General features: G+C 39.3%; 3 protein-coding genes and 1 non-coding gene across 15 annotated transcripts; 2 read left to right on the top strand and 2 right to left on the bottom strand.

The window, feature by feature from the left end:
* Nucleotides 1–22526: 22526 nt before the first annotated feature.
* LOC131240624 (receptor-like serine/threonine-protein kinase ALE2) lies at nucleotides 22527–43609 on the top strand. 2 transcript variants are annotated; one of them, XM_058238966.1, is made up of 9 exons: nucleotides 22527–22952; nucleotides 38181–38276; nucleotides 38599–38712; nucleotides 38793–38888; nucleotides 39085–39456; nucleotides 39543–39809; nucleotides 41370–41756; nucleotides 41830–42070; nucleotides 42625–43609. In XM_058238966.1, exons 1-9 carry the CDS (start codon nucleotides 22886–22888, stop codon nucleotides 43322–43324), a joined length of 2340 nt encoding a protein of 779 aa, XP_058094949.1. In that variant the 5' UTR covers nucleotides 22527–22885; the 3' UTR covers nucleotides 43325–43609. The 2 variants fall into 2 exon arrangements, with proteins under 2 accessions (XP_058094949.1, XP_058094950.1); XM_058238967.1 differs by lacking the exon at nucleotides 38181–38276 and having other exon boundaries at nucleotides 22528–22952.
* A 1240-nt stretch (nucleotides 43610–44849) lies between these two features.
* LOC131241779 (U1 spliceosomal RNA) lies at nucleotides 44850–45009 on the bottom strand. Its single transcript, XR_009169345.1, has one exon. It is a non-coding gene; the product is annotated as a U1 spliceosomal RNA (small nuclear RNA).
* Nucleotides 45010–63831: 18822 nt separating this feature from the next.
* Nucleotides 63832–123543, top strand: LOC131240623 (uncharacterized). Of its 11 annotated transcripts, none has more exons than XM_058238957.1 (18): nucleotides 63834–64284; nucleotides 64369–64427; nucleotides 66477–66558; nucleotides 73614–73681; nucleotides 75231–75300; nucleotides 77960–78041; nucleotides 87502–87566; nucleotides 89527–90579; nucleotides 90792–90854; nucleotides 91002–91048; nucleotides 96661–96706; nucleotides 96827–96906; nucleotides 101888–102001; nucleotides 107990–108071; nucleotides 110137–110262; nucleotides 114707–114787; nucleotides 122025–122150; nucleotides 122262–123170. In XM_058238957.1, exons 1-18 carry the CDS (start codon nucleotides 63949–63951, stop codon nucleotides 122463–122465), a joined length of 2784 nt encoding a protein of 927 aa, XP_058094940.1. In that variant the 5' UTR covers nucleotides 63834–63948; the 3' UTR covers nucleotides 122466–123170. The 11 variants fall into 11 exon arrangements, 9 of the variants coding, with proteins under 9 accessions (XP_058094942.1, XP_058094943.1, XP_058094944.1 ...); XM_058238956.1 differs by having other exon boundaries at nucleotides 89524–90579; XM_058238965.1 differs by lacking the exon at nucleotides 122262–123170 and adding an exon at nucleotides 123198–123543 and having other exon boundaries at nucleotides 63836–64284.
* Nucleotides 123544–126396: 2853 nt separating this feature from the next.
* Nucleotides 126397–132042, bottom strand: LOC131240622 (uncharacterized). The gene is made up of 2 exons (XM_058238955.1): nucleotides 131372–132042; nucleotides 126397–126911 (listed from the first exon to the last, which is right to left on the bottom strand). The coding sequence occupies exons 1-2, from the start codon at nucleotides 131805–131807 to the stop codon at nucleotides 126676–126678; spliced, it is 672 nt and encodes a 223-aa protein (XP_058094938.1). The 5' UTR covers nucleotides 131808–132042; the 3' UTR covers nucleotides 126397–126675.
* Between the last annotated feature and the right edge of the window lie 12137 nt (nucleotides 132043–144179).

Below are 144179 nucleotides of genomic sequence, written 5' to 3'. Positions count from 1 at the left end.
AGATCAAAAAAAATAGTAGATTATTTTTGCCATCTGTCAGTCAACGACACAGTAGGAATCAAAAAGGGTGCTGATCGAGTGTTTCCAAAGACACGGCAGTCATCATACCTCCTCCACTTCAATATCTGTCCACGTGGACTGTTTCTTCTGCAAAAGGAGGTGGAAGATGGACAAGCTATCACCCTGATGGGACGATTCTAAAATCTTCATGAGTTAAAAAAGTACATGCAACTTCAGATCGTTAGGATTTGTCAGCCAGGGAATTTTTTAATGGCCCATCGATGATGGAATCTGTGGCTTAACGGTCTAGATGTCTTCCATGTTTGCCACACTACTACTTTATACGTTTGAGAGGCATGGGATAATATACTAAGGCCATCTGATAGGATGATTGACCATTCGACCCCCATTCACCTAGTTGCACCTACTGTGGATGTGAAATGGCTCAGAAACAAGTTGGTATTTATGTGTTGAGTTTTTTTTTTACCGCTGTAAACCCCACCTTTTATCCAGCGGTTTTTTTAAAATGTTCCTTAACTTTAATTTTTAAAGCTAAACCATTCTGTACGGATATACTATTTATAGACAAAGATACCCTTGCATTCACAGTGGCACCTTGATATCCACGGTACCATTGTAGAACTTTCTGGCTTGTCTACAGTGGCACTGTCCAATACTGGGAAAATGGCTAAAGGTCGTAGCTAAAGATACAAAGCTGCGGATTATAACCGTAGCCGTTAGTAGCCGCGATTGTTTTATTAAATTCTTAGCAAATAGACTACAGCTACGGCTCTAAACCGTAGCTATTTCTTCTATAGCGTAATATACATACAACTATGAGCGAGCCTAACGTAAAATTAAACAAACCTAACATGAAATTCAACGAGCCTAATATGAAATTCAATGAGCCTAAAAGGAAACTAAGCAAGACAAACAGGGAATTGAGCAAGGCAAACATGACATTTAACGAGGCAAACATGAAATTCAGCGAGGCAAAAAGGAAATTGAGCGAGGTAAATTAGAAATTGAGCGAGGCAAATATGAAATTGAGTAAGGCAAACTAGAAATTGAGCGAGGCAAACTGAAAACTTAGCGAGGAAAGCATGAACTTCAATAAGGCTAACATGAAATTGAGTGAGACTAACATGAAATCGAGCGAGACAAACAAGAACCTAATCGAGGAAAACCAAAAAATTAAGCGAGGTAAACATGAAATTCAGCAAGGCTCAGAGAAAATCGAACGAGGCAAACTAGAAATTAAGCAAGGCAAACTTGAAATTGATCGAGGCTAAAGGAAATTGAGCAAGGCAAACATGAAATTCAACGAGGCTCAAAGGAAATTGAGCAAGGCAAACAAGAAATTCAATGAGACAAACAGGAAATTAAGCGAGGCAAACATAAAATTCAACGAGACAAACAGGAAATTGAGCGAGGCAAACATGAAATTGATCGACGCAAAAATGAAATTCAGCGAGGCTAACAAGAAATTCAACGGGGCTCAAAGGAAATTGAGTGAGGAAAAATAAATGAGGGCATTTAGTTTTTGGACCCTCGTTGAATTTCATGTTTGCCTCGTTGAATTTTCAGTTTGCCTCGCTCAATTTTCAATTTGTCTCGCTGAATTTCATGTTTGCCTTGCTTAATTTCATGTTTGCCTCATTGAATTTTCTGTTTGTCTCACTCAATTTTCAATTTACATCGCTCAATTTCATGTTTGCCTCACTCAATTTCCTCTGAGCCTCGCTTAATTTTCAGTTTGTCTCACTCAATTTCATGTTAACCTCGCTTAATTTTCAATTTGCCTCGTTGAATTTCATGTTAGCCTCACTCAATTTTCAATTTGCCTCTCTCAATTTCATGTTAGCCTCGCTCAATTTTCAGTTTGCCTCACTCATTTTCATGTTAGCCTCGCTCAATTTCCAGTTTGCCTTACTCATTTTCATGTTAGCCTCGCTCAATTTCCAGCTTGTCTCGTTTAATTTCATGTTTGCCTCACAGACTTTTGAATTTGCCTCGCTCAATTTCATATTTGCCTTACTCAATTTCCCTTGAGGCTCATTGGATTTCATTTTTACCTCACTCGGTTTCCTTTGAGGCTCGTTGAATTTCATGTTAGGTTCGTTCAATTTCACGTAAGGCTCGCACAATTATCAATGGTCGTATGCTTTTCGCTACTGAAAAAATAGCTACGGTTTATATTCGTTGCCATAGAACAAATGGCATGACTGTAATCAGCAATGGCTACGCTACTAATGGCTATGGTTGTAATCTGTAGCTATATGTCTTTAGCGATTGTCTTTAACTACAGACTTCAGCCCCTTTTTTAGTATTGGGCGGTGCCACGGTCCACAGTGGCACCTTAAATGCAAGGGTATTTTCAAGTATATTTCATAAAGCAAGGGTATTTTTGTCTTCAAATAATGTGTCCATGCATAATCAATTTAGTCTCCGAAATAAAATTTGGGAGTGTTTAGAAAAGCCATTGGGTAAAAGGTGGGGTGTACAGTGGTAAAAATCTCTTATGTGTTTTATCCCGCGTGGATTAAGCGAAAACTCAGCGGGCCCCACTATGATGTTTGTGTTTTATCTAAGCCATCCATTCATTTGTTCATATCATTTTAGTAGATGAGATTAAAAAAAAATGAGGGAGATACATGACTCAAGTAGACCACACCACAGGAATTATTAGGGATTGAATGCCTACCATCAGACATCTAATGTTTGTTCTTTTTTGCCATGTTTCCTTTGTAACCGTCCATTTGAAGGCCATCAATTGAAAGGTTAGGATTGTCCAATCAGAATAACAGCTCCTTGATTAGAACATGCTGCCACCATTCACTAAAAATTTCCTTAATTGGAAGATTGTTTCCTAGGGCCTGTTTTCACTTGAATGTGGCTTTAAGGTACTGAATTGATGGGCCTGGTGGTTCCATCGAGAAGATACTTTGGTCATGGCCCACCCACGATTTCAGCCAACAAACCTATGGCTTGGATCACTGAACCAGAGTAGATCAGCTGGTTCACTGTTGGGTCTGCTTGGGCCCCTACTCTTAGTTGTTGGGCCTGAAATAGTTTAATAATTTGGGTTTTAAAATTGGCTTAGTCGTCTCAAGCAATGGTTTGTTGGTGTGCACATGCCAATGTGATGCACGTGCGCAAGATCCAGGGCATTCAGTAGCTGGGCTAGATGAGTTAGCCCAGCCCAACAACCCAAAACCCGAAACAAACTAATAAAGGAATAAATTCACAGTCATGATGTACATATGTAATGTATGTATCGAGCATTTGCGGCTAGGCAAGTGATTTAGGATAGATTCTAGTCTCTAGACACCGCGGCGGAGTGTCGGTATCGTAGAAGTCGAGCCAAAGGGATAAGTGTAAAAATGACCTAAACGCAAACTATAGCTTTTTCTCCATCCATCATCAGCTACATTAGTTGTAATCTTCGCCTCATATCATTATCTTAAACATGAATTGGATCATGCTATGTCAGTCAAGCCAACTATAATTGAATGGTTTGGATTGGGTTGGATTGGGTTGGGTTGCGTCGGGTCTGATTAGGGCTCATGATAATGGGCTATGGGTCAGATTTGGGACAAAATCCTTGGCCCATTTTGTAAAGTGCTTATACTTGGGCCACTTGCAAATTTGCAGCAATTTCTAGTTGCAGCCTCTACAATGTTTGTACAAAAATTTTATTCTACGGCTTTGATTGTGGAGACACTGCAGTTTGTGTACAGAATTGAACGGTCCAAAAGGGTCATCCTATTAAGAAAGTGGGACACCCCAAAAATAAAGACAATCCAACCAAGCCACCACATCGATTTAGAAATTTCTAAGTGACATGGTGTAGACCACTTAATGATTATATAAATTTGATTCTCGAACCATTCTTTCAATGAAAATCACTAGATGCACCGGTTGGACACATTACACATGATACTGTGGAGCCATAAAGGAGCCATCTAAATTGATGGTCACAAGCATTGTGGATGGAAAATATTCTAAAATTACATTCATCAAGCAATCCTAACCCTATCAAGTGGATGGTTAAAAATAACATAATGAGTGGTTCAAATTGGATGGATAGAATCAAATCGTTGCTTCTATCTTGTAGTGTAATTTGTGGGTTACTCTCTATCCACAGTTGAATGAATGATTTAAGCAGTCCGGACTACCATGTGACTATCCATTGTGCACATTAAAAGAGTCACCACCATTTTTTTATGATGCTAAACTAATATAGCAGTCTAGCATGCTAAATTAACAGACGCAAGTTAGATTACCCGATGAACGTGATTTGTGAATAATTGCGTGCATCCACAAGGATTAATCTCACCTTGAAATGAGGTGAGGACACCCTGTCGTCATCATACACACATATAAGAGTTCAGCCATCCACAACAGTATAGCCTGGAGAGCAGATGGAGGCCATTGTGGAGGAGGTGTAGTACATGAGTCCTGCTCATTAAATAGTTTTGTATTAACTTTCAATAGAATTTGTTGAAATTTCATGAACTGTTTTATTTCTAATAAGTTCCCAATTGAGTGGATAATTAATCAATTAATATAGTGATAAGAACTTAAATTACAAGTTCAGTTTATTTTACTTTGTGTGGCGAATAACATGTGAATGTGAAAAATATATTTTTTAAAAAAAAAGCCATGTTATTAAAAAGTATAGTTTATTAGTAGCTAATAATCTCAAATTTAGTATTTGAATACCAATACCTGGATGTCAAGTTCTTAGGCGTTGCATCAATAATTTGGACGGACTGAGTTGCGCTTGGAGCAATGATGCAGATACGGAGGTTATATCCAAGGCAAGTCAATTGGTGGTTGAAAACTATTTCCATACCTCCTCTTTGGCTTGGCTTCTTCTATTTCCATTAAGATTTTATGTATTTATAATAAATAAACCAAACAAAAGTATAACAGAAATGCATCAACATAAGCAATCATAAACACAACGATATATAGTGGTTCGTTTAAATACATACTCCACTTTTGGTGGATGCACTCTCCTCGAATGTACCAAATTTCACTATCTTGGATGTTTCTAATAAGTTCACTTCTAACCTTTACACACGAATACTCTAGTTGGAAGCCTACATAAGGTCTTACACACGTATACTTTCGTTGAAAGCCTATATAAGGACATATACACGTACACTTGTCTACATAAGGACTTACATACATACACTTCCATCGAATGCCTACACAAGGATTTAATTGAGTTTGGTTCTTAAACTCTATACTCAATTCTAAGCAATGAAAGAGTATACTTGGACTCTAACAAAAGACCCTTACTTAGTGATCAAATTGAAACCCGTTGTAGTGCCTTCTTGAGATGCTTGATAAATACTCTTCTACACTTTAATTATCTTCTCATGTACTTTTTTTAAAATCTTTGATGTGGATGCTTCAATGCCTATGATTGGGCACCTTGCATATGATATATCTATGAGGCTACTAAGATAAGAGAAGGATGGTGAAATCCCCTATAACTAATGGATAGTTGGTTTCAATTAGAGAATTCATCTATATGGATATTATAGAGAATTTAGAAAATGATTTATCTATAAAATTATGTTTAATCTCTAGAAAACTGAGGAGTTCGTGTACACTTACATGATGGATCTTGGAATGCTCATTAGAATAATTAATAGCACGAAAGATGACATGAAACTCCTTGGTATAGAATCTAGAAAATGGATTAAGGGTAAGGAATCACCTATGCTCTATTTGCAAAAAAAAATCCATCATTTTGCCCAATGTCCGGATGTTTTTTTATATTTTTTTAAAAAAAGTTTACAACGGCTATAAAACGGGTAAATAATAGCTAATTCGATTCAATTAAACTCCCTTCAATGGAATCAAACTGGCATTTGATACAATCAAGCAATTCCATAAAAAGGCATTTTGCTTACTGGACATTTTTTGGCCATTCTTTAATCGAATTGAGTGGACCTTCGATCAAATCGAATCTCATCAATGAACTGTCGATTCGATTGAGATTTTCTCAAAACTGCTAACTTGGGTTGTTTGTTTATCAACATCTTTGAACCTCTAAAACCTAACTAGATTATGATAAAATAAAAGTCATGAGATTACGATATGATCAAGCAAAAATTTACCTATTAAGAATGGATCATTTAGAAGATAAACTTGTTTTGGAACTAAATGAGTCTACAATTAAAATCACTAAATCACTTTAATATATTTGTTTCTTCACTCCTTGATGCTTGAAGTCTTCGTGTTTTCAATCTTTAGCTTTCAAAGACTCAACCAACTCATTGACACACATGATTAATAAAACAAGTGCACTTACACTCTCCTACAAGATAAGGTCTTTAAAAAATAGAAATTTTCCTGTATACCCACCTACCATTTAAACTAATCTCGAATAAACACGTGCTTTCAAAATATTTAAAATAAGTCGCTTAAGGCTTGCACGGTTGGACATTTAATTGGCCGTCATTATATTTCATTAAGGTTATATATGATTTAGGTAGTGTATTTTAAAAATGACAAAATTCCCCTCATTATCTCTCGTTTAAATAAACAATCTCTTCATTCACTCTTATTCGTTAAAAACAACAGTGAGCCTTTTAACGATCCCACCATTATCGGGGCCATCCAACCTGTTGATGAGGCAGCAGAGACGTTACGGAGGGAAGACAAAATATCGGTTTGTTCGGAACTTCTATGCCCCATGTATGGACAGGAATTGACACTCACTACTAGTTGTTGCTCTATGTACCCTAGCATGATGTGTGTGTTTAATCCACGCCGTCCATACATTTTTCCAAGTCATTTTAGTATATTAGGCCAAAATCGAGATAGGTAAAAATCTTAGTTGGACCACATCATAGGAAAATGTGGTCATTGAACGCCCACCATTATATTTTTCTTGGGGCTACAAAAGTTTTGGATCAAAATGATATTTACATTTTTCTCATCATCCATGTCTTTGTTACCTATTCAACGGATTGAATGGCAAATAAACATTACAATGGGCCCTAGGAAGTTTTTAGTGGTGGTTGTTCAATTCACCATTGATTTCCTGTGGTGTGGTCCAGAAGAGTCTTTAATCTCCCTCATTTTTTGGTTTATACACTAGAATGATACTGAAAAATGGATGGATGGCGTTTATAAAAATATATAATATGAAAGGGCGCACAGAGCACCATCAAGTTGCGACGTGGCTACTGGGAGCGCAGCATGGGACGAAGATTTCCTGGAAAGCCTCTCGCAGGGGGTTCAAACGCTAGGAAGCTAGGTGGGCCCCACCTTGATGTTTATTAGAAATCCAACAGGTCCATCCATTTTTTAAGATCATTTTAGGACATGTAACTAAAAATGAGGTAGATCCAAATAACAAGGGAGCCACATGAGAGAAAACAGTGAGGATTGAGTGACTACCATTGATCGTATGGCCACAAAAGTTTCGTATCAGGTTAAGGTTTTTTGTGTTTTCAGTTCATACCAATGGTAGTGACCTTATAAACAGTTGGGATGGCATATAAACATCAAGGTGGAGAAAGAAATGTTTCAACTGTAGTCATTTCTTTCTCCATTATTTCCTCTAGTGTGGCCCACTTGAGATTTGGATTCGCACACGTTTGGACCCATGGCTTCTCAACTCAAAAACATCAAGGTGGGCCCCACCTAGCTTCCCAGTGCAGGAACTTGCTGCGAATGGCAGTCAAGGGCGCTGTTTCGGTTCCTTACATCCACACCCCCGTCCATTTTGATAACTTCGGACATTTTCCCAAAAAAGAAAGCAGATCCTAAGATGATGTGGACCACACCACATGAAATCCTCATCATTAAAAGCTTCATGGGTTCACCGAAATGTTTAATCTCCACCCAACCTATTGATAAAGTCACACGGCTCTAGATGAAGAGACCACAAAAATATCATCTTGGTAATTAAAAAAACTTTTGTGACCCATAAGAAAGTTTTTAATGGTTGATTACCACTATTTCTTATACTATCTTCCACTTGAGATTTGGATCTACATTTTTAGGATGGACTCCTAAAATAATTTTCAAAACGGTTGAACGGTGTGGATATAATGTATATACATTAAGGTGGGCCCCATGGTCAGGGATCTAACTCACCTCTTTGGATCCCATAACCACCAAAGCCTTCTCTGGCAATCCACCTCTTTGGATTTGCTTAGTTTTTTTGCTCATGCCATAAATTCGTCTGGCATAACAAATGAGCGGTGTGGATAAGTAACATATATCACGATGGGCTCTACATTGATGTTGTAAATTTTTTTATTTAAGTATTAAAAGGTTAAGTTGTCAAATCTACATTGGAAAAGATGTGGTAATTACCTAAATAAATAATTATTACCCATTTACATGGTAATTACACTTGAGCTGGAAAATCAAACAAACAGGCCCTTAATTTGCATCCCCTGCTTTTACACCTATCGTCTGTAGTAAACTTACTAGGGCCGACCCTGATGTTTATCAGTGCCATCTAACCTGTTGATAAGGTCATACAAACATGAGCAAAGGGACGGCGCAAAATCAGCATGATCTGAACTCCCATGGTCCCAACATGTTTTTAATGGTATGTGTTCTATCACAAGCGTTTCTATGGTGGGTTCCACCTTCTCTTGAGATCTGACCAATTTTTGGGCTCGTGGGATGAAATGCCATCACAAAATGGATGGATGACATGGATTACACACATACATAAAAATGGGCCCCATGGAATCCTACGCAGGCCGGTCCCTGCAACGACGTATAACGGTAACAAATAAAGTGTGGGGTCAAATTCATCATTTAAGACATCGGAGAGGTAGTTTTTTCTTGTATTTGTAAAATATAGGCGTTGTTTTCTAAAATATTTTGACAGCATGCGCTTATCTGAAAATAGTCTAAATGTAGACGGTTATACCCTAAAATCCCTAAAAATACCATACCACCGGCCGCCAGCAGTCGGTAAAGTGTGATGTAGGAAAAGCTCTGTGGCTCCCACAATGATGTAATTGTTTCACCCACGTCGTACATCCATTTTTCAAGATCATTTTAGGGCATGAGCCTAAAATTCAAGCAGACCCAAATCTCAAGTGGACCACACAATATGAAACAGTGGTGATTGAACGCTTACCATTAAAAACTTTTCAGGGCTAAAAAAGTTTTGGATCAAGCTTATATTTGTATTTTCCATTCATACAGGTCTGTGTGACTTAATCAACAGGTTGGATGACAACCCCATGAAAATTTTTTAATGGTGGCCATTCAATCACCACTGTTTCCTGTGGTGTGGTCCACCTGAGATTTGGATTTGCCTTAATTTTAGGATTTTCCTCTAAAATGATCTAGAAAAATCGATGGATGGCATGGATAAATCATGGATAAATCACATACATCATGGTGGGGCTCACTGGGATTTTCCAGCGGCACACAGTACCAACGTGGGTACTGTGCCACGCTACGAAATCCGAGTCGCATACGGATATCCATGTCAGTCTACGGTTGAAAAGTCACCACCATCTGGTGATGGTGGGAATCTTGCCTCTACAACAAAATACCTTTTTGTTTGCTTAAAGGTGTAGCGATGGTCCACTATCAAGTTCAACTGCAATTAATTATAAGATTGAAGTTTGCTAAACCATTATTTTCTTAGCATGTATGTTGTTGCGTGTATAACAATGTGAAAATGACCAAACTGTCATTTCTCTCTGGCCTGTTTTAGACGCCCAAAAATAAATTTATCTTATTTTAATTAATCATAATTATGTATTAAAAATTATATTTTTTAAATATAATGATTTAAAAATATTAATAACCAATCACTATAATGTTTAATATATAATTAGAATTAACTAAAATGAAATAAACTTATTTTTAAGTGTCTACCAAACAAGCCCTTATTTGACATTTCTGCCAAGGACTTATTTGGATGCACTTCATCGAAAGGGAATTTCAGTCTACTTTCTACATTTTTTCAGTTGATTTCATCAAGTTTGTACTTTAGCGGCACCCGACATGCGGTGGGGATGCGGTGGGGATTCGCAAAGTGCATACAGATATATAAAATTATTTGAATTGAAATAAAGTCGAGGGCCTCAAACCGTCGTTTAAAGGGTGTGTCCAAACGGGCCTTAAGGGCTTGGAAATTGGTTTTTTTAAGATGGGCTTATTAGAAATGAACTGCAATATGAGTGTTGTTTCCTCACCATGAGTATTAAAGAATATTATTAATGGTTATGGTTTTCTCTTAATTAAATTAAGGGTATTTATTATGATTTTCTCTTAATTAAACTAAGTGTCTTCATTTTTTTATGCTAAATGTTGGTAAATTAATAATAATAACTTTGCACCGTCGTTTGAAAGAGACAATAATAGGGACACGGATTCGATACTGACAGATTGAGCAGTGAGACTCCTACTGAAGTGACGTTAGTAAGTCTTGAGGGCCCCACTATGGTGTATGTTTTGTATCCACATTGTCAATTCATCGGAGAGATCATTTTAAGCATGAGTCAAAGAATGAGTCAGATCCAAAGCTTGAGTGAACCCCACCACATAAAACAAGGAAGAGAGTGACACCCACCATTAAAAACTTGTTAGGGCCACATAAGTTTTCAATCGAGCTTATATTTGTGTTTTCTCCTGGTTCATGTTTGTGTTAACTCATGAACAGGTTAAATCTCAAATAACATCAGTGGACCCTAGGAAGGTTTCAACAGTGGCGTCACTCTCCCCACTGTTTCTTGCGGTGTGATCCAGTCTAGGTTGTCTAGCTTTGGATCTGACTCATTATTGCTCATGCCTTAAAATGATTTCTTCAAATGGATGAATGGTGTGGATATAAAAACATACATCTGTTTTATGAGAGATAAGGATGTCCATCCACCACTGAAAGCAAAAACCTACCAAGTCCTCTTGTGTGTGTATGTGTTTGATCCAAACTCTCCATCTGTTTTAGCAGATCATTTTAGGACGTGAACTAAAAACTAAGCTTTTTTTTTTGTTTTTGGGTTAGCTTGTTAGTACACACCCATGTCAGCACGCACACTCCACGTTAGCCACCCCCGCTAGCTAAAAAATAAGCTTAAGTGGACAACATCACAGAAAATATGAGAGAAAAGGATGTCCATCCACCGCTGAAAGCAAAAACGTACCTAACGTCCACAGTGATATATATATCTGTCATCCAACCTATTTATGAGATCACATAGATATGGATAAGCTATTAAAATGAATAGACAGCATGGAACGACATATACATCATGGTGGCCCCACAGATTTCACTGATGTGGTGTTTTCCATCCTTGAAATTAGCATCAGCACCTTTCGAACGCTGTAACTGTCAACGTCAAAAGAAGGCACCTGGCATGAATTCTTCAAATAAATAATTGTTATTTAATTAGCACTAATTAGAGGTATTTCAGAGTAATCAAACACTCCCTAAACGTTTGCAATCCAATCCACTAGTGCATCCAAACACAATGGCCTGAAGCATGAATTAGCAATAACTAGAATAATTTTCAAGCATGGGATTGCCTGTCCCGTTCCGTCAAAGCCACAAATCAGATGTCCATCGCTGAGAGGGATTCTATAGTAATCGAGCTGACTCATTATTCCCAACAATCAGGAAACCAATCCCTATGATGTGTATGTGTGTCCCGTAAATAGAAACCAATCCCTAGATGCAGTTGGATCACCAGCCAGCCATCAACCGACACTGACCAGGTCTAGGTGTGGCCCACCAACTGATGGACGACCCTTTGTTGTGTGGCTACCTGCATAACCACCTAAGGCATGTGTTATAGCAGGAGTGCACCTGGGTTTTGTCGATGCTTGTCAAAATCCAGCCACGAGCGCAGCCCCAGGTCTAATCCCATATGGGCCCACTAGCTTCAAAAAGGCCCACTTGCTGAACTTGTTAATCAAATACACGAACCCTGCTCGATCCTTTCTGATGGACTTGTATGCATTGATTGCACCAACGCCAGCCCTTCTAAACTTTATATTGAAGCTTCCGACCCATGGCCATCAAATGGGCCTAGTCCATGAAAGCCCGGCCCATTTACAACCATATATGTTCACCAACTTTCCAGTGGGAGTGGGTGAGCGGTCGTAAATGTTCGTTTTCGATTGGGAAGAATAATGCCCATGCTCTGAGAAAATACGTTGGAGCAAGTCACACATCCACCGTACACGTGGCATACAATATGTCCATCCTTGCCGCGTAGATTGTGGGTTATGTCCCAGGAGAAATGATCTGGTACTAGGGTTGTACCGTAAGTAACAATACAGCCAATTTTTTCCCGCCAAAATCTCATGTGTAGAAATATCCTATCCGTATAAAAGTTGGAACACACTATGATTAGCATTTAATACGAAAATCATGCAAATCCACATGTCCAATGGGCCACATGGACAGTATCAATGGACAGTTGCTGGTATGACCCATTGTGTTGGTGCGGCCCACCCAAGGAGCAGATTGGCCGGATTTTTCGTATTTGTTGATCATAGTGGTGCGGAACACATTTTGTACCGATAGGATGTTCTACCCATTCACATGTGGGTGGAAAAAGTTGGCTGTATCTGATAATCCCTACGGCCTAAAATCTCTTCCACCATTTCGTGTTGCCCGCTGTTGTCGGCCATCTTCTTTGAAAATCCCACTTTACGACCGGTCCTCCACCGACGAGATCATGCACCGTATCATCCTAGGTCCAAACTCCTGTGATAGTTCACCACCAATTTAGGAGCGGTAATGACTCACTTCCTCTCCTTGTGGCATTCATGTAAGGTTATCCAGACCATCCAAAATTTTCCGTACATTGTGGATGCATCATATCTCCGTAGTCACACTGATCAAGGAATACTAACTGTCTAATTAATGGCTATCAAAATGGACGGTTATAAGTGAAACAATGAGGGGTGCAAATTCAAATGCGAAACCTATCCTGGTGAAGAGTCACTACCATTTTTAAAACGGTGCTAAACTATCATACGGGTCTATCCCGTCCTTCCATCCAAGGACGCGATTGCCTGGAGACCGAGCTCTTTTGGGCCCACCGTGATGTCCGTGTTTTATCCACGCCGTCCATCCGTTTTTATAGCTAATTTTAACCGGAGAAACAAAAAATAATGGAAATGTAAAGCTCAAGTGAATCACACCAAAGAAAACAGTGGGGATAATGACGCTTACCGTTGAAAACTTCCTGGGGCCCAGCATGATGTTTATTGCAATCCAACCTGTTCATAAGGTCACCTGGATGAATGAAAACACAAATATCATCTTATCCAAAACTTGTGTGGCCTCCAAGAAATTTCAATGCTAGTCGTTCAATCCCCACTCTTTCCTGTTGTGTGGTCCTCTTGAGCTTTGGATCTGCCTTGTTTCTTGGTTCGTACCTTAGAATTATCTGAAAAAACGGATGGACGGTGTGGATATAACACATATATCACTGTGGCCCCCACATAGGTTGGTCTTCAGGGATATTCTCCAGTCAATGGTGGGCCCCACAGTAGGTGCTATGGATAAACCAAAGTGTACGAAATGTGAAAGTGTATGCGTGTGAGTACGATTCACCGTACTCCTCCACAGCCCTTCCCTTCCGGAACACAAGAACCAAGGCAGTGTTTTTTTCTCGAGTATTGCTTGATTTTACACGCAACGTTGCACGTGAACCCTTACACGCTGCTCTTTTTTTATCCAACTAACGCGTCACCTGAGCGCAACATCCAAGCCGTCCATAATTTCTTCTGCACCGTTAAATCAACTGCGTATTAAACAGGATGGTCGATTCATATGAGATCTACTCCGTCGAAATCAATGAACATCTTATCACCTAACTCTGTGTGGCTTCCCTAATGAGTTTTTCAGTTCCATTCTCGCCCCTGGTGAGATCCCTACCGATGGCCCACCTTTTGTTGGGTAATTGCGAGGTTTTTAAGTAGGGAGTTATTTCATACTCCGCCTGAGTATGATGCTTGATCCATGGGCATTCAGACATTGTACACGTAGCATCCTTCAATTGATCTAAGTTGGATAACCCACTGTCGTAAAAGTCTTAGGCCAATACCGGTTGAACAATCCTAACCTCTGCTTGTTCGGTGATCCATTATATATTTTCAATCTCACCGTCAGATGATCAAACAATGCGTGTTTGGTCGGTGGTATAAAACGGTACTGAATTCTATTGTTTAATAATACCATAGTATTTTAGTCATCCAATTGCTCTTTTAGAATAAAATTCTTGATGAGAAAACGCTGGATTAAGCAAAATCTCGACCATGAAACTATAATAAATAGACCAAATTCATAGAATATCGCATATGGCTAGTATATATGGATGTACGGCGTGGATAAATGCATGCATCAATGTAAGGCTATATATTAGATTTCAAAATCCATGGAAATCCAATGAGACCAATTGCAAATCAATCTCACCTAATCTAACCTTTCTCATCTTCAAATGCTAGGTAAAATTTGCATGGAACCAAATGCAATTCTATCCTACCAAATCCAATCTAATACCCTGTGCACGCCACTAAGGTTTGGATCAAGATGTATATAAACTAATACCCATGCTTTGGACAGTTTAGTTTTAATTACCTACATGCCACATATGGAGCTAAGTAATTTCCGAGTGCCTGCGTATCATCCTTAACACTCTACCGGAGTATCCCAGTTTTCCACTTTTTAAATTGAGAAGGAAGATGAATAGGCGTTTCGTAGTGTAATGTGATATTTTGATAATGGTGATATCTCCTCTAGTTGACAGGCGATGCCGCTTGTGGTGTTTGCCGAGTATTCAAAACGATAAATTGTGACTGTATGCATCGCGCGAAAATGACTCGAATAGACTAACCGGTACCCTTCTGTCATTAGTTGGACTGTCGTGGTTATACGTGGATAGTGGGATAGTGACATGACACGTCATCCGTGGGTCCCCTCCTGTCCACCCTCTTTCCCCTGCCTTTCTCCGCAAGGAAGTGCTGCTGGGAGAGGAATGATGGTAAGTATGCTGGGGCATCGTGGGCGCGGATTGCACCCATCTAATTATCTACGCCGTTCGTCCAATTTAATACATCATTCTCGGGTATGAGCTAAAATGAGTCACATCCAGGGCTCAAATAGACCGCACATTAGGAATTAAATGCCCACCATTAAAAATTTATTGGTAGCCATAAGTTCCTATCAAGCTGATATTTGTGTTTTCCTGACCATATGAACATTTTGGATGGCAAATAAGCATCACGCTCCAATGGTGGCTTAATTATCACGGCTACTTCTTCGAGTGTAGTCCACTTGAGCTTAGTTTTTGCTTCATTTTTGGAATCATTGCCTAAGATGATATATCAAAATGGATGGCCAATGTGGATAAAACATATACATCACAGCAAGCTCCACAGGGACTGACAAGGGTAGGAGGCAATCTACGTCTGGCCATTATATTTATAACACAAGTATTGGGGACACTTCCTACTATACATGTGACATGTAATCACGTGCCACCTGCCCTCGTGGGACCCACCTCGATGGATTTTGTTACGTTGGGAATTTGAGAGGATAAAGTTGTTATAAATTGATGTTTGGATACACAGAAAAATATATAAAAAAAAATGTAATAAAAAATTGTTTCACTAGGCTGAATCACGTATAGAATACGTTGTCTTTAAAGGGTGATTCACCCCCTTATGAATTACTGATGAGTTACAGGTGAATTGCTTCCAGAATAAGACAAGCCTGTACTGAATCAGTGTGCAGCAACCACGATGGATTCACTATGGAAAGTTGTAACGCAATTGATTTATTCTGACAGGATCGGACATAGAGAAATGTTCACAGTATTCACTAAGGAGATTTGGATGTTTCAGATTGGAGAGATGGTTTGTTGAGATGATGAAATCGGACTGGAATGGTCCAGTTTATATAGGCATCAGGTATACCACCGTTGCTGTGTGATATTCAATAGTATAAAACGTTTGAAAAATGTTTCTAGCCGTTGATAGTTAATCTTAAACATTTCTGGTTTTTAGATCAGAAGATCTGACCGTTGGATCATCTTAGCCCATCCGTTTTCGAACCGTTGTGGCTTTCAAGGTGGCTATCCATTTTTAGAAACGACTGGACGTTTCGAATTTAAGATCCGACCATTCTTAGTCACCTATAAAATCTAGGCTCATTTTAGATTTTCAGATCCATCGCCCTAAGGCTCTGACCAGACCTATCGCATTGTCTCACACCGTCTCGTGCCAGTTCACGAGGGAGCGACCACTATGCGACACGATGCGCACATGCGGAGTACGCCATCTAGCGCCACTACAGCCACACTGCCCGTGCTCGAGCCCAAGCGCGCGCGTGTGTCACGCAATCCAAGTATCACCTCCTCCAAAAACTCCAAGTAAGAATACTCTTCACAAGTTCTCATATAAACCGTAAAACTTTTCTTTACATTTCCTATGTGGGACAAAGCACATACACTGCACTTTTACATTCAAACTTCCAAAAAGCGTTTTAACGGGAAATTCCTGAAATTTTGAAAATTCAAATGTCATTAAAAAAAAAAAAAAAACTACTAATTTTCAACAAAAGCTAACTTGCCTTCTCGACGGTACCACAAAATCGCACGCTGTTTGGCTATAGCCAAGTGGCTAGTGGTCGGTGCTCTGTGGGCCCCAACATGATGTATGCGTTTTATCCATGCTGTTTATCAATTTTATTTTTCATTTTTCTTATCATTTTAGGACCTAATTCCAAAAATGACAGAGATCTAAATCTCAAGTGAACTATACCACAAGAAAATAGTAGTGATTGAATTTTCACCGTTAAAAACACCCTATGCTCATTGTACCTATTGATTAGGTCATACGTACATGAATGAAGGCAAAAATAAATATTAAATTGATCTAAAACTTTTGTAGCCTTGATAAGTTTTTAATGGTGGGTGTTCTTTCAACATTATTGATTTAGATTTGCCTCACTTTTTATCTCATATCATAAAATGATTTGCAAAAATAAATGGACGGCATAGATGAAACACAAATAGACTTGATAATTAATTATAATTTAAAATTTTCAAAGAATAAAAAAACCAGCCAAAGTTTTTCTCCCCTCTTTCTAATCTCCTTTTTGTAGGCACTTCACATGTGGCACCCACCGAGTGGGTATATGCCATTTAACCCATCCACGAAGTTAGCCCCACATATTGATGGGACAGGAAAAAAAAGAAAGAAAGGATAATCCAATTATTAAAATAGGTCATACTATGCCATAGAAAATAATAAACAGCCACCCAAAAATCTAAAAGTAGCTCACATGATTGTTGGATCACCTTGAACTTTGTCGTTGGTAGGGTGCCCTTGTTAGATAGGTTAGACAAGGGCCCACATGAAAAGTGTTGTAAAATAAACTTATTTTATAATCTACTTCTTCTTTTTGTGAATAAAAAATGTTAACTATTATCACTAACTAGTAATTAAAAGTTATATAAACTAATTGGAATACTGGCCATATATGCTACATAAAAATATAATATAAATAATTAAATTGGGATATTGGTAAGGATATACTTTTCTAGCTCAATCATTAATCGGGTTCGAATTAATACCCCAACTCACTCCCACACCCTTTTAGTTACTGCTATACCTAACCATGCTGGAAGAAGTTCAAATGCCCATTGGGCCTATTAAGCCTGTCATGACCCCAAAATTAATTTGGTTGAATAAGAACATTTATTGAAATATGGCCATTAGATATTTTTGCACTTTTAACCATCTAAAGAGCATCAACTAATCCAATAATTAGATAATCCAATAGCCATAATTATTAGTTAATGATACATCTAAATCGAGACCTATAATTTGAACAATTTAATTTAAATTACTTATTTTTTAGGCATGTAATTTCTAATAAGTGATCATGAATATTAAAATTTTAGTCTGAGATAGATTTGTTTAGGCCAATTCCTTTTCCATAAAATATTTATCACATATTAAGTCATAAAAAAAATAATTATCCTTTTTATAAATGTTCGGGTTTAGCTTTTTTTTTTTTTTTTTTTCTATTACAATACATGTAGATATATGCTTTTGTGAGCATGTGTTATACATGTCAATTCGCCACAAATTCTATGGTTGATAAAAGCGGGTCAACCATGATGCTTTGCCAACCTTAATTTATACATATAGAAGCAAACTCATCTTAATAACAACAACTATTAAAATTTGAAGTCTTTTTCTTTGATTACATTCTAGCAAGTCTTGCATAAATCTAACAAAATTAATGTGATGACTGAGAAAGGTAAGTCCATCCTTTCAATTTCAAGCTTTCATGGAGATGGCTTATTAAAAGAGGAATCAGAGGGTTCAAGTATCACTAGGTTTTCAATTTATACAAGTGGGTCATGTGTCCTAGTGACTCAAATCATTAATTAGATGGGTCTCACAATGGATGTCCCACACCCCTTTGATAAAAGAATCCTGACCTTTTGACTAATGACCTTCAAAAGAAATGATTAAGAGAAGAAAAATACAATACTAGTCCACATTCAATGAAAAAGAAGAACATGCTTGGATGTTTACATATAAAGATGTTTTTAGCAAGGCCGGTCCAAAATCACACCAAAAAACCAATGGTCTAGATCATTAAAACATGACCCCACTTGTAAAAGTAGATTGATATAATTGACTTTTCTAGAAAAGGCTTCAAAACAAGACTTCCTGCCTCACGCTTGCCACCATTATTTTTCTTCATTCTTCTTTGCTACAATTTTCTCTAATCGAAATTAAATAATTTCCACTTTTATTACTAAGCAATCAACCATGCGTTTGGACATATATGTGAAATGGTAAATGCATTAGGCAAGCTCCTTCTCATCTGCCTAAATGTAATCTCTTCGAAGAGCTATTGTCTCGTTTTTGTATGAGAAGGCAACGTTGAAAATAAATATAAAATAAATGCCTCATGCGATCGAAAGAGTTCATCTCATCCGTATAAATAAAAGTTAAAGGCTCCCAGTTACACCATAGGATATTAAAGGCTGCATGAGGTACTTTTGCATTATAACTTATTGAGTGCATTGTCTCCTCCCATTTATGCAAGCAATGTGACCATCCATCCGAAATGAGTGGACCATTTGGTGGGATGACGGGCCCACTCTTTCCACTAGGGGGAGTAGTTTTATGCTCTAGCATGAAGCTTGCTACACAGGCGCTCAGAAATTGTAAACATTATAAACACTAACTCAAATTAAATTAAATAAATTGTGTGATACTAAGTAAACAATCCAAACCTTTGATTAATGGCACTTGTTTGTTGAAACAGAAAAGATCGTTTTTTTTCTTTTTCATTTTTAACCGTCCATTAAATGTCCACCAATTGGACAGTTAAATACTCAACCGTATCTTTAATTTTTGCTTCATGGTGCATCTAAACTGGGACCTGTACTTTGCTTGTATTCCACGTATGCAATTTCTAAGAATCTTGTATCGTCCATTACACGGTAGAGTATTAAGGACGGTCTCTGCCAGAGTATTATCCAAATTTGTGCAGGTCCCTCATATTGTACTGGATTATGATGTTCCTTTATATTTTAATTTCACATACTTTAAATTGTTTTCTTCCATAAGTTAGCTAAGCTCACGGGCGTGTATGAGAAGCTATCTCGCCACCTAATGAGGCAACGTGGCACACGTGTTTTAGACTCATGCTGTCCATTGGGTGGATTTCATTTTGGAGATGCTCGGGTAAAATCAGTCCAGTACTCCACTGTCCACAGGAAAATATACCAGTAGATATAGAAAAGCTTGGCTAATTTTTCATTAAACTCGTTGAGGGAATCTACGTGGTTGGGCCCATCTGATGAACGTCTTGGATCTCTCACACTTGGGGTAATTGCACACGTGCGGTAGTATAGATGGCTCGCTTGTACGCGCGTGTTGCTCTGTAAAACTCTTTTCTTCCGGACATAGTTAAAAAGACATAAAAATAAAATAAAGACGGAGAAATAAAAAAATGAGAATAATCAGATCAGCGGCTGTATCACTAGTTATGATACAGCCATTTTTTTTTCCAAAAAATATGTAATATTTACAGAAATCCAATCCGTGAAAAATGTGGATCGCACAGTGATGATCATCCGATGTAAAAATCAGGCCGAACCACTCAGAAAGTGGGCCATACTAGTAAAATGAGCCATACCATAGGTTGTCCGTTGATTTTGATGCTTTGTCCAGATCACTGAGCAGATTGGCCTGGTTTTCATGTCAGGCGATCATCATAGCGTGGCCTGTTGGAAATTCTACACATGTGACATTGGTGGAAAAAAATGGCTGTATCATACCTTATGATACAGCCGCTGTATCTAATCACTTCTCGTAAAAAATCCTACTCTGTATCTCTTACAGCCGTGTTAGAGCAGACATGAGTTTGGTACACCTAAAGGATCATTAGCAATTAAAGGATCACACATCGAGAATTATCAACTCATCCGCAGTATACATATGACTTACTTTTACGTCAATCCAAACCGTCCAATCTGTCAAATCTGATTGGAACAAGGACCAAGATTCGATCTGACCAAATGCGTTATTGTCCGATTTGTGGCCATCAAATGTACGGTGAGAAAGGAAATGGTCAATGGCCCAAATTCAACGGGTAAGGTCAGGTGGTTAAGATCACCCATTGTTTATGAAATTTGAGGCAGACCCCTTCCATGATGTGTCCCACGACGATTTGGATGATCTGTAATGACTTACACGTGTGACACGTGTAGTGATGGTGAATCACTAATAGGCATTGCGCGGTAGGAAACTCACGCCCTAGACCAGACGCTTTGTGACGACACGGCAAATCTTTTATTTGGTTCGCTATAGCGGCTGCGGCTGGCCTGGAATATCTCTGGTTCGTACTTGTGGATCCCTTTTAGTGAAATCAGAACCGTGGATCTGGTGGGCCACAAATAGATCTCGCAAATCACAGAAGTTGAATTAATAGAATTGTAAATGGATGGTAAAAGTTTATAAAATTTTGGGTAATAGTTCACATTCAAAGTTAATCTCGATCAGAAGGTAAGGAATGACCAATGACCATAGATTTTGTCTATGAATTATCTGCATGGTGGTCCACATGATCAACGGTTGAGATTATCTTATTCTGCCACGTGTACGGGAAGATAGCGGATAAGAACGCCTTCACAGCAAAAAATGAAAAAACGCTCCTTAGCCTCGAATCACATCAGGAGGAACCATAAACGTTCCGATACGTCAGCACGAGAACATTGCCCTGATGCGCCGGTTTGTAGATGTAGGGCACATGGTTAGAATATCCCGAAAACTGATCTGTAGGGTTCCAAAGTGGACAGTCGATGATGAAGAATCAACAAGATTAGACAATTCCAACGGTTGGATCAGTTACCTACAGATAAACGGCTGTGGGTAAAATATATAAACAGTTTAGAATAATAATCAAATATCAGAGGTATAGAATCATGTATTCCCAGAGAAGCTTATGAAATACTTCATCTATGGTGTATTCCATCAGATCAACGGTTCGGATTTGAATATATTGGGTCCAACTTGTATAAAATGGATGATGCGTCAGGCCATTATTCAACGTCACGAACTCATCATTCCTCATCATGTAATCCCAGTTGGGTTTTAGCAGTGGGATTTTCTGACAAATTTAAAAATTAGGAGTCGCTTTATATTTCAGCTTCATTTTCAGGCACAAGACTCTTCTAATAGTTTAATACCGTATAAATAATGGTGACTCATTCCTCTAACATTTGGCACTAGTGCATGGTTATCCAGACCATCCAATTTGTGGGGCCCACAATAGATGGAACATATGTTGAACATCATTCTTATTACATAACCTAACCTTGCAGAATGGTGACTATTAAATAAATGGTTAAAATTGAAACGATAACTGGTAAAAAAATTTCAATATCAAAATCAGATTCGATTCATGCTCCATTTAATATTTTTTCAGTGGTTTGTATGGTCTGGATTTTACTAAAAGCTTTCCATATGATTGGACTCCAGTCACCACCATTTCTAAAATGGTGGGTCAGCTATCATGGGAGTCTACTCCTTTTCCATAAAAGCTTGTAAAAAAGATGAATAAAGAACATACGGTGTATCCATATATTTGCACAATATACATGATTTTCAACTCTGACAAGTGAGTCCCATGATTTAATAATCCAGACCATTGGTTTGTCGAATCCTCGCGTTGATGAACCATGTCCCAAAAATCTCTCACATTGAATTTTTCAATCGACCAGCATTTTCAGACCATGACAGAATTTCTCTTTTCAACCCTCTATCGGTAGCCCACAAATAAAAGTCCGAGATTGTTCTGCAGATAGTAATTGAAGGTTTTGTCCATCCCAAGGTGGGGCACAATAGAAAAACGGTCCGGATTTCCAAATCAGGGGCCCTACACGTCAGTAAAGCTAAAGAAGACAAAAAGGAAGTGGGAAATCCCTCACTTCTCACATCTGTCTCTTTTCTCTAGTTAGCTTTAGCTCTTACTAATCCCTCTCTCTCTCTCTCTTCACAAGATCTACTCTCTCTCTCTCTAACCTAAAACCCCCCTCTCTTCCTTATCTATCTCATGGATCTGAGAATCTCTATCTTCCTCTCTCAATCCCACCGGCATTGGCCCCTCCGGATTAGGTTTTCATGATCTCATGCTCTCCAAACGCTCCTCTGTCGTCGCCATGCCTGCATTCGCGCCAGGGACGGAAGGTAATGAACAATTCCGCCAAGAGCAGGAGGGCATTTCCAGAAATCCCACCGACTTTCGCTGTAAACCCGTCGCCGTCTCCCTCGGTCTCCGTCTCTGCTTCTGAAGATGGTGTATGACAAGCACTGCTGTCGGTGAGAGAAAATGCGGATGCCGTTTCAGCTGCTGCTGCTGCTTCCTTATCTCCTTGACTCCATTTCATCTTCTCACGGTACGTCCGAAGCTCTTTGTTTTCAGTTCTTGTTGCTGTTTTTTTTTCTTTTTTTTTCACCCAATTACAGTAATTTTAGAATCTTGAGCGTAGCTTTCCATGCGGGTCGAGATTCAGGCATGTATTAAAAGAGAAAAAGTAAATCGACTGAACAAGAAGATGTATTGAATTCTTCTTGCTCAGGCGGTCGCTGTCGGTGTCACAATCTCACGACTGCCACTCTTACATCATACCCCATTGTAAAAGCTTTTACCCATAAATTTGATCGGAGCTCTCAGGAACTCTTTCTACATCTATTGAATTAGTAACACCTTCTTTTTGCTTGGATATGGTGGCATTGAGCCAAAGATCTTGAGAATGTGGCATTTATGCCCCACCCAATTGATAAAACCCCCATTCGCGCTGGCTTTCTAACAGATACAGAATGGATTTGGGGGGGAATAGAAGTCCATGTAATACAGTTCCGAAGGTGTAGGCGTTTGGGTAGGCCCCAAAAGTTATTTTGGGGGTAGAATTGGGTCCTGGCTCAATTCACAATTTGGGGAAAATATGCCTGTTCCATCCCAAATCCCAAGGATATCCAAGCACACCTTGAACTAGATCCATGTAGTTCAGTAAATCAGTAGTTCATGTTCTGTTTGTCCGGATATTGCAAATATGGGATGATTATATTCAATCAGCAATGTCGATGCAAAGGAAATACATTAGGATATTGTCTATGTATCTGTCTTCTTTGTCATTACTTGCTTCACTTCTTCAAATTTTCTTTATCTCATTACATGGATTCATAAATGAAGAAAGTGCTTAAAGGGTCTTCGGTCTTTTTATTTTTTATTTTTATGAGAGAGGTGTTTGGTTGAGTGATTGGGCTTCTTGGGGGCATTGTCAAAGGGGTGTTCTTCTAATGTTACCAAAGTATTCAATAATGGTAATGGTGGCTGTAACGCCACCGCTGTTACTCTTACAATACGGGCAGCCTTAACAGCTGCTACAGCCTTTAAAAAAAACTTATATTGGCCCTGTTACGGACCACCATTGTCTCTGTAACGGCCATACAGCCATTACGTAACCCTTTTTGCATACCTTGAATGTCACTGCACACTCTAGCACATGCATCAGATGGGTCCCAGATGTGGACCAAACTAGAAGTTAGGGTATGACTGGGCATAGTTGAATTGGCTAGCATACTTTTTTTTTTTTTTTTTTTGAGAGATGAGTTGGTTAGCTTTCTCTGTTTGAATTATCTTAGGATTATTCAAGTTGGTTTAGCAGTGGATTACTCAAAGTGTGAGTTAAGTTAGAAGTAAGTTGATTGAGCAGTTTGACTACCCTTAATAAAAAAGTTGATTGGGGAGTTTGATTGAGTAGAGTTGGTCAGTGTGTTGGTTTACAATCATTGGTCTAGCTGGTTTTAAGTGTTTCCTTTTTCTTTTTGTACATATTATGGTTAGTCATGAGTCTATGGTTATTTTCAGGTATTGTGTAGTTGAAGTAGGAAATATTAGTAGTCAAATCAGTCTTAGTTGGTGCTCTTAAATTTTGGCTATATATGTGTAAAGGGTGATAGTTGGATATGTGTGAGGAGTTTTAGCTTTTAGTTATATGTTATATATTTATTTACTCTTCTGTCTTCACACATGCATGCGAAGATGTTCAAATAATGTTAAGACTCTTAGAGTAGTTCTTGAAAGTTCAAAAAGCTATCTTTGGAAAGCAACTTTTCTCTAGACATTGTATACTGAACTGTGGTTAGTGAATATGCCAATGCAAGACTTGAGTGAAGCAATGCATCATCAATAAGCTGTATCGACATTTGTTCTGTTATTTTGTTTCAGCGTTCCAAACCCTGTGAGTGTTATTCTTGATGATTGGGTATCCTGCAACTCACTTGTGGCCTGACCTTCAAGGCTTGCTTGGGGAAAGTTTGTCAAGGCAATTCTCTTGCTATGTGTTTGAGCAAGTGGTTGTAAAATTTTAAACATACATGTTTGTCTTACAAAAGTAACAAGATCCAAGACCCAGTGGCGCATGTTTGAATTGTGGTAGATCCATTAACGTGTTCTCATTGCAGGAAAAGATGGTGAATTAAGAAATGTGAAAAAAAGAAGAAGCATATGAATCATCCCTAGACCAGCTTGATTATGACACCCTTGTGATCTTTTGTCCTCTGTGTCACTATCATGCGATCCTTTTTTACTTAATTGAACTCCATTGAGGTTGAACATTCTTGTGGAGAGTCAAAGTGGCGACTGATCATTAGGTTGGATGTTAAAGTTGCGGTAGCAATGGCAGTTGTGTCCTGCATGGCCAATTCTTTTTTTGTGTATTCTTTCATTAGCTACATAGGCTAGATCCATCGTGACTGGTGACAAATGCGTGCAAGTTCTTTGGTGAGGAGATTGAAGGCTTCGAAGCACTTATAGGATTATTGGAGTATGTTTATATTGATTCCAACAAGGAAGACCATAAAACATGGTAGGATGGTGATTGCTCATTGCCATAAGGAGGGATGGTTAACATCACCTCCCCAAAACAACAACACAAATGTGTGATACATTTTTTGGGAGAAGAGGAATCGATTGGTCATTTGTTTATTGTTGAGGATGGGGAGATCATCACCAATTTTCCTCTGGATGGATGACTGCTACTTGGGCTCGAGTGGACCGTTTTGAAGACCCCACATGAGATGAGGAATCGATGGTCATTTGTTTATTGTCGAGGACATCAGAGCACCATTCATGGTTTACCAGAGGATGAGGAGATCATCACTAATTTTCCTCTGGATGGATGACCGCTACTTGGGCCCGAGTGGATCATTTTGAAGACCCCACACGCGTTTGATGCATCTTCGAATACTCTACACTAGGAAGATGCATGTAGGCTGCATTCTTGAGTCTAGACCATTGGATTGAGTGCCCGCATCGATTGGACTGTTGGATCGCGCGGGCCTTTGAACCACTCTTGATCGTGACCCATCTTAATCATTGATCACCCCATTGCCCATGAATAGTTTAGAATAATTTATATTTATTTGTTTTGAGTAGTTTTTCTCATTTAATTTATTATTTTTGAACTATTTTATGTTTTACTTGAGGTAAAGTTTTATTTATTTATTTATTTAATGAGAAACTAGGAGAGGTTTTTTTTTTTTTTTTTTGTTAAAGTTGCGGTAGCAATGGCAGTTGTGTCCTGCATGGCCAATTCTTTTTTGTGTATTCTTTCATTAGCTACGCAGATTGGATCCATCATGACTGGTGACAGATGCGTGCAAGTTCTTTGGCGAGGAGATTGAAGGCTTCAAAGCACTTATAGGTTTGTTGGAGTATGTTTATATTGATTCCAACAAGGAAGACCATAAAACATGGTAGGATGGTGATTTCTCTACTATGGTGATTTCTCTACTAAGGTGTTCTTCCAGTCTCTTGTTCATTGCCATGAGGGATTTGTTTATTGTTGAGGACTGTTGTATTTTGTTTTAAAATGGTATTAAATTTGAATTTTCAAATTTTCGGTGATTTCCCTCCATTTTTGAAAAGTTGTAGTACTTTTGAGTTGTGGATTTTGTCCCACATCGAATTTGACATTGTAAACTATCTTGTATATAAGATAGTCTTTTTGCCTAGGGCTTGAGCCCCTTTCAGGGGGCATGTGAATTTGGTCCTGTGGGGGGGCTATGCCAATAGCTCTAATCTATGCCATTGACCACACACGCGCGCGGGCGCCGAGTCAAGCCATACCGTGCCGAGCCGAGCCGAGTCCGTATGCGCGTGCGCGTGCGCGACGCGACGGGACGGGACGGGCTGGGCGCGGGCGCGGGTGCGGGTGCGGTGTGTGTGTACTCGCGTGGGTGTTTGTATGGGTACTCGCAGGACTGTATATGCGGGAGTGTACTCGCATTTGCGCTTTTTCGTTTTAAACCAGAGAGATGCGTCCCTTCCGGTTGGTCGCCCCTGTTGGGTTTAAACCCAACGGACCTAACCTTTTGTAAAGGGTGCTTATGCACCACTTCGGAGTCTATATAAAGACTACCGATTCTAGTTTTAATATACGAAATTATTATCTCTTACAAAACTCTCTCTGATATAATTTTAAGAATTTTACTGAGTTCATCGCTGAGTCAACTCAGCACTTTCGGATTAAACTGCAAGTGGTTCGAGCCCGTGTACAGTGAGTGCACCGCTGGGACCGGGTCATAGTCGTTGTATCCTGGAGGTCGATTGCTCTGGAAACCTGTTGCACTTGGGACGCTGTCCAAGGGGAGCAAATTCGATTTCAAGCCGAGTGACTCAGTCACGCCTCGACTCAATTCAATAAGTTCTTCTCTTTCAAAATTTATTTTCCTTTTTTGGTTCTCGATTTTTAATAGTCTATTTAATTCAACCAAATATTCCAACAAGGACATCAGAGCACCATGCATGGTTTACCAAAGGATGGGGAGATCATCACCAATTTTCTCTTCTTCATGTGATTTGGAGCTTGGGTGTGGTATGATTCCATTCCTTATTCAACATAGGTGAGGCTTTCCATTGTTCATCTTTCTTCTCTCTTCCTTTCTATTCAAAAGATGTATTTTCTCAAACATCATCTTTCTTCTTTCCCATCCAAATTATCTTTTTCTTCAACTTATCATCATCCAACTTCAACCCCAACCGAACCTAATGATTGAGGACCCCAAAACCCTAGCCAACGGCCCACACATGTGACCGTACGACCACATGTGCGAGCCTATAGGCTGACCGTATGGACAACCCCTATGTGAGGCTTGTGGAAAGAAGTTAATTGAAGATTATTCGATAGTGAGGTTCATGTGGGCATGTATTTTACAAAAAAGAAATGAAAAAAAGAATGAAGCTCAGGGTACTTGGTTGTGCTTTTTTGAGGCCTGAATTCAAAGGAGTGTCTAGGATTGAGTTCTTTAGGGACTTGGTTGTGCTTTTATGCTAAGTTGTTTTTTTTTTTTTTTCCAGTCTCTTGCTCATTCCCCCAAGGAAGCTGCACCACACACAAAATGCGTGGGATCATCTTATTCATCATATAGTGGAGGCTTTCAACTAGTTAAACCCCACCAACAAGATTTTGATCTCAAATAACTTATGCAAAAGAGGATTTTCCTTCCCAAATATGTGCTACATTTGTTGGTTGATGAGGAATCGATTGGTCATTTGTTCATCCATTGTAGGGCAGCCAAGGAGTTGTGGTTTAATCTCTCCGAGCTTTTCAATTTAAGTTCGGGTATTAAGCGACTCCACTGAGGGTGGTCGGTCAACCCATCACTAGTTGTCTAAGCATTATCTGGTCCATGAAACCTTGTGCTATTATGTGAGGCTTGTAGAAAGAATGGAATTGAAGATTATTCGATAGCGAGGTTCATGTGGGCAAGTATTTTACAAAAAAAAAAAGAAAAAAGAAAAATGAAGAAGAAGAAGAAGAAGAATGAAGTCCATGGTACTTGGTTGTGCTTTTCTGAGGCCTGAATTCAAAGGAGCATATAGGACTCAGTTCTTTAGGGGACTTGGTTGTGCTTTTTTACTAAGGTTTTTTTCCAGTCTCTTGTTCATTGCCCCAAGGAAGCCGCACCATGCGCAAAATGCGTGGAGCCATCTTGTTCGTCATAGGGTGGAGGCTTTCACCTAGTTAAATCCCACCAACAAGATTTTCATCTCAAATAACTTATGCAAAGGAGAATTTTCCTTCCCAAATGCGTGTTGCATTATTTGGGAGATGAGGAATCAATTGGTCACTTCCTTATCCGTTGTAGGGCAGCCAAGGAGCAGTGGAATAATGTCTTTGAGCTTTTCAGTATAATCGGGTACTAAGCAACTCCATGGGGGAAATAATTGAGGGTGGTCAGTCAACCCATCACCAGTCGTCTAAGCATTAACTGGTCCATGAAACCTTGTGCTATTATGTGAGGCTTGTGGAAAGAAGGGAATTGAAGATTCTTCGATAGTGAGATTCATGTGGGCAAGTCTTTTATGAAAAAGAATCAAGTCCATAGTACTTGGCCATGCTTTTCTGAGGCCTGAATTCAAAGGAGCGTCTAGGCTTGAGTTCTTAAGGGACTGGAGTGCCACATCAGTCATGGTCCTCAAAGAATAGAACAATCCTCAGTGGATTTGTCCTTCGGCCTAGCAGAACTAGAAGCTATCAACACTAGCTTATGCATGACTGAAAATGCTACTGGCTTTTTAGTCTCATTGCTGAAGGAGACTCCAAGTTTGCTATGTCCTTGGCTAATGTGCCTTCTTGAGTTCGTTGGAAGTGCTTCTCTGTTTCCTTTAATCAGAGGGCTCATTGCTCCTTTCTCTGTTTCCTTCAATCTAGTTCCCACTGACGCTAATTTGTGGCAGATAACCTGGCCAACGGGGTGACCAGGCACGTGTTTGAAGATGATTCTTATTCATTTCCTTTAATGTATAGAATCCTCTTTCCTTCTTACTAGAATCTTTGTTGCTGATCATAAAGAAATCCTCCAGCCGGAGCTTGGAAGCTTAATTTTGATTGGTGCTCTTTGGGTAATCCCAGTTCTTCCAGATATAGCAGTTTTTAAAGAAATGATAGGGGAGAAATTATTCTGACCTATTCCAGGTTGTTTGCTCTGGTCCATTTAAACGCGGTGTAGGCTCTAGCTCTTCACGAGGGCCCGAGCATCTTTTGCTCATTGAAGGAGACTCTTCATGTGTGACTGAATGGGTCTCTTCATTGGATCTGGGGCCATGGAGCATTGCTTTTGTTGTTTCGGAAATTAGATTTCTCACTCCCTAGTTAAATGTAATTGGTTCAAATGTATTGAGGGAAGCGAAGGGATTGGAAATACCCTTGCAAAAGAGGGAGTGATGAGTGGATCACTTTTTATGACAAAATTCATAACCCAAAAAGAAATGATACAAGTACGGAAAAAGGGTGACCCTCTCATCACCCTGCCTAAAAGACAACAAAAAAGCAGCAAAAAACAAGCAAAAAAGTGAAAACAATGCAAGCGAGCTGATCATCTTAATACAATATAGACCTAGTGTCTCCTGAGTGTAGACAGGACAATCCCAGGCCCGCCCAAAAGCCAAGGAGGCAACAGCTCGGGTAACAGAGCCCATAGCTAGCGCTTTGCCTTCAAATAGTCCCGAATGTTCTCTCTCCAAATGTCACCAAACAAACACGAAAGGGACCAGCTTCCACAAAAGATTTCCACACTTGGAAATGGCCTGGCTGGCCACCTTGTACTAACATGAGGAACAAAGGATCACTCACTGTCTTGTCCTCCTTTCCCCTTGCTAAGCTGTTTCATTTTCTTGTTTACACACACACACACACACATTTTTTGAAGATTAACAAAATTTAGTAAAAGAAAAACACCAAAGGCAAAAAGAGAAATGGGCGACAACAGCTACAACCTGAAGAAAAAAACAAAGACAAAACGAAACTTTTAAAAAGAAAAAAGAAAAAAAAAAAGGAGGCAAGGCAAAGAAACAGGCCAGGCCCACTACTATCCATACAAGAAAGAATACAACGGAATTTCTATAATGAAATTGGTTACCATTGAAAAAAGGCAGTTGTGTACCTGATTCACACAGGATATTTGGTAAAGAAAGTTGGTGAGACATATTTGCAATATACTCATTGTTCTAGTTCTTTCCACCAGGAGATACATCAGTGACATAAAGAATGCACCTGTACACTGCTCTCAAGGAGGCAGCTTTGTGCAGAAAAACCCAAGGTTGTGACTCATGTGGATCCTAATCATCATGATTACATGCGCAAGCTCTTGGAAGCTATAAGCAGATGTGTTGTCTTGGCCTAGTTCCAATGCTTTGGTTCATCCCTCGTCAAAACTAGTCTTTGATGCATTTAAGCATTTCTTTTTAGACTATTTAGTTCGAATAGGAAATTCACATACTTTTCATTAAAAAAGAAGAAGAAGAAGAAGAAATTTACATGTTAGTAAATTTACCTGTATCAGATTAACAGTTTTGGTACATCTAGAAACAGACAAGTTCCTTAGAACTTACATTTAACATGCCAGATCATCAGGGGTTCTTGCTGGTTTATGAAGCTTGTACTCATCAAGGTATTTCGTATCAGTATCAGTTGGCGTAACAGTACCTACTGTTACCTATACAGACACGGGGGTGTAACGGCGATACAGGGGCGTAATGGCCCGTAACGGTGCAAAATTTATTTATTTTTGCCAAAAAAAAATATGAAAAAATATGGATTAAATCCGGAATATTCTAAGCATTCTAAATATGCATTCATTTATAAATTGGAGCATGTTTGTGGTGGTGTAACGGTCCACTCTTTGGTGAGAAGTTGTATCAGACTGTCTTATGAATTTATGAACCAGACAACCTGGATTTGACTGTAAAACTCATATATTTAATTTTCTAACTATCTATTATCAATGATAGATATATTAGAATGAATGTAATATGAAAATATCTTACATGTGTTGGTGTTTGCAATTATTTTTCATAATTTATTCTATATTAAGTTATTAACAATTTAACGTACTTGTGGCTGTGACTGTGATACTGTCTTGTGACCTATCATCCTCAAGTCAAGAATATTTTAAAAAATAAAATTAGTAGTGTCTGATATACTTCCCTGCAACTTGATTAATGATTACTTGATTGATTGTCAGGGGAGTTATTTTAAATACAAGTTCAGCAGTGTCAAGTGTGTGCTTAGCTGCTTGTAATAATACTTTTGTCTGCTGCAAATACTTACTTTAATACAAATATATACTTACAATCACAGGTCACCACCAAAATGAAAATTTGCTTTTTTGTGGTTGCTCGACCTCTACATCATCGTCATCGTCATCATCAGGCTGAAGCTGTCCAATAGGTGGAGGTACTGTATATCCATAATATCCAGTGCCAGAAGGAAATAGTAGATCAACGAAACCAGATGATGACTGATCCTGACTAGGTAACGACTCCGACCCCGAGTAAGGATATCCACCAGTGCCCGTCGAATAGCCATACTGGTGCCCGTACTCAGGCTGTTGAGAATCTTGAGATTGAGAGTGTGTCTGTGATGAGTAACTTGGATTTGGATCTGGATATCTATAATCATATGGATACGGATTGGAAGGACTACTCCAAGATGAATGTGATGGAACAAGCTTAGTATAACTATAATCATAATCCAATTGGCCATAAGAATATCCACCATGATAACTAGGACCATGAGCCTGCTGATGTTCCGGACCTCTTGGACCCGGTGCACCACTAGACCTACCCTTTTCCTGCTGGCTGTATCGTGACTCAGTACACTCATAAGTTTGACCTCGTGTACTACCTTGTCGATGTTCATCAGCATCACAATTTGTAGACGACTATATGGTGTGCTGAACAAGTCTATCCAATGTCCTAGTCTGCAATCTATTCTTATTCTTTGAATGAATAAGCACAAAATAACTCCAATTCCTTTCGCAGCTAGAAGAAGATGTTATCTGGCTCAAAACTTTTACTGCAATTTTTTGGAAGCCTTCGTTCTCTCTTCGAAATTCATCCACCATTAGACCTACCACTGCTCGTACTCTTTTGTTGATCTTGAGCCATACCTGGTATAAAAGCTGCCTCTCTTACCGGGTCCAACACATTTGCATGACTCTCTTATTGTGCTGTGTGTAGTAGTGGGTCATTAATTTTCAATTCTTCACTATCCTCTTCAATTTGTTTTTCCCTTATTTCCAACCAAGGTAGAAGCGGGTCATCATCTTCGTAAATATTGTCCAAGTTTATTGGACAGTAGTCTGTGTCATCGACGGCTGTAATGCTCATATGATGTCATCGCATTCTTAGCTTCATATTGTAGAGCATGAAGACAAGTCTATCCAATGTCCTAGTCTGCAATCTATTCTTATTATTTGAATGAATAAGCGCAAAACAACTTCAATTCATTTCACAGCTAAAAGAAGATGTTGTCTGGCTCAAAACTTTTACCGCAATTTTTTAAAGAGCCTTCATACTCTCTCCGAAATTCATCCATCATTCGGCCGGTTGCAACCTAGATATTGTATGCTGTGCAAGAGCATCTCCAAAGCTACACAGGCGATTTCCAAATGTATCTAATTCATTTAACACCTTTATTTGCATATCTAAGTCAGGATCTAATCTCTTTATCACATTCTTTAGCCCCACACGAACTTCATTATCCGCAATAAATGATTGGGCGTATTTGTACCTAGAATTTAGGTAGTAACCTGTTGCATGAAGATCGTGATGGAGTTGTCTTGTCCATCTCTTGTTAATCATCCTCCAATAAGACTCTCAGCTTCTACAATCACATTAAATTGCCAACTTTGCCTTATCCATGGCATCGTATAGAAAGCCCATGGTAGGTGCTTTGTCGGTTTCAAGAAGACAGAGTACCCTCATTAGTGGCTCCATCACCTTTAGGATCGACTTGACCCTCTTCCAATATTTATTATCCCGTATGGTGTTCGCAACTTCAACCGGTGTCCCTGATGTCTTCTGCCCATATTTGTGTTGAGCTAATATCGGGAAGCGAACATCTCACTTAACTCTCCCTTATGTTGGTATAAACTCTCTAATGCTATAAAGTTTGTTGCGAATCTAGTCATCGCAGGCCTCAACAACTCTCGTCCTTTCGTGAACTTCCTCATTATTGCGACTACTTGATTATGGTTGTAAATAAAATTCGTCACTTTTCTTACCCTTTTGACTATTTCCTTAACATTCTTTTTCTTCCCAATATCTTCCAATATAAGATCAATAAAATGGTGAGCAAAAAAGATGTAGTCTCGTTTTCATCAACTTATGCCTTGCAAGCTTATATGATGCTTCATTATTTGTTATAATCTGCACTACATTCTCCTCTCAAATCTCATTCACAACTTTATCCATTAGTCCAATAATATAATTAGAATATTTTGTTATGTCTGAGGCATCAATTGACTTGTGGTATATAGTTCCTAAGTGGCAGTACACCATGAAGTTGATCATGCTGCGTCTGGTTGGGCCAGTCCAACCATCACACATGATCGTGCATCCTCTAGCCTGCCATACAGGTTTAAAGGTAGCCATGTACGCTTTCACGTCCGCATACTCTGCTTCTGTCCATTTCCCCCTAATATCCCTAGCTGTGGGAGCTTTAATTCCTTCACCTGTTTCTGCTGTTGCATCAACTACCACATGTCGATATGGAGAATTGGCCGCGTTAGGAGGTATGTTGGCATGTATAAATAACTTTGTTATTGCCCTACCTAGCTTCTTAACGGAAGTTCTACTCTACATTTGTTTTATATTCTTTTGTTTAGTTGATTCTTTCCTAAACAGGATTGGATCAATAGAGGGTCTCCTAGGCTCATTTACTTCTTCATCCAAATGTATAGGGGCATCACGTGAAGATGTCTCTCGTCAACTCCCAAACATACGTCGTAACCCACCAAACCTACCCCCCCTGCAGAAGTAGTCGCACTCCCAGTCCCACTTCCCCCCACCCCCGGTATCACGTATTGACCTATTCGTGCCAAACATGCGGCGATGTTCTTCCTCTTCACGAGCTAGACGCAAGCTCTCTTTCCTAGCTATAACTAATTTCCGATTTGAATCTTCGTCAGAATCAGTAATATCTTCATCACGAACGCCCATATATACAGGACCAAACATCTTTCTTCTTTTGTCTAGCAGCTCGTTTAACCTTCGACTCATCTAGACTGGCTTGTATTAAAATCATTATCTCTTTCGGTACTCTAGTACATCCCGCAACTTGAGCCTTTCGATGTGCCAAATGTTGTTTAAGACGTGTAATTCTACCAGTTACTAGTCTATCACAATAGTTGCACTTCATTTGGTGCCTAGTACTACTAACCTTCTGATAATGTTATCATCCAATATCCTCACTTGTTGGCCAGACTCAGACATTTCAGGTAGATACTAGATATAGATTAGATATGACTTATGTCTATGTGAGATTGTGAGTCTACTCGCTATTCTAAATTTATATACAATTTTCAGAATCTAATCAATAGAGATAATTTTATGTTCTAAATCCTAAGAAGCTCCAAAACCTGTCCAATATAAGAAAATATAAACATAAAGTCACTAATTCGAAAATATTAAAAAAATATAAAATCACAATAAGAATCTGTAAAATGGACATTAATATGTTCTACTATGATTAATACATCATATTCTACCATTAAAATAGCAACACATTGAATAAAAATTGATTTTTCGAATTAAAAAAGGGCCGAAAATAGTACGTAAATAGAAAAAAATTATAAAAAAATATAAAATCACAATAAGAATCTATAAATTGGACATTAATATGTTTTACTATGATTAACACATCATATTCTACCATTAAGACAACAACACATTGAATAAAAATTGATTTTTTGATTTTTTTTTTTTTAAAGGGCCGAAAATAGTGCGTAAAGAGAAAAAAATTATAAAAAAATATAAAATCACTATAAGAATCTGTAAAATGGACATTAATATGTTCTACAATGATTAACACATCATATTGTACCATTAAAACAGCAACACATTGAATAAAAATTGATTTTTCAAAAAAAAAAAAGGTCGAAAATAGTGCGAAATAGAAAAAAAAAATTATAAAAAAAGATAAAATCACAATAAGAATCTGTAAAATGGACATTAATATGTTCTATTATTATTAACACATCATATTCTACCATTAAAACAGTAACACATTGAATAAAAATTGATTTTTCGAATTTTTTTTTTTTTAAAAGCCGAAAATAGTGCGTAAATAGAAAAAAATTATAGAAAAAGATAAAATCACAATAAGAATCTGTAAAATGGACATTAATATGTTATAATATGATTAACACATCATATTCTACTATTAAAACAACAACACATTAAATAAAAAATGATTTTTCGAATTTTTTTTTAAAAAAAGGGCTGAAAATAGTGCGTAAATAGAAAAAATTATAAAAAAATATAAAATCACAATAAGAATTTGTAAAATGGACATTAATATGTTCTACTATGATTAACATATCATATTCTACCATTAAAACAACAACACATTAAATAAAAAATGATTTTTCGAATTAAAAAAAAAAAAGACCTAAAATAGTGCATAAATAGAAAAAATTATAAAAAAATATAAAATCACAATAAGAATCTGTAAAATAGACATTAATATGTTCTACTATGATTAACACATCATATTCTACCATTAAAACAACAACAAATTGAATAAAAATTGATTTTTCAAATTTTTAAAAAAAGGGCCGAAAATAGTGCGTAAATAGAAAAAAATTATAAAAAAAATATAAAATCATAATAATAATAATCTGTAAAATCGACGTTAATATGTTATACTATGATTAACACATTATATTCTAAAATTAAAACAGTAACACATTGAATAAAAATTGAATTTTCAAATTTAAAAAAAAATGGCCGAAAATAGTGCGTAAATAGAAAATAATTATAAAAAAATATAAAATCATAACAATAATTTGTAAAATGGACATTAATATATTCTACTATGATTAAAACATCATATTCTACCATTAAAACAACAAAACATTAAGGAAAAAATGATTTTTTGAATTTTTTTTAAAAAAGGGCCTAAAATAGTGCGTAAATAGAAAAGAATTATAAAAAAAATATAAAATCACAATAATAATCTGTAAAATGACATTAATATGTTCTACTATGATCAACACATCATATTCTACCATTAAAACAACAACACATTGAATAAAAATTGATTTTTCGAATTTTGAAAAAAAATGGCCGAAAATAGTGCGTAAATAGAAAAAAATATAAAATCAGAATAAGAATCTGTAAAATGGACATTAATATGTTCTACTATGATTAACACATTATATTCTACCATTAAAACAGCAACACATTGAATAAAAATTGATTTTTTGAATTTTTAAAAAAAGGCCGAAAATAGTGTGTAAAAAAATATAAAATCATAATAAGAATCTGTAAAATGGACATTAATATGTTCTACTATGATTAACACATTATATTCTACCATTAAAACAACAACACATTGAATAAAAATTGATTTTTCGAATTTTTTTAAAAATGGCCGAAAATAGTGCGTAAATAGAAAATAATTATAAAAAAATATAAAATCACAACAACAATTTGTAAAATGGACATTAATATGTTCTATTATGATTAACACATCATATTCTACCATTAAAATAGCAACACATTGAATAAAAAGTATAAATACCTATTTTTGAGGAATTTCTGAAAAATGACTCACGGAGCTTCGAATCAAGAAAATCCTTAATATGAGTTGTTTTTATCTGTAATTTCAAGTTAAGAGTGGTCAAAAATTGCAATAGAATGATTTAGGAAGAGTTTGGAAGAAAGAAATATTTATAATAAAAAAAAGGTGAAAAATCTGACCTTAAAAAGAAGAAAAAAACTGGCCGTTTTTCGACCGTTACGGGGCAGTAACAGTCGTTATGCCCCATAACGGCCGTTATGCATACAGAATCCGGGGGGGTGCCCGTATCGCGTAACGGCCCAGACTGTTACCGTTACGTATCGGCCGATACGTAACCGATTCCGAATTCCTTGGTACTCACCCACTTTCTCCTTCAGGATATCCACTGCTGCATATAAACTTGTCTCCTTCTGTGCTACTAGCCAAACCATTCTCCGTGAGAAAACTGCCACTGGATCATGGTAAGGATGCAAATTTATGGTGTACCGGCAATTGGAAAGGTGTTGAAACCCTTCGTCAATTGTTTAAAACAGTATCAGATGTCTCTTAGCTGTTGGCTGTGGTTAGATCTGTGACTGTTGGCTGTTGTCTGTGGCATGGTTTGAGAAATCATCCAATATGACTTGGTATCATCCCAGGTGTATTAGTTTCAATCAGAAGCGAGAGAAATCACCACACGGATATAGGATTGAGATGGACCAAGCCGACTAAGTTGGGGCAAGTCATATTGCTTTCGGTCCCCAGGCGAGTCACACTTAGAACGGCTACATAAGCCCTTGATTTGTGGTTTAAATTAATCATGTGCATATTGAGGCAAACTTATTTGTGGATAGACTATCCGGCTGCATTTGTAATTTCTTTCTTTCTTTCTCTCTTTTTTTTTTTTTTTCAGAAGAACGACACCTAGGGTTGGTGTTTGCGGTGGAGCGTAGTGGTTTGTTTTGTCTCTTTCAAAAGAACTAATCTATTAATGAAGAAAAGAGCAATATTACCTTACCTACCAACAACTCTAAAACATTCTGCTTGCAGGAGCTGCTTCTCATTCACTCCAGTCATATTTACTCTTGAAAGCAACACTGATGCAAACCTCAAGCAGACACCCTTTTTTACTATCCAGAAATCAAGGTCTTCATTCTCCTGACGGCCACCATGAATTCTATCGTATAAACGTAGATTTTGTTCCGTACATACAAAACTGCATGTATTCTTTGTATAGTATGGCCTGTTCCAGTATGATTGTTCTTGTTTCATGTGGCATATTCCTTCTGATAATTTTCTGTAAGAGATTATTGTTTAGGTAATTGAGCCTCAACTTTACTTCTACAAGCATACCCTTCAGCACAACCGCTGACACTAATATCACCTAATCAAGGTGTTCAGGCTTCCTGTATTTACAAATACAGTATCCTTGGATAATTTCTAAGATTGCCAGCGTACTTTTATGCAGCAAGGTCAATTCCAATGAGTCCAATGCTTACTCCTACAGAACCACCTGAAATGTGGAAACTTGTGCCTTCTTCGGGACCGTCGCCTGCACCCGCTATTTCTTCTAAACATCGAGGTTCTTATGATCTTAACCTAATATCCAGGCCCTTGTAACTGTCATTTACATTCATTTATTATTTAGCTCGTCTCTTACAGGTCATGCTCAGAGTCCGAGAAGTACCATATCAAAACATCACAGGAGGAGACACCATGCAGTCCCACCAACCTCATTTACCCCTTCACCTGGCCAAGGTTTGAACTTTGAATTGTTTGAAGTATTGAAGCTCTACCGGTTAATTTCCAAACGCCTGTATAAATTATTTGGTTGTGCTGTGGATGCTAAAAGCATGTCTCACTGTTATGTTGTTTACCTCTTTATGGTAGTAATTTAAAGAAAAAAGAGGTTATCTCATTGGTTATGAACTTAGGATATTGAAATCTGTGACAGATTGCGATCAAATCAGTTGTTCGGATCCACTTACATCGACTCCGATTGGTTCACCTTGTGGTTGTGTATTCCCCATGCAAGTTGAACTTCACCTTGGGGTAGCTCCCTATGCTGTCTTTCCTCAAGTCCCAGAGCTAGAAATTGAGATTGCCGCAGGCACATATCTGAAACAAAGTCAAGTGAGGATAATGGGTGCTGGCGCTGATAGCCAAGATCAGGGGAAAACAATAGTGAACATTGACTTGGTGCCATTGGGCGAGAAGTTTGATAATACAACAGCATTGCTAACTTATGAGAGATTTTGGCAGAAGAAGGTGCCAATCAATATGACCATGTTTGGTGATTATGAAGTGATATATGTCCATTATCCTGGTAATAACCTCTACTGATGTTTCTGTCTGTACATTTTCTTTGTTTGTGTTTCATGTCACTATAGCATTTGCATGTGCCATTTTCAGGTCTTCCTTCCTCACCGCCGGGGTCTTCTGGGATTGGTCCCAGTGGAATTAGTTCCACAAGAGGTCAGGAACGCCCTTTCATGGCAAATGTGCTAAGCAAGGCTCAGAAAACGAAGGCTAGAACAGTAGCTATTATTGTCCTATCTTCTTTCGTTCTCTTCTTGATGTGCATTGGATCATTCTGTATCCTTTTAAGATGCAAGAAACTTGGGAGACCATCTACTGCTGTTGGTCCTGCACATACTTCATCGATTACTAAAAGATCTGGTAAGTGCATGTATATTTGAGTTTTTGGTTGCTGGTGTTGCTAAAAAAAACTGTGATGCCAAACATATTTGCTTTATTTAGTGAAGAAATTCATTGCCACTGGTTGAAAATAACATTAATGTCAAAGTGATTACAGTTTAGCCTGAAAATTTTAAGAACAATAAACCTCTGAAAGAGGTCTGAACTGTTGAAAAGAGGATCCTTTCAAAGGTCTCTGGAAGTTTGTTCCATTCTCCTTTTGCTCGGAGATCTGGTTTGAAGGAACTCCCACATTTTTTTAAGACATCCGGCCTCTAGTGGAGTCAACTGTCAACAGATTAAGCACTTTTTATTTTATTTTATCAAGGAATGGGTTAAGCACAACTTGCTGGCCTGGGCTTCTGGTCACCAAGCTTTTTCTGGAGTCGACATCTCAGCCGCTAATTGGAGATTTTGCTGCTGAATCACAGTCATCCAATGATCCAGGTCAATCGCAATCAGCAATGGGCACAGATTCCTTGTGGAACTTGCTGTCCTTAGTAGGGATGACTCTTTTTGACTTGGGGGGCCTTCTTGTGGGCGGGCATGGCTCATTGGCCATTGGCTTTTCTGGACCTACAAGAGCTGCTTCTTGGCTTAAAGCCATTTCCTTCTCTCTTTGAGAGGTAGCCCGTATCATCCACAGCCAATTTAAATCCCTTCCCATGGTGGTGAGGTCCTCACAGGGAGATTTGTGTTTGGGTCAAGGGGCATGGATCTCTTCCATGGGATCTCAAATTGTTTTCTTAAAGAAAATAGATTCCTGGCTGGGGAGTTGAATATTTCATTTTATCCCTCAACCAGCAGACCTGATCCTTTGGCCGAGCTCATTATTTTAGGGGCCTCGTGCCCCTATCTTTGTATTCCTCCTTCAGCTTTTAATGTATCTCGTTAACCTTTCAGGAAAAAAAAAAAAGAAAAGAAGGCCTAAACAGTTGGCAACTAAACCTTGATTATCTTGAATCTGGCAATGTACTTACCAACCAAAATCCCTTTCAAGACTTCTTAGTGTTTTGCAAGTTTTCATTATTTCATGACGCGTTCTGAATTTTTGATATGTCATTTTACACAATTGAGCTGAGTATTTCTGGGTCTGAAATTGTTTTACATGCCGCCGCTTCACATACTTGCAACTGATTCACCAATTCTCGTCAAGAGGACTCTTCCCACCTGTGCTGTGAGGGTTATGGTAGTTTTTAACTATGTCAATTCGGCTTTGGCATTGTTGGAGCATTCCATAGAACAGTCAAACTAACAGCAGCTTAAAAATTACAATGTCATCCAAACATGGCCGAGTTAACCTGGATTGGTTTCATCATCGAGTGGTTTGCATGCATGACCCTACCAAATCAAATGAAGAAGTGGAAATTTTGGAATTATGGTGTGAGGATAAGATTAGTTTCCTTCTCTCTTTTTCCCCCCTTGAAACTCTCCCTTTCTCTTTCTCCCTTTCTACCAAACAAGAGATGTCCTAGATTTTATGCATTTTCTCATTGTAATTCTTCTTCATAACACATTGATTCATTCTTCTTTTTAATGCAGGCATCAAGTCCACTTTATCGAGTAGTGTTGGTAGCTCGACATTATCCCTCAGTTCCACCATGGCTACTTGCATACTCTCAGTGAAGACGTTTTCGCTGGCAGAGCTTGAGAAGGCCACAGATAAGTTCAGTTCCAAGAAGATTTTAGGTGAAGGTGGCTTTGGACGTGTCTATCATGGGGAAATGGAAGATGGAAGTGAAGTAGCTGTTAAGTTGCTCACGAGGGAGGATCAGAATGGAGATCGTGAGTTTATTGCAGAAGTTGAGATGCTTAGCCGTTTGCATCATCGTAACCTTGTCAAACTCATCGGTATATGCATTGAAGAACGCACGCGCTGCTTGGTTTATGAGGTTGTCCGAAATGGAAGTGTCGAGTCCCACTTGCATGGTATGATCTCTACCACGCGTGATGGATGCTCTTTGCCATGGATTCTTGTGGTTACGTTAGTTTGTTGTTTCAGGTCCTGACAAGAGAAGGGGGTCACTTGACTGGGATGCTCGGATGAAGATTGCCCTTGGTGCAGCAAGAGGACTTGCATATCTTCATGAGGATTCCAACCCTCGTGTCATACACCGTGATTTTAAGGCCAGTAACATCCTATTGGAAGATGATTTTACCCCTAAGGTTTCAGATTTCGGTTTGGCAAGGGAAGCATCAGAAGGAAGCCAGCATATTTCCACTCGGGTGATGGGAACATTTGGGTATGTTCTTTCTGAACCCTGCTAGATTTTCAATCATTTGCACGAGTCTGAGGTCCAAGCATGCTCATCAAGTGGACCATGAGCCCTGCTGTGTCTATATTGTGGCCTGAAAATCAGGCATCTGATCATCTGGTGGACCATGTGCATGTTAAAATGTGAACCATTGGCCAATTCTTTTTAATCTTCCTCTATTTTTTTTCTTTCATCAGCGTATTTTTAATCTCCATTTCTTACATACACTAGTGGCCCACCTGATGTCTGGACCAGCCTGATTTTCCAGATCACACGACATACACAGTGGGCCACCTGATGAATGGACTGTATCTCATAGCATGTGTGGTGAGAGTAGGATTAGGATTCGTGCTCTATTGAGTAGGCCTCACCTTTCTCGATCTTTCTATATTTCCTTTGGTGGGTAAAATTCCGGCCGCATGCAATCCTTTGACCATCACAGTTTGGACCTTTGGATTGCCAAATATAGCTTTTTCTTGCTGTGTGGAGAGGGGCCATAGGTGTCCTTGTAACAGATTTAAGCATAAATTGCGGATTTGCAGGTATGTTGCTCCTGAATATGCAATGACAGGTCATCTACTTGTCAAGAGTGACGTTTACAGTTACGGGGTTGTATTGCTAGAGCTTTTATCAGGGAGGAAGCCTGTCGACATGTCTCAACCTCAGGGACAAGAGAACCTCGTGACGTGGGCGCGGCCACTTCTGACTAGCAGAGAAGGGCTTGAGCAGCTGGTGGACCCATCCTTGTGTGCAGACTACAACTTCGACAACATGGCAAAGGTGGCTGCCATTGCATCAATGTGTGTCCATCCAGAGGTGACTCAGAGACCTTTCATGGGCGAAGTCGTACAGGCGCTCAAGCTTGTATACAACGATGCCGATGAGACTTGCAAGGACTGCCAGAGTCAGAAAGAGGAATTGTCCAGTCCCGACTGTGACCTTAAGGGCGATCTTGGCCATGGCAGCAGTTGGTGGAATGGGGGGACCCCACGTTTGACTTATGGGTACGCCTCATCCTTTGTAACAATGGATTACAGCTCAGGCCCACTGGATGAAATAATAGACAGGCCGGCTTCAGCATCGACTATAGTTGGGGGTGGGGGATCATTAACAAGGTACAACAGATCTGGTCCCCTACGGACCATGCGCAGCAAGCTGGCCTTTTACCGATTGAGAGGGAGTATGAGCGAGCACGGGTTCCTTTCGAGGCGGCGCGCGGGCTTTGATGGCTACTGGGTTTGAGGTTCCGTTCCAATTTATTTCAATTGTACAGCTTCAAGGGATCTCTGATGTGCTTGCTTCATCATGTATTGTAGTAGTTGCATTGTTGTGGGTGTTGTCTCCCTGTAGTGATGTAGAAGGGAAGGGAAAAAAGGAGTGGGCCATGGCTTCTAATTTTGGAAAAGCTTGATTCATTCTTATACGCTGGTGATGTAATCTGGACACTTGTATTATAGGTGCCGAGTTCTTTCTTGGAGTTTGGTGCTAAATACAGGTGACACTTCTATTCCAGTGCCTGGTTGTGTATCTACCGTCCACTTTGATTGCTAGTGTGCAGTGCACTCATTTTTCTTTACCAATTTTCCTATTGTATTGCTACAATTTTGTACTAGTATTCATCCATAGAACGAGTTGGATTTGAATCATCCGAGTTGACTTGGACGCTGTATGAATCAATTGTCTTCAACACGAAGAGTCAGCCCGAATAAGTCTCTCACCAGTCTGAAAACCATGCTAGTTTTATAGAGGTTTTCTAGCATTAATTACTCTCTCAGCTTATTATTATAGAGGTTTTCTAGCATGACTCTCGCCTGGTGGCTCCCTGTGATGATCCATACCAGTCTGTAAGATCACGCAATGGTGTTAACATGGGGAAAAAAAAATCTCAATCATCAGAGGTCTCATCGTCCACAGTGGGTTAAAAACAATGGTCCACTTTGTATTATATATAAGCAGCAGTTCAACGGTCCACTCTTTTCTTACACCATATATTTTTATTTAGTATCGAGTACGGAAAGACTCGTTCCAGTCTTACAGTTGCCCGACTTGAGAGAGTCCCATTTTTGGGTTTTTGGACTGTCGTATTTATCATATACACCCTATGCAAGATTGGGTCAACTCAATTGTGCCAATAGATTTTAGGCCCTTACACCAAAATTCATCCTGATCCACAACTGAGGTGGGCCACACAACAGAAACATTGGAGAGAGAACGCCAACAACAGGTGGTATGTGGAGCGCACCATGGATTATATATTTCATCCAATCCATTCATTACAGGTTTTAGGGATTATATATTTCATCTAATCCATTCATTACAGGTTTTAGGAGTGATTCTATATTATTCCCATGCTGTGGCCCAACGGACAGCTAACATGGATAAACAAATGACATTGCAAATTAAAGAAACAAATGCTCATTAATATCAAGTCAAGATTCATGTGAATGCATGGAATTTAACGGGATATGGCAGGCTACTTGAATCATGGGTTTTAAAAAAAAAAAATTTCGGACATGGACGAGCTGATCAGGTGCATCCACACGTATGTTGATTGTTGAGAGACTTTTTCATCATCCATATCATTTCGTGGGTATGGGTTTGGTCAGGCAATATCATGTCTCACATATTAGCACAATGAATCCAGTCCATTGGTCAAGCAGACAAACGAGAACAGCTGATAATTTCATTTAGAATGTCCAGGGCTATATCCGGACCATTGATCACAAAGACGACCTTGATGAGTGAATGGATTTGAGATTTGAAATGGCAGGGGCCGCGCGAACGCGTACCCCCTCTACCACAAATTATGACGTGCACTCTCCTACTTGAGGAGATGCTAAGTCAGTGCCCCTCCAAAGTGCAATGGAGGTCACTAACCTAGGCCATAGGCCTTCCTGTTCACCCATTGACCCCGCCCAGGTAAGTATGAATCAACGTTCCACATCCATTCTCTTTTATAACACATTCTCTTTTATACCTGTCTCTTCTTAATCCGATGTGGGACTGCCCATATCAACGATCTTAATTAATACTATTATAATAATCACGGTGCATGCATGTATAGTAAGAAATTGTATACATTATTATTATATATACACGTAACTTAATTTAAACCGACCACATTTTAGGCTAAGGTATAGATGGGTCAAAAAACAGAATGCCACTAAAATCATATTGTAGACGATCGATGATGGATGATTGGTTCAGATGAAAAACATCCAAGTCTTCTGGTTAATTGGTGATTATGATCTTTTCATCAATCTGACTTTGGAGACATGACCATGATAACGGGGCCTACGCGATTTGTACGGCTAAACATGCATCCACGTGTACGATTTGTACGTTTGTATGAACCAGCGTACTCTCCAGGGCATGTGCAACAAATCCATATGCATGTGCGAGCCCACGAGCCGCACATCGCACGTGCAATTTGGAAAAGTGTGCAGGCATCTGGTCCATGCATACAGTATATCTGGTAGTAAAGACGAACTTAATGCAAACATCAGGTTGGTGCGCACATGAGCTGGGCGATTTTCTAAGAAACGAATGCACAGTTTAATGGATTTTTCTGACGGTCCACATTAAACATACACATCTGGGCCATCTGATGAACGGATCAGTGTGATTGCTATATAGGGATCATTTTTCATCTGGAAGCAACCTTGCGCACTGATCAGATGCCCCCGCAAAATCGTCAGGTCGTGCCGCGTGTAGAATACAGCGTGGACCCGGTGTGTAGAACTAGGAAAACATCGGAAGCGGATTGCGTACGTACTGAGTGACTCAGTACGCAGTAAGCCATGTGGGCCCCACCGTGATTTATATATTTTATCCACTCCGTCCATCCATCTTAGCAGATAATTTGAGGACTAGAACGTAAATATGAAGCATATCCAACGCTCAAGTGGACCACACCACAGGAAACAGTGTGAATTGAACCTTTACCGTTGAAAATTTCTTTGGCAGACAGAAGTTCTCGCTGACTTGAAAGTTTTTGACGCGAGGCCCCAGGTCGTAATGAAAAATCTTAATTTTGTTTTCACTTGGTCTAAGTGAGATGGAATGACTTAAAAGAGACTTTTGATTCCTTTGGAATTCTGCACATGATCACGAACGAAAGCATGTGCCAACAAGGATTTTTACCTCCTGGGTTAAATGGGCCTTTAAACCATCTGCTAAAAAGTCCTCTATTAAACCCAAACAGACCCAAGCAAAATTCAAAATATAAGCAGTCCAAAACATCAAAAGCCGTCTTGTAATGAAGGAAAAGATAGCTGATCACAGACACCTTCCAGCACATGGAGCAAATATTTAAGATGCCCATTTTCCTCTTTTGGAGGTTCCCATGCATAGCTGTTTCCTTCCAAAGGCTTTTAAGTCGTGCTGGTTCTAGTGATCCAAACATCCGCCAAAGAGATGTTGGCGGACCTCGCTGACGAGGAAGCATTTAGAAGAGAATGTATCATTTGTGAATAACATCCAAACATGAGCATTCTTCTTACTAAAATAGGAAGTAACTTCTTCAGGATATAAGAAACACTCCTAAATTCATGCCATTCTTACCGAAAGGTCTTATTATTATTATTATTATTATTAATTCATAACCAACTCAAGATGGTTGATGATCCTAAGCACTTATTCCATTCAATTCGAACACTACTTTTATGTCACATCTCAAATTCCCTATGAACCAGCTCAGTGGCAAACTCTGAGAAGTTTCAACATGAGGTACTGGGCCCGTTCGATACCCATAGGTGGTGAAATCCCACTAGGGCGTGCGTGGGTGTGTGTAAAAAAAAATTAAAAAAAAAACAAGGCTTCTTTTCCCTTGAGGGGCGAATTTAAAGGAGGCTCCATCCAAGAAAGGCAGCTTAACCTATTCTTTTGAGCGTAAGCTCCAAGAACATATCCAAAAGCCACGAAAGCGGTCCTCTAGCTCACTCCACCTGATTAGAGAGTCCAAGCAGGTAGGCATCTACATCTTGGATGCCACTGACTCAACCATTCAAGAGTTCATGCATATATATTATAGATCTCCTTCTCATTTTCCCCATAGCAATGGGGTTGGCAATGCATATCCATTTACTAATTACCCAACACATCAGAGATGAGAAATAGATGCAGATATGAGACTTTTATTTTATTTGAACTTTTTTACCTAATTATTTGATTACCCAACTTCTTAGCACGTCGGCACGTCCATACCTGCTTACCCCATCATTTGAGGGCATTTCATAATTCACCTATTTATATTTTAACTAGAATGTTGATGTAGGATAGATAGAGGAGAACCCAATGGATGGCTAAGATATCGCAAATTCGAGCCGAAGGGCCCAATTGTGCAATATTGGCCTCAACATGCATTTTAGCTTATGATAGCTATTATAATTGGTTGTTCGTTGTCAAAATAGGGTTTTAGGTTAACATTTACTGTGTTTAGTAAGTTTTTATTTTTTCAGATTTTCAGAGTTTGATTGTGACTCAAAGTCTTTTTCCAGTCATTTAGAAGTTGTTTATGAGTTTTTGTATAATCATAACTTATTATTATTAATTTTAATTATTTTTACTATTTCAAGTAAGTGTTTATTAGGGTCTATGGTTTATTTTTATTATATAAGGCTATTAGATGCATTGTAAGCAACACTTCAAACAATATTATCAATTTTATTTCTTGTTCTAAAGAGATTTCTCTACTTATAAATTCAAGAGCGTTCATTTATAATAAAATGATAATCTCTTCTCTGTCCACACACTCGCTATGCAAAATATCAAATTCTAATGTATAATAATATTAAAATTTTCAATGTTGGCTGACATTAACATGGATGATGACGTTAATATGGTGACTATTGCTTTTAATTGATATTGTATTTTATCAAAATTAGTAAATATTTTGTTTTTGTTTGAGGATTTGTAGCTTGATATTAGCTATGCTGTGGACAGTTTTTTACTACTAGTTTAGTAAGAATTTATTTATGGTGAGAGGATTTTTTTTTTTTTTCTATTTATTGATGGCTAGGATTACCCTATAGGTGTGGTTTTTGAAACATGAACTCTCGATGATAGGTTCACCGTGCACTGCTCCATGGTGAAAAAAAAGACCTCTCAATCACTTCCTTGAGTTTATTATTGGAACTTAATCCACCGTCCTTGTGCTAGCATATGAATGGACCTCGTCAATACATCTCTCAAGCAGTCTTGTGAAGAGATGGACCTACAATGTCACCAGAAATATCCTTGGTGTCTCCGTATAGCGGGATTTGATTGAACCACGTGTTATTGTAAGAGATAAAGCCCATGTTGAGAAAAATACAAAAATAATAATTTTTTATAAAATTATGAAAACCGAAGAATCAAAATGATCTAAAAATAAGGACAGGTTGAAGCACGTCTGGGATGTTGTCCTTAAAGCATTATTTGCCCATACTCAAGTAAATTGAGTATGCTGAAAAGGTTACAGGCAAATTGCTTCTAGGATATGACGAGTCTGGTATGGGTCTACATTCAGCAAACACAAAGGCCCACCAATGGAACTTTGTGATACAGTATCTGGTAGAAAATAAAAGGAAAAATCCTAGAAAGAGAGAGAGAAGAAGTTGTGTGAAATAGATCACTGCACTAGTTTGTTCTTCAGCTACTGGTTCAAATGAACCGTTCTTAGACCACAATGATGGTCTGATTTTCAAGCAATGGTTCAAATGAACCTTGTTGTATTGCTAGAACTTCAGTCTTTAGGAGTGAAGTGGCTATGGTTCGTATGGGTTTTGCTGGAATGAGTTATGATGGTTTGGAAACTCATCTAGGTTTTGTTTATATAGCCATTGGTGGCTGGGGGTTATGGTCCAGGGAAATAAATCTTAATTAACTATTTTCTAGCTGTTGGAGAAACTAGCGTTATTGGCAATTTCTAGTTGTTGTGCATGTAGTGTAATGGTTACTACATGCAGCTTCATGTAACCGTTGTGAGACACTGGTTAGCTGTTTCTAGCTGTTGGGCTAACAACATGTAGCAATTTTTGCATGGTCAGCAATCAAGTGCATGAGCAATTACAACTCTCTGCAACAGTTCTTTTTCCAGCCTCTATATATTTTGATGAACATCTTTTAGTCCTCTAGCCTTCCAGCCATCTACCTTAGCCTCTTAGTTGCACACGTCTCGCTCCTGTTCGCGGACATGTGAAATGCAAAGTGTGCTACTAGCGCCTCTACAACCACATTGCCTCACATACCCACGCCCTCGCACCAAGACCGAGCCCGAGCGCGGGTGTTCCACGCAAGCTGCATACTCCTTAGACTAGGTGAGCAAATATTATAATACTCCACTGACCACATTTAAACTAAAAAATCTTCTCCTTCTTTTCTAATGTGAGACTATTCCCAAAACCAAGAAAAATGTATTTTTTTCAAACATTTATATATATATATATGTGTGTGTGTGTGTGTGTATATATTTTTTTATTACAAAATATATTAAAATCAATATATATTAACAGCCCATGCAAAGCATGTATGAAAATTGTATGGTTGAGTTGATATTTTACTAGACTTCATCTCTCATACTTGCATATAACCTACTAAAATACCAATACGAGGGACATCCTCTGTAATTAGGTCACCTTGCAATCTGCTCGATGATAGACTCACAAAAGATATTTTTGAAGGCTTTATTGGTGGAATGCCTCTCTCAAAATTAAGGCAGAGCATGTTTGGATATTCTTCGATCACCTAACCAACCCTGTCTCTTACAACACCAGCAAACCCAATCAAATCTCACTACCACGGTGACCAGCCGAGCCACTCACGCGGGCAACATGAGAATGAAAATTACATCCATGGTTGTAACGTTTTTGGAGCATATCATGATGTTAATGTGCTACCCAAACGTTCATAAGATAAACTCTTGGCACAACTATCATCCTCATCCAAAACTTCTGTGGCCCCACAAGATTTTTAATGGTGGACGTTCAATCTCTGCTATTTCATAGGTTGTAGTCCATTTGACTTTTGGATCGACCTGATTTTTGGAATCTTTTTATTGTAAGGTTAAGAAAGTGATGGACGGAGAGGATTTTCCACGGGCATCTGTGAACCCACGTAGCTTCCGACCACAGCAACTTCACAGGCAATTCAGTCCGCACCCATCTCTTCCGTACATGGATTAGCTACATACAGGTTGAGAAGCGAGACTGACGTCGCCAAGTTTTCAGCCCATCATGGGATGGACGCTGATTGCGTCCTACCCCCGCCTATACCCCCGCCCAGACGGAGGCAGGGCTCTGTGGGGCCCACCGTGATTTAAGTGTTTTATCCACGTGGTTCATCGTTTTTCTCATATCATTTTAAGGTATGAACCAAAACATTAGGTAGTTACAGGGCTTAAGTAGACTACAAAGTAGGGATTGATAATTCACCATTAAAAACTTATTGGGAGCTGGAGAAGTTTCGGATCAAGCTGATATTTGTGTTTTCACTTCAGCCAAGTATACATGACCTTATGAATAGGTTGTATGGTAAAAAAAACATAACAGTAGCCCTTAGAAAGGTTTCAACGGTGGGTGTCATTATCAACAGCTTCCTGTGGGTGTCATTATCAACAACTTCCTTTGGTGTGGTCCACTGGAGCTGTAGACCTGCTTCAATTTTAGGATAATAAATTAAAATTATATGAAAAAAGCGATGAACTTAGGGCTGTTTGGCCATCTGCATTGGATGGGATTAAACTGGATGGGATTGAAAAAGTAGCATTAAATGCATGTGTAAGGTATTATCTCTGAACGGAGTGTATCCCATGCTTTTTAATGGAATATTTGGAAGATATGAGAGTAAGTTTTATCTCGGTGGGATTGAAGCAAAATCATGTTTGGAAAAGATAGAATTGCAAAAGTCATGTGTGCAATTTCCAAGTTCCAAGTGCCTGCTATAGTATCTTCCCGCATGTAATGTAATGTACTTCGCTGTCCTATCTACCGAATGAATGGAGACACAGCTTTCCTCGTGTTTGCTTCGGGTTTGGGGTCACTGTTCATTGATCTACACCACTGCACAGTGGATCGACAATGATTCCAAAACTTGTTTGGTGGGCTTGCCAATGGACAATTGAGAAATAAAGCAACATTTTATGTCCAATTTAAAAGGTTCCAAAGACTGGACGGATTGGATCTTCCAATTTAAGAGATTTTTTCTTTCTTTCTATTTTTGGGCAAGGCCCATAATATGAATGGTCTGGATCATGGAAATATGAATTCCAACAGTATAAAGTGACCATCCAGACCCTCCAAACAGCTGATGAAGGTACAAACTATTGTTTTTGGGCATGCACGCTAGAAGGGAACAAATGAAAGGTGAATTTCCTACATACACATTGATTGTTTCATTCTAGTAGTGGGCCTATAGCTTTTGACTGACATGTGAGACCCCGATCATCAACCAGGACCGTTCACGTCAAAGTTCGTTCCGTATTCAACCATCAGACAAAATCGCTCTGAATATCCTTCGGATATGTATGCGGATTTCCCGCAAACCACTTTCCTAGGAACTTCATGCGACGCGAAGTTAAGTGGGACCCACCATGATGAATATAGGAAATCCACCACGCCCAACAGGTTTAGAATATCATTTTAGGTGATGGGCCCGAAAATGATCTAAATCCAAAACTCATGTGCGCCATGCATAAGATAAATGTGTGTAGGTAAATTCCTACCGTTGAAACATTCTTGGGTCCACCGTGTTTTTTGTATACCATTTATACCATTCACAAAGTAAATTCTATACACATATTGGTGAAAAGTTATAAGTTGTCATGTTTCAAATCTTGTGTGGCCCCACATATGTCTCAAGGTAGACATTCAATAATTGGTCATGTGGCCCATATGAGAATTGGATTTTCGTAATTTTTGGTTCCATGTCATAACATATTATTCAAAAATTGATGAACGTGGTGGATTTCCTATAAACATCATAGTGGGCCCCAACTAGCTATCCTTCACACGTAGATCCTGCGGAAGGCGTTCACAGGAACCCACGTGAAATCGGATTGCGTACTGAGTTACTTAGTACCCACTTATCGTACTGAGTACACTCATTTGGGCCCACCGTCAGTGTATTGTCTTATCCACTCTGTCCATCCTTTTTTTCAAATCATTTTAGTGGTTGAGACCAAAAATGAGGAATATATAAATCTCAAGTGGACCATACTATAAGAAATAATGATTTCCACCGTTGAAACCTTTCTATGGGCTACAGTTATGTTTTTTCTTTTTCATCAAACCTGTTGATAATATCACAAAGACATGGATTAAGTGAAAACACAAATATCAGATTGATACAAAACTTCTGTGGTCCCCAATAAATTTTCAATGGTAGATGTTTAATTCACATTGTTTCCAGTGGTGTGGTCCATTTGAGCTTTGGAAATGTTTCAGTTTTAGGCTAACGATCTAAACTTATCTTTTAAAATGTATGGACAGAGTAGATGTAATCACATATAGCACAAGGGGCCCACAGTCAAGCGTCATACCCAAATTGCTTGATTAATGTGGATGTCACTCAAACACATAGAAGTGGAAGCGTTTTATCTGGTGGGGAAGTCGAAGCGGGTTACCGCAAACTCAAGATGGGATTGCCAAATCCTTCCCCTTGACACACGATATCGGCGGGAGACGCAAAGTTCATTATCCAGGATTGAAAAATCGTCTCCAAACATGACTGTACGGTGGATATGTCAGGGTGACGAATGCAATCCCAACTACTCCCACTTAATGCAGGTGGCCAAACGGGCCCTTAGTGGATAAAACACTTACATCACGGCGGGCCCTACAGAGCCCTCCCCAGACGGTGGGTAGGACGCAATCCGCATCCATCATGGTATGTGTTGTATCCAGATCGCTCAATCCATTTGGAAATCCGATTGCGTACTGAGTTACTCAGTAAACTCAGTTGGGCCATCTTGAATGTACATGGTTTATTCACGCCGTCCATTCATTTTTCCATCTAATCTAAGAGGTTGAGCCCAAAATTGAAGCATATCCAAAGATCAAGTGGATCATACCACAGGAAATAGGGGGGTAATGATTTCCGTTGAAACCTTGCTACGCCTCACGGTGATGTTTATTTGTCATCCAACTTGTTCATAAGATCATACATACATGGATAAAGGGAAAAAATCAAATATAAGTTTGATCCAAAACTTCTGTTGCCCCTAAGAATTTTTCAACAGTAGACGTTCAATTCAAATATTTCCTATGGTGCGATCCATTTAAACATCATATATGCTTAGTTTTTGGGCTCAAGCTCTAAAATTATCTGATAAAATGGATTGACAGAGTAAAATACATAAATCATAGTGGACCTCATAGAGTTCACTCAGTTTGCTAAGCCTAGTGTGGTACTCACTACGCAATCCACTTCCATCATCCACTTGTATACATCATTTTAGGGTATAGAAAAATAAATAATGAGGCAGTTACAAAGAAGGGAAGTAGACCCATCATAGAAAATAGTGGGGAGAGTGATCGAAACCTTCCTAAGGTCCACTGTAATGTTTATTTGAGGTACAGCCTGTTCATAAGTTAACACGAACATGAAAGAAGGGAAAACACAAATTAATATAGACTTGATCAAAAACTTTTGTGGCCCTTAGAAGTTTTGAATGATGAGTGTCACTCCCCACTATTCTATGTGGTGAAGTCCACTGGAGATTTGGATCTGAATAATTCTTTTAATAATGCCTTGAACTGATCTTTCACAATGGATGGACGGTATAGATACAAAACATACATCATGGTGGGCCACCCGAACTTAGTGACGTCACTTCAGTAGTGAGTCTCGCTGCTCAACCTGTCAGTAGCTAATCCGCATCCCATCTCTTCCGGAAACGGATTGGATGCCCCCATGCCACTAACCTAGTGGGTGTGGTCGGTGCTATGTGGCCCACCATGATGTATGTATTTCATCCATGCCGTTCATTCATTTTTTAAGATAGTTTTTGGGATTTATATTAAAAATGAGAGGGATATAAATCTCAAGTGGACCTCACCATAGGAAAATTATAGTGATTGGATATCCACCATTAAAATCCTCATAAGGCCCACTGTACTGTTTATTTGACATCCAATCTATTGATTAGGTCATAAAGACCTAGATTAAGGGAAAAACCAAAGATCAAATTTATCCAAAACTTTTATGGCCCCAATTTGTTTTAATGGTCTGTGTTCATTCAACACTGTTTCTTGTAATGTGGTCGACCTAAGGTTTATATCCCTCTTATTTTTATGCTGAAGCCCTAAAATGATCTTTAAAAATGGATGAACGGAATGGATGAAACACATACATCATGTTGGGGGGCCCACAGACCACCGAACACTAGCCACGAGGCTGGTGTCAGGGGGAGTAGCCAATCCGTTCCCCCCGGACGGAGGCAGGGCTCTATGGGGCCCACCATGATTTAAGTGTTTTATACACGCCGTTCATCGTTTTTCTCTTGTCATTTTAAGGTATGAACTAAAACATTAGATAGGTACAGGGCTTAAGTAGACTACAATCGTAGGAATTGAACGTTCACCATTAAAAACTTCTTGAGAGCCGGAGAAGTTTTGGATCAAGCTGATATTTGTGTTTTCACTTCAGCCTAGGTATGCATGACCTTATGAATAGGTTGTATGGTAAAAAAAACATAACGGTGGCCCTTAAAAAGGTTTCAACGGTGGGTGTCATTATCAATGCAGCTTCCTTTCGTGTGGTCCAATGGAGCTGTAGACCTGCTTCAATTTTAGAATAGTAAATTGAAATTATATGAGAAAAGCGATGAATGTAGTGGATAAAACACTTACATCACGGTGGGCCCCACAGAGCCCCGCCGGTGGGTAGGACGCAATCCGCGTCCATCATGGTATATGTGTTGTATCTAGATTACCCAATCCGTTTGGAAATCGGATTGCCTACTGAGTAGAGTTGGGCAAAAAGGACCCGATTCGGTGGATCCGACCCGACCTGACCCGATCCGACCCGATAAGAACTGAACCGACGGTCTGGATCGGTGCTGATCGGGTAGCCCCATTTAGATCAAGCTAAATTTTGTATTCTCATTCATCTCCGAAGCCATGACTTTTGAAGAGGTTAGATGGCAAATAAACATCCCAATGGGCACATGTTAATATCTCTATTATTTTTTCTGTGGTATGGTCCACTCTAGTTTTAAATATGCATCAATTTTGGGTTCAACCACTAAAATGATATGCAAAAACGAATGGACGGCATGGATAAATCATACGCATTCAAGGTGGGCCCCAATAGAATTTAGGATGTACAATAACAAGTTGGTTTACTGGTGTACCATACACAGGCGTTAGCTGTAGCCTGTAGGTACGTGTCGTGCCAAAACGAGCACGGACGCTCCTCAAGCTCCGAGTTGTACGAACGATTCAAAGGTTATCAAAGTTACATGGGCCCCACAGTGATGTATTTATTATATCTACACCGTTCATATATTTTTAGAGACCATTACAGACCATTTTTCAAAAAATGAATAATATCCAAATATCATCTGGACCACACCACAAATAGCATTAGAGAGTTATTTTTGCCGTTAAACAATTTGTGTGGTCCCCATGGTAGTTAGATCTGTCTTATTTTTAGTCTCAAGCCTTAAGACGAGCTCATCAAATGAATGGACGGTTTGGATATAACACATACCCCACCATCAGACTCATAGGAGTTGCTAACCAGTAACCTCAATATAGCCAGTCATGTCCGCGACGTGCGTGAAAAGGAAGTAAGTGCCGTGTAGTGCACGTCAACATGATAACGTCCAGATGAAGCTTCATGCACTTTTCTCATAGTTATGTGGGGTCACCTTGATGTATATGCTTGATCTAAGCCGTTCATTCATTTTGAGGTATGATTTTAAGCGTTGAACACAAAAATATGATTAAGGTTTGGTTTGAAGATCCGATTTAGTTTTATCATCGGGTCGGAATCGGACTCGGATCAGCCTATTCAAATTTCGAATCTGTCCGAGTTAGGTGACCTGGACTCAATCCCGGATCGGAATGAGTTCGAGTCAAGCTGTTGAGATTTCTGACCTGATCGGGTGGGACCCAATCTATTCCAATTCGGACTGATGCCCAACTCTACTACTGAGTTAATCAGTAAACTCAGTTGGGCCCATCTTAAATGTACATGGTCTATCCACACCGTCCATTCGTTTTCCATCTAATCTAAGAGGTTGAGCCCAAAATTGAAGCATATCCAAAGATCAAGTGGATCATACCACAGGAACTAGGGGGGTAATGATTTCCGTTGAAACCTTGCTACGCCTCACGGTGATGTTTCGTTGTCATCCAACGTGTTCATAAGATCATACATACAGGGATCAAGGGACGAAGTCAAATATAAGTTTGATCCAAAACTTCTGTTGCCCCTAAGAATTTTTCAACAGTAGACGTTCAATTCAAATATTTCCTATGGTGCGATCCATTTAAACATCATATATGCTTAGTTTGGGCTCAAGCTCTAAAATTATCTAATAAAATGGATTGACAGAGTAAAATACATAAATCATAGTAGACCTCACAAAGCCTAGTGTGGTACTCACTACGCAATCCACTTCCATCATCCATTTGTATACATCATTTTAGGGCACAGAAAAATAAATAATGAGGTAGCTACAGAGAAGAGAAGTAGACCCATCATAGAAAATAGTGGGGAGAGTGATCGAAACCTTCCTAAGGTCCACTGTAATGTTTATTTGAGGTACAGCCTGTTCATAAGTTAACACGAACATGAAAGAAGGGAAAACACAAATTAATATAGACTTGATCAAAAACTTTTGTGGCCCTTAGAAGTTTTGAATGATGAGTGTCACTCCCCACTATTCTATGTGGTGAAGTCCACTGGAGATTTGGATCTGAATAATTCTTTTAATAATGCCTTGAACTGATCTTTCACAATGGATGGACGGTATAGATACAAAACATACATCATGGTGGGCCACCCGAACTTAGTGACGTCACTTCAGTAGTGAGTCTCGCTGCTCAACCTGTCAGTAGCTAATCCGCATCCCATCTCTTCCGGAAACGGATTGGATGCCCCCATGCCACTAACCTAGTGGGTGTGGTCGGTGCTATGTGGCCCACCATGATGTATGTATTTCATCCATGCCGTTCATTCATTTTTTAAGATAGTTTTTGGGATTTATATTAAAAATGAGAGGGATATAAATCTCAAGTGGACCTCACCATAGGAAAATTATAGTGATTGGATATCCACCATTAAAATCCTCATAAGGCCCACTGTACTGTTTATCTGACATCCAATCTGTTGATTAGGTCATAAAGACCTAGATTAAGGGAAAAACCAAAGATCAAATTTATCCAAAACTTTTATGGCCCCAGTTTGTTTTAATGGTCTGCGTTCATTCAACATTGTTTCTTGTAATGTGGTCTACTTGAGATTGGGATATACATAATTTTTGGTCTCATAACCTAAAATGATATAGAAAAATAGATGTAAAGAATGAATGAAACAAGTATATCATGGTGGGTCCCATAGAGCACCGACCACTAGCCATGGGTAGAGGTGGGCAAAATGGACCCGATTCGGCGGATCCGCCCCGATTCGAACAGAATCGATGGCCTAGATTGGTTAGGTTCGGGTAGGATCGGTTAGATCCGAACGACAGTCGGATCGGATTCGGGTAAGTAACAAATCCGACCGACCCGAACCGAAATCCGATCCGATTTGATCCGAACTGCACCGGGTATGGTAACTATAAAATTATAAGTTTACCCCTCCCTACATCTCATATTAGTAGGTGGATCCTACAATTTTTTTAACGGTGAAAAAATTATTATCTTCACTTCTATTTATGGTGTGGTCTAGATGATCTTTAGATATGATTCATTTTTTGGATAATGCTCTAAAATGATCTCTGAAAATAGATGAACGGTGTAGATATAATAAATACATCACTGTAAGGCCCATGTAACTTTGATCTCCTTTAAACCGTTCGTACAACTCAGAGCTCGAGGAGGGTTAGTACTTGTCTTCGAGCGACACGTACCGACTACAGCTGGTGTTAGCTGGAAGCGGATTGCGACGGATTGCGTATTGAGTAACTCAGTAGGCTAAGCGTACTGATTAAACTTTGTGGGGTCCACCGTGATTTATGTATTTTATCCACTCCGTCCATCCATTTTAACAGATAATTTTAGGGTTTGAGCCTAAAAATTAAGTATATCCAAGCCTAAACTGGACCACACCATAGGAAACAATGTGAATTGAACATATATCGTTGAAATTTTCTTGGGGGTCACTGAAGTTTTGGATCAAGCTTGTATTTGTGTTTTCCCTTCATCCATATCTGTGTGATCTTATAAACTGGTTGGATGAGAAATAAATATCACTGTGGGCCCTAAAAAGGTTTCAGCGGTGGAAGTCATTATTCCAACTGTTTTTAATGGTATGGTCCACTTGATCTTTGGGTATGCTTAAATTTTGGTCTCAACGTGTAAAATAAGATGGAAAAACGGATGGATGGCGTGGATAGACCAGATACATTCACGGTGGGCCCAGATTTGGCTTGATCCGACCAGACTCGACCCGAACGAACCCGGACAGATCTGATCCTACCCGATCCGGGGTAGTTCCTACTGATCTTTCTATTTTTTCCTGTGGTATGGTCCGCTTGAGCTTTGGATATGCATCAATTTTGGGTTCAACCACTAAAATGATATGCAAAAACGAATGGACGGCATGGATAAATCATACGCATTCAAGGTGGGCCCCAATAGAATTTAGGATGTACAATAACAAGTTGGTTTACTGGTGTACCATACACAGGCGTTAGCTGTAGCCTGTAGGTACGTGTCGTGCCAAAACGAGCACGGACGCTCCTCAAGCTCCGAGTTGTACGAACGATTCAAAGGTTATCAAAGTTACATGGGCCCCACAGTGATGTATTTATTATATCTACACCGTTCATATATTTTTAGAGACCATTACAGACCATTTTTCAAAAAATGAATAATATCCAAATATCATCTGGACCACACCACAAATAGCATTAGAGAGTTATTTTTGCCGTTAAACAATTTGTGTGGTCCCCATGGTAGTTAGATCTGTCTTATTTTTAGTCTCAAGCCTTAAGACGAGCTCATCAAATGAATGGACGGTTTGGATATAACACATACCCCACCATCAGACTCATAGGAGTTGCTAACCAGTAACCTCAATATAGCCAGTCATGTCCGCGACGTGCGTGAAAAGGAAGTAAGTGCCGTGTAGTGCACGTCAACATGATAACGTCCAGATGAAGCTTCATGCACTTTTCTCATAGTTATGTGGGGTCACCTTGATGTATATGCTTGATCTAAGCCGTTCATTCATTTTGAGGTATGATTTTAAGCGTTGAACACAAAAATATGATTAAGGTTTGGTTTGAAGATCCGATTTAGTTTTATCATCGGGTCGGAATCGGACTCGGATCAGCCTATTCAAATTTCGAATCTGTCCGAGTTAGGTGACCTGGACTCAATCCCGGATCGGAATGAGTTCGAGTCAAGCTGTTGAGATTTCTGACCTGATCGGGTGGGACCCAATCTATTCCAATTCGGACTGATGCCCAACTCTACTACTGAGTTAATCAGTAAACTCAGTTGGGCCCATCTTAAATGTACATGGTCTATCCACACCGTCCATTCGTTTTTCCATCTAATCTAAGAGGTGAGCCCAAAATTGAAGCATATCCAAAGATCAAGTGGTTCATACCACAGGAAATAGTGGGGATAATGATTTCTGTTGAAACCTTGCTAGGCCTCACAGTGATGTTTATTTGTCATCTAACTTGTTCATAAGATCATACATACATAAATGAAGGGAAAAAATCAAATATAAGTTTGATCCAAAACTTCTGTTGTCCTCAAGAATTTTTCAACAATAGATGTTCAATTCAAATATTTTCTATGGTGTGATCCATTTAAACATCATATATGCTTAGTTTTTGGGCTCAAGCTCTAAAATTATCTAATAAAATGGATTGACAGAGTAAAATACATAAATCATAGTAGACCTCACAAAGCCTAGTGTGGTACTCACTACGCAATCCACTTCCATCATCCATTTGTATACATCATTTTAGGGCACAGAAAAATAAATAATGAGGTAGCTACAGAGAAGAGAAGTAGACCCATCATAGAAAATAGTGGGGAGAGTGATCAAAACCTTCCTAAGGTCCACTGCAATGTTTATTTGAGGTAAAGCCTGTTCATAAGGGTTTTTCTTTTTTTTTTTAAGTACACACCCATGTCGTACACACACTCCATGTTAGCCACCCCCACTAGGAATGGATACCAAGACCTCAAGTGTTGAAACGAGGTATCTCTACTCAGTCTGCCAGTTGAGCTACAGCCGGTTCATAAGTTAACACGAACATGAAAGAAGGGAAAACACAAATTAATATGGACTTGATCAAAAACTTTTGTGGCTCTTAGAAGTTTTGAATGATGAGTGTCACTCCCCACTATTCTCTGTGGTGAGGCCCACTGGAGATTTGGATCTGAATAATTCTTTTAATAATGCCCTAAACTGACCTTTCACAATGGATGGATGGTATAGATACAAAACATACATCATGGTGGGCCACCAGAACTTAGTAACGTCACTTCAGTAATGAGGCACGCTGCTTAACCTGTCAGTAGCTAATCCGTGTCCCATCTCTTCCGGAAACGGATTGGATGCTCCCATGCCACTAACCCGGTGACTGGTGGTCGGTGCTATGTGGCCCACCATGACGTATGTATTTCATTCATGCTGTTTATTCATTTTTAAAGATAATTTTTGGGATTTATATTAAAAATGAGAGGGATATAAATCTCAAGTGGACCTCACCACAGGAAAATTATAGTGATTGGATATCCACCATTAAAATTCTCATAAGGCCCACTGTACTGTTTATTTGACATCCAATCTATTGATTAGGTCATAAAGACCTAGATTAAGGGAAAAACCAAAGATCAAATTTATCCAAAACTTTTATGGCCCCAATTTGTTTTAATGGTCTGTGTTCATTCAACACTGTTTCTTGTAATGTGGTCTACTTGAGATTGGGATATACATAATTTTTGGTCTCATACCCTAAAATGATATAGAAAAATAGATGTAAAGAATGGATGAAACACATATTTCATGGTGGGTCCCACAGAGCACCGACCACCAGCCACTGGGGGGGGGGGTAGCCATTGGTGTTGGACACTTGAGCTATGGGCATTCTTCAATTTCTAGCTCAACCACTAAAATAAGGTGGAAAAATGGATGGACTACACGCAATTACCGTAGGCCTTAGTGAGTTTACTCATGATGATATAAACGTAATGAGTAACTCAGTAGGTAATTCGATTTTGCCTGGACCCAAATCGCGTATTGAGTAACCCTGCACTAAGCGTACTGAGTAAACTTTGTGGGGTCCAACATAATTTATATATGTGATCCACTTTGTCCATCCATTTTAAGAGATATTTTTAGGGCTCTAGTATATTCAAATCTCAAGTGGACCTCACCATGCGTAAGAGTGTCAATTGAAATTCTACCATTGAAAATTTCATGGGGGCCACAGAAGTTTTGGATCAATCTGTTATTTGTGTTTTCACTTCATCCATGTCTGTGTGATCTTATGAATAGGTTGGATGACAAATAAACATCACTGTAGGCCATACCAAAGTTTCAACGGTCGAAGTCATTATTCCCATTGTTTCATGCGGTGTGGCACACTTGAGCTTTGGGCAGTTTTCAGTTTTCGGCTCAACCACTAAAATGGTTGGAAAAACGAATGGGCGGCATGGATAACCCACATGCAATTATGGTAGGCCTTATTGAGTTTACTCAGTAGATAAAAGCATACTGAGTAACTTGGTAACAATTTCGCCTGCTACGCGGATTGCATACGAGTAACTCATCATGCTAAGCGTATCGAGTAAACTCTGTGGGTCCAACATGATTTACATATGTTATCCATTCTGTTTATCCATTTTAAGAGATAATTTTAAGGCTCTATCCAAAAAACGAAGTATATCCAAATCTCAAGTGGACCTCACCATGGAAAGAGTGTTAATTGAAATTCTACAGTTGAAAATTCCGTGGGGGCTACAGAAGTTTTCGATCAATCTGTTATCTGTATTTTCACTTCATCCACGTCTGTGTGATCTTATGAATAGGTTGGATGACAAATAAACATCACTGTGGGCCCTACCAAAGTTTCAATGGTGAAAGTCATTATTCCCACTATTTCCTTTGTGTGGCACACTTGAGCTTTCGACATTCTTCAATTTCCGGCTCAACCACTAAAATGAGTTGTAAAAATAGATGGACAGGGTGGATAACCCACACACAATCACGATAGGCGTTACTGAGTCTACTCAGTATGATAAAAGCATACTAAGTAACTCGGTATGCAATTCGATTTCGACCGGGACGCGGATTGCATATTAACTCAGCACTCTAAGCATGCTGAGTAAACTCTGCGGCATCCAACATAATTTACATATGTTATCCACTTCGTCCATCCATTTTAAGAGATAATTTTAGGGCTCTAGCCAAAAAATGAAGTATATCCAAATCTCAAGTGGACCTCACCATGGGAAAGAGTGTCAATTGAAATTCAACCATTGAAAATTTCGTGGGGGCCGCAAAAGTTTTGGATTAATCTATTGTTGGTCTTTTCACTTCATCCATGTCTATATGATCTTATGAACAAGTTAGATGACAAATAAATATCACTGTGGACCCTACCAAAGTTTCAATGGTGAAAGTCATTATTCCCACTATTTCTTGTGGTGTGGCACAGTTGATCTTTGGGCATTCTTCAATTTTCGATTCAACCACTAAAATGAGTTGGAAAAATGGATGGATGACGTGGATAACCCACACGCAATCACAATAGGCCTTACTAAGTTTAGTCAGTACGTGAGTAACTTGGTACGCAATCCGATTTCTTCCACGTGTAGGGGTACATGAATTGAGATAGCTCGGTTAGCTTGCTCGACTCGACTTGAAAAAGCTCAATTCGACTCGGTTCAAAGCTGAGTTCGAGCCGAGTCGAGTTGATTTTTTGAGCTCAAAAATGAGTTTGAGCCAAGGCCTGCTCGATTCGACTCGGTTCGAAGCTACGTTTGAGCAGAGTCGAATTGATTTTTTGAGCTCAAAAATGAGTTTGAGCCAAGTTCGAGCAGGCCCCAGTTCAATTCGACTCGGATCGAATCCAGCATGAATCGAACTCGAATCGAACCAATTCAATGACTCGATTACTTTGCCATTGATGTTGCTCACCAAGTGCTTGATAAAATGACTAAATGAGGTTAGTGGTAAGGAAGGTATGTAATGAACAGATATCATTTTTTTTCCTTAGTTTTTCTTAGTTTTTATGTTGCTTAGAAGGTGTTTAATAAAATACTTGTAAAACAATTGCTTCTATTTCACATACAAAGAGATTTTGAAGGTGTATTCTAGGTGTTCATGAAAATGCCTCGATAGTGAACTCGGCTCCATCTTGGCTCGAACTTGGCCTGAGCTGGCCAGTTAGGCTCGAGGAACGAGCTGAGCCGAGTTCAAGCTGAGGTCAGCCAGTGGCCGAGCCGCCAGCTCGACCCTGTTCGACTCGTTGTACACCCCTACCCGCGTGACCCCTTAATGTGGAACCCATGCCCGCAGCCGACGTGTACGCCACATCAGCTGGGCTGGGGTTGCATTGCACACGCACCAGGCGTCCGTTAGCTTCTCCCATTATCCGTACTCCTTTCCCCCCTTCTGCTCGAACTTGCTTTCTTCTACCGTTAATATACAATTTTCAAGAATCGACAGTAGCAACAACACCTTCTTTCATGGCTGCCTTGAAAAACTACCAAAATCCTCTCTGTCTTATCCATTTCCATCACCCTTCTTCTTCTTCTTCTTCGCCATCACGTAAATCCATCCGCCTTCAAAGCCTTCATCTCACTCCAGAAAGCAAGCTTCTCGTCATCAGACTCTCAAAGAAAGCTAGGGTTCCACAATCTATCGGCCATGCGGAAGTAAACCGCTCGATCCGCTGCTTTTGCCAGCAGATTCAAGCAAATGGACAGGAATCCATAGTAGCAGAGGGCGAACGTCCTCCATTCGATCTCAATCTCGCCGTCGTTCTCGCCGGGTTCGCCTTTGAAGCATATTCAAGCCCGTCGGTGAGTTTCAGTTTGCTCAACCTTATCTGTTGGAAATCAATTATGTTTTGTTTGATTTTATTATTATTTTTTATTTTGGTGCAGAAAGATGTAGGTAAGCGCGAAATAGATGCAGCAGATTGCCAGACAGTTTTTCTTTCAGAGTACGGACTGTAATCATTTTTTTTTTTCCTTTTTAAATGAATTGTTTCAGTTTTCCTCCATCACTTGGTTATTTGAAATCTAGAACTGAGTGCATCATGGCAATTTCTTGTCTGAACCAGAGCTCCATGATCTGGACTGTTTATTGGGTCGGGCATTGTGAGTGGACCACTTGTTACAAAGTGCTAGGATCGATATGCTACACATGTTGATTGATCGATCTTTCCATTCGATGCTGGATGGACCAATATTCTTTCCCCGTCCATTTGTAGGCCACCTTTCAGGCATTTGAGATCATGGTATCAAAGAGATTTGCCTACCATGCATATCCATGGTTTAAGACCCCACAAATGGTTATGATCATTGACCTGCATAGTCACATGGCATATTTCAATCTTTGGGGGAGCTCACAGCAAGAAGCACCAATGCACTGCATAAACAACGTATGTCTCTGTAAATGAATCACACGCCATCTTCCTGAACTTGTCACATATATGCACCAATCCAGACTTTCCAATCATGAACACCACAAAGGATGGGGCATTGCCAGAGGCTTGGTGATCTTCGCCATCTGATTGTTGGCCATCAAATAGAAAGAAAAGAAAATGATCAACAGTCCATGTTCAATAGGCATTGCTAGGAATGGCGGGCATGCCCTATCCACAACAAGGCAATGATCTGGATGGTGCAGATTGGTGTATGATACCATGTCAATAGTGGATGGTTCATGTGCATGATCCATTATAGTCTGCCAGAGTTTGGTATGATTCCTTTTCTCATTAATCATTTATCCCAGGCATGTGCATAACATGTGGTCTTTCCTCTTAGAAATCAAAGAATGACATCATATGACAAATTGTTTTTGGCATTGCGCGGGTGTTAAATTGTTCACTTCTCAGGCTGTTGTCTTTGATTTGGTTAATTATATTGCCGTGCTTCACTTTCATCCATCCACGTGAAGGGATTTTGGCTGATAAGTGTACGAGTCATTTAGATTATTTTTTTTTTATGGGATCGGCTAGCAAGGTATTCAATATTGGTAACAGTGGCCATAATGGCCACCTCCATTACCTTTATGATATGGGCAGTAATGGCCATTTTGGCCTTTTTTTTTGGTTGAAAAAACTTGTATCGGCTCCGTTACGGGCCATCATGGGCCCTTCCCCCCCCCCCACAATGGCCATTATGGCCCTATAAAGCGTAATGGTTCCCACCGTTATGGCCGTTATGTAGCTATTTTTGAACACCTTGTTGGCAGGTCATTTAGGGATATCCAAGTAATATATGGTGTAATATTACATTTTTCCATGAACTGATGAGAGTAAGCTTTGGACATGTGTCAACTGTCAAAGGAACTGGGGGAGAAAACATCATGAGAGTGTAAGTGCAGGGCTAACTTGTGTTGAGCTTTTGGATGAGTCAGTGATGAAACTTTATTGGAATCATGACATGGTTAATCAAAATGACACGAGTTATTGAGAATTTTGAGCCAAGACACATTTGTAAGATGTTTCTCAAGAAGTTAGAAGGGATAGATAACTCTTCATGTAATTGAAAATTTTGAATATAATTTAAGCACCAGAAATGGGACATTTTGTCAATCATAAGAGGTGATCCTCATCCACCTAGATTGTTTAAAATTGTCTGTTGAGAAAATCATAAAAAGCAGTGGCTGAGTTTGCCTAAGGCTGTGAGTAACAGTTTTGCAATTAGTTTGATGCTGGAGAAATTTCTCGATCGAAAAGCATGTGCATGTTAAGCTCCATAATGCCATATTGTATCTCTTGCCAATAGTTGTAGTCCAAAGTTAAAGAATCAGTCAACTAGGTCCCATGTCTTTGTTAGTTTGATGTTTTTTTTCTACAGCTCCAATTGAATGTATGACCGACCCACTCAACTCTGAGCAGGCAAGCACCGTTCCATATGTATTATATATTTTGTTCACTAAAATACACAAGCGGATCAAACACATCCTATTGTACATGTAGAACATACTTCTGATGAGTATGCTTCAAAACCTGAAATCTCACATCTGAATACTGTTTGTGCAGGTTGTTTGTGCGTGAAGTGTATGATGGACAGTTGTTTATAAAGTTGAAAAAAGGCTTTGATTTCCCTGCCATGGATCCATGGGTATGGTTTCTTCTCATTGAGAAGTCTGATTTGGCTATTCCGGAAAATTTTGCTGCTGTTTCTCTGAAATGTAAATTGGATGTCCAATGCTCTGGTTTTTATTGGACCAGAAACTATTAGTTTACAAATTAATGAATTAATGTGTGCATCAATAAGCAATGGAACCAAAACTCAAAAAAGGATTTTATGGGTTCTAGAAATACCCCATTGTCCACCACATTCAAAGAAATAGAGAGCTTCTCAATCGTCCACTTAGGCGCTAGTACACCTTTGGCATCCCACAGTAATAACTGCCCTATGGTTTCCTTGGTTGCATGGTGGGATCCTTCAACTTATTTGGGCTTCCCTCTATGCATAGGTAGACCAAAGAAAGTCATCTGGTATCTGATTGTGGAAACAATGGAGAAAAGATTATCTGTGTTGAAATTCTCTTCCCTAGAGGCTGAACTACTCTAACTAAAGCAGTTATATTTGGCCTATTGATTTACTTTATGTTGTTCTTCAGGTGCCCGGCCCCAGTCATCAAGAAATTGGAAAGGTTGTAGAGAAGATTTATTTTCTTTTATTATTATTATTATTTTAGTGGAAGGGAGGGTGGAAAAAAGGAATTGCCACCTAATTAAACGGGGAGTGTCTGTAAATCCGAAAGGGAGGGGGGTTTGGGAATTAGAAGTCTTCTTGAGAGGAACAAAGCTCATTTGGGGAAATGGCTTTGGAGGTTTTCCCAACATGATTACTCCCTAAGAAAAAGGGTGATTAGTGCAAGATACAACATGAGTGATAATGTTTGGGAGCCTTGCTTGAGATCTGGTCATTTTGTGTCTGGAATATGTAGAGGTTCAGTCTGCTGTGATAGACTTCAAGGGTAGAATCAGATTCACTAGCGAGAAATGGATACTATGTGAGATTTTGGGAAGACCCTTGGTGCTCCAATAACCCCTGTGCCATCCATTTCCAAAAATCCATATCTCCAGCTATTGATAAGAACTCTAAGATTGATCGTCACTCTAGTTGAGACAGGTGGCATTTGGTTTGGTAGGTCTTTTTTTTTTTTTTTCTAAAAAAAATTATATTTATTTATTTATAATTAATAAAAGACAGGTGGCATTTGATTTGGTTTGGTAGGTCTTTTTTTTCCATATCTCCAGCTATTTATTTATTTATTTATTTTTTAAATAAAAAATAAAAAAATAAAAAATGGTTTGGTAGGTTTGTTTTAGAAGGAATCTCATAAACGAGGAAACTAATTAATACACCGTGCTTTTGTCTATTCTCTCATGGCGTCTTCATTTGGAAGTAGGAAGCGCTAGGCATCTTTTCGGCTCCTATTAATCTTATCGGAGAATTGGATGCCATCCTAGAGATGCTGGATGCTGTTAGTTTGCAGGATTGGATAAAACTCTCACTTTAGGTCATCTAAAAAATAGGTAAAGAATTATTGCAATTGGAGTTCTTTATGCCTTTCAGAGGAGGAATTGTTTAACCACCTTCTCATCCATTGCAAATTCCCCCGGGAAGTTTGGGGGTCTATTTTAGTCTCTTTGTGGTGTTGCACATGATGCTTGGTATGCTAGAAATCTCTTTAAAGCTTGAGCCTTGGATCAAGTTTTGAGAGGCAGGTTTTTGTGGTTGCTATCCCTTCTGACGGTTTGGTGGTCCTAGGTTTTTTAAAGGCAAGATCTCAAACTAGAGCTGTACACGAACCGAGTTAGCTTGGTTAACTTGCTTGACTCGAAAAAGCTCGATTCGACTCGGTTTGAAACTGAGTTTGAGCCGAGTCGGGCTGATTTTTGGAGCTTGAAAAAATTTTGAGCCGAGTTTGAGCTTTTCTGAGCTCGAATCGACTCGGATTGGACCTCAACTTGAATCGAACTCAGATCGAATCAGTTCGGTGACTCGGTTATTTTGATATTGACGTTGCTCACCAAATGTTTGATGAAATGACTCAACGAAGTGTTGTTTCGGGTGCATACATTCCCCGCAGTATTGGCTGGTGGCGAGGAAGGTATGGATATGAAACAAATCATTACAAAATAAATAGTTTACATGACAAAACTAACCTTTAATTTTGATTTTGATACTGCCTATCGAGTGTTTGATAAAATACTTGTAAACTGCTGTTTTGCATACTATGAGAAATTGAAGGTGCAATCCATGTGTTTGAGAAAATGCCACACAGGCTCGAACTGGCCCGAGCTGTTGATCGAACCGAGTCAAGCTGGCTAGTCAGGCTCGAGGACCGAGCCGAGCCGAGTTCGACCTGGGGTCAGCTATTGGCCGAGCCGAGTTGAGCTGTGCCAAGCTCGACTTGTGTACAACTCTATCTCAAACTAAGGCTAACTTGCTGAAAAGGTTAAAGTGAGGATTATTGGGTGGGCACTAATTGATAAATCTTTTAGAGGGGCTGGCTGGATGTCGTCCAAGATAGAAATGGTTGTTTTGTGCAGAATGCCTAGTGATCTCCTGGTCCTTGATGCCAATAGGGGAGCTCAATTTTGATGGGTGATCTAGAGGTAATCTAGGTATTGGAGGAATTATAAGAGATGGGTTCTCAAGAGCTAATCTAGGTCCTTTTGGTATTGGAGGCATCATAAAAGATGAGTTGGGAGATACTAACATCACTCTCACTGGTCCTTTAGGATCTACCAATTCTAACCAAGTTGAGTTGAGAGCTTTTTGGCAAGCTATGAGGGAGCTTTGTTGTCTTCTTGTGCTCCCATCTGTTATCAAAGGAGACTGGCAAGTGTGATCAGATGGGCATTGTTGTCCATCCCCTATGCTTGTTCTTTTTTGCCATGCATAGAGGAGATTAGAGAGATTAAGGGCATGATCTCGGTATCCTTATCTCATATTTGTAGTGACAAAATTGCTGTAGTTGATGAGTTTGCCAAACAAGGATCTCTGCTTTATTCTTTTGTAATGGGAAAATCACTAACAATGTACCTTTCAAAAAATAAAAAATAAAAAATCACTACCAATGTTGTCAAATCGCATGTGATCTTGTGCCATCTAGGGGGCTGATTGCATGATTGCAATCACCCATGTTTTTTTTTTTTTTTTTTAAAAATAAATTAAAAAAGCAAAAAAGGGAAAAGTAGAAAAAACAGAAAAATTGTAGTAAATTAAGAAAAAAATGTGTAATTACTACAAGTGATCCATTTTTTTAACGCATTTCATTATAAATTGTGTAATTACTTCATGACTACATGATTACATTACATTTTAATGACTATTAGTCCATTTAAGTTATATAAATATAACAATCAACAAGTTACACACTTACACTCAAGTCATGTTTTAAGTCACCAACAAATACAACTTATTAAAAATATAAAATTTTTATTGATAACTTGATGTGTTACTTCACTTGATGTATAAATGGTACAAACTACAAACTAATAGTTTAAAAAAAAACTCTACTAGCTACATTCCTACAGTTACAATTTACAGTTTACAACTACAAGTTATATCTTTCAACTTACAAAGTTACAACTTATACTATTATATTTATATCCATCCCTCTTCCATTATGGTATATCACCACCATCATTGTCATCGTCGACGTCGGAGTCATCTCCTTCTTCAATGTATACTTAATCTTCTTCCGTTTCTTCATCATCGGTTCGCACAAGTTTCTCATTCACATCCAATTGTTGATTATCTTCTTCTTGTATCTCTTCAATCTTATTCTCATCTACTTTTAGGCTTTATTTATTAAATTTTTTTTTTTGTACCTATTCAATCTCATTCTCTTCTTGGCCAATTCATCCACAGACTTCAAAAGCATCTTCCTAGTTGGATAGTTTCCAAGAAAGTAAACAAGTGTCCGACCATATCTATCGATCCATCCATCCATCGGCCATTAGAGTACAACCATATAGTTTCCACACCTCTTTGTATTCAGCGATTAAGTTTCTAGTAAAATTAATCTCCTTTTTGAGGCTAGTTTCCCCCACTTCATGATAGGAAGGGGGTTTTAGTTCAGGTTTGAATTGACCTATTGCTTCCGCCTTAGCTTTGAAGCTTTTCAATTTGACGGTGTTGAAAGCAACATTGGCTTGATATAACCACTTAGTGATATATTGAATTGTGATTTTCTTATCTTTATTTTTATATCGGTTTTCAAAAGTTGTTCCTGCGGGTCTTTTACCTATACTCCTTTAGTCAACCACACCCTCAGGATGTGGTCTACACAACTTATCCATTGGCCCATACCCATGAGCTCTTTTGGGTGCCGGTGGTCTAGATCACCCCGTGGACATAGATGATGTAGCATCCACATCAATAACATCAATGTCAATATCCTTATAGGTTTCTTGTTCCATAAATTCCTCTTGGGAAACCGAAGTGTCATGCCTTTTTCGAACATGCTTGTTCATGTGCTCTATGATTTCCTTTATGATCTCTGGAGTAACGTTGGGACATGCTCTTGCATTTGATCCTAGAGTGTGTGCAAGGTGTTGCTTGTGTCAACCAATGTCACTGGCACTTACAAATCCACATAGATCAGGCATTATATAAGACTTTTCGGAAGCACTATGATATTTCCCATACTTCTAACCCGGGTAATTGGACTTGGGTTTCAAAGAAGAAGATTGGGAAGAAAACATGATGAATGTACTATAATAATTGAAAATATTAAATACTAAATATTAAAAATTAGAAGCGTCTACTTTTAGCTCCAGGTTCTAAATTTCTACTCTACTTCTACTCTATTTTCTACTTAAGTGCTACACTACTACTAAATGTACTATAGAAAATTAGAAGAGAGAGACAGAGAGAGAGAGAGAGAGAGAGAGAGAGAGAGAGAGAGAGAGAGAAGTATTGACTCTTGAAAGTTGAATCTTAATTCTTGAATGCTCTTGATCTTGGGCCTTTAGCACTTAATTGAAGCCTTGATTCTTGAATCTTGATTTGTGAGTTTGTTAGTCCTTGTCTCTTGACTAGAGGTGGGCACTGGACAACTCGATCCGGCTAACTCGACTCGTTCGACTCGTTCCGATCTGACTCGACCTGAACTGAATGGGTGAGTCGGTCCGAACCAAGTAGGCTTTGTCCAATCTGAACTCAAACCAAGTCGAGTTCGAGTTACCTAGTAACTTGACTTGAAACTCGATCCGGTTAGACTCGACTCGATCCGAAACCCTACTCTCTAACCCTACACTACCCGCCACACCATACCCCGACTCGATCTCAAAATATCTCCCTCCCTCCCTCCCTCCCTCCCTCCCTCATCTTCCAAGCCGGACAACCACCCACCACCATCACCCTCCTCCGCCTCCTCCTCCTCTCTCTCCTCTCTATTCTCTCGGTCTCTCCCTCCCTCATCTCTCAATCTGACTCGGTGCCAACTCGACCCGACTCGGTACTTCTGACTAGATTGGACTCGGTCCGGATCAATCCAAGCCAGACCGGACTCGGATCGAGTCAAGCATTCTGGACTCGGTATCGAGTCGGATTGAGTTCGGGTCAGGCCTATTTCAAAACCGGATTGAGTCGAGTCAACCCTAACTCGGTCCGACTTGCTCGATGCCCATCTCTACTCTTGACTTTAGTCTTGGGTAGCCAAAGCAATACAAGTAGCAAAAGAAAATTAGAATGATACACAAATAGCCAAAGCAATACAGTTAAAGGGGATTGGCCAAATATGGGAGGGGGGATGTTTTTTGGAAAAAAAAAATTACGTCCTTTTGATCGTTGGACAATATGCAATTTCCATGCATTGTTCAGAGTATCTCTGATATTATTTGTATATGTAGCTCGACAATGACGATAACACTAATAATGATATTGATAACTTGGTAGTCTTAGAAATTCTAGGTATCGACGATGTATCACCAATGTAATGCTAATATTTTCTGCTATGTAAATTTCAGGTGTTGCTTATATCGCCAATATTTTCGAGTGTGTAAATTCTAGGTGTTGCTTGCATCGCCAGTGTAGCGGTGATATTTTGATAATATCGCCAAAAATTTGTTTATTAAAAAAAATTTCATTTCAAAATATTATTATTTTTTATGGGTATATGGTTGTTTGCAGTGTTCAAATTGCTGACGATAATATCGATCATATTGCAATATTATCGTTATCGCAACATGACGGCATTGAGACCACAATATTTTGTTTCCCTTTCAACTGTCAACGATTTCTTGACAAAATATCATGTGTTGTCGATATTCTGAAATATCGATGGATGTTTGGATGGAAGGTTAGATGGATGGTTGCATGCATAAATGGGATGGATGAAATGGTTGGACTTGTTTCTTACGACAACACATGCTTGTAGGCCCCCATTAAATTAAAACTTATTATGTATGCATTCTTTTTGTAAATTTTATTCCTAAATATACAAATATCTATATTTTAGTATATCCTGACGTTTCACTGAAAAATTCCACCGTTTTCCCCATGTTTCCCCGCATTTCCGGTTATCGGCAATATCAATGTTGTTTTCGTATCTTTGGCCAACGAAACTTGTAGCGACATCGATACTTACAAACACTGTTTCCATGTATGTATGCAATTGTGCAATCGCACATGACAACATTAATCCCTCCCCCTTTTGTAATTTCTCTCTTTTTTAATAGATTCCTCTCTCTCTCTCTCTCTCAAAGGCGCAAAAAAAAAAAGAAGAAAAGAAAAGAAAAAGATCCCCCCCATCAAAACACACACACACACACACTGGTAAATGACTTGATCACTAAAGAAGACAAAAAGTGCCCTGTAGTTCTAAATGACCAATCGCATGCAAATAAAAAGGGCCATCTTTATTTCACAACTAAAGCGTTTGATAATTAAAAAAACAAGGATACGAGCATTATTTGGTGTTAGCCAAAAAATATTTCACAGGCAAGGTGTCTCCCTCCTTCCCTCTCTCTCTACACACACCCACACACACAACACACACACACACCCACACACACACGTGTGTGTGGCTGGCAGTTCCTTATGATTACTTACTAGTCGGCCCATCAGACCCATTTGTATGATTCTACTGAAGTTCTACTATGTCTACTTCTGACTTGGTTTATTGGGAACTTTGTGTCAAACTTTAGGGAACAAGTGATCCATACGTCGTCATACAATTTGATGGGCAGGTTGCAAAAAGCAAGATCAAATGGGCGTAAGTTACTGGTTCTTCTATATACATTTGAAAACAAGTTCATTTGAAAGAGAATGAATATTGAACTTGACTATGAGTCATTGAAGTTCATTATGAGAGGATAAATGAGTATATGTTACTTCAGGATCTTATTCATTATTGGGACTGAGCTTGAAAGCATTATGCATAGTTTTTCTTGAAAGCATGACTGTTCATCAATCAAATGTTAGAGACTTGTTGACTAAATGGTGATTAGCAACCTGTCATGTGTTATTATGAGTCTTGAGCAAATGAGATTGAATTTTGAGAAGCCGGAACTGACAATTAATTTAGGCATTTCATCACTTACCAACTAAATGATGTAAAAGAACAATAACATTCCAGCAACAGGTTGCATGTATGAATATTGTTACCAATTTTCTTCAAGCAGTTCGTTAGAGAGGTTTTAAGTCATTTACTTCCAATGAAAACAGGAGGTGTAGTGTACAAAATAAGCAGTTCAATAATGGAATGCAAGATCATATTGCCGTCAACCCCATTAGCATGACATAATAATATGGGCCAGCCTATGGATCACATTATTTGCTATTACACCATTAGTATTGACATCTTATGAACCTCCCAGAATTACAGCTATGAAGTCACTATTAGTATTGACATCTTATGAACTTCCCAGAATTACAGATATAAGAAAATCATATAAATTAGCAATAATACTACCAATAAACTCTTCAAAAAAAAAAAAAAGAGAAAGAAAAAAAAAAAAAGAAGAAAAGAAGAAAAAACTGATAACACCAATTAGCCTCTAGTGCCTATCCCTCAATATGATCTTTCATTGCTTGGTAGCATGTACAATTTGGAGCTTCTTTGTTGTTCTTTGAGGCTTTTGTGGACATTGAGTGCAAACCAGCTACTTTGATGGAGCTTGCTTTAGTTGTCTTGTCCTCAGAGAGGTCAAAAATCTATGGAGACAATGCCGGTTGAGATGTCATGGTACTTGTGAAAGGAACATAATAACTAGATGCACCGAACTAGAGGAATTCAAAAGGGTGCACCAGCAATGCTAGCCATCACAAGTATGACAACACTTGTCACAGGAGTAAAATTCCCAAAATAAATAAAAATGTGGCTGTTGAATTGTTAAGTTGTCTCAACTCTCAAGTGGACCGTAAATTTTTTATACAATGAGGAGTTGTATCGAGAAGTGCAACTCGTCCAATTTTCTTATCTAGTCCAGGCCAATGCAATTAACTAGTCAAGATAATTAATTAAATTGCTTTCTTATTAAATTGTTTTCTGTCATAACCTGTGAGCAATGTTTTTTGATTGTCTGTATGCATCATAGATTAATAGTTCTTATATGGTCATAAAATTAACTATCATGTTATAACTTCAAGGTTCCATTTTGTGTGTCTATTCATGGTTCTAAAAAATGTATAAAGTTAACTAAACAGGTAACTAACATTCTTTTCTCTACCTTCCTTTCAAAAAAATATTTCTTCCTATCTTGATTGTGCAACTCATGTTTTACAGCAGCTTACTTCTGATGTGAATAAATGGTTGTTGGCAGGACAAAAGAGCCAATATGGAATGAGGATTTCACTATAAACATCAAGAAACCCCCTATGAAAAATTTACAGGTCCAAACCATCCTCTTTTGAGAATGCTGTCTTCTTCAAATCTTGCATAGTAGAACAACTTTTTCATTTTCCAATATTTTTGGAGAACAAGAGGATTCACATTTGGTTTATATATATATATATATAGTTCACCTCAAAAGTTCTTTTGGAGTCCTAGAAGAATGGGTATCCTCTTGTTTCTCTGTGAGAACCCCAAGTGGTTACTTGTTTTTACAAAGTAGACTTGTTGTGCCTCTATGTTGAATGTACTGACATGGTAAGCAGGGAAAAAATGGCTTGTACTTGGTATTTTCTATCCTGCATGTACTCTGTCTATTATGTAGAAAATAATGCAGTTGATTGTGTGTGGGCCCACTGTGAAGCATGCCAGCCATCCGACCTGGGCATCAGAGCACCCAAGAAAATGGGACGCCCCAAAAATCAACTGGATCCGAGACTTAGGTGCGCTACACCAACTGAGTAAAAACATGCCTAAAGCCTCTAAAATCGTGTGGTGGCCCACCTGAGTTTTGGAGCCTGCTGATCATTCCATTTTTGTAGAGGCAACGCCTTTTGATGCACAGTTTGGATGGCTCACAAGCTTCTTGGTGTGTGGTTGACTGTACGGCACAATTTACTGTCTGTGAACATTTTCCTCTCTCTCTCTCTCTCTCTCTCTGCCTCTCTCTAAATAAATAAATACATACATACATACGTAAAGTCCAACTATTTGAACCATAAGTTACCATCCAGCCTATGGTTCCTTTCTCATTCTCTATGCATGCATGCACATGTGTATATATAAAAAAGAGAGAAGTCTCATATCCAATTAGTTGGACCATAAGTTACTGTCCATGTAGTGGATATTGTCCCATCTGTCATGTGCATTCAACATCCAACTTGTCCAAAAGGTTGTCCCCACTACGAGGATCACCTTGTGCAAAAGTCAACCCCATCCACTCATTAGGTGGGCCATACTTGTGTTTTGTTCTTATCATTGACAATAGACTGGTTTCTATAGTGTGGCCCACCAGATGAGTGGATGGGGCTGATTTTTGCAGAATGCAATCCTGATGTTCGAGACCTCCCTCGTGGGCCTCGCTCACCCCGTGTGCTCCTGCATCCTACAGGCGACCCCACTCGAGCCCGGTGTGAAAATGCCCCTGCATTAATCACCCCCGGTGAGGAGTATCGAACATGAAACCTCCCGCTCTGATACCAATTTGAGGCAGGACAATTAACCACTTGCTTTAAAAGTTCAAACTGTTAGAGCAAGGCGAATTAATCCCTTTATCTTATAGCCCAGGCCTCACATCTCATGGGTTAGGATCTCGACCGAACCCCCCTCGTGGGCCCCAAATCACATGGGCACCAGCCCACCCCGAGTCTGTCCTCGCATCCCACAGACTACCCCACTCGAGCCCAGTGTGAAATGCGCATTAATCACCCCCGATGAGGAGTCTCGAACACGAGACCTCACCCGTGGGCCCCGCCCACCCCGAGTGTGCCCCTGCATCCCACAAGTGACCCCACTAGAGCTTGGTGTGAAAATGCCCCTACATTAATCACCCCCGGTAAGGAGTCTCGAACATGAGACCTCTCGCTTTGATACCAATTTGGTGCAGGAAAATTAACCACTTGCTCTAAAAGCTCGAACTGTTAGAGCATGATGAATTAATCCCTTTATCTCATAGCTCAGGCCTCACATCTTATGGGTTAAGACCTCGGCTGAACCCCCCTCATGGGCCCCAAATCACATGTGTACCGCCTCACACGGGCCACCTACTCCGAGTGTGTTCCTGCATCCCATAGGCTACCCCACTCGAGCCGGGTGTGAAATGCGCATTAATCACCCCCGGTGAGGAGTCTCGAACACGAGACCTCCCCCGTGGGCCCCTCCCATCCCGAGTGTGTCCCTGCATCCTACAGGCAACCTCACTCGAGCCCGGTGTGAAAATGCTCCTGCATTACTTGGGCCCCACCTGAGTTTCAAAATGGCCTGATTTTTGAGGTATTTCTTCATCTAGGGCAAATGACTGCATATCAATGGATAGGGTTGCACATAAATAACATGATGTGTCCTCTACAAGAATCAATGATGGGAGTCCCCTCTCTAGTGTTCCCTGTAGTGTGGCCCACCTAGGTAATGGATTGGCCTGATTTTTGGGCTCATGTGCAAAGGTGGGGGGACAGATCTGATGGTTGGAATGGATGTAATAGATAGATCGTGTGGGGCCCATTTCCATTGAATCATTTCCCTATGTACAGAATTACAGACAAAGTGAGAGGTTTGAGGGTGCGAATGCTAAATTAGAGATTTGGAGGAAGGCTTTAGAGTTAAGATTTTCTATTCTTGTAGGAGGGAGACCCAAAAATAGGTGGGGCAAGGCTTTGACGATGATGATGCATGGACTTGTTAATATCTTGTCTTTCATTGGGTGGCTATGTTAGACATCACATATACATGTTTTGCCCTGTCACATTGCTCTGTTTAATTTCCATAGACCATACAAACTTCATTTGATGCAAATAAACTTTTTGATGAAGTTCCTTTTCAAGAAAAATTTTAAAGGTAGTAAAAGAATGTGAGTGATGCTATGGTGGTCTGCAATTGATCTTTTGTGTTTTCAGGCTATGTATATTGATGTCTATTTTCTGATTTTTGGTCTTCAAACCTCAGGTTGCTGCTTGGGATGCAAACCTTGTAACCCCACACAAACGCATGGGTAATGCAGTAGTTAATCTGGAATCCTTTTGTGATGGTAAGAACTCAACATTCATTTAGACAACATAATGATTCTACTCTCTTTTGTTACTTCTGCCTAGAAATAGGTTGGCTAGTTCAAGTGCATAGCTCATTGGTGAGCAGAAGTAGCTTCTACATTGTGGTCTCTGGGTTGACTCTGGCCTTCCTACTGAAAAGGGGGGAAAAAAGACATGCACACACATAGATAGGTTGGTATGGTAGAAATAACAGTAAAAAGAAGAGGATAGATATGTGGAATCACTCTGCAAACTCTATGAAGTTGCACTACAGCGTCTAGAGGAACCACTCTAGGTTTTGAATCCCATTGTAGGGAAAAAGAAAAAAGCCTAAATGTAATCATGTTTAGGAAGTCTCATATGCATAACCGTCTGTATGTAGAGACTTTACAATATGTCCTACGAAAATTTATAGAAGTCAATCCTAAAAGCCTATAAGAAATCATCCTCATAATATCTCAAACTAGTCCCTAGGTTTGCCATAAAATCAAGGAAAGAAATAAGGAAACTAACTTAAAAGACTCCAAATCAGTGTTGCGCAAATCGCCGATCCACCTATGTTTTCTATTCTGAATACTGCAACCTGGATTATGGTCATTTGCAATCCGGATTGCTATTTTTACCAATGAATTTATGATTATATACTCCTAGCATAGGTTAAGTTGCAATGAAAATCTATGTTTAGAACCTAGAGATTTATTCTTTAGATCTATGCAACGGCATGCATATATGCTGTTGAATCTATGGGCAAAAACATCATCATCATCATCATCATCATCTAAGCCTCATCCCAACTAATTGGGTTTGGTTACAAGAATCCTGTTTTACTTGTCCACTCTATTGAGGACCATATCTTCAGTTAAACCAGGTCATCAAGTCTTTTCTTACTAACTCCCACATTCTTTTGGGCCTTCCCCTTGCCCTCTTAGAGCCTTCAAGTTGAACCAACTTACTACTAACCGACGTAGTTCTTGGTCTTTGTTGCACATGACCAAACCATCTAAGTGTACTTTCCCTCATCTTATTACCTATTTGTCCTACTCCTAAGTTCTTATGAATGCATTCATTCCTAATTCTATCCTTTTGTGGCTTGACACTCATCAATCTCAACATCCTCATTTCAGCTACTGATTCTTTGAACATGTTGTTCCTTAACTTCCCAACAACCTATCTAATATGGGGAAAAGCATTATCGAAGAAAGAGGATAGGGAGAAACAACCGCTGAGATGAGGAAGAAAGAGATGCTGGACAAAATCTCTGTCCCTTTCCACACTTAAATAATTTTTATCAGAGAATTAGGCCCTAGTTAAACAAAGACAAGAGTACCCTTCTTACAATCAGTGTTCATAGTATCGGCATCATTACATGTATCTCTAGCTGGGGATACGGAAACATGTATCGATATTGCTGATGTTATCGCAAATAGCCGAAAATGTATCCTTGATTCAGGGAAACATCGGAGGAACATGGAGAAAATGCTGGAATTTCTCAATGACACTTCAGGAGATGTTAAAATACACATTTGCATATTTAGGAATCAAATAATTGCAACAGAGATGCATGCATGATAAGTTTCCATCCAACCATCCATCCATGCATATACATGTCTAGCCATCCAACAATCCATCCATGCATGCCTACATACATACATACATGTGTAACCATCCATCCATCTATCCATGCATACATACATACATATATCTAACCATCCGTTCAACCATCCATCCATGCATATATACATGTCTAACCATCCACCCAACCATCCGACTATGCATATACACATGTCGAACCATCCAACCATTCATCCATGCATGCAAACACACACGCACATGTCTAGCTATCCATCCATCTATCCATGCATATATACATACATGTCTAACCATCCTTCCATCCATACACATGCATTTCATCATACAACCATCCATAGAAAAAAATGAAATGGTTTTTTTTTTTTTTTCCTTCTAAATAAACATTTATTTAAATAGTTTTTTTTTTCAAAAAAGGGAATATGATTTTCCACCAATAAATGCAACCCATTGATCATAAACATGGACCATAAATAAAAAAATATCAAAAGAAAACGGGAATTTAAAAAAAGATTGAAATTAATTTTTTCTAATTAAATATATTTTATCTTTTAATTTTTTTGAAAATATAAATAGTTTTAAAAAAGGTTTTCAAAATCAGGAGCTCGGCATCAATCAATAGCTCAGCCCTCGTGATCATACTAAAAATTGGGGCCCCAAATATATATTTTTTGCAAGAAAATGGGGAAAAATTGGATTTCCCCCAATTGCCCTAGATTTCCCTATTTTGATTGTAAAATCCCCTTATTTTCACCCAAATTTGCAAAGAAATCCATTCAAAATAAAACCCAAAAAACTAATTTTTCTTACAACATTCATACCTTGAAAAGTTTCGGTCCTGGTCTCTTTCGATCTTTTATTTTTCCGCAAATCAACTGTTTTGATTAAGAAAACTCTAAAAGGAATGGTTGAATTTTAGAAGGAAACAAAACCCTCACAAAAAACTTTTTTGTTTTTAAATTTGCCCCCTTTTAAGTTATTTATACACCTCTCCCATGGAAACCCCCCATATCGATTATATCGGCAATATTATCGTTGATACAGGGAACCCTTATAAAGGAAAGTTGGTGATAAAATGTTGATATCAACACATGTATCAATAACGGTGACATATCACAGATACCCGGAATAATGAACTTAATGGGTGTTTTAGTATCGCTGATTTGGCGATACCAATATATCAGTGACATTGTCGATAATATCACCGATAATCTGAACACTGTTTACAATACAATACAAGAAAAAAGAAGGATTAAAAAACATATAGTCGTAAAAAGGTTATGGGACCCAGATGAGATGTCCCAACTTTAACAACACTCCCCACAAGCTGGTGGGTAGATATCCACTATCCCAGCTTGCGAAGTATACCATATAGTCATGCATTTCCTACTGCTTTAGTCGATGTGTCTGATAGCTGCTCTGTAGACTTTGCAAATGGAACTCAAATTTCCTTGGAGATAACTTTTTCTTTGCTGAAATTGCGATCAATTTCAATGTGCTTGGTTCTTGGTGTTGAACTGGGTTGTTATCGATAATAATAGTTGCTTTGCTATCACAACATAAATTCATCCTTGTACAGGGAAACTAAGTTCATGTAACAAGATTTGCAACCATGATAGCTCACATGCACCATGTGGTATAGATCGGCAATTTACTTCCACACTAGATTTCATGACAGTAGCTTGTTTCTTACTCTTCCAAGTAAGCAGATTGCCTCCAACAAACATGCAGTAACCTGAGGTTGACCTGTAGTCAGTCATGGATGCCTGCCAATCTGCATCATGCATGTCTTAACTCTCTTGCGAGCATTATTAGTAAGCAGAATTCCTCTACTTGGTGAAGACTTGTAAGTTTCTGAGAAACCTGAAAGCAGTGTCTAGATGAGTGGTATATTGGAGTGTGCAGAAACCGAATGATCACACTTATAGCATATGTTATATCTGGTATAATGAGAGAAACATATATTAACTTGCCCATTAGCCTTTGGAAGTCGCTAACAATTTTAATATGTTCTCGACTCAGCTCATCTAGCCAATGATTTTGTTCTAAGTGTATCAGTAGGTGTAGCACCACTTTTTCCTGTTTCACTTAGCAAGTCTAACACATTTCTGCTGAGAAATAAATATGCCTTTTTCAATCTAGCCACTTCAATCCCAAGTACTTTAGAAAACCTAGATCTTTTTTTTTTTTTCAATCTCTTTTGCTACTAAACTTGTGTGTATCAAAAGCATCTCACACACTGTTACCAGTTAGCACAATGCCATCGAACAGAAAATCAACACACACAAAAGGAACAGTTGTGTATGCCCTAACATGCCTAACAAACAGAGTATTGTCGCCCTAACTTCAAACATAGTCCATCTTCTCAACGGTACTTAAACCCCTTAAACCATTCTAGGGGGGATTGCTTGAGGCCATAAGTTACTTTCTTTAACTTACATTCCTTCATAGATAGTTACATGGAAACTAGGTGGAACAGTCGTATAAACTTGTTCATGTAGTTACTCGTGGAGAAAATAATTTTTGATGTCTAATCAATGCACTGGTCAAGATTTATTTGCAGCAAGCGTGAGGAAAATCTGGATGGAGTTCATTTTTGCAACAGGTGAAATGTTTGTTGGTGGTCAATTCTATAAGTCTGAGTAAACAGCTCAGCCACGTATCGTTCAATGTCTGATCAGCATGTTTGATCATGTAAACCCACTTACACCCAACTCTTCTCTCTCTCTCCAACCCAACCACACCCCCTTTTTTTCCTCCAGGGAGATTTAACTAATTCCTAGGTGCCATTTTTTTCAAAAGCATTCATCTCCTCTTGCATTGCTTCCTTCCACTCAGGATTAGCCATAGCTTCTAAAACATCAGGTGGAATGGACATGGAATACATGGAAGAAATAAAAGCATGATATGAAGGAGACGAAGACTTATAAGAGAGAAAATCCATAACACGATACTTGGTACAACCACAACAATCTCCCTCAGCTACAGGCTTATAATCTTTGGAGGCCTACGAACATGGGCACTTTGCCTTAAAGCAACTGGAAGATCAGATTGGCATGGACAACTGGAGGACAAGGAGAAGAGGATGATAGGACACAGTGTTACTAGGATCCAAAGAGGTTGACTGGTGTAGAGGGAATGCTGTGGACACATCCTTGGGCCACTGTTGAAAGTGTGCTTTCAACTCTGTCTTTTCATGCTACTGAGGATTGACAGTATCCAGAATGGTGATAGGAACACAAGGAGAAGGCTGCCTCTCTTTTCCACTAACGCTGAGGTAGGAGTTGAGAAAGAAGAGAAGAAAGTAACATAATAGGAACGAACTTCTTTCCTGAAGACAGATCAAAGAGTTTACACCCCCTTTGAGATGATGGTTATCCAACAAGAGTTAAAGACTTAGGATCCAATTTTGTCCTATGTGGCCCAAGAATATTAACAAAATAGACAGAACTAAAAAGGAACATTAAAAATGGAAAATTGGGATAAAGAATTGATGCATACTTTTGAAGTTAAGGACTCGGAAGTATACAATTAATAAGATATGATGTAATGAGACCAGAAACTCTTTGGAACTGAGCAATGGAACCTGCGATATTTCCTGAAGATGCTTGTTTTTTCTTCTGCAGTGCCATTTGTTGTGGGGTAGGTGCATGCAAAGTCTGGTGTATAATTAATGCGTAATGAGATCAGAACCTCTCTGGAACTGAGCAGTGGAACCCGCGATATTTCCTGAAGTTACTTGTTTTTTCTCCAGCAGTGCCATTTGTTGTGGGGTAGGTGCATGCAAAGTCTGGTCTATAATGCCATGATATGCAAGGCAGGAATGTAGGATCTTAGCTCATCATCGAGATATTCCTTCAGAGTGTTGTATTTAAAAGTCTGAATTATTTTCTCAAATTGAGTGAGGATCATTTTAAGAAAATTCTTAATAATTTCATCTCTGGTTTTCATAAGATAAACCCACATACAACGAGAGAAATCATCCAGAAATGAAATAGAATAACAGTAGTAAAAAAGTGGATATAATAGGGGAGGATCCCCACACATTAATACGAACAAGTTCAAACAATGAGGTGATGCTATTATTACTGGGAAAGAAGGATGTTCTAGAATGCTTGGAAAGTTAACAGACTCCATAATGAAGCTGAGATACAGAAACATTGACAAATTAACTCTGTAAACAGACATTTTAATGACTGAAATGATAAATGACCTAAAGGTATGTGCCAAAGCAAAACATGTTCTTCATTAGCATGTGTAGTGGACTTGAGAGCTCAAAGATGAAGTAACGAAATCTTGAAGGCACACACCGTTAGCTTCATGACTGTGTCATATCATCTTCTTTGTGGCCAACTCCTGGAACAGACAATATGAGGGATAACAAGTTACACTGCAATCCAAAGATTTGGTAAGACTACTGGCTAAGAGAAGGGTAGTAGCAAAACTGGGGATTTGTAGAACTGAAGACAAGGATAAATTAGGAGTGACATGGGTAGTTCTCCTTTTAGGCGCAAGAAAAAGAACCATCAGCTGTTTGAACTTTATCATGGCCAGAGCATAGGTTATAAGAAGATAAAGTAGAGGACATTACCTATCATGTGGTCAGCTGCCTCCTGAATCAATAATCCAAGAGAAGGGTAGTAGCAAAACTGGGGACTTGTAGAACTGAAGACAACGATAAATTAGGAGTGACATGGGTAGTTCCCCTTTTAGACACAAGAAAAAGAACCATCAGCTGTTTGAACTTTATCACGGCTAGAGCATAGGTTATAAGAAGAAAAAGGAGAGGACATACCTATCATGTGGTCAGATGCCTCCTGAATCAATAATCCAAGGAGAGTTAACCATGATGAGTTGTGTGTATACTTAAAATGAGTAAAGGGAATGGAAGAGCGTGTTAGACCATCCAACTGGCAGACAGATGTCAACGATTCTCAAGTTCTTCCTTGGGAGCAGCAGTTGCCTGGGGTGGTGCGACATGGGAAACATTGGTAGGATGCTGAGTAATCGTAGGGGCAGTCTCCAGCAACAAAGCATTGTGAGCATGTGAGTTTCCTGGCTGACTGAAGTTGGCAGGCTACCCCACTAATTTCCAATGGGTATCTTTTGTGTGACATGATGGGCACATTTCAAATTGTCCTTGTCTTCTTGTGTCAAATTCTTCTTCCAATCTTATGAGTGGAAAAGAAATTAGTGCAAGAGCAGGACCAATCAGTTACTCGTGTGTTGCATGACGGTGAATGACTTTCTTCACTCTGAATAAAGGAGTACACTTGGCTGCGCAGCAGAAGGTCATCTTGACTAAGCACTAGAAACCAAGCTAATTCAAACTCAGGATTTAAACCAACTAGGAATTCGAATATTCGGTTTTGTTCAACTAACTTCTTGTACTGCTTTCCATTGGCTGAACAAGCTAGCTGGAACATCTGATACTGATCAAGTTCTTACCACATTCCATGGAGAGCAGAGTAACAGTAAGTGATCACTCCCCCTGTCTAAGATGTGCAATCTCTTGCCTTAGCTGCAGTTTTGTTCTCTGAGTAAGTCTGGGCAATGGAGTCCCATATTTCCTGGGTACTTCTCAGAAACAAGATAGTTCAATTAATTTGAGGCTGCATAGAGTGCAGCAACCAATGCCTTGCCATCAAGTTCTCTACCTCCCATTTCTCAAAGGATGTGTCTGTAGAAGCTGGTTCCTTAATCCTACCATTATGGTACATCCCAGTTTGCCACGACCACCAACATACATCTTAGTAGATTGAGACCGCTCAAGGCAGCTAGCACCATTCAACTGTATGGTAGTGATTTGTAAACTTGGGTTATTATTATGGAAAACCCTTAGGGCACCATGGGTACTGAAAATAGTCAATGAATCTACCTCACTTCTACTATCAGACATCCCAATTATTACACAGCCTGTTCAAGACCAAATGTGAACTAGATGTTGATTTCCCAGTGCCCACTTGCAAGGATTTCATGAATATCCATTCATTAATAGACTGCCACAGGACTCAACATGATCTTGGCTTGATCATGCTTTGGACTACAACTCAGATGCCCATAGAAGGAAACCAGGTACGTTGTCTTGCACTTAAGAGGAACAGCAGATCTGGCAATAACAGCATGGAGATCATCCACAAGCATCAATCTAAAAAAATTATTCCATTATGAGCAATCTGAAGAGGAAATCTTTAACATAAAATGATATCAATATGTAGCCAGTGCGGCAGCAACTAGAAGTGGCCGTTGTCAATTTGGCAGAGAATGGACATGTTTGAAAGTGGCAACATGCACAAACTCAATGGCAGTACAAAACACTCAGTTCTGAAATCAGCACACAAGCCGAGGTGATACTGATACAACACGGTTCTGAAACCACCAGCACAAATGCAAAGATCTAGAAGCAACATACACAAACTGAATCTAGAAGAAACAATGTTCACAAATGAGCAGATCTTGATCGTCTTTTCATCATGATGCAAAAAAATGGTGCTGCAATAGGGATGTGGATGCAAAGCACTGCCTACAATAGGTTATGTCAGCAAAATCTCTGACCAAATGAAAGATCCATTCTTCTAACAGGTCTGAAAAAAATAGATTCATGGCTTAGCAGCAACAAGATTTTCAGCAAGCACATAGATTCTCAGTGTTTTGACCATATTCAGTCAATGCGGAAAAAAACTGCAATTTGTCTGTGATGTGTTCGACGAGGTGCCTTAGAGCCTGAAGCTCTGATATCGTGTTGCTGAGTATATGGGAAAAATATGAACACAGAAAAAGAAGAGGCATGAGATGTGAGATGAGGAAGAAAGAGGCGTTGGAGAGGAAAAAAAAAAAGGCCTTCCGTTTCCACGCCTAATCAATTCTATTAGATACTTAGACCTCGTAACCCAAAGACAAAAATACGCTTAGAATTCAAAAGGATAAAGACATATAAGGGTGAAAAGGTAAATGGGTGAGATGTCCCAATTCTAACAACACTACATAGTACAGATGCATCCATGCATGTGTGCACTTACATATATTTGTACATATGTATGTACATACGTACATACATTCATAGTTTCTTATACAAGTTACACTATCAATTTGTGTATAAAGCTATATAGCATTTACCTAGTGTATGTACTGGAGCAACCTACATTATCCTACCTGTAGCATACAACACATTTAGCAGACAGTGTACCCATTCCCGTACCACACACCGGACCAATCCACAATCCAGGTAACCTTGCTCCAAATGCCATTTAGATACTCCTATACACAACCATCTAGCCCTATTCGTACAAGCCCCTCATTTAGTTATAGGTTTGTGTATAAGTACTAAAAACTTGTTCCATAAATAAAAACTCATTCTATTGGTTTATGGTTCTCAAAAGAGTATCTTACCGGCATATATGACCATTTGATTGATCTTTTTTTGCCCCATAGGTCAATCAAACGCCGGATGGTCATCTGATTGGGTCTATAGGTCCTTCAACTACTAGACTGGTCTAGATCAAGCATTTGGTCCTTGATCTGCTCCAGATCCTCAATCAGGTCTATCTGGACCTTGATGTTGTCCAAGCCTGCAATAAGGATTGTTGGGTGGTCTATATATTTAATTTGGATTATTGGATTGCTGATTGTAGTTGGATGAGCCTGATCTGGGCCTAATCTACTATCTGATGGTCTGACCTTCGATCGATCATCAAGGAACCACTTGTAGTCTCCCACTGGATAATCAGATGTTCCTGCATCAAAGGCTATGAGAACATTTGGTGGGAAATTATTCCTGTAATTACTATTGTATATCACTAATGTGGAGCAAACTAGCTTTTGGGCATGAATACGACAAACATGTGGCATTGAAATGATAAGGTGTCCTCTCAGGAAACTCTCACGAGGTGCTAGTGGAATTGGAGGGCATGGGAGGTGGTGGAAAGGTCCATTTAGAGGTAAATGTCATTCACATCGTTATCTACAAACTTTGAAAAGATCAAAACACCTAGATGAAAATGTAAAACTGCTTTAATTGTCTCCAAATAAGTGATTCTCTCTCAATTTTAATTCTGTGGACACCCTTATGTCTAACTTGGTCAGTTATGATTATAAGGTTGATGTACCACTCCATGAGCTTTAACCTGTTTAGAAAGAAATTATTATTTCTTCGTATATTACCCTTTCCATTATTTGTAAACCATGATTAACATAATGCGATGTGAAACAGACCTCCGGAAAATTGTAAGACATAAGTATCTCGATAGTTTAGATAAATAGACATCTCATATTTCATGTGCACAGATGACTTGAATCTTTTGCAAGTAACAAAAACGATATAGCAAATCTAGCTTGAAAGTTTGTTGAAAATAGTATCCTGTTGAGAGAAATTCCTTGTTGGAAATTTCACCAAGAAAAAGAAAACTTTCAATGTCTTTCTCGATTAGAGAAGTCAACAAAAAGATGAAAAACTCACACATTTTTTTCTGTTGAATTTCATGGTAAAGAGAACAAGTAATTGGAAACTTCTAGGTGGTAAGACTCACAAACAAGGAAGAATAACTCAATGTTTATTTTTTGTTGGTTGGTCCTTGTGAGACCGTCTTTGTCGTCGTCGTCGTCGTCATCATCATCATCTTAGCGCCTTATCCCTATTAATTTGGGTTGGCTACATAAATCTTGTTCCCTCATTTTACTCTATTAAGGACCATATCCTTAGTGAAACCATAGGCCGTTAAGTCATCTCATACTACCTCCAATTCATTTTTTTCCCAACTTTTCTCTTGTCCCCCCCCCCCCCCCCTTATTTCTTAAATTCAACCATGAGGTTAGCTTAAAAACTCATTTAAACTAGATCTAGGCCTATTTTGGGGATCAAAACGCAATATGAAATTCAATGAATTGAAGTGGAATGAACCATTTTGGAATAAATTAGAAGGGGAAAGCTAACACTTCTTTTCACATTCTTTTTCCTTCTTTTTGTTTACTTCAATATAATGGCACTAACCTATCAACTCATGTTTGATTTGTGTTCAATTAGGGTTTATCTGGTCTTATAAAAGAATGATCTGTTACACCATTGAATACGTGTTAAAAACATAAGAAAAAGATAGAATCTAGTGCTTTAGATTTTTTCGTATTTTCCTGATTAAAAAAAAAAAAAAGCCAAAAAAATATCTGCAGGGCCTATGTCGTCTGATGCAGTTTGGTACGTGCCGTATCAGATTGTTTTGCACCTGGCCGATGTCTCCCGATATTGATATTCAAAAATCAAAACCTTGCCACAGGTCTGTGTTAGGTGGATAGAAAGTAAATTGGAGAGTTTTTATAATAATATGTTAAGTCAGCCTTCATAATTCACAATGCAGACAACTCCTGTGATTGACATTTTTCTTTGGTACCTTGAATTTTCACCTTATGCGTGTTGTCATGTATTTTGCTTGGGGGTACAGCCTTGCAAGTTTTGAACCATGATTGGTTGAAGTGGTTGTGTAGTGATTATATCAGCAATGTGTTGGTACTTAGTAATAATGATTTATGCTTTCTCCAATCAGATTCGCTATATATTGATAAGAAAGTTAGATGCTCCACGTCTTGTAATTATTTCTCCACATAAATATGCATCAATGGCATTGCCTCACCTACCTTGTGACAACAGTTTGCTTATCTTTTGATGTTCTTGTGCCTTCAGATATCTTTGAAGGAAATTATTAATGTAATGTTGTTACAAGATTGATCCTCTTATTTTATTGTCATTTTTACGATTTGTTTTTTTTTTCCCCATCCCATCTTGAACCACTTCATCAGATCCATACTATTCTTTGAAATCTTGCAAAGTTGTGTTCCAGAGAGCTGATTCGGTTAGTGTTTTCTCTGCTTGGCATCATCTTCTTGTTGCCAAATGTTGGCATTTAGCAGGTCATGTACAAAAGCTTCGAGGACATTGATAAAGAGAAACAATGGTGGAGAATACCTATTGTCTCGGAGTTTCTTATGAAGAACAGTTTTGCATCTGCCTTGAAAAAGGTTCTTGGTTCTGATAGTGTACAAGCCAGTGAGTTTGTGCAGTTTGCATTTGGGCAGTTAAGATCATTGAATTATGCATACTTTCAAAGTGATCGGTTCTCCAATGGTGATAGCCATGACATGGAAGGCTCTGGAAAATCTGTAAATCCCATTGGTGATTTGTCAAATCAGTCTTCACTGCAGGAGAGTAGATCTGAAGATTCTGTAGATAAATTGAGCTTTGAGAAAGATAATAATCCACTGAAGTTTGGTGTTGATACTGATGTTAGAGATAATGGGAGTAACTCTTTGTTGAAGATGAAAAGTGACGATTCTATGGAATCAGATGCATATTTTTGGAAAAACTTAGCTGATGTTATCAATCAAGCTGTTGTCCAGAAGCTGGGTTTTTCTGTTCCAGAGAAAATTAAGTGGGATGGATTTGAGTTATTAAAGAACATGAGTTCGGTGGCCAGGACGATTGCGGAGGCACAGTATGTTGAATCAGGACTTGCAAGTCCAAAAGTTAAGGACAATGATGATGCCACAAGTGACTTGCAATCTACTGTGAACAGGCATCACTCTTCATTACCAGATATTAAGACGGCATCGTTGGATTTGTTAAGGCAGACAGATGCTATTTTTGGAGCACTGATGGTCCTGGCTGCAACATTTTCTCAACAAAAAAAGGAAGCGTATTCAATGGAAAAGAATGGGAGTAAAAGAGATGCTTCTATCATGGTGGATGTGAGTACAGGGTATTCAACTAATGAAAATGTGGATTCATCTCTTGAGAGATCAGCGCTAGATCAGAAAAAAGCAGAGGAGATGAAGGAATTGTTCATAACTGCAGAGAGTGCCATGGAGGCTTGGGCTATGCTTGCCACTTCATTGGGCCGTCCAAGTTTCATTAAATCTGAATTTGAGAAGATATGTTTTCTAGATAATCCGTCCACTGATACACAGGCAAGTTCTTGTCTCAGTTATCTGCTAGTGGAGCTTAATACACATTTTCCCTTGGCAGAACATGTTTTTTCTTATTCTTCTTTTTTCCCCCAGAATTGATGACACTTGAAAAGGGAAAGATCTGAGGTTGAACCATGCTTTTCAAGATATAGAATCTTTTTCCATTGGTTATGTTTCTTATTGTGTGAATTGCTAAATTCAATGAGCTGCAGGTGGCCATCTGGCGTGATTCTCTTCGGAAAAGATTAGTTGTTGCTTTCAGGGGAACTGAACAAGTATGTTGGTTTTGCTAATTAGTATAAAATTGCGTTGGCTTTTAGTGGTAAATGGCTGTGATTTGGATCTGTCTAAAAGAAGGATTTCTAGCTATCAGGCTCTATCTGGCATTTTCTTGTGCTAAATCTGTTGATTTTATTGGCCAGTCAAGATGGAAGGATTTGCGAACAGATTTAATGCTAGCTCCAGCTGGGTAATGGTCTATATACTTCTCAGAGAAATGACCTGCCAAGGGGTCTTTTTACTTCTTTTTTCTTTTTCAATGTCTCTTCATTGTGGTTCATTATTTGAAAAGCTCCTTAACAACCCAGGCCCAATGCTTATTTCTCAATTGTCTGTTAGTGTTTTTATGTTTATTTTTTATTTTTTTAATTATTTTTTTTTAACATCATATTGATGGAGAATAGTGTTGCATCTGTCACGTCTAATACATTTCTATGAATGTTCTTTTCTCCTTTTGCTTGGTGTTGATATTCTCCAGCCATAAGTGTAATATTCTTAAACTGCACAATGTCCTTTATTGAATCAAGAGAGACCTTGAACCTTTTTTTTTTTCATGAAAAGAAGGATTAAGCAGGAATTCCTATGGATGTAATAAAAAGGAGGATATGTAGGGGTGCAACTTGGTTTGTGCTCAACCCAAACCAGACTGGCCCAACCCGAACATTAGGTCGGTTCTAGTCGGGTTGGGTTTAGATGAGGTTAGGCTCAGACTGAAAATCCTCAACCCTAATTCAGGTGCTTTGGGCCCCCAACCAACCTAAGCTTGACCTTATATCTCTACTATACAGTGTGAGTAGCCAAGGGCATACTTCCCACATAGGTAGTTTTTTTAGAGTCTTAATCTTTTTGTTATTAAAAGACATGGGGAGAATCTTAAACCTAATATATGTTGATAATTTAAAGGTGATGCTGGCCATGTGTTTAACAACATGTGGTCAAGATACCACCGCTAATCCAACCCAGCCGAGATCCTATTGCTAAACTGGCGGCTAGGGTTTAGCATTCAATGCCTCAGGTTTAGTAGATTGGTTTGCGTATTGGGTTTAGGCCGACTCCTATTGATGTTGGGTTGGGCTTGGGTTGAGGAGCAACCCAAGCCCAACCTGCCCAAGTTGTAGAATGTCTTGAAATAGTTCAGTGGATGAAAAGGATCTACTATTGATGCATAAGATGAAATTGTGAATTGAGAGAAGATAGAAACTAGATTGATCCTGAAGATTTGCAATTGTGCAAACAATGTGTTGACCTTCTCTGTACAAAGTGTTTGGTTGGTTGTTGAATGGGCTAGGGTTGATAGTGTTTGTTGGGTGCCTAGTTGAGGCTTTTCATGGTAGCTGGGGGGGATTCACCTTCTTTGTGTGAGCTGGATGATTTCTCATCATCCTTTTTTTTTTTGTATCCTCTTTTTCACTTTGTTTTTAATAAATTTCCAGTTACCCATAGAAAAATAATAATTGTTAAGCTTCTCTTAACATGGCATTGTTTGAAACATAGATTGTGTTATGAAGGGCCCTATTACTCTCATGATTAAGTTAAGCTCAATGAGTCCAAGGCCTCCTCTCACTCAATTACAATTAGCAAAGACGTGCTAGCATTTTTGTTGATAACAGGACTTTATTAAAAGGAAAGCAGGAACGGACTACTACAGGTCAATGACAAGCTATGAATGAAAACTGGAGGCCTGACAGCCCAAAAGACAATGAAGGAAAGAACACATGCTACATTGGCAGTATCGAATCACCAACAGCCTTCACACTACAGTTCACACCCCTGGTTGGCATGCAAATCTGCATCTGCATTTGCTTCTTTATGAATGTGGGAGGCAGCAAACCTCAAGTTACAACAAATATCAAGAACTTTATCCATAAAATCTTCCAACGCCACAGAAACCATTCTCAACGTCATGAAAACCCTGTCCTAACAATTTGGGATCAGCTTTACAAATCTCGTTTCTGCAAAAAAAATCCCAAGGTTGTAGTTTTGGTTAGCAAAAAAGCCTTGACATCTATCTCACAAACTATATCAAAGTCCTTTTAAAGTATTTCTCTCATTTAAACTTGTAGGCCTTTCAACCCTGTTCAAAGTTCCCTTATGTGGGCTGTGTCGTGTTTTCTTTCTCACATGGTTGTTGTCAATCGGCTCTCCATCTTTTTATCTCCCACTGGGACTACTCCCAGATTTATTCAAGCGGCATCATTATTAATTCTTCCCATCGTATTCTTCAAGCACATCCATCTCAACATCCTCATCTTAATGTTCATTTCTGTTGTTGTTGCCTCTTAATTGCCAAACTCTGCCCTTATATAGCATAGCCAGTCTAATAAATGTTCTAAGTAGAAATTACCTTTAAAGTTCCATTGGCATGCAATGATCACACGACACTTAAAGAGGCACATCTCCACTTCATCCACCTAGCTCTAAGAGGAGAGAGAGCCTTTTTAGCTCATTTTTCAGATGTGTGTGTGTGTGTGTGTGTGTGTGAGAGAGAGAGAGAGAGAGAGAGAGAGAGTCACAACAGATAAAGAAGAAGAAGAAGAGGAGCTTCCGATGAAATTCCCTCCCCTTTCTTATTTTTTCTATTATTTTTTATTTTTAGGCTGTTTATTCAAACAACAGTTTGTTTTCGAGTGCGATAACTAGCGAGGAAGTGTCGATTTCTCCACCAAATCGAACCTCCAATCTAACGTGCTTTCGTAAGAAGTGCCGAAAATTTTTGCTTAACTAAGATAAATAATAATAATAATAATAATAATAATAAAATAGAAGATGCTTCAATTTTTTTTATAATTTCGAAGGTATTTACGGTCCTTGTTGTCTTGCGGGTGTCGACATTCATTGAAAATATCGCCCATTTTATCAACAACACTTGACTTTTGTGGTAGATAAGCACAAATATCGGCAATAAAATGATGTTTTATTGATACTAGTGATAATATTGCGATAATATCAATGACATTTGGAAGAGAAAAGATATAAGTGGTGTTCGTTGTCGCAGCTCCTTCGACAACGATATTATCGGCGATAAAACGATATTATTGCCGACAATTAAAACACTGCTCCCATCTTCAGATTCACCTTTCTTTTTGCCCAAGTTTTCCTCCACAGCAGATTTTCAGATTCTGGCCCACCCGAGGGGCCGAAACTTCGGCGGAGCACCACGCACACACCGGGTGGCGGATCGACACGAAACTTGGTGTGAGAGTGGGCCTCCCCTGGCCGACCAAACCCTAGTGGCCTTTTTCAGATCCATGGGCCCCATACACGCGCGAACAGGCAGTCACGCTCGTGCGCCCAGGCCTGCCTGTTATCCACACGCAGAAACCATCTCAGGTTTCGTATTTCTTCTAATTTTTTTTTCTCTCACCTTAAATTCCCTAACCCAAACCCTAGATAATCCCAAATTCCAAGTTTTTTTCAATTTTTGTAAACCCTAGATTTTCTCCCGAATTGAAACATGGTGAATCTCTTGAATTGGGGAGCAATCCTTTGCAAGGATGGATGAATCTTACACTCTGTTGGGCATTGCTTGGTTTATAATTTTATTTGATCCAGCCCTAACTTGTGTAGGCTACCCCCGTAGATTCCCCTTGTTGAATGTTTAATCGTATGTGGGATGTGGATTTTTGTGATTGTTTAGAAATTTGTATGATTTAAAGCTTGAAATCTTGCATATCATATTTAATTTCATGTCCTGCATCAAATTTGGTATCGGAGCGGAAGGTCTCATGTTCGAGACTCCTCACCGAGGGTGATTAATGCAAGGGCATTTTCACATTAGGCTTGAGTGGGGTAGCCCGTGGGATGCGGGGACACACTCGGGGTGGGTGACCTATGTGATTTAGGGCCCACAGGGATGTCTCGTGTTCGAGACTCCTCACTGGGGGTGATTAATGCGCATTTCACACCAGGCTCGAGTGGGGTAGCCCGTGGGATGCGGAGACACACTCGGGGTGGGTGATTCATGTGATTTGGGGCCCGTGAGGGGGGTTCGGCCGAGATCCTAACCCATGAAATGTGGGGCCTGGGCTATGAGATAAAGGGATTAATTCGTCATACTCATAACAGTTAGAGCCTTTTAGAGCAAGTGGTTAATTGTCCTGCATCACTCATACATCCATCTCTCAACATCTTCATCTCTCTGACACTCTCCGTTGCTGTAGTTGTCTGTCAATTTGATGCGGACATCAGTGGTGTACACTTTAGAGTGAACCAAAGGAGGAGGCATTGCTGACAGAGTATCAGAGCGGAGGAGTTGATGCGGATGAACGTTGGGTCCATCAGATCCACTTTCTGACGCGCTACGAGTGTAGGAACGACATGACCGCACCCCGGCCATTGATCCATGGGTTGGATTTCACATCCTACCACATGGGTGTTCTCCCCGACCATAGATCCATGAGTCGAATTTCACACACTATCACATGGGTGTTTTAGTTTTAGACTTTTTTGGTTCTTTTTTCTTGTTTCAGGGGCTTTGCTGCAACTTTCTTTATTTTTCATCTTTTTGTTATTTTTCTTGTTTCCAGGGGCTTTAGTGCACTTTTATTTTTTCCATAGCTTCTATATACCTTGTGAGAAACCTTATTTTCATTATTATTGAATGAATAAAAAATCGTTTCTTTTCTTCCTATTTATTCAAGAGATTAGGGTTTCAGGATTGGCCCTTGGCGTTAAGGATTCCACCCCGATTTTCAGTTTCCTTCTTTCTAGATCTTCGAGGTGCAGAAAAAGGTAAGAATCATCCTCCTTTTCTTTGACGATAAAAGGACCCGTTTCTTCTTCATCTCGAACCCTTCATTCTTCACCCCTTTCGTTCCTCTCTGAATACCTCCTTTCTAGTTTTAACGGAAAAGAGGGATGATTAGTCAGTAGGATCAGATCCAAACGTGGTTGTAGACTGACTTATGCTTAGATCTGAGATATCCTCATATCCCTAGGTCCTCCATTTTTATTGTTTACACAATTTTATGCTAAGGGGCATGATCCTGACGGAATGACCTCATCTTTGTTTTAAAATTTACCTAATCCCTTTGACTGGAAACGGTTAGTTAATTGGTGTATTTATTTGAACATTCTTTAACTTGATTATACATGCATTTAGGATTAGGTCATCACATGTCTTTGCATCACAATTATCCTACCTGCTGACCCATACAACATAGCTAATTGAATCGTTGTCTTATGAAAAAATATTTTTCTTGGCTATGAAGCCTAGAATTCAGTCAAATGTAATATTGAAATCTCATTATTGTGTTAGGCCATGGACATTAATCTGCAATGGTGGTAGCCTGTTAGTAGCTCTTCCAGTTTCACAATTTTTTGTGTGAAATAATCTTATGAATCTACGTAGTTTTACATAAAACCTTGCAACCATTCACTTTATGTCCTGCGATCAACTAATCTGTTTAATATAGCTGTTGTGATTGCTCAGGAACTTCCCCCTGTCACCTTTAATTAATCTGTTTTTTCATGACTGTCATAGTTGCCATGATTTTGTTGCTTCCACTTTCCATAACCATTCCAACCTTTGAATTACTCTGTATATTACGCATAACTATATCCCACCTGGCATCCTATGGAGGGTTGTTGTTGGGGCCATTCTCATGCTTATATTTCATTAGCAATTGTCGCTTGTCAGGGGTTTCTGAGACTAAATTTCAGAAACTATGAGTCTTTTCTTTGCAAAGACATGTCACTGTTTCTGAGACTAAATTTCAGATACTATGGAAGAGGTCCAAGATTGCATGTAGACATTTCTCATTCCTTTTATTATTATTATTAAATTTATTTATTTATTGGTAGGCTAAACCCTGAGAGGATAGGTGGTGACTTTAATCAAGAAGTTCAGGTAAATCCAACAGGTGGTCCTTAGACGATACACATTTTCCAGCAAAGATGATGGATATAACTGAAGTAAACTGTCTTGTTTATGTTTTAATGAAAAAAAAGTTGCCTTTTTTTTTTTCAGGTTCACAGTGGGTTTTTGAGCGCATATGATTCAGTCATGAATAGAATAATGTCTCTCATCAAAATTTCAATAGGTTTTGTGTAAGTCGTACTTTCTCAGCAATTTATTTACTTCACTCTAGGTATAAAAGTTTACATGTTATTGTCCATCGGCATTGCGTGAGAAGCAACATCGTTTGATACTTATGGCCATTCTTGAAGAGACATTGACAGGCAATAGTGACATGTCTACAGAAGTACAACATAAGTTTCTACCTCTGGATGCATGGGCACTTTTATTTTCAATAATCAATATTAAGCCAGGAAGTTATAAGAAAGTGTTGGTTTTTGAATGGTATATTGGCAAGAGTTCAATGATCAGCTGCCCAGCAGCCATTGGCCTTCATATTTTACCTTGGGCTCTTGGAAGTTGGAACTGGCCATGGCAAAGGCCAACATTGACATTTAGATTCAAGATCCACCAGGCTCCAACCTACAATTGTTGGCGAGGAACATTATGAAACTGCTCAAAGAGTTAAGAGATTTTGTTAAATAAATATTTGCTACTTGACAATTTAAAACAAATTTTGGATGAAAATGTGAACACAATCTGGATCATACCTCTCTACTTATTCTACTGGATTTTACGGACCTGTTCACTTCACACACAACATAATTCGGATCTGATCATAGAAAAGATTCTCCTCAAGCGAACCATCCTATCTTCTGTACGGAACTTATGCGGTGGTTGGAACAGACACATTTGGTTGTGAATTCCAATGAGGAGCATAATCTTTCTACTTCTTAAATACCAGTTTCCTCGCTTTATGGATAACCATTTGTTACTCACTTGCCAACACTGGCCCACCTAGTATTCGCCCCCAGCTCAGCCATTACATGCAACTGCAAAGGTTGAGCAAGGAAAGTGGTGGAGCAAGAGTTGCCAAGCAAATGGCTAATACTAAGTGACTTACATGCCAATATGGTCAAGCCACATGCTATCCTTTAGCACAACTACTGCATGCAACCACAAAGGGCATTTGTGAATGATTTGTAATGCCTATCTTGCATTCTGACAACCCGAGTGCATATGCCTTGCTTGTTAAGGTTAATGGTTAGTATTTTTGATGGAAGAAATCTTTCAAACACTTGGAGCAACCCCAAGATTCCATTGTCATTGCCAATCATACCAACTCATGTGTTGTCACTAGATACTGTGGTTCCATGATGCAACTAGTATCCCAGATAGGTCTAATTGCTGGAATAGATAAAAGAATAAAGACCATACATACTAGATTAGATGCCAAACAATCACCAAAAATATCCAGAAAAAAACCACACAGGAAATAAGAAGAGTGAATAAAGAGGCTGTGAGTGAGAATGGTCAAGGGTCCTCTAGCACATTAATTTGATTTAGTAATACAAGTTCTAACCAATCTTAGCACAGTCTACCAAGACAAGTCTTGGGCCTTGTGGCCTAGACCAGGTTTATCAACGACCATGCTAGCCAAAGGCCCATTGTGCTTGCCGAACACATTTTGGGCTCGGGTTTAATGTTTGGTTTGCTGGAATATGCCTGTTCCCATTGTTCGAAGAATCCCCGATCTTATCGAAATATCCCCGATATTATCCGTATCTCCAGCTCGACGATACCAATAACACCGGTAGCGATACCAATAAGACTAGCTGTATCATAAATTCCAGGTATCAGTGATGTATCACTAAGTAGGGGTGTCAATGGGCCAGGCTCGGGCCTGCAAAATCAGAATTTTGAGTAGGGCCAGCACGAAAGAATTCAAAATCCAGGCCAAGACCAACCCCAGGCCCAGCCCGTTGACAGCCCTATCGCTAAGAATTGCCAATGTATCGACATCGCCGATATTTTTTACTGTGTAAATTCTAGGTGTTGCTTGTATGGCCAATGTATTGATATTGCCAATGTATCACCAGTATTTTCTATTGCGTGAATTCTAGGTGTCACTTGTATCGCCAGTGTATTGCGATATTTCGATAAAATCGCCAACATGTTGATATCTCAAAAAAAAAAAATAAAAATAAAAAAAAAAATCTGTTTATTAAAAAAAAAATCTCATTTCAAATTTTTTTATGGGCGCATGGTCATATGCAGTGTTCAATTTGTCAACAATAATATTGATAATATTGCGATATTATCGTTATCGTGACATGCACGATATCGAGACCACAATCTTTTGTTTCCTTTCTAGTTGTTGACATTTCTTGGTGATATCGTGTGTTGGTTGAAATATTGATGGATGTTTGAATGGAAGGTTGGATGGGTAGATGGGATGGATGGGATTATTGGACTGATTTCTTATAACAACACATGCTTTTAGGCTCTAATTAAATGGAAATTATGTATGCATATTTTTTGCAAATTTTTTGATTCCTAAATATGCAAATATGCGTATTTTAGCCTCTCGTAAAGTTTCATTGGAAAATTCCACCAATTTCCCCATGTTTCCCTAATATTTCCCCGCATTTCTGGTTATCAGCGATATAATCAGTGATATCAATATTGTCTCCATATCCCCGGCTAGCAAAACTTGTAGTAATACCATTGCTTCGAACATTGCCTGTCCCTAAACTTAGCTTTTGATAGATAAGTAGGTCAGGCTTTGGTTAAGTTTTGATTCCTGTGATCAGTTCCATTTATGATTGTCATGGGCTAGGCCTGAAATGAATTTTGAGGCCCAAAGATCCAGATGGAGCCTTCAAATAATCATGCTGGTACGGGCTTACCTAGGTATAGCCTAAGCCTGGCTTGCTGATAGTTGTAGCCTTGATAGGTGACCTTGCATTGGTTTCTCATGTTGCAACAAGTTGGCAGCATGTCGCCCTCCTAGATAGCAATTGCTGCAACCTGCTAGGGTCCCATCTCTCAAAGCTGGACTTATTGAATGACAGGCTTGCTTGTTTGTGCTCAGTGGCCACAACTGATGTAAGACATGAAATTCAAGTATGATGTGCAAGATTTTCAGGCTTTAGATCACACTAATTCAGAAACAGTTACACAAAATTCCACATCCCACACAAAAGTTCAAGCACTCAATCAAGGGGAATCTTATACGGATCCAGGCCTACACATGCTAGGGCCGGATCAATCAAAATTATAAACCAAATAATAATCAAATGAGGGTAAATTCATTCACACATGCCTAGAAATAATTCTCCAATCCAAGGGATTCATAGATTTCAATTCGAGTAACCCTAAGTTTGAAGAAAGGGTATAAAATTGGGATTTGAATAATTTATGAATAGGGTTAGGGATTTGGGTGAAAGAGGAGTGAAAGAGAGGAAAGAGACGAACCAGAGAAGCACTACACGCATGGACAGCAACAATGGCCTAGACGCACGTGCGTGTGATCCCGCCCGCAGGTGTGGGGCCCACGAACCCAAAATCTCCCTCCTTGGGGCTGGTTGGCCACGAGTGGGCTACAAAATCCCGAATTTCAGCTCGATCCGATGCATGGTCTGTGAGTGGTGCTCCGCCGAAGTTTCAGCCCCCCTGCAGAGCTAGATTCTGAAAATCTGTTGTAGAGAGAAAAGTGGCTGCAATAGAGGATGAATTTGAAGCGTAGATGACTGTAGGAAAAGGTGAATATGGAAGGTAGGAGATGGGGCGATTTGGGATAGGTGTGGCTTCGCACCATGCTTGTCAGCCCTTTGAGGAAAGCATAATTTCACACCCAATTGGATCTCCACAACTCAGAAATTTAGAGGAGCAGAAAAAACACAGAAATTTTATTAATCTTTAATGAGAAAAAAGGCTACAATGGGTGCCTATTTATAATAAAATCTTATATCTCAAAACTCATGCCATATGCGCAACCTATTACTTAGAGACGAAGTAACCACAAATAACAACTAATCAAAGTAATCTAAACCGTCCATGATATTCATAATAACACTAATAACCAAAATTCAAAAGTACCAGATCGTTTGGATTCACATCACAATCGGGTCCACTCCAAGGAACCAAAACGCAGTCTTCTAACTAGGAGGCCCTCCTTGGACGTCGTCATCGATCCAGATTGATGGTAGGGCCCTCCTCCTCCTTGCGTACATGTGTAGGGGGGCGTGTGTGTGCGCATGATGTCTCCATCAACAACATTTGGCTACTGTTCAATATCTAAGCAATCTTAGCATGAGCTACCTAGATCTAGTAGATCCTGGCCATGTGCCCATGTCAATAACCCTGCATGGTTTTCTTACATGGCAACAAGTGACCCCATTCCCTGCCTAGATAGGCTAATTGAGACCCCACTGGAAAACCGGATTCTGGTTGCAATGTTTCTAGGCTCTAGGGCCAGGTGGCAACCTGCAGGGTGGAACACGGCCAAGCAACTTTGCATCGCCACTACATGCTTCATGGATGCTGCATGCTCCGTAGCTCACTGCTTGTTGTTGGAAGTTCTTTTTTCGCTTTACTTTATCCATATTATAATAAATATTGTATAATTCTGATGCAAATTTTCTAAAACCTATGCTTACAATGTTTAAGATCTGTTGGTTTTGGCATCACATGGAATAGCAATGAATGGGCCACCAGTTTGGCACCTCAAATGTGACCACTTCTGGTATACTTAAATAAGCTTATGAAAGTGAGATACAATAGAAGAAATAGAGAGAAGATAGGAGAGAGATTTTCGAGAATACACTTAGTAATGAATAATTGACAGTTTCATTTTCCTTCTGCATGATACATCACTGCCTTGACCATATACACCTGATTAGGCCACATTTAAACATAAGCGATCATTTCCATATACATTTATACATAACTAGAAATTTTCATCCAAGCAGTGACAAATTTTAGTGGTAAGAAGACCGTGAAATGTAGAAAGGGGAAAAGGGTGATTAGAGGTTAGATCTCATGTGATTGGCTTGGTGCAGACATAGTTACTTTCATTCATAATCTTAGTGTTAAAGGTCAACATTGGCAGTCCAATTTATTTAGCCTGAAAGTTTCTGTTTTATCATCACCAGTGTCTTTCGTGAAATGTGATTGTGGTGATTATGTTCTGTTTCTAGAGTGCAGAAGCTAAATATGTTTCCATGGCAGAGATGATGGTTTGGAAACTATGCCCAAGTGGCATGTTTATGTGACTGGTCATAGTTTAGGTGGTGCACTGGCGACCCTTCTTGCTCTTGAGCTTTCATCGAGTCAAATGGCAAAGTGAGTTCTATCTTATCTTTTACCAAACAGAATGTGAACTTTTATGCCTTTGTCTTTGCGTTAAAATACTGTGATGCATACATACCATCAGCATTCTGCATTTACTACTTTCTGTTGATAGATATTTTCCATTTTTGCATGGAGTAGATTGAATTGTATGTTTGCTCCATCATATATTTTGGTTGAATTTGTCTCTGTCCCTAGTTAACCATCATCGTCATAGCTTTTGCCGCCTATTTGGCATCAGCTTGCAATAATTTGCTTTGGCAAAGGTTCAATGACTGGCTACCCAACTGATGTCAACCCTCCTCCTTTACCCGGGCTCCGAACCGGCTAGCGTGTCGCTACCAGGCAGAGTTCTTGATTCTCATACCAATAAACTAGTTAATAAGTCAATCGAGCTTGTGTTGGTTCCCTAGTAATCAGAAAGGGTAAACTTTTTTCTCGCATGTTTCCTGGGATGTGGATAACTAGTCAATCCAATCCTGAATGCCTTCACTGTAAATCCTCTATGGTTGAGCACTCACCTACAATTTCAGGTTAACCAGCAAACGCTTCTTACAAGCATTTTTCCCTTAAAAATGTATTCTATAAACTTGCTCCATTTCAAGGGTACATTTGAAAGCCAAATTTATGAAGGCATAAAAAATTGGGCCGTAGCATACAACCAGTTGTAGGTGATAAGTTCCTTTTATTTTATTTTTTTGTATCTTTAACCTGAGTAGTTAAAATGGGTAGAAAAAGATGTGTTCCATGAATTTGCTATTCTTGAAGATGTGTTCTACTTCTCCTCTAAAGGTAAAAGCATAGTTAAAAGTTCAAACTGCCTATCCTAGGGGGAGCATGGAGTTTTGGAGGAGAGAATCGTCTTCCACATTAGTTGAAGCTATCTGTTTCACTAGTTACTTGACGAACTTTGCATTGTTGTCTCAAGATTTGTTGGATATCTATCTTTGGGTATCATGGTATAAAACACATTGCAAGTGCACACCTATGCCCTCTTCAATAATCCACATGCAACAAACTAGCTGCTTGATGCATGATAAATATAATATGTATACATGGGTGGCAGGAACTGGTGCCCGTTCTTTCCTAGAGCATGTGTATTTTGCTTTTTCTCTTTAATGAATTTTGTCATCTTTTCACAAAATAATAATGATAATAAAAAATAAATAATATGCTTTCGTGAGTGCTTATACATTTTGTTATTTTGTACCCAATGGCCATGGAACATGGATGCAAACTATGTAATAAATAAATAAATAATATGCTTTAGTGGGTGCTTATACATTTTGTTGGTTTGTACCCAATGGCCATGCAACATGGATGTAAACTATGTAATAAATAAATGAATAATATGCTTTCGTGGGTGCTTATGCTTTTTGTTGTTTTATACCCAATGGTCATGGAACATGGATGCAAACTATGTAATAGTCGTGACACATGAGTCTCCATGCCGATGCACCTTTCCTTTCTCTTTAATACAAAATACATTAGAGCCTAACATGGCATTTCAGCTACAATGCCTAATTCTTCAACCAAAGTTGCATATTGTACACACTCATTGAACAAGTTCCAACTTCACCCTCGAGTCAAAGGATGATAACCATGCATTGTGTGCATACCTTGGTAGATTGTTTATTTATTAAATCTCATGGAAATTAGTTCCTTCCTCAATAGACACTAGGAGCTCCATGGGTTTGACAAGTGTGGGTGGCATGCTATGATTGGATCACCCATGGTTAGAGTTGGGCACGGGACGAATCGACTCGGCAAGACTCGACTCATCCAACTCGTTTAGACCCGACTCAACCCGAATCGAGTGGGTGAGCCGATTTGAACCGAGTAGACTTCACCCAATCCGAATCAAACCGAGTCAAGCCTGAGTCACCCAGTAACTTGACTCAATTTGACCTGAAATCTGACTCAGTACTGATTCGACTCGATTCGAAACCCAACTTGACTCGGGTTTGGGTAGTATATATATTTTAAATTTTTATTTTTATTTTTTTTAAAAAAAAAAAAACTAAATCTAATCTAACCCACCCTTTGCACCCGACCCGACCTGACCTCTCTCTCCCTCTCGAGCCCAACAGCCACTCACCACCACCAGGCCACCCTCCTCCTCACTCTCCTCCACTCCCTCCCTCATCTCTTGCACTTGGCGGTCCCTACCCGACAGCCACCAGCTCAACCACTCGTCTCGACTGAGCAGCTCGTCCGAACCCACTTAGCCACCCGCTCGTCACCGACTCTTGACAGCCACCCAACTTTCCAAATCAACTAATCAAGATAATTTTGTGTTCAAAAAGACTTCTATTTCATGATTTTCATCTATTCTTGTGAAATAAATCAAGTTAGGGTATTCTAATTTGGGGGTTTTGTGAAATTGGGGTCAAGTAGAGTTGAATGGACAAATTAGAATGAGTCGAGTGCTTGTATTTGGTCTGGGTTAGCTCGGGTGCGTTCGGGTTGGCTGTGGTGCATCCTAGCTGGCTTGGGCGTGGCCGGGCTAAGCCATTTTGGAACCCTAAACCTTAAACCTAAACCTTAAAAAAAGGTCAACTCGACCCGACTCGGTCCCTATGACAGGGTTGGACTCGGTCCGGGTTAGTCCAAGCCAGACTTGGACTCGGATCGGGTCATGCATGCTAGGCTCGGCACCGAGTCAGGTTGGGTCTATTTTAAAACCGGGTCTAGTCGGGTCAGCCCTAACTCGGTTTGATTCGACTTGATGCCCAACTCCACCCATGGATCATGCACACAGATACTTAAAGCATGTTATCCAATCATTCAGGCCTTCCATGAATGGGTACACATCTCCAATTCTATGTTTAGATTTGCAAGTATAATCTATGCCCTTTTAGCTATGATGGGTGACATTGTCGTGTCATCACAAACATAGCTCCGCTGCTGACTCTAACAAGCAACATATAAAATCAACACAGTTGGCACCTCCTCAAACCAAAACAAGAATACAGGATCATGAGGGATTCCATAATCGTTAAAAATAGTATATACAAGCGTACACCAATACTTATATACATAGGTCGGGCAGGGCTTGGGAATTCCTCACATGTTCCACTTGGGACTTGGCTTTTGCAAGGACATCAAGTCGGTCCGACTTGACTCGATGCCCAGCTCTACCCATGGTATCATGCACACAAATATTTAAAGCATGTTCAGTTTTCAAAATATCGATATTGCGTTACGCATCGCGTCCTTGGGATATAGATACGTATCGGTTATCGCATGGGACATTGTTTGTATTAGGTAATTTATCATACTTTTTGGGAAACATGGGGAAACATTGGGAAAATGGTTGAATTTTTCTATAGAACTTCAGGGCCTGTTAAAAAAGACCTTAATACACACTTTTGAATCTTAACATCTAAAAAAAGAAGTGCACAAAATAGGTTTCCTTTGCATAGGGTCTTAAGCTATGCTTTCTGATTGAACTAATACAACTATATTCAAATTAAATGCATAACATTTAGAATGTATTTGATGATCACTTCATTAAACACTCCTAAATACTTCGAAATTAGTCTCAACTGACAGCTAGTTGAAGGGAAATTTCGAGGAAAAAATAATTAAAAAATAATTTTTATTTTCGAAAATTGACAAGGACTTGACAAATCAGTAGATCAACCCTCATACATGCTTGATTTCATGTTTGGAGTGCAACGTTGCAAGCAATTTGGGAGAAATTGCAGAAATTTCAAAATTTCCCAAATTGCCACCATACACTCTATTTTAAAAAAAAAAAAACAAACATGGAGAACACGAAGAACTAATGGATATTGAAATCAAAGCTCCAACTCAAAACATGAAGAACCAATGGATTTGTAACCATTTGACATTTATTTAACATAATTTCAACAAAAAGGGATCGAAAATTGAAAATGCTAATCAGATCGAATATGTCGGATATATTGGCACTGCTTGTGCGTTTTGTATCGCACAGGTGGGATACAAGATATATCGTGGGATATATCGACCAATATTGTCGATATTTAAAACATTGAGCATGTTATCCAATCGTTCAAGCCTTCCATGAATGGGTACACATCTCCTATTCTATTTTTAGATTTGCAAGTATAATCTATGCCCTTTTAGCTATGATGGGTGACATTGTCATGTCATCACAAACATAGCTCCACCATTGACTCTAGCAAGCAACATATAAAATCAACACAGTAGGCACCTCCTCAAACCAAAACAAGAATATGGGATCATGAGGGATTCCATAATCGTTAACAATAGTACATACAAGCGCACACCAATACTTATATACATAGGGCGGATAGGGCTTGGGAATTCCTCACATGTTCCACTTGGGACTTGGCTTTTGCAAGGACATCTACAAAAGATCCTACACAAAGATGGCAATCTCTTGGGCAGCTTGTGATATCTTGATGCCATCGAAACATGTGCTTATTGCAATGACATTTAAGGCTATGGTTGTTTCCAAGCAAATTTCCTTAAGAACACATGTCTAATTCCCCTGCTTGCAAAGGGGTCTCTAGTCATTCTCTTTGTTTTGGATCCCATTATCTATTATCTTGATGGATTTTAAGATCCATTATCTTTTAGTTTAATAAAATGTCATTATTGATTATTATTTTTTTAAAAAAAAAAAAACACAGAAAAAAAAGGCCATGTCAAAAGTCGTAGCCCGTTTCTACCAACATTGGGTGCAAATGATTGGCCTACATTGTTTCTTTAGATCGTGAGCATCTCATGTAGTGGGGTGTTGTACAGATGTACCAAAGACTTGGAGTCCATGACTATAGGCCCTGAATTATTAATATTTGGTTGTGCAGATCTCTTTCCAATTACTCATGAGAGTCAAAAGGATGTTGCCCATAGAATTCAAGCTGGTTGGCAAAAATGGAGATGTGCCTCTGGAGTTTTATGTGATCGTTGTGTACCACTTAAGTTGAATGGAAAATTTTATAGGATAGCTATAAGGCTGGCCATGCTTTATGGGAAAAAATGTTGGGCAGTTAAGGAACATGTTCATAGGATGAGTGCCATGGAAATGAAGACGTTGAGATGGATAAGTGGCAAGATGAGGAAGGGTCAAATTAGAAATGAATGCATTTGAGGGAACTTCGGAGTTGCACTAATGGGTAATAAGATGAGGGAAAGAATTTTAGATGGTTTGGTCGTGTGTGATGGAGATCAAGAGTTGCGCCAGTTAGCCAGGAGTGAGTTGGCACAAGTTGAAGGCTCTAAAAGGGCAAGGGGAAGGCCCAAAAGGGCGTGGATGGAGGTAGTAAGAAAGACTACTGAAGGCCTGGCCCTTGATAGAGTGGAATAGCGGAATAGGATTCATGTAGCTGACAGGTCTAGGGTGACAAGGATGATGACTCCCTCTCTCCAACAACAAGTCTAGGAATGAACGGCTGCATAAATTTGAAGTCAAAATCTTGGATGGTTTTCCCTCATGGGAAAGGCTGATATAAAGAGCACCAACTGGAGATTTTCAATAATAGCGTAAGGTCAAGAAAGTTATGGCATATTAATCATGGGGATTTACCATTCTGGCTCTAGCTATTTTCATGGAGTACAGAATTTTTAGAGAGTACTTTGGAATATCTAATTATATCACTAGTGGGTTTATTTTTATGAGTGAAATGAGGGGGCTGTCATGCACGATATACAGTTACTAGATTTTGGAGCCAATTGATAATATCAAATAGCATCTTTGGTTCTGCTTAATCTTCTAATAATCCAAGACCACCTTCTGATTATGATGTAATGCTGAGGGAAAAAAAATTAATATTTTGAGGCACTTTGAAGTGCCATGTCAAAAACTTTGGCATGTCTTAGTAGAAATTAGATTTGACTTGATACGGTTCCCATCGATTGCTATATCTCTCATCTCATAAAAATCCATATGCTCATCATAGGTCCTTCATACGCATATGATATCTTTCTTTGGTTGCAACTTTGACGTTATCTTTCGTTGTTCTCATTTAGGTGCGGTGCAATTTCTGTTACCATGTATAACTTTGGTTCTCCCAGGGTCGGGAATAAAAGATTTGCAGAAGTATATAATGAGGTAATTGGTAGTTGTACTTGTACCCATGTTCCTACTTTCATGTCACTAAATTGATTTTTGGTCATATGGGATTTCTTTTCTTGACTTTTTTCTTTCTTTCTTTTTCGCCGTTGGCTTCTCTAATTGAAGCTTTGACCTTAAAATTGTCAATCATGGACTTTTCGCATTTCTCAATCCATTAATGTCCCTTTGGTCTGACAGTAAAATGAAATGTTAAGAGGCTAAGGGCCCAATTGGGCAATGGGATGAAATGAGTTGGACACATTTTTCTTATCATTTGCAACTGTGAAAACCGTTCGCTCAAAAAGTTATCTTACCAGAAAGTAGGGAATGGTCTAGATTTAACATATGGTTATGGCCCATCCGAATAGTGGATTGGCTTGATTTTTCACTAAAACGGTCACTGGTAGTACCCACCACATGAACGGTTCAGATTACATTGCCATTTTCCATGTGGGTACATATTGCATACCCACATGTTGCATCTAGGCTCGATACATGTGCTCATAGGAATGATTTTTCCGGATGAAATCCCAAAAATCCAGTTTTTTCAAGGACAATTGCATTTTCTAATAGAACCATTACAGTTGATGTCAGCTGTAAGCTACTTCATGGAATGGAAATGATTCAAGCATGACATCCAAGCAGACCCTAAAATTTTGAACTCACACCTACTTTCCGAGGAATCACAAGAATGCCATCAAACATGTAGAAAAAATGAACAGTAGCTCCAAAAGGTATTTCATATTCCAAAGAAACCTTGCAGTGTGTAGAAATTGCAAATGTGCCTAGATATTCAAAATGTAAAAACACATTGTCTTTGAGAAAATTTCTTAAACTTTAAGTTTTCATACCCAGACTTGTTAGTTGCCAACAGACCAAGAGTCACAAGATTCCTAACCTGCTTTTGGAAGAAGTTCAATGAAGTGTCTTACAATTTCGAAGTTCTAATTCTATTTTGCCAAATCTCTTCATCACTTGGCCTATTTCAAATGCAAGCTTCTATCTGTTCTCATCTATTCATTTTCTTTATTTCCAAACAAACATGTAGAAGATGGAATAAATACTCTGAAAGTGTTTTCAAATTTGAAACAAATCCTTGTAATCTATATGAATTAGAAATGACTTTAGATATTAAAATGTAAAATCTGCTTAAATTTTTTATTTTTTATTTTTTGTTGAAACTTTCAAGATGTCATGTATATTGTTTACTATGTTTAACGTATTTTTTGTGTTAAGCGAGTTTAGCCCTACAATGTTAATGTACCTCTGCAAAAACAGACTGCTGCTACTTCATCATCGTTGTCTAAGCCTTATCTTAATCACTGTTTTAAATAACTTACACTACATAGCTTAGTCTTCATGCTACATAGCTCATGAAAATAGCTTAACTTGCATGTAGCATACACTGTACACTAGTTAGCATAAGCTACATGCTACATAGCCTACACTACACGCTTTGTAGCTTACACTACAAGTTATTTTTCGCTAACACATAAATCAATGTTTTCAATGATTTGTTGCATTTTTTATATTTTCAAGAAAAATTAGTTAATCTTTTTAATGATTTTAGTCAAATAATATAACAATATTAATTCAGTTTCGTTGCTATATCTTTATACGTGATCTTTGCCCTACTTTTCCTATTATTTTAGGTTGTGTTTGGTGGCACCAAATATCGTGAAATTTCATGAATAATGTGGAACCTTAATTAAAAATCTAGAAATAGTGTGTAGAGAGGTGAACGCCACGCTACATTCACTTTTTAAAACATTGATCCCAACTAATCAGGGTTGGTCATAACTTCAATTACACCATAGGTCATTAGGTCTTTTCTTACTACCTCCACCCATGTCCTTTTGGGCCTAACAATACAGACTGCTATGTATATAAAATAAAATATAAAAATAAAATAAAAAATTCTGATTTACCGATTTCGTTATTGTGGTTGTTCATCCTCCTGCTTCTAATGGCTCCTTGGACTGCTCTAACTCTCCGTCAGTGCACTTACTTGATTGTGCTGTAAGGTGAAGCTTTACTCATTCTCTTATAAATGAATTTTCAGAAAGTCAAAGATAGCTGGAGAATTGTGAATCACAGAGATATTATCCCAACAGTCCCACGGCTGATGGGATATTGCCACGTGGCTCAGCCTGTTTATCTTGCTGCTGGAGATTTAGAGGATGCTTTGGTGGGTAATCAGTTTCGAGGTCCATTAAATATTGATGTCTCTTTAAAGGTCAAAGAAAGTAATGTTTGGTTCTGTTTGTTCTTCAATGGATATTGGGTTTTTTATTCTATCGGTACAGTTGTTTATTTGGAACAACCAGAATACTGGTTCATGGAAACATTCTCTCTTTTGTCATGATCAAAGGATACATTTTATCCTTTATAACAATACTATGGAAATGGCAAAGATTCAATTGACTTGTTATTTTGTCAGTATGGGAACCAAGAACTCCTGTTAGTAACATGCTAAGCAGTTCCACACCCGGGTAAGGAGGTTGATGGCAAGTGGGCAGCCAGCTGTCAAACCTTTGCAGTGCAAATCATGAGAAGCCAGCGCAAATTGCTAGGGCAAGGCTGTAACAATGATGAGATGGCATCCCTAAAAAAGAGACTGATGCGATGGCACCCTTAAAAAAAAAAAAACAATTGCTACACTTGACATCTTCTGCTGGACAAGAGCCCAAAACTGAAAGAAAAAAAGAAAAAGAAAAAAAAAAGACTACAATTAATGATGGTTTGGTGAACCTCTTTGTTGGATGAATTTCACTAAAAGATGTCAACTAATCACCTCCCAAAATCAAACATTTGCTGAGCTCAAATTCTCACCTCAAGCAAGCAGTAACAAACTCTATGTTTCTCTTATTATTCAGGAAGGACCTTGAGAGATTGAACTCATTACTTACTACATGCGAAGATAGATTGCAGTTGGTAATATGATAGATGGATAACTCATCATATAGATTATATAGACCACATTAGTATAAAAATTCTTGTGATAGAATGATTTTCTTATTTCAAGGAAGCAAGGTGGTGGATAGGAAATTTCATCTTCTTTGATGGGGGGAATTAAGAGCCTTTTTTTTTGGGGGGGGGTGTTAGCTTGTTAGTACACACCCGTGTCAGTACACACACTCCATGTTAGCCACCCCCGCTAGGGATCGATACCAAGACCTCAAGTGTTGAAACGAGGTATCTCCACTCAGTCTACCAGTTGAGCTATGAATCTGGGTGTTGGGGGAATTAAGAGCCTAGGCCTTATGAATATTGCTCTTCTTGGCAAGTGGCATTGGAGATTTAGGACAGAACAAGGTATTTGGAAAGGCATAGCAACAACGGAGCACCTTATGTGGAGCAAGATTGCTTATGTTCTCGGCAACGGGACCTGCATTCATTTCTAGACAGATGTTTGGCATGGCGATGTGGCTTTCCAAGAGGTCTTTCCTAGATTAGCCCTCTTCGCTCCAAATTGTTCCATTACGGTCAATAGATGCTTCTCTATTGTCAGAGGAGATGTGGTTTGGAACCCTCCTTGCCATAGGAATTTGACCAATGTAGAGGTTTGTGAGTTTATAGACGTTTTGAACCGTCTAAAGCTAGTGACCCCTTTTTCCTTGGAAGAGGATTCCCTCTTTTGGAAAGGCCACCTGTCCAAGAAAATTTATTTCTGGTATTTTTTAAATCTAATCTACATCCTTCAGATAGAGTTTCCGGTCCCTCTCATCCTTTCCTCCATTGGTTTTATGGGGCCTACCCCTAGAGTGGCGGTCTTTGTCTAGTTGGTATGAAGAAAGAGTCCTGATGATTGACAATCTAAAGAGGAGATCCCTCATCCTTCCTAATATGTGTTTGATGTGTATGAGTGATGCAGAGTCTATTGATCACCTATTCACTCATTGCCCTTCTGCGCGAGGAGCGTGGGATTTCTTCTTTGACACGATGCATACAACGTGGGTTATGTCGAAGTCAATCGAGGATCTCCTTTGGATGTGGCATTGGGGGTGGAGTTGGCAAAGCCGGTAAAGCACTATGGAGGCTTCTTATCAAGGCTATCTTTGGGGCCATTTGGAAGAAACGGAACAATCAATGCTTCTCTAATAAGAGTTGCTCGGTGGACGAGATTGTGTGTAGGGTCAAGTGGCTTCTTTCGGGATGGGCTCCTCATCTAAACGCAACTAATGTTGCTGCTATTTCTTCTTTTTTGGCTTAGTTTTGCTTTGTATTCTTTCCCTGTTTTGGCGGGTTTTAAAATAAATTGGTGTTACGTCTCCAAAAAAAAACTTGCTTGAGCTGATAATGTGATGGTTTTCATGGAGGGTACAACTACAAGGATTGATGCAAGGAGGATGTAGTGATTTGGATCTCCTTCTGCATGGATTTTCATGGAGTATACAAGGATTTCCAGTAGGAAGCTGCCAAAATAACTAAATGTTTTTTTCTCAAATCAAAAGGATGCAAAACAAAATTCTTAACTAGAAACTCAAAAAGGCTCCCCAGACTAACTTAAACTGGGGAACCTAATTTTGGTTAACTGGAAGTTTTTGGCCATAGTAAAACTACAAAATAATAAAATGAAATCTTTTCTGCAAACTCCATCATACTGTTAAAATGCCTAATATTTTATCCCCAAACAATTGAATTTATCAAGATCTTCAACAAATTTGAGTAGATCTCAAGGAGGCATGCATAGGTATTCATTAATAGACAAACACACTTAATCATGAAGATATGCAGTCCAGAGGTTAGAGAGGTCATTGCATCATTCTCTTCCAGTTGAAAGAAACTCGCTCCTGCAATTTTGAATCATCTGCTATCCGACAACCACTAGTGATGATTATGTCTTCCATCAAGTAGAATAAACTCAAAAACATGGTCGCTATTAGACCAAACCAGATTGGATGTTGATCTGATGTTGAAAGAGATTTATAGATTTTATGTCTTTCCTTCGTATGGTTTCTCTTTAGAGAAAGCCTGAAAACTCCTGTATCATATCTGTCTGGTTGATGGCAAACGGTCCAACACATTGGATCTGCTGTGATCTATGACAAACAATGGAATGGCTGATAATATCTGCTTCTATTGAACCCACAATAAATCGCATCTGTTACAATAGATGCAAATGGCAAAGATTGGTTGGATCTACTTTAACCAGCTGTGAAGGGTGAAGTAGTTGGATCTACTTTGATTGATAACGAACTGTGTGGCGGCAGTCTGATTTGTTCAGATGCCAAGTGATGTTAGGAGGAATTAAAGATGCAAGTGTCCTCCTGCAAGGCTTTCTATGGAAGCATCGCAAGAGAACTAAATTCTTTTTTTTGTTCTCTTGCAAGGGTTTCTATGGAAGCATCACAAGAGAACTAAATTCTTTTTCTCATATCAGAAGCTTCCTTGCATCAATCCAAAACAAATATTCTTCAGAACTCTAAAAGTCTCCCTACCTAAATCATTTAGAAATTCTAATTTTAATTAGCTAAAAAAAATTAATCATAGCAAAACAACAAAATATTAAAATGCATCTGAATCCTTCATCTATGACACACTAAGGTCATGTCCTATGTAATGTTTGCTAATGACATCAGGACAAGTTTTTTATAGGATGGTTATTTGAACCGCTGTGCCATATATAGTGTTGGGTACTTAGCAACATGAGCAAATGATGAGCATTGCAGAGATGAGGATTTTGAGATGGATGTGTGGGAGGATGAGAATTTAATAAAGAATGAGGTTGTCCAAAGAAACCAAAGAGTAGCTTGAATAGGAGATGAAATGATATTGAGCAGATTGAGCTGGTTTGGAAACTGAAGATGGCCTCATCACAGAGTTGAACATCAATTGGGGTTGAAGGACCAGGAAGGAGAGTGAGGGAAGACTTGAAAGGACTTTGATCGAGGTGGTGAGAAGAGATGAAGAATCATTCACTTACTGATAACAGGGCCTCGGATACTGGATAGGAATGATTGGCAAGACAGGATTCATATTGCTGAACTCAAATAGCTGGGAAAAGGTTATGATGATGATGATTATTCAATCCCTATGCTGTTGACTCTCATGAACTTTGCAGTGGATTATTCAAGTTATCTTAGATACCCATTAATGGGCAAACAAACACTAGTGTGAACATACACCTGGGATTTGGGGGTGGGCATGGTTGCATCAGCATATGCATATCCTGCAAAAAGTGAGAGGAAACAACGATTGTGAATTATAAGATGAATGCCCAAACAACAAATCGGTTTCTCATCCAACATCAACCTGAAAAGTAAATTTGGTAAATTGCTCTTTAGGTTTTTTTTTTGTTCATACTTGATTTCATGTCTTGACCAGAGGTTGTGTAAAAGAGGAAGATTAACACCTGGTAAGCTGCTGCTTCTCTCTCTTCTTCTTCTTCTTCTTCTTTTAAAAGAAGACAGGTCTAGATGATAATGACAATGACTTGATTTCATATCTGGATGTTAGAAAAACATTTCATTTGTAATATTATGCGTTCTCTTATGTATTTATTTATTAGCTCCTACATTTGAACTGATATACCATGAGATTGTGTCTAAACTCTAATGTGTCAACTACACTCAAATATCTGCTGTCATTTTCTTTCCATGTTCTTATACATAACAAGCATGTTCTCACAGGAAAATATGGAACTTCTAGGAGACGGCTATCAAGGCGATCTAATTGGGGAGTACACACCTGATGTTCTTGTCAGCGAGTTTGTATGTCTCCCAACACCATTTTTTTTAATTTTTAATTTTAAATCTTAATTTGATACATATATTGATCAATTTTGGAAAATCAACTAATAGAGAACTTCAAGAACCTGCAATGAAAGACACTACTTTGTGTTTTCTTGGAACATGTTCAATGTTTCTCATAAATGTGCTAATTATATGTTTCCCTTTCATGCATTGGTCCATGTGGGTGTCATTGATTGATCTCATCACTGTAATGTGATCTTAGCATAGAAAAAGCCTAAAACTCTAATGGCAATTGGTGACTTGAAACAAAAATATTTTATAAGTCCAGAATTTGTATCGCATGTGTGGATGGATTGAGGAGGAAAGAAGAAGAAAAAGAGAAGAAAGGAGAGAGAGAGAGAGAGAGAGAGAGAGAGAGAGAGTAGTAGGGCTCACACGTCCCCACCTCTCTCAAGTCTATTAACATAGTTTCAATATTTACACGAATGCTATTAATAACAAAAGTAAAAATACCCATTACGGGAATTTGACTACATTAAAATCTCCTCCCACACACCAAGGGTATGGCCACTTAATTCTGCAAGCATCTAGATCTACCCGAAACATCTGCCTCAAATTGGGCTTATTTGGACCATAAACCACCGTTAATGACCAAATAAATCCCGAGGAAGAGTCTCTAAACCAACGATAAAGAGAACTGACCCTCATAACAATCGATGATACTCCATATCTAGCTATTCCATATTACCAAAATCCCCCCCAAGAGCCGATTGCATCTTAGTGATTCCCATGCTTTATTCTAGCCTCCCCACAATGTGTCTACCAACATGCCATCAATCCCCTGCAATTTAGTTTCCTATAAAGCCACCGGCTATGCTTTATATTTCTTACATAGTTCCCTGATTTGTAGCCGTTTTTGTGAGCATCTCAACCCACGAACATTCCAATTGACAAAAGACCTGAACCTACCATCGAGGGGCCTTGATTAGGCCAGTTCCCTCTTCAACCTCCTCATTTGCCTTATCTAGCTGCGCTCGTGCCATATTTTGTCACCCTCTATCTTCCACCCACTCCAAAAGAGCAACACAATCTTCAGGATTATCTCCGAAAGACACCTCCACAAGCCGAGCAGTCTCTTTTGCCACCTTCTTAAACTTTTTCATTCCCTGAGCCATGGACATCTTCTTCCTTTTGCCTCTCCTCGAAGTCCTACCTCTTGACGTTTCCCAAACCGGCTTCAAAATGGAGATTTCCTTTTTCTGATCCTCGGTTATCCTTGAGTACTATTAGCGAGCTTATAACATGTGCATCTCCTAGTTCTAGCAACTAAGATAGGCTTCTGTTATTTCCACTCTACATCTATCACACTCCCTGTTACCAAAGTGTTCCAAAACGATAACGATGGCCGTAACGGCCACCACCATTACCGTTATGATACAAGCCCTGTATCGGCCGCTATGACCCTTTTTTATTTTTTGAATAAACTATTACAGGATCGTTACGGGGCTGTTACAGGGCCGTTACGGACCGTTACGGCCTATTTTTTTGTAATGGCCGTTACGGCCGTTTCAACCCCATAATGCATAATGGTTATGACCGTTATTGTTACGTAACGGCCGTTACGTAACCGATTTTGAATACCTTGCCTGTTACCAGAAGGCCCCGACTTTCATACAGATCCTTCTGAGGTTCATCTTCTAAGGGTTCTTCAAGAGCTTTCATCTGAGGTATCGCAGAACTGATCATGCCACTATAGAGAAGAAGGTTATGCCATGACGCACCGACACTAGGTTGCTCGATCGACTCATCAAGCTCGCTCTACATTTCGCTTTCTTCTAATGTGAGATTAGGCACAAAAACTCTATTCGGCATAGCTAGCCGAAGTGGATTAAAGACTTTAGGCACACATGTGTGACGATTTAAAGTAGGAAGTCACGTGAAACAGCAGCGCTACATGAATCGCATGTGCTAACAAGGACTCAGACGTCACATGAGCCACACGTTCCTCCGAGAGTCCCGCTCCTACAATTGCCTCCTCTCTCCCATTTACTGCCTCGCCACCTATCAAATGATGAAAAAGACCCGCTTTCTCCATCCCATTAAAAATCAATGTAGTTACCGTGTTAGACACACTCGAGACAACACGTGTCACCCTATTAATCCTCTGATGAGAGAGACCTGCAAAGGCCTCCAATGATCGACACCTGTCGCAATAGAAAGACCCCACATTGGGATGATGCATGTGGGCTGCTTAGGAGACCATTTTAATCACAAGATTTTTATTTCGTGTCTATCTAATTGTTGGATCTTGTTAATCAGACCATTGAGCCGCTTCCTGATCTAGGCCCCTTGAGATTGACAATAAGTGTTTTAATTTTATTATTTTGGATGATGAGCCATTTCACTTAAGTGAGTAGCATAGTTATAATTATTCCAAATTTTTAATTATAAAAGAACAGGGGGGTGGAGGTCCAACCCCAGTGGTGGTATTGAGAAGATGAAAAAAGAGAGAAGCTCTCTTGTATGAAAGAATTTTCCTCCTTGTGTTTTAGGGTTTGTAAGAAACACCCCATTCTAATTGAATTATGGAAAGGTCGAAGCTTGTTTGGTGGTGTATTTCCCAAGGTACATTCTTCTTCTTTCTCTTCTTCAAAAGGTATTTTTCTTATTCTTTTGTCCTCCTCTTTCCCTTTCCATTACTACCTTCTAAACTCATCAAAACCCCACTAACCCTCCCTCTCTTTTGTCTCTTTTACCTAGACATGGGTGGACTCGCACTTGCACACGCATGCACGTGCGTCCGTACAGGCAGCCACATGTGGGCCCCGTTTGGGGTTTTCTATCTTCGATTTTCCTCCAAAAATCCCTAATTCCTAAATCATTTGAATCCCTAAAAACTCAATTCCTAAATCTCCATCCATGAATACAAAACCCTAATGAAAATCTGCTTTTTTTGTGAAACTTTCCCCAAACCAGAATTTTTCTTGCGTCTTTGTCCATCCACGTGGTTGTTGCACTACCCACGTTAGATTGGAAGTCCTTATTTCCAAGTGAGTCACTCTTGAATTATTTTATATTTTCGTGCACTGCGTATGTGATAACCTAGGATCTTCGTGTTATAAATCTAAATTTCCGAATATATTACGTGGATATGTTTGATTTTACATGTTGATTGTTAAAATTAATGTGCAATTGATCTCTCATTTTGCATCCTAGAATAGTTTCCATCATCCTACATTAGCTACCCCCTCACATTTTCTTGCAAACCAAGTAGCTACACTATCTGCCGATACCTCCACTTTAGCTATTGCAATGAGGCTCGACTCGAAGGAGATAAGGGAATCCCGTAACACTTTTCATTTACCGTTACCACTGGGCCATCAGCTGACCAATCCGTGCAAACCCACCTTTCTTCTTGTTTTGGCAATAGCTCTGTGTGAATGTCTTCCATATCCGACGGAGAAGACATCACATCCCTATAGGATTTGTCCCCCACGTGTGCCCTCGATCGGGTTAAAGGCGATACCCCCACCAGAATCTTTGTGTCTGTGTTTCCTTCGTAGACATTCCTTTTGCTTTTGGATTCCCGATTTTAGTAGCAACCTTCTGTTCTCTATTCTTTCTCTCCGGCCCATATTTTGCTTTTTGGACTCTCAACTTGATACCTCCGAAGCTCTCCTCATTTAGATGGAGTGCTACATTCTCCACCTCCTCTTTAGTACTCATCCGGTCGAAGGCAAAACCCCTTGGGGACTTAGAGATTCTGTCTTGAGGCACCACCACCTCCATTACTAGACCAAAGTCCTCGAAAACCCTCTCGAAATTTACCGGTGACCAAGCTACCGGGAAGGATTTGACAAAGAGGGTCGGGTATTCCAATAGCGGGATTTTCCTTCTTCTCCCTTGTTCCCGATTAGCCGTCTTTCTATAGGTAATTGTTTTCCATCTTGCCTGATCTTCCGATTCCCCGTTTGCATTTCCCTCTTTTTGCTTTTTTGTACAGTTTTCTCGCCACTCCGCCATTGATCAGCACCAATCCATTTCCGAGCTTTTGTAAATATATTTGCCCTTTTTTTATAAGGAAAAATATTGTGTGTTTGCCGGTTGACCTTGGGACTTGATGAATACCATGCAACCTTCTCCCGAATGAAGCGGTAATTAACTTCAATGTGCTTGGTCCTCTCACGATAGACGAGGTTGTTGGCAATATGAGAGACTACTTAATTATCACAGTACAGCTTCATAGAAACTCGAAATATAAACCGAAGTTCACCCATTAATGTTTTTAGCCAAATAAGCTCACAGGCCACGGCAATTTACGATGGTCAAATGTAAATCGCCTATCAGATGAAGAACCAAGCTAGTCTGCAACAGAATATTCCTCTACTCGAATATGACTATTCCACTTATGGAGGATACCACAACTAGGAGTTTGCTTTAAATTCCTAAAGGTACGAAACATGGCCTCCATATGAGGAACCCGAGGAGCTTACATAAATTAACTAACCAAGCTGACAGGATATTTAATATCAAGTCAATTGTTAGATAAATCAATTTTCCCACAAGTTGACAATCTCTCCACAGATCGTTAATTAATTCACCTTGATCCACAGCAAGTTTCTGATTTGTATCCATGGTAGTTTTAGTAGGTTTGGCTCGTAGAGGCCTATCTCATCCTTAAATCCATCACATATTTTCGTTGTGTCAAGTTGATGCCCACCTTATACCTATCTCAACACCCAAGAAATATCAAAGACAATCTAAGTCCTTTGTATCGAAATGCTGCAATAAGAATTTCTTCGACTTGTGAACTCGCGTGCTATCACTGCCTGTGGTAATGATGTTGTCTACATATACAACCAACACAATAGTGCCTATTACTTTGCCAAACAAAACAAAATGGTCGGCCTGGCTACATTCCATCCCAAATCCGAACGCCACTTTACTAAACTTGTTGAACTAAGCTCTTAGAGACTGTTTCAACCCATAAATTGATTTCTTGAGACAACATACTATATCTGACCCCCCCTAAACAACAAATTTATGTGGTTGCTCCATGTAAACTTTTTCAACTAGATATCCATGAAGAAAAGCATTCTTCACATGAAGCTGATATAATAGTCGATCCCAATCCAAATTTACAGGAACGGGAATAATAGGCATCGAGTGAAGCTTTGCCACAGGTGAGAAGGTTTATGAGTTGACGACTCCAAGGTTCTGAGTGTATCCTTTGCAACTAACCGAGCTTTTAAATGATCGATTGAGCCATCAGAGCTTGAACTGAGGATGAAGACTAAAGAAGAATTTGGCAACATGGAATTCCCCTATGTAGCATCACATATTCTCATACTTTGTAGAAAAGAGCTTATATATGTTTAGTTCCTCCCACATGCCTTGTAAGGCAGAATAACACTCTTCAATGCTCTCATCTCCTTGTCGAAGAGCAAAAAATACTCTGAAGTAACGCATAGATCCATGTTAAGTTCTTTTCCCCTAAGTACATCTCCTTTCTTTGTTGTCTTGAGAAAAAAAAAAAGATAACATTTGCCCTTGTATGAAGGTTTATACTATTCCATAACAAAGACCTAATTTGAGCATCCTCTACCACCCAAAAGAGATTGATGTCCCTGATTGATTTAACTTTGATACCATGTGGGCAGATTGAGAAAAGGAGGAAAGACAAAAAAGAAAAAGAGAAGATAGGAAAGAGACTGGGGATTAGAGTTCACACATCCCCACTTCTCTCAAGTCTATTAACACAGTTTTCAATATTTAAAATAATGCCATTAATAACAAAAACAAAAATACCTATTATGTCCTAAACCTATATGGGCCTAAGAAAGGGCCTATAACAACCCACAGTCATATTTGATAACAACATTGAATACTTAAAGTGCTGTAGTTGTTAGAAAATTTACATACACACTCACATCAGTTGTCATATCTGAACACTTATGTGTTTGTCTTTAGAGTGTAGTCTATATACTTCCTGCTCACTATCAAGTGCGCTATCGCAGCATAATGCCCTATCAAAAAGGTGCCCATCTAATGATTGACAGAAATTTCATATCAAATTGATGATGTATACGGCCATATTAGTACTCATAAATAAAAAGAAATCAAATTAATTGTCCATTGATGGTATGATTTCGTATTTACTACCGTCTTGGATTTTCTGTGCCCCCCAGAAGATTATGAGAAATTTCCCTTTTGGATATTTGGATCATATAGTGGAAAATAGAGCAGATGTGTAATGGAACACCTTTTACACCTACCCACAGTTATTGATGAAGCCTCGTCCAATGTGACACCCTATAAATATAGATAATTGCTAGTATAACTTTAGAGAGGCAAGAATTTCCTTAGCATAAATCATTCTCAGCCAGATTCTTCCAGTAAAAAAGATACCTTAATTAATGGAGATACGTGGATGGGTTTCATAAAACATAACTAATGGAGATTAGTGGAACCAGTAAAAAGATATCTTAATTATTTGGTTAAATTCCTGGAGCCTTAAGATGCCCAAGTATCAAGTTGATCATTTCATACCGGAATTGGGCTTTAGTTGTTGACTGAATCTTGTCTGAGAATCAACTGAGTTCAAACTTGATGAACCCATATCTGACTTGACTGCTCTTTTAACCTTGGTTTGGGCAAAAAGTAAAATTATTATTATTTTTTTTTTTATAACTTGGCTTGGGCAAAGTTCCCAAATTTTTTTGTTTAATAGGACAATGACCAAATAAAATGATTGATAGATAATCAAAATAATTTTAGGGGACTTTAACAAGAAAATGGGTGCTACTGTTGAGCTTCCATTGTATGTCTTCTTGGACATGTGTATCCTTATGCATCTGCTATATTTGCTGTATTGTTTTTTTTAAAAAAAATTTCAGAACATGCTTGTGATGAATAATTGACGTACATGGTAACATAGTTCGAGATGGCTGCGGGAGAGTTTAGAAAATCTCTCTCTCTCTCTCTCATCCATAGGTTCAGAGTGGACGTGAGTCCTATCTTGCTTGTCCGAATGGATTTCGCCTGCCCGAGTCTAATATACCCTACATAGTTTTCTTCTTCTTCTTCTTCATCTTTTTTTCTTGGCATGAGGGTACTGTTATGGAATCCAGTTCAGTTTTCCACTTTATATCAACAAGACAATCTTCTCTATTTCTGTGTGTATGCTTGCTTCTGAACTCTAGTTTGAAATGTGAAAGCCTTTTGTTTGTTTGTTTATTTATTTATTTATTTGCAGATGAAAGGAGAGAAGGAACTTGTTGAAAAGATTTTGCAAGCTGAGATAAATCTCTTCCGTTCAATCAGAGATGGGACTGCACTTATGCAGCATATGGAAGACTTCTACTATATCACACTATTAGAGGTGCCTTCCTATCTTCTTTTGTTTTTTTCCCAAAAGGAAAACACCATTTAATTTTATGGATCATTGTGGTCGTCATAGCCTTACCCCAGCTATTTGCCATTGGCTTTACAGATATTGTTTTCAGGAATTCTTGTGATTGCTTGGCTGAGTTCAGTGACAGGCTGTCTACCCGACATTAACCCTGACATCGGTTTGGGACTGGCTAGCAAATCATACCAGACAGTTTATAATAATCGATTTTGGGACTGGCTAGTAAATCATAACTTTACATGGGATTGGGACTGGCTAGCAAATCATACCAAACAAAGTTTATAATAATCCATTTTAGGATAAATTCATCAATGGCGGCATGATTATGTTCTGAGATGCATGGTTATGAAATATGCATTAGATGTGAGTCATGTAACTGTCTTCTTGAAGCACCTTTCCAAATTTCATGCCCCCGTTTAGCCTTCAGCACTTTATTTAAAGTGGCAGATATATTTGGTTGTGCTGTCCCTACCCTGTCGATAAATTACTATTCCGGCATCATCTTATAATAGAGTTGACTATGAGAGCAATTGCTAGATGATTGGGTAAAAGAGAGTATAAACTCCTGCCTTAGAAACAAAAGAAAGCTTTTTGTATACACCAATCGGTTAAACAAAGGCAGCCTTTTTATCCAAAATATATTGTTAAGATATTTAGGGGGCGTTTGGATTGTTAGTTACTTACGATAAGCTACTTATCCTCAAGTAGCTTATCTTGGTTTCTACTTATTAAGCTGAAGTGATTAAGTACCTTTAAGTAAAAAAAGTTCGTATAATTGATCTTAAACCAAACTTCTCTACTGCTGTAAGTAGAAAAAGTAACTTATTTGGTGGTATCCAAACGGGCCCTTAATTAAACATATCTGGGTCAATCTGCATAAAAAGTGCCGACTTATGAAATGGGGATCAGGTATTCACATGTTTGCAATGTAAACAAGCATGTAGACATAAAATCATGTTTTATTTATTTCATTGGCATCAAATTTCCTTGACTAGTTATCCTTAATGTTTTTTGCAGAGCGTGAGATCAAATTACAGATATGCAGGCAGTTCAACTTCCAAGGAAGAAGGTGCCCCATTGATCACCTGAGCTGGATGGGTGGCTAGAGCATTAGCAACATGCCATTAGTTGGATCAAACAATCTTAAAGTATGGCACGGCTTGCTGATTCCTGAGTTTCTACATTTAAAATGCGTACACTCAATGCATTTACATACAGGAAGTCCATTCAGTCAGGGACAGTTGTAATTTATAGGCCGTGAATGTGGTCCAACTGTAGCATGTGTATGTAATTATATTGCCTAGTTGTAGAAATCAGAAAGGATTAGTTTTCATTCCAAATTCAAGATCATAGACATTTGTACTGTCATGTGTTCCCCGATAATGGTCCAAAGCACTAGGCATCAGAGTCGTCTGCTGTTAGGCCTTCCTCATTGCATGTCCCATATCTCTAAACAACAGACTAATTTTTCCAAGCCAGAGGTCATGATGGTTTGCATGCATGGGAGAGCATGGGAAATGAGAGTATATGTAAACCAGCAGCAGATTGCCTTTATTCTTGAGATGCCATATTTTCTTTATCTATAAAATTGAAAGCCACTATAGTTGCATAGTCTTCATCCCAATTTCAATTCAATGGGAGAGATTTCAGGTAAAGCAACCAAAAAAAAAGTGGCACTTCTCTCTTCTCTTGGAATTCAATGGAAAAGCAGTTCAGCTTACTGTTAATTCTTCATTGTCATCATCTTAGCTTCTGCAGGAAAAAATGGTAGATTAGCAAGAGTTTAAAGATAGGCTGCCCACCAGACATAAACCATCCTTTTTTACCCAAGTTGTATAACTGACCATGGTGGATGGAAGCTCGCATTGTCCCACTGTGTACCAATCCATCTCCTAAGCATTGCACGTGGATCCAAAGTGCAAGCGCAAGCTGAGGATCATAGAGGGGTAGCTGCCGGACATTACTGCTTAGCACAAGTGCACTGGCACGAGGGGTCGAAACTTGAGGTCTGCTTGCACATCCAAAATTGCACTCTTTAAAAACTTATTTTTCTAGACTTAAAACTACTTTTTTTTTTTTTAAAGGATGAAAATACTCTTTTAACCTTCTTTTATTGCTATTCTCTGGTTATCTTTTTTTTTACCACTACACTTCAGGGATCTTTTGTGCTTTTCAACTACTTGGTGGTAATATTTTGTGCTTTTCGACTATTCTCTCTGACAGAAACTTATACCTCAAAAAAATGTGTTTTTAACTTGTTTGAGAAGAAGATGAGAGGAAATGAGATAGATTTTTTTATATATAAAATTTCGTTTTTTCAAAAATGGGTCTTATTTCTTTAAAGATTTTGCTTAGATGACTGTTTAGCCAAGAAACAGATAAAAGGAAAGAAAATAGATAACAAAAACTTTCACTTTTAAAAACGAAAGCGAATGAAGCTGAATTTTGGGCTCACCTTTGAGAAGTTGAATGGTGTTCAATGAGATCATTCCAATCTTACTTAAAAAGTCATCCGAATTATTTTTTTTCTGACGAGCCCAAGGTCACTTCAATTCAACCCTTGACAAGAGAGCTATGAGCATTTTCATGGGGTTATGCGATGCTGGAACAACAACTATCACTGTTTTGTAACAACATCAATCCCTGCAATTGCTATTGTAACAAAGGAGTAATTTCTATCATTACACGTGATCATTGTTGTTGTTTTTCCAACAACGCACAATCTCACGGAAACGCTCATAACTGCTCATTACGGATTAGATCGGAGCAATCTTAGGCTCGTTTGAAGGATAATTTGACCACTTTTCAAGTATGACTGAAATCATTTCATTTGGACACCATGTGACCTTTCAAAAGTGAATCCGAAGTTCATCTTGCATTTGCTTTTGTTTTTAAAAATGAAGTTTTTTGTCTTTTTTCTTTCCTTCTATCAATTTTTAGGCAAAAGACCCACCTAAACAGAATTTTTTGAAGAAAGAAGAGACCTATTCTTTAAAAGTTAACTTCTTGCAAAAAAAAAAAAAAAATCCATCTCAGGGAAGAGAGGATATGCTGATTACATTGAAAAAAATATATAGGAATGCTCGTAACATAAGTAACTAAGCACGAGAGCCAAATGAATGGAAAGATACATGTTCGTTTCGGAAAGAGATCTTGCAAGTGAAGTTGTAAAATGAGTGGGAAAATAATCTACATTCATTAAGTGATTTATTAGATAATTGATAACGGAGGATCCTGAGTACTATTCAAAATTCACAAGAATTGCATGGAGGAGCTATTGAGCAGCTCGTAAAAGCCTGACCTCGCTTATGGAAAGTGAAAATAGAAGTCTTCTCATCTTCTTCTCAAACAAGCTCGTAACCCATTTTTCTGAGGTGGGAATTTCTACCAGAGAAAGTATTCGGAAAGCATGAAATATTGCGAGAGAGTAGTCGGTAAGGACATTAGCGGAGTGCACTGTTAAAAGATGAGATAGTTGGAGAGTATGGAGAAGGAATGGAGAAGAAGGTTAAGGGACACTTTCATCCCAAAACAAAAAAAACTTTTCAAGTCTTAAAAAGTAAGTTTTTAAAAAAGGTAACTATTTCGGGTCTCCTAACAAATCCCAGGAGTGCTTGGGGAAAAGGCCCACAAAATACTGCTCTCGGTATGCACATGCACTGTTATAATCCTATAGTGTCGACAATGTTGCAAGTTGCAAGTGTCGACCTCTGTGGGGCCCACCACGATGTGTGCATGACATCCATTTCAATTTTCAGATGTGACTTTCCCCTATTTGCCCTAGAGCCCAAGAATTAGGCTGGATATTCAAAACCCAACACCACAAGAACAGTTATGATGGGAATGCCCACCAGTAAAATCTTCAACGTTGTTTGTGACACTTACCATGTTGTCTGAATGACATTGACCAGCAATTTGTTCATCCCACAAGAATAAATCAACACCAAAATCAAGCCATTCCAAAACTCAGGTGGGCCGTGTGAATTTAGAGGTTTTAGCCATGACTTTTTATTGTTCCTTTTGGTGTGGCCCACCTGAGCTTCGCATCCAACTAATCCTTGGCCTCCATGGTGAAAATTGGGGCACGCATGGTAGATGTGGTTTTCATGCACACACCATGGTAAGGTTCCTGTGGGTTCTCTTTATCTGTGTGTGTGTGTGTGTGCACGTCCATGCATGCGCGAGCGTATGATGTGTTCATGATCAAAACTCCATGTAGTAAATTGAGCAGTGATGGGTAGAACCCAACATTAACTTACCAAGAAACATTTTTTGGTTACAATTCATAGGTAAGTCAACATTCAGATCAAAATACAATACAATTGACAACTCTTAAGTAATCTTATCAATCTTTCTGAGGAAGATGAGGAAACTTCCCCAAGCAACACAGTAACTTGAAATAAAAGGATAGCCCACATATATATACATATCTGATCATTTGATCTTCGTGATTAATCTTATTAATGGTGGACATTTCATTTTTTGTTGGTCCATGTCACAATTGCAAGCTCTGAGGAAGATTCTTCTTGGCAATTTGGGCCTTTTTAGTGTTGCTCATGATTCGTAAGCTCTGTCTAAGTATGTCCACTTCCCTCTCCCTCTTGGCTCCCTCCTTCTCCAAGGCTGACAGTCGGGCTTGCTGCCCTTTCACCATCTCTTCTTTGGCCTTCAACTCCCTTTGCAGTGCCTCCATCATATCCTCCTCCTCTGCTCCCCACCATAATCTCTCCCCTACAGAAAGAAACAATGTCATGCACATCACTCCACGTTATACAACTCTATGATAGCTAGATTGTTCAGAGCTTGCTCTTTCCAATGCCGTTGGTGGAAAGTAATGTAGAGACTAGGAATGCATTTGGTTGCACCAAATATCATGAAATGATATTTTGCACTTGATTAAACTAAGTGTTTTGGTTACACTAATTATCATGATATTTAGTACAACCAAAATGCACCAACTATATTTAGCCCATCTTTTACATACAAGACTCCACATCATGTAAAAACATCTAACGTAAGCACTAAGGTTTTTATGGCCATCCAGAGAATGATCACGGTCCAACCATTGGTCCAGGAACAATTATAGTTTAACTATAGGCATAAGGTCCTTTAAAATGATCTAAAGTCTGACAGAAAAGTCATCTAAGTTTGAAAATAACTCTTTTAAGTTTCCGTGTCAGCCTCCGCACTTATTTCAACCGACACAAGATTGGTTGAGCATTAAAAAGAATAAAACCCAAATCTAATTACATGATTTTTGAGTCGTACAAGTTGTACAAGTTGGATTATGTGGTGAGGTTTGGCGGTACACATCACTTCCAAGAAAACATGTTAGTCCTTTTTTATGGTTTCTTTTGACTATGATGCATCTAAAGTATAATATACCTTTGAATTATTGCTCTTAGGACGTCTGTAGCTCATTCCAAACCCGTGACTCAATGTCGAGGCACTTTTAGGATCCTAACCACTATATCACAAGATCTGACACCGACTGATATTCGAGCCCACTTTCATTTTCATTCAACATCACTAAAAAGGAAAATTTTTACTACGAGTTGGTTTTTTTCAACTCTAGGCTCTTTATTACAGTTCACCACCACTTTAGAAATGGTGCATGGCAATCTACACATGCGCGCACACTCGTGTATAGGGGTCAAAAGATGTTAAGTATCTACAACATCTAACCCATTAAAAAGGTAGGCCCTACCATGAAGAACAGCTCATGTGATCTACTCTTGGTATGGGCTGATACTATGCGGGTTGTTTTCAGCATTGCTTGTGGTGGCTACTCATCTACCATAGGGAGAGATACATAAGTTCAATCCAGACCATCCAAATGATCGGCCCCATACCGATGTCTTAACGTTCTAATCTCCATCGTTGATGTTGGATTGCAGGCCATTTTCTTTTAACCACTCCATGGCGACCAATTGGATGGTTAGGATCACCCAACTAGTGTGAATCAGGACGCTTCATCTACAACAGGGCATTTCGATTTGTATGGTTTGAATTATCTACACATGATATGTTAATGGATCCCATCTCCACCACTTAAGAAACGAAGAAAAAGGCACATGGCAGCCGTGTGGTCAAAGAAGTAAAATCACGTGGTTTGTGGGGCCCGGTTCAGCGAAAAGTCCAGCAATGCTATGTACTCTCTCGAATAATAGGAACGGGGCAACGTGCTGCACGTGCTAGCAAGGAACACGTGTGAGCAGTCCAGGCTATTTCTCAGATTGGGCGCAGACTGTCATGCTCATCAAGTGCATGACACGTGTACATAAGAAATGAACGGTTATAAAAATGACCATTTTTAATGTACAAGTATGACCTATATAAGTATACACCGACCGACTTTGTTTCTGGCCATGCTGCTCTACGTGATGGATGGACCGAATACCTCACATGAATCCATGCCGGCACGTGTGCTACGAAACCCTGTCAATCTCTATATGGAACTGGTACCCTTGTAGGACGTTGTGACTAATTTTCACAGCGGTTACAAATTAATGCCTACCTAAACTACCATGTGATGTCAGATCAATGGTCTAGATCACCAAACGTGGGGCCCGCGTGTGTTGTGTAATCCCTGGACAGTGATGTACCATTTCGGAATTATGATATTCAACCTCGAGGATATGGATAGTATCCTCAGGCCTTTAATTACTGAGGATAGAGCATTGGTGTGGAATCCAGACCACTGATCTAATGGACCACAAAGTGGATGGACCATGTTCCAAAAATCTTTCCTTTGCGCGATCCTAATCGTTCAATTAGTGCCATGCAAATGGATGGATAAGAAAGGAAGAGGGCATTGGCAAGATTTGATTAGAAGTAATCACGCATAGGCAAGGGCAACTAGACTATATAACAAGTAGGATTTTTCTGTAGTAAATGATATGGTCTGTGTGGTCCATCTCTAATGAATATTTCTTTCAACTATATGAAATGCCTACTGGCCAATGTGTATTGGCTTTTTGGTGGTACAGAGTATCCAATCAGTGTACGGTCCAATGTTCAGTGATCCAGACCGGTTGATCTAACTGTTCCACTACAGATGGACCATTCTTACCATATGTAATCCAATGTGATAATCCTAGCTCTTTTCTTCACAGCTACAATTAGATGGTTAAGTAAAACTTCAATGGTCCACGTTCCACAAACAAAAAAATAAACAGTGGACGGCTAAGATCCCCCAACCTGGAAAGCTTTTTGAGCATATGGTCTGTCCACAATGAGTGTCATCAGATCAATGATTTCGCTAACCTAACAATGGGTCCCACTTGTAAGGGAGGTATCGTGCCTTCGTATCATTCATTGCTGCACACGTGGCACAGAAGGAATAGATCAAACCGTTCATTTGAGCAGCCAAACAGTGAATAGACCATATTCCAAATGTGAAGCTGTTTGAAAGATGACCTTTCAATGAAAGTTGCTACAAATGGATACTAAAAGACAAAAATCAGCGATGCCTCGCATTGAGTGAGAAAGCATCCATTTATTAGATGGCTAGGATAGTCTAATCAAAGCGGCAGTATTTAATTAATGGACGATCAATGACAGTTTCGATGTGCCACGTGTACGGCTCTACACACCCGAATAATGAAAAATGTCACGGTAAGATAAGATGACCAGTATCGCCGGATTTCCAGACCAGCACTAACCAGACGCGGATTAGCTATCGACAGGTTGAGTGGCGAGACTCAAGTAACTTCACCAAGTTCTATGGATTCCACCGTCACGTATGTTTTGTATCCACACCGTCCATCCATACGGAGAGATCATTTTAGGGTATGAACCGAAGAATGAGCCAGATCTAAAGCTCGAGTGCACCCACCACGGAAACAGTGGAGAGGGTAACGCCCACCATTAAAAACTTCTAATGGCCACAAAAGTTTCCGATCAAGCCGATATTTGTTTTTTCCTTTATATAATGTATGTGTTAACTTATGAGCAGCTTGGATCTCTAATAAACATCACGGTGGACTTTAGGAAGGTTTCAACGGTAGGCCTCACTCTCTCAGCTGTGTTCTGTAGTGGGTCCACTACACCTTTAGGTATGTTTTTTTTTTTTTTTTTTCTTCATGCCATAAGATGATCTATGTACGGTGTGGATAAAACACACGCATCATGGTGAGAATAAAAAATTTTGGTGACGTCACTTCAGTAGTAGCCAGTCCAGTTACCAAACCTGTCTGTACCTATCCGCGTTCGTCGTAGCCAGCCCATTGATAGGCCTGACACGCAATTAGTATTGGTAGACTTTAAACCAAGGCCAGACTGTCCTTGAATAAAAAACACGTGTGGATATACATGTTCAAGATCAAGGCCATCCATCCAGTGGTTACCATTGTGGATGGGCCATAGCCCAAAATCACAATAAATTGAAGATCCCATCTATCATATTGAAGCATTTTCAACCGTTGAACGTAGACCATTGACTTCTTCTTTTTTTAATTGAAGTTTCTATTTGTGGGCCATTGATCCCATGGTTAGGATTATCTAATCAGTGTTCTTGGTTCTTATTACCTAACCAGTGGAGGGCTCCTAAATCAACACCCTAGACCTTCAAACACGTGTGACACAAAAAGCGCTTTTGTGGTACATATTTCTTAAAACTAGCGTCCCTATCATGGTGTGGAACGCAAATACGAAGTAACCGTTCATATAAGTGGACCACTCTCAATCTAACCGATCCAACCGTAAAAAAAAAATCTACAATAACTATTTTGGTTAGGGTTTTTTAAGGGCTGGATCCCTTCAATCCAATCGTGGTACATTTTAGTACCAAAATATCTTATTAGGCTTCTCCTAATTCCCATATTCTAGTTAGTATGCTCATGAAGCTAAACCATGGATGTCCAACAGACCATGGTTTTAAGACTCCGACTCCATCGGACCCAATCTGGTTCGACAACCGAGTCAGACCTGAGCAAGTCACGACTCAACTAAAGACCGAAGGAACAGAGCAAGTCACGACTCAACTAACCATGGATGACACTTGACGCAAGAACAAAGCTGAGGTGGGGCTGGGTCTTAAAAAACCAATAGAGCTAGCCATGCATGAGCCTTGAGTCAAACCTCACCTAATATGGGCTAGCTAGCCCAAAAAAAGGCAGTTGAGCTAATGTCCATGTAATAATCATAATTTTTATACTTGTGCACCCAAAAAACTAAAATATGTGACGGACCTTGGGCCGTTGTACGGATGAGATCGTCGAGCTCGGTTTTGATTGCAAGGTAGAGGCGCTTCCATTTCTCGACGGCCTCTTCTCTGCGAGCCTGTTCTGCTCTCATGTGCTCTACTAGCAAGTTGGTGCCGAGCATTTGCCATTCCTTGTCACCTTTTTCTACGTTTGTAGTCTCTTCTTCCAGAAGTCGTATCGTCTCCTCCTTCTCCTGTAGTTTCTTCTTTAACCTGCATACCTCTTCTTTCCACCTCTTCCTCTCGCGTCTCCACTCACTTTCCTTGGCCGCGAAGACGGATGACTGGTGCTGATGGGCCTGCTCTCTCTTGAACTTCACCTGCATCAGCTCCTCTTCTAGAACTCTTATCTTTTGATTAAGGACTCTAGGATCCTCGAATCGTTTGGTGGTACCTTTACCTTTGGCTAGGACACTGCCCATCTTTCCCTCTCTTTCTCTCTCTCTCTCTCCCTCTCTTTCCTACCTTTGTATGGAGATGGAGATTTGGGGAAGAGAGGAATATGGGAGGGAGAGTTGGAGGTTAGTGGGATTTGGATGGGAAGGAGACGTGGACATAAATGGGGTTGGAGGAGCAACCTCGTGGGAGGAGCGATTGTCCGGATATTACAATTTCAACCCTCTGGGCCGGCTCTTCCTGATAGATGATGGCGTGGATGAGGCCCGTGAAGGTGACTGGTTCTTGCAAATTAAGAATGCAAGGTGTGGGGCCCACGCCATTCAGTTGGGTTTCTGGCATTTCTTGCCCCAGTGGGGGGCCCACATGTAGATATGGTCTTGTGATTGGAACCGTCCATGTTCTCTGTTATGGTCCCAGTATTGGTGTGTGTCGGTGAATATCGGATGCGGATTGCCTACTGGACGGTGCTCAGTGGGCCCCACCATGATGTATGTGTTTTATCCACGCCGTCCATCCATTTTTTCAGAACATTTAGGTCATGAAACTTAAAATGAGAAAGACCCAAATCTCATGTGGACCACACTAAAGAAAACAGTGATGATTGAACGACCACCGTTAAAAACTTGTCGGGGGTCACAAAAGTTTTGCATGAAGCTGATATTTGTGTTTTGCTTTCATCCACATCTGTGTGACCTAATCAACAGGCCGGATGGCAAATAAACATTACCGTGGGCCTTAGGAATTTTTAATGGTGGGCGTTCAATCACCACTACTGTTTTCTTTTGGTATGGTCCCATTGAGATTTGGATCTGTCTCGATTTTTGGGTACATGCACTAATTTGATCTGTAAAAATAGATGGACGGAGTGGATAAAACATATGGATCATTGTGTGGCCCACATAGCACTGTCCAATTTCCACCTCGCTACCCTCAGCGTCGATAGGCAATCTGCGTCTGTGATTGGGTACCGTTGAAAAGGAAACTTTTGATGATCCCATCTAAGTCCACGAATTTAATGGTGTGGATTTTACTTTTGGTAGTATTGTTGGAAAATAGGGTCCTCAAAGTAGTGCCCAAGTGATCGACGCTTGTGATCATCAGAGGTTTAGACAAACCCTGCACGTGGGCCCCATGAGATGACACATGTGGGTGGGATTGTGTGGCTGCGTCGGTAAAAGGTGCTCGTTTCAACGTAAGGCTCTGTGAATGAATGTTGGATTGGAAAATTCCAGAAGGTAATCCATGCTTGCAGTTGCAGGTCATCCAACCCTTCCAACCGGCAAGCCACAGTTGAAGTCATCCAACCTACATGTGATATACATAAAGGATGATCTGGACCGTCCGATTTGTGGGGCCCCATGTGGGTGGAGTGCAGCTCAAAAATCAGAGTAGACGATCTTAACCATCCAACTGATGAGTATCAAATGGACAATTCAGAAAAGTCAGCAGGTGGAACTCATGACCCAAAGTAGATTGTTAATTGAATGGGCCTACAGATTTGGACAGTCTGGATTGACATTCATGTAAGCCACGTGTGCTCGGGGAATAAACCCTACCGGCTTGGACCTATTCTTCGTAAATTAACCTGGCTGTCCAAGTTATAAGTTACTGATAAAATGAGTAGAATCATCTGATCAGTTTAAATTTTTAGACCGTCCGCCTATAAAATATGTGCTGGACCTAATGGACGGTCCAGATGGATTGGGCTGTCAAAGCGTCTACATGCAAGACCACAGCTTCGGGTGGAGCGCAGGCTACCATAGAAGGCAGTTTGAAGGCCGAGACCGACGGAAACGGATTGGCACACCAGCCAATGGCTGTGGTCGGTGCTCTGTGGGATCCACCATGATGTATGTGTTTCATCCATGCCGTCCATATATTTTTAAAGATAATTTTACGGAATAATACCAAAAATGATATATATCCCGATCTTAAATGGACCACATTACAGGAAACAGTGTTGAATGAGCGTCAACCATTAAAAATATTTTAAGGGCCATAAAACTTTTGGATAGAGATGATTTTTGTTTTTCCCCTTCATCTGGTCCTGTATGACCTAATAAACAGTACAGTGGGCCTCAGGAGGATTTTAATGATGGATATCCAATCACTATTGTTTTCATGTGGTGTGGTCCACTCTAGATTTTTATACCTCTCATTTTTGGAATAAATACCTAAAATGATCTTTAAAAATTGATGAACGTAATAGATGAAATACATACATCATGGTGGGGCCCACAGAGCACCGACCACTAGCCACGGGCTGGTGTCAGGGGGAGTAGCCAATCCGTTCCCAAGACCGCCGCGGATTGCGTCCTGCCCCTGCAAAGACAGACTCGGTCTTGGCAGGGGTTCTGTGGGGTCCACCGTGATATATGTGATTTATCAACTCTGTCCATTCATTTTAATGTATCATTTTCTGGTATGATACTAAAAATTATGGAGATCTAAGTTCAAGTGGACCACACAGTAGGGATTGAACGTTCACCATTAAAAACTTTTCGGAGAGATGCAGATGTTTTGATCAAGATGATGTAAGTTTTCTCCCTTCATCTACGTCTATTTAATCCTATGAACAGTTTAGATGGTAACTGAATATCACGATGGGCTATAGGAATGTTTCAACGGTGGCCGTCATTGTGAACACTACTTCCTGTGGTGTGTTCCACTTCAACCTTGGATCTGCCTCCTTTTTGGGCTCATGCTCTTAAATGATCTGTAAAAATGGATAGACGGCGTTGATAAAATACATACATCACAGTGGGCCCCACATAACCCCTTCAGGACCAAAACAGTTGTAGTACGCAATCAACGTCCGGCGGAGGCCCGAGTCCTGGTGCAAATCATGAAGAAGCTGGAAACCATTGAATTTTGAGACCACATGACATAGGCAGATACTTCTTCGGTATTTCCAACGGAGTAGAAGCCAACGTTGCAGGGTTCGCATGCTTCTGGCAAACGAGCAAAAGGTGAACTTTCTATTCTATGCTTAAGCACGAGCACGAGCACGCGCGTGCAAGATCCAACCCGTTCATCATGTGGGCCCTTCTACTTGAATGCTGTGGGAGAAAAATAGCAAGTCTAGATATCAAGCGAAATATGTCTAAAGAGTACAAAATAAATGAATAGTTGAAACAAATCCACCAGTCGTATACATTTGATGCACTTGTGTGGCCCAGTCATTGAATTATAGATCTGACCATCCACACAGTGAGTTTGAACAACAACCTGGAAAAGTAATTTCTTAAGTATTTGCATACATACAGCACAAATCTCTGATCAGTAAGATTTTTAGGGTGGACTATATACGGTGTGAAACTCTAGATGAACGGTCTAGATCATCACTTAGTGGGGCATAAAGTCTCATTTTGGTGAAAAGATAATAATGCGTAGGAAAGGCCAATTTCCACGCACAGATGTAATAACAAAATGCACTCTTAGGATTCCTACAAAGAAAATGACACCCTGTCTTGTTGTTATCTGCATTGGAAGTTTTACTTCTATGAGATAGGTTGTATTTTGACATTAGGTAAGAGGTGGGTCCACAAGGGAAAAGTCACTACTTACACCCACCTACCTGCTGATAGATGCACCCACCGTTTCTACTTTTATTTTGTTACATAGGCCGGTTTGTCAACATTGGACTAATATATGTTAACATCTATATACGATTTTACAATAACATAAAATTTATAGGGTCTTGACTTGATGCATTCGACAAAATAAAAATTAAAGAGTTGCACTAATTAGAGAGTTTAGCTTGCACCATTAAATTAGATGATGAAAAAACTTGATGTCAATGAGTCATTGCTTTCAACGGTTTAGGTCTTCTCTACTTAGCACAATGAGTGAAATCAACTAGCTTTGATCTTCTCTCTCCTCAACTCTTTTTGATGCGTGAATGGAGATGGGAGATAACTGCAAAATGTTGAGTTGGAAGAGAGATTGGGAGTTTGGAATTTATAAATGATTTAGTTTCAACCCATTAAACGAACCAAGTAATTACATGACTTTTTATCTCCTCCAATTAATCAAAATATTAATACCATTACAAAATTTTGAGAGTTTTTTTTTAAAAAAAAAAATCCAAATGAATGGGAAAAATCACTCTTTAAAATGTGAAAAGACATTCTTAGAATGTGGAGAGACACCCCTCAAAATATAAAAAGATATGAAATATGAGAAGTTATGATTTTTTAATACAAACGTTGTGGTCATAAATCTGCCACTCTTTTGTATACATTCCAACACAATTCTCCTATAAGCCCTTGTAAAATAGCTTATTCTATGAGATTGTGTGTGGCCCACCTAAAAGTGTGTATGGCCTCAAACTTATATAGCCTCAAACTTATATAGAAGAGTTGTCCCTTACTCTTTGAAAGGCAAATCCAACTATTACATGAGCCACCAAGTGAATTTGAAAGTTTTTGGGTGAATTTTTTTTCCGCGTTCTAATTATATATGCCTGATTTTTAAAGCACCCCACTGTTATTATAAGACTTGGTGCATTTGTCAAGCGGCACACGCTGCATGATGGGCCCTCATAGGCAATACTATATAACAGCTGCATATGAATCAAATAATTAACTTGTATATGCAGGTACCTAGCCACTTTGATGAGTAACTTGAAGTTATTTTAGGAGCAATGGGTATTCTAGGGGCTGGCTCTATGGCAGACAGACTCTGTTTTAACAATGAGATCAAGGGATTCAATGATCACGTGGCGCGGGTATGGTGGGATGGGTTTGTGTAAAATAAAAGATTTTAATTAAAAAAATAAAATCCTAGTTATGACATAAGATGCTCCCATGTCCGGACAACATGGTCTGAGCCAAATCGTCAAGTCCGTCACTATTACAATGGTTTCAAAAAACTGGTTATCCAAATCATCTATACTTTAAATTTGTTCTAGATGTAAGAAATATGAATAAATAAATAAATAAAATCTTAAATTAAGCAAATTTAAGAAATTTAAAACACCTATTAAGAACCTAATCAATATCCTATCTTAAAATCGATTAAAACTATTGACAATATAACATTCCACCACACTCGCAGCTAACAAGGCCCACTCTATAGTGGCACTCCCTTGAAGAGTGTAAGGCCCTTTCTCTACTGCGGCGTCTTCCACTTTAGTCCAAGTTGGCTTTTTCACAGGTCACTACTCTCGTTGAAGTTGCCCTTTCCACAAGGGACCCCTTGAAAACAGGTGAAACCCATCGAGCTGGACCTCTTGAACCGTAGGAGACATCACATCACTGGACCCTTTTCCCTGCCTTGTAAGACTAGGCCAACCATTAAACCAGGGAAGGGCCTGAGGGACTAGGGCCAGGTAGGGCCGCTAGGCCTGGCCCTAGCCCTGCCCATTGCCACCCCTACACATGAGGACATTTGTGATCGTCCTGTTGTTGTATAACCAAAAGTAGAAAGAATGGGGGTATCTATCAAAAGAGTGAGTCCCAAAAATAAATTCCCTAGTGGGTGGGTGGTTGGCCAGTAATATTAGGGAGATAGAGAGAGACAGAGACAATGACACACTGATTTATGTGTGGTTCAGACTAGAATACAGCTTCAAAGCCTCATGGGCCGTCATCCATAGTCACTCCATGTTTTGGGAGGCTAGGGGACCAGTCATGGCCATAAGCCACGTAATCGTGGTTACACGTGCTGGGTGTCACATGTGTGAGAGATTTAAGCAGATAATCCGGTGGGCCCCTGGTAAAGATGGTCTAGCCCAATAATCAAGCTGATCCTCTCATCAGCCAGGCCACAGGTGAAAAGGAGAGAAAGTGGGACTGAACTTGCCCAGCGGTTTTCGTTCGACGTGCATGCGTCGCTCAGCAGAGAAGTGGACCCGCCTGTTTTTTTTATCTGGGGTATCTACACGTTAGGTCTCTCTCCTGTTGAACGGTTTAGATCTTATACACGTGTGTCGTGTGGGCATTTTGGATTGTCCAGGAACAGGATATAGAAAGTGCACTCCATTAATGCGCTTCGGATTTCTCGGGTAGATGAACATGCGCATAGATGATGGGAAGAGATCGAATGCATCAGGAGGCACGTAGTTCGTGTCACTCCATTTTATCTAGTACCACACGTGGCACGTGTGTGATGATCCAAACCATGCATCCTGCTTCCTTCGCTACAGATCAAACACTATATAAAAATTGCATACATCGTACTATCCTAACAGTCTAATAAATAGGTTTTATATCAACGAAAGTAAGCCATTGTTATTTTTGACTTTTACTGTTCATCTATAGTCATCCAAAAAATGATTTATGGTAGATAGGCCAAGCACTACTGGACCAACTGAATGAAAGGTTATGACCTGGTCCATTTATTCCATGCTTCGATGAAATGTAGCACTGGATAAGTACCCAAGGACGGTAGACCACTCACATATACGGCGGGAGCTGGACAACCAACCCTAAAATAGTTGAACATGCATGTGAATGCATGACCCACCTTCTAATTACGAGGAGCTGGGCCCCAATCGGTTGTAGGGCTCACGTAGAACGGACGCGGATTAGCTACTGACAGGTTGACTAGCGAGACTCGCTACTGAAGTGACGTCACCTAGTTCTGTGGGCCCACCATGATGTATGTGTTGTATCCACATGGACCATCCATTTGGAGAGATCATTTTAGGGTATTATCAAGAGAATGAGGCATATTCAAATCTGTAGTGGACCCCACCACAGAAAACAGTAGGGAGAGTGACGCCTACCGTTGAAAACTTCCTAAGGTCCACCGTGATGTTTATTTGAGATCCAACCTGTTCATAAGTTAACACAGAAATTAAAGAAGGGAAAACACAAATATCAGCTTGATCTAAAACTTTTGTGGCCATTAGAAGTTTTAAATGGTGGCGTAACTCTCTCCACTCTTTTCTGTGGTGGGGTCCACTATAGTTTTGGATCTGACTCATTATTGGCATCATGCTCTAAAATGATCTCTCCAAATGGATGAACGGTGTGGATACAAAAAATAAATCATGGTGAGACCCACGTAACTCGGTGACGTCACTTCAGTAGCGAGTCTCGCTAGTCATCCTGTCAGTAGCGAATCCGCGTCCACGTACAACCTTCGAATTAAAATGAGTCCGGATGCGTGTTTCAAAGATTGTCACTCACATTTACGTTTGCCTGTACGGTTTTGTATGTCTCAGATCTGACATTATTACCAGACATGGAACAAGAATCGTAATGTGCACTCACTCTACGGCTGAGATTTCATATGATATAATATGAATTGGAGCATTGGATGGAGACCAATGTGAACACAAGTGATTAACGGTGGGCCAGCTTTGTATTGGGATTGGACGGTTAGGCCTATTAGCTTGACCTACGGGCCGGGCTTGGCCAGGCTTGCATGGGCATACATGGCTCAACCCTTAAGTCGTTTTAGACCATCATAGGGTCCTGGGACTTAAGTTTCTGAAGAGTCACCACCACCAGTTAAGTGCAAAACTAACATTGGAGTCTAGCCCTGATTGGCCAAACCGACCAACCCAACCTAACTCAAACCAAACACACCCAATCTGACCCGATAGAACCCACCCATGATGGGTTAGGGTTTAAAATATGGTAAATCGGGTTTGGTTCAGGTTGGGTTTGACCACAGGTTGACCCGGTTTGATGTCAGGTTGGTCTTGGATTGACCCCCAAGCCAACCTCACCTGCCCAATTGATGTCAGGTTGTACATGTGTGGTCCACTTGATCAATTGATGAATTAGTTACATTTATGTGGAAATAGGGATTTGATGAATTTTGGGCCTATCGTGGTCTTGGGTCTTGGACGTGGGCTCATGTCAGGCTCAGGTAGGCAGAGCCTTGAGCCGTAAAGTGCCTGGACGGGCTAGAGAGACCAATACCAGCTCATCCCCACCAGATGGGCGTCAAAAGACTCAAAACCCCTGATTTGGGAAGCGATACTTCAGGATCACGACCCAACAGAGAGCCTGGATTGCGAAAAAGGACCCTGACACACGACTCGATTGCAAGTCCACTTCTCGCGCATGAAACGTGACACACATGCGCAAGATCCAAGCCGCTCATTGTCAGGAGAACTGTGCATCACATAAATGCCTTGCCTCGTATTACAAACCAGACATCTACATTGAATTTGGACAGTTGGCTGTTTCCTCTTAACCGTTCGTTCATTTTGCATGCGCATGACTCACCTGATAGTACGATCCAGTGTGATTTTTGTTTTTGGGACAAAGCATCTAAACCGGTGGGGGCCAGTTTCAATATCAGTTTGAACTCACACACGTGGCCGTGCCACCACTTGTGAGAACCCAGCTCCCTCTCCTGATAGAAGAATGCCGCTACGAGCTACGAAGGGGGATAACATAAGGAAGGAGTCGACCATATACAGATCGTAGGCGGATCGTTTTCTTGCATACGGACAACAGCAATGAAAACCATTTATAGTCAAATCACGTCCCTTCATTAATTTCAGTGCAACGCATGTGAAGGAGCGACCGTGAAAGGGTAGTTCAATCCTCTGGTAGAGTATTAGTTGGATGCAGTGCCACATCGGTCATTGGATTTGGGTCCTTTTCAATGACCAGGTTTATCTGTTTATAATGGATGGTGCATATTTAAAGGAACTTTCACATGGATGACTTAAAAGTTAAAGAGACTTTTTAAAATTAAAGTAAAATAGTCAAATGATTAAGAGATAAAATATCTCAATCTAGGAGAATTTATCTTTTGTGTATGGGTGGAAGATGACATCTGTCTTTTGGTCATGACCCAAATTCCAAAAGTGATTGGGATAGGTGGGAAGTATTTGAATCTGATATTTGCATTTCAATTACGTTGAATAGTACAATAATTATTGCTATTTTATCTTTTAGTTTTTGAATTATAACGGTAAATGGTAAACGGCTGTAAATGAGCAAGGATTATTTATGATAATTTTACAATGTAAAAAATTAAAATTTATAAATTGTTATACATATACTCTTTATAAGTGTATTTGATTCTTAATTTACAAGTTATGATTTAATATAAACAATCACATGAAAATAATAATAATAACTCATTTATTTTGCATTTTATAAGAAATTGGAAAACCAACAAGCCCCATTATACCTGTATTACAAAAACATGGATGGCACATTATTCACTCGTTTCCTAAGTCATAACTGTAAGAATGCATAGAATAGAGTTGACAGACGACAATATCCTAGAAAGTAAATTACTAAAACATACGCCTTCGGTGGAGTTGAGGGTAGGCTTTTGTTTCTCAAAACTAGTTGGGTTGGACACTGTTCGGCCCATGTGGTGTGGACATGACATCCAACCACCATGACGGTTATACAACCCGAATATCAAGCCCATTTAATGATCATGTGAGCAACGCAATAGAAGTCACATGTACCCCCGCCAAAAACACTCAAATTCACGTGTTGCTGGCATGATGATTGGATGGCCTGATTTTTTAGTTATCCATGGTCATGGTGGGCTGATCTATAGGACAGGCTGTCTGTCAAACGAACATGTGGTTCTAAAAATGCCACTGCATGCCCTTTAGGAATAATTTTTTTTATTATTATTTTTAATTTTATTTTAAAGGAGAGAATAGATGAAGCGCAGTATGATCATCTCACCCGTTAAAAGATTAGTCCGGATGCTTTAAATTAGTTGTTTTTCGTTTACTTAAAATCAGAGTTACTGTAGATTTTGTGGGATTATTGGGATGCAGAAATCCTAAGATCTGCTGTGCACAGGTCATGAAGATCAAGGGTTTGGATGGCTTACCTAAATGGGATGTCATTGCTGAGAATAATAAAATATCATATCTTCTATATGGAATACCAGAGAAGATAAAGCTAGGATCTTCCTCTCCTTCACACCCTTTCTACAAACAGTAGATGGGACTCGTATTCTGCCGTATGGTGTAGGATCGAGGACCCAGCTCTCTAATATAAAGTCCGTGGAGAGAGAGTTTGAAACCCATCAAAACTCTCTCTCCCACGCTCCACATCATTGTGTCCTAGTTTTACTCAAATTGCCTTGCGTAAGGCTATGGCATTCCACCCTAAATACGCAGTGCTGCGTAGATAGACTGTGCAGCACATCACCTTAAGTGGGGCCCACTGATTAACTCAATCAAACCGTCCAACTAGAGTACAATCTAGACCGTTGATTAGTAAAGCCTACTACATAAGTGGTGGGTTGATCAGAGAATAGATGAAGCGCATTATGATCATCTCACCCATTAAAAGAATAGTCCGGATGCTTTAAATTAGTTGTTTTTCGTTTACTTAAAATCAGAGTTCTTGTAGATTTTGTGGGATTATCAGGATGCGGAAATCCCGAGATCTGCTGTGCACAGGTCATGAAGATCAAGGGTTCGGATGGCTTACCTAAGTGGGATGTCATTGCTGAGAATAATAGAATACCAGATCTTATCTATGGAATACCAGAGAAGATAAAGCTAGGATCTTCCTCTCCTTCAGACCCTTTCTATAAATAGTAGATGGGACTCGTATTCTGCCGCATGGTGTAGGATCAGGGACCCAGCTCTCTAATATAAAGTCTGTGGAGAGAGAGTTTGAAACCTATCAAAACTCTCTCCCACGCTCCACATCACTATCTTAGTTTTACTCAAATTGCCTTGCGTAAGGATATAGCATTCCACCCTAAATACGTAGTGTTGCGCAGATAGACTGCGTAGCGCATCACCTTAAGTGGAGCTCACTGATTAACTCAATCAAACCATCCAACTAGAGTACAATCTAGACCGTTGATTAGTAAAGCCTACTACATAGAGTTTTTATATTCTCCCACTTGGGCCTTATTGAGCAACGTCAATGATTGTCATGTATAAAATAATTCTGAAAATAAGTTTTAATATTAAGAAAATATCTAAATGGTTAACCAATGAAATAGTTGGATAATATGAGTAATGCTATTCAATCTGGTCCATCAAGACTGTCAGTATCGAAATGCGGTAGTCGTCACAGCATTTAATTTAGGCGAAGTGAGGCTAATTGCAATTCCAAGTACCTTCAATCTTAATGATATAGATCAGAAACTAGAAAATGCAGTATAAGGATTATACACTTTAGTGTGATGATATGTATTTATCCTTAAAAGGTCTTGAAGCTTTTACATGTCTCCAACAAGACACGACTACAGTTCTACTTACTCAAAATTTGTGCATATATATAGAGAAGTAAAAATAAATCTTTATATCAAAATCATTCAAAAACAAATTGTATAAAAAATGAGATCTCCAGATGTTTGTGAAAATCAAAGTACATTGAACTCCCACTAGCTGAAAACATCTGTAAGATTAATGACTCTCATGGATGTTATATGCTCCTGAAATGGCGTGATAGGGAGTCCTTTAGTGAGCGGATCTGCAATCATCTACTTAGTGCCGATGAATTCCACAGACACTTGATGATTCTGAACTCTTTCCTTTATAACAAGATACTTGATATCAACATGCCTCGACCTTGACGAGTGTCTATTGTTACTAGAGAATGAAATAACAGTTGAATTATCGCAAAATATTCTCAATGGTTTTAGGATATGCTCCAGTACCCGCGAACCTGAGAAGAAAGTCTGTAACCATGGTGCCTGATTAGATGCCTCGTGGCAGGCGATACATTCAGCTTCCACGGTGGACGAGGCTGTGGTAGACTGTTTCATGCTTTTCTATGATACAGCTCCTCCAACCATCATGAAGATGTATCCTAAGGTAGACTTTTTAGTGTCAACACAGCCTACGAAGTCTGCGTCTGAATATCCAGTCAACTTCAACTGATCAGATCTTCTGTATGTGAATCCAAAGTCTTTCGTTCTCTCTAAATACCGTAATACTTTCTTTGCAGCTATCCAATGTTGCATTCCTAGATTAGATATGTATCTTCCCAACATTGCCTTAATTACCTTAATTTCTGAATTTAGGGATCCGAAAATCCCTGATTAACTAGATTTAGGGTTTCAAATAATCCCTAATAGCTGATTTGGGGATTCCGAATTGAAAATCCCTAATTAGATTCAAAACTCGAAATCCTAATCTCCCTAATTTGAGAATTCGAAGATCTGTATTGATCATTTATGTCTCTGCATACTGTCTCTGATACCAACTGTGGGATTATCAGGATGCGAAAATCTCGAGATCTGTTGTGCACAGGTCATGAAGATCAAGGGTTCGGATGGCTTACCTAAGTGGGATGCCATTGTTAAGAATAATAGAATACCAGATCTTCTATATGGAATACCAGAGAAGATAAAGCTAGGATCTTCCTCTCCTTCACACCCTTTCTACAAACAATAAATGGGACTCGTATTCTGTCGTATGGTGTAGGATCGGGGACCCAGCTCTCTAATATAGAGTCTGTGGAGAGAGAGTTTGAAACCCATCA

The sequence above is a fragment of the Magnolia sinica genome, chromosome 3 (genome assembly GCF_029962835.1).
Source record: "Magnolia sinica isolate HGM2019 chromosome 3, MsV1, whole genome shotgun sequence".
Taxonomy (NCBI): Eukaryota; Viridiplantae; Streptophyta; class Magnoliopsida; order Magnoliales; family Magnoliaceae; genus Magnolia; species Magnolia sinica.
The sequence above is the reverse complement of the archived record's forward strand: the minus strand, read 5'-3'. Positions and strand labels throughout refer to the sequence as shown.

Bases quoted from the DNA above. Each gene is read 5' to 3' on its own strand.
- LOC131240624 (XM_058238966.1), top strand. From the start codon at position 22,886: ATGCGGATGCCGTTTCAGCTGCTGCTGCTGCTTCCTTATCTCCTTGAC. The intron at 22,953-38,180 runs GTACGTCCGAAG...TTCTGCTTGCAG, and splicing joins CTCCATTTCATCTTCTCACG to GAGCTGCTTCTCATTCACTC. The intron at 39,457-39,542 runs GTAATAACCTCT...TGCCATTTTCAG, and splicing joins GATATATGTCCATTATCCTG to GTCTTCCTTCCTCACCGCCG.
- LOC131240623 (XM_058238956.1), top strand. From the start codon at position 63,949: ATGGCTGCCTTGAAAAACTACCAAAATCCTCTCTGTCTTATCCATTTC. The intron at 66,559-73,613 runs GTATGGTTTCTT...GTCAAACTTTAG, and splicing joins TCCCTGCCATGGATCCATGG to GGAACAAGTGATCCATACGT. The intron at 78,042-87,501 runs GTAAGAACTCAA...GTGTCCTCTCAG, and splicing joins TCTGGAATCCTTTTGTGATG to GAAACTCTCACGAGGTGCTA.
- LOC131240622 (XM_058238955.1), bottom strand. From the start codon at position 131,807: ATGGGCAGTGTCCTAGCCAAAGGTAAAGGTACCACCAAACGATTCGAG. The intron at 126,912-131,371 runs GTCCGTCACATA...TTCTTTCTGTAG, and splicing joins CATCCGTACAACGGCCCAAG to GGGAGAGATTATGGTGGGGA.